General features: G+C 37.5%; 1 non-coding gene and 1 pseudogene across 1 annotated transcript; both read right to left on the reverse strand.

The window, feature by feature from the left end:
* Positions 1 to 52,793: 52,793 nt before the first annotated feature.
* On the reverse strand, positions 52,794 to 52,923 carry LOC129399489 (small nucleolar RNA SNORA51). The gene has a single exon (XR_008627125.1). It is a non-coding gene; the product is annotated as a small nucleolar RNA SNORA51 (small nucleolar RNA).
* A 39,561-nt stretch (positions 52,924 to 92,484) lies between these two features.
* On the reverse strand, positions 92,485 to 93,660 carry LOC101554034 (succinate--CoA ligase [ADP/GDP-forming] subunit alpha, mitochondrial-like; annotated as a pseudogene).
* Positions 93,661 to 144,179: the final 50,519 nt, after the last annotated feature.

Below are 144,179 nucleotides of genomic sequence, written 5' to 3' on the forward strand. Positions count from 1 at the left end.
CGTTATGTACAGGTGAAGCAATTTATTTAAAATAAATATTTTTCTTCAGATAAAATTACAGTGCTCAAGTCCTTTCTGTTTCCAAGGCAGAATTCAGTCTCACAGCAAAAGTTAGTTAAGTGATTCAGCAAATATGTTGGCATGAATATTAATCTCATTTGGATTTTTTTCAGTGTTCTACTAGAAGAATTTCTCTAAAAAAGCTAGCAACTATTTGGTAAGAAATTTATTTCCTCTTAAAAAATGATTGCAATTCTTTATTGTATTTTTAAAAGAAATTATTTTGGTTCTATTACACTGTTTACAATGTGCTGGTGAACACCACAAGCCACACATAAAAAAGAATTCTCAATTTCTCTTACTAAAGAAATCCTGAGCACAAACCATTTTATATTCAGATAGTGAGTCTGACTTGACAGACTGGATTAATGTAGCTTTCAGTCTGCTTCTCAGGAGATTAGTAAAATGTAGGGAAGCCATGATTGGTGGATAAAACATTGGTCTCTGATGTGCTCAAATTGACACCTGGTAGATAGATTTTTTTTCTATGTCACTGCTTATAAAATTCTTGTAGATAAAAACTCTAATGAAGAACTTGCTTTGTTATTTATTTTTGTTTGACTTTACCAAATTTACTGCAACCAGTCATCATCTACTTCACTTATCTCTTTACAGCTTAGAATGAATAACCCTAAATTAATCGACTGATTACAAATTCCTTAGTTCTATGCATCACATTTCTCATTCATTGCAGTTCTTTGTACTAGAATTGGGAATTAGATTCATGAGTCTATGATGTGAGTATTGGTGAGATGTTAAGTAGAGACAGACTTACATTGTTTTGATGCCTCTAGGGAGTTTTCAATTACTTTCATTGAATAACTGAATTACTTGGAAATAAAGTAGGATTCTGCCTGGTCACCCCATTAAGAAACTCACATTTTTATTGCCTCCAGTGATTCTCTGAGGAATCAGGAAAATTCCACTACTCTGACCCTTTTTACTTACAGGATTGAAGAGAAGTCAGGCAAGTATCAATCTATTCATTTATTTATTCAACAAGTACATATGAATGCCTACTATACGCCAGTCACTGTCACAAGCTCATAGGAATGGGAACTGAAAAGGCAAAGTTGCTTCTAGGATTCAGATTACTGAGTTCGAGTGGTATTTAATTAAATACTAGGCTTCAAAGTTCTTGCTATGTTTGTCAGGGTGGCACTGTCACTGTCACTGTCATCCCATTGCTCATTGATTTGCTCGAGCAGGCACCAGTAATGTCTCTATTATAAGACTTGTTGTTACTGTTTTTGGCATATTGAATACACCACAGGTAGCTGCTCTGCCCTGCAGGCGGGATACTCTCAGTAGCTTGCCAGTTTCTTGGGAATTGAACCCAAAGTCAGCCGCGTGCAAGGCAAATACCCTACCTGCTGTGCTGTCGCTCCAGACCAGGCTGTGATAAATATTTTACTATTTGTCCTGAAAGTCATTAGAAATTGTTAAACAATTTCATTCTCATTTTCACAGTATCAATCTGGTTTCTGTGATGAGAATAAACTTTGTGGGCAAATACCAGGGCAGAGGAACCAGTTCAAAAGTAACATCAAGATGCAACTTTATATTAAGGAATTCAATGACTATTTTTCTGTCTAACAATGGTAAAGGGAAGTTAAGAAAGCTGAATATGGAAATTCTTCCAGCCTACCCAGATGCTATTGCAGTAAGAAGGGATCAACCATTTCAGTGCTTTTCTCTGAGGTTACTATTATAAGATATTAGTCTGTTTATTCATTCTAAATGCAGGATTTATGGCATGTTTCCCATTTCTTATTCTTCAGAGATCATGAAGTATTATTTATCATGAAGTATGCTTTTGCAACTCATTGGCATTCTCTCTTCACCAACAAATCCCATTGTTTAATGTTGACAGGGAATGAAAAAAGATTACCAGTGAAAATCTGACTATTGTTGTACCTTTTATCCTCCTCATAATGAGAAAAATGAGAAAAAAAAACATTTCAAGGGTAAAATCTGACTAAACTTGAAAGATAGAAAAAATGAGTTAATTCACAAGTAACTGTGACAGATTGGTTTTTATTTTGTTTCAATCTTAGCTGCTATGAAATTCTGATATGAATCCAGGTGTATGTTCCATAGGTATCATATAGCTTTTTTATTGTCCAGTTTGATCAAAATTACAAACTCACAAGGTATTTAAATAATTTTTTCCAAGCCAAATTTTGTGAGTCCAGAGGTCATGGCAGTCCTAGAAAGATTTCTCTTTCCAACTATTTTTGCTTGTTCTGGATGGATATATATGCCATATATAGTGAAATGAAGTTGCAGTACCATTTCTTTTTCTTCTACCTCACTGCAAAGGAATCAAGCAGAAAACTTATTGGAAGTTGAAATACAATGTCTTTATTAAAGAAACATAATATTAAAGAAACAATCATTTATTGAATACTTTGAATGGGCCTAACACAGGTCTAAACATTCACTTATATAAACTAAGTTCTCATAACTATCACTGGAACAAAAAAATCACATAGGCAGCTGATGAGATACATGGAAAAATTTGTAAGATCTCTACTTATAACCATACATTGCCTTCTCTTACTATCATAATCCTTCACTAACTCTGAGAATTGGAAGCATGTATTTAATAAAACAATTCACTTGAATGTCACTTGAAATGTATCTAGGAAGATATAAAGCCTAACATATTTTAGAAAGTTTTTGTTGTTGTGCTTTACTTTTGATACTTGTTTGATATTCTTATTTCTGTTACTGAGAGTTACATGACTTGAGAACATAGAGAGAAAAAAATTATAGCTTTTAATGCTATATTGACATTAAAACGTAGAGAATACAAACATATATTTATAACTTTTTATTGGTGTAAAGATTTTATTTGATGTGTGTACTATCAGAGCTATAGAAGAAAATAAGAACTAGTAGAATGGGAATGAATATATGTATAGTATAAGTTTATATATCAATATACTAAGATTTTAAATTATCATGCAAACTTTACAGCAACAAGAAAATTTCCTAAATCATTTGATAATAAAAGATTTAGCCAGTTGGTACTTTTCAGATTACCTTCAATTGTGGTGGAGAGTCAGGGGACAGGTATTGCTTTTCCTTGTATCTGCAATGGTTTCCTAAAAAGAAACCATTGTATTTCTTATTGCTTATTGAGTTACTTGAAAATTGCCTTGAATTCACTATTTTCTTGAAGGCACTTGTTAAATTATTCATAGAGTTGCTTTCTAAGAATAATTAGATTATTTACTGCCTGAATCAACTTAGAAACTGTTGTTCTAAGACTTGAGGATTTATAATCTTTTATGTGTATTTTTCTTTGACTATTACATCCCGTATTTGGAAATGGAAATAAGATCAACGCTGAAAGCAATTTATGAATCATACTTTATGTTGATGGGGATTGATATTTTAGAAAAAGTGAAGTGAGAAAGCCTTACTGACAAGTTGATATTTGAATAAATAGGAGAATGAAGTGAGATGGAGTGTCACAAGCCAAAAATTCTCACAAGCATAATCTAGGCAAAGATCATTCTAGACAAAGTTCCTTTGATAGGAGTATGCGTGGTATGCCCTCAAAAATTTAATAAGTGGTATTAGAAGTGATAATAGTGATAATAAGTAAGATCAAAGAGATAAAGAGAAGCCTGAGTTATGTAAACTTACAGGTTTTCTGTTTACTAAATTATTTTTAATTAATCAAGAAAATCGATATTTTCTTGGGAGATTTTCTTCCACGCACCAATGTTGTGGACTTGGTGATTATCAAAGTAGTATAATGTTCAGTTATCTTTAGTAAAAGTTTACTCCAGTCCATATAATTTGACTTGAAATTCCAGCTATGTCTCTCTAAAATATCAAACTGTTCATTTACAAACTATACTCCTACTACTTTTTTTTCTAGCCAGTAGCATATATATCATAGATATTCTGTCAGATTATATGTGGTAAGAAAGCTACCTGGTCTAAGAACTTTGGCTTAAAGATTCTATACTGCTATTCCTGAAACTTTCTTAGGACTGTATTGCTTAAGGAAAAGTAAGATTCTTTCTATCAACTTCTTTTCTCTCTATAGAGGTCTGCACTTCAATCTTTTCACTGAAAGCCCTTCCTCCTTAACATAATGCTCATTCTCCTTGTTTTTCCTCTCTGTTTTTACTTCCATGATTCTCCTGTTCCCAAGTCATTTTATAGCATATTTCTTATGGAATTTAAATAACAAGTTTGGATTGACTTCATATTGTTATTTTGTGGTTACTGATATCGAATTATGGTATGGCATTTATTAACCATAGGTAAGGAATGTACAAAGCAAAACTGGAGCAAATTATAACTTGCTCTAAGTGCACGGAAGCCTAAATACCACCATCAGACCATAAACCATTAACTATTGCATTGAGCAGTTAATATATTATTATTTTAGATCAGTGATATTTGACATTGTTATTAAGCAGCATTATTATAATATATAGTAATTTTTTTCCACTAAGTTTTATAGAAAACTACTGAAGAGCTTGAAATACAGATGATGGGATCTGAATGATCCTAATTTAGCAGACTCATTGTTGATATGGATGAGAAATAAATGACAAAACGAAAGGTAAATGTACTATTTGATACCAAAATAATCCAGTCACAAGACAACATTGGCTTGACCAAGATGAAGAGAAGTGGTAGAAATCAAGATATTAGTCAAAGATTGCCACATTGGATTTATTGATAAAATTATGTATAGTGTGTAATACACAGGGGAAAAGAACAAGTTAATAGTTTTGACTGAGCAATTGAAATGATTGCAGTCTTTTAAAAGAAATTTTTTCCAAAACCCATCCCTTCACCATTGTACATTTCCTACTGTCAATGTCCCCATAAATCCCTGTTTGCCTGCCTGGGTGGAACTTTTCTTCTGCTGTACTCTCTCTATTTCTCATTCTGTATCTCTCTCTCTCTCTCTCTGTTCTCTGTCTCCTTCTCTCTATCCGTCTCTCTAGCTCCCTCCCTGTCTTCCCCCCCCCCACACCTTGTTCCCTGACACACACCCTACTTTTGTTCAGGTATTCTAAATCTTGAATCAGCTTTGGGAGGTTAGAAAATCCAGGAATTTGTCCATTTCTTCAAGGTTTTCTTGTTTTGTGGCATAAAAATTCTCACAATCATCTCTGATGATCCTTTGAATTTCATTGGTTTCTTCTGGGATGTCCTTTCTTTCATGTCTGATTCAATTTTTCAATTTATTAGGGTTTTATTCTCTCTTTTTTGTGAGTCTTATGAGTGCTTTATTGGTCTTGTTTAATTTTTCAGAAAACCAGCTATTGTTTCATTGATCATTTGGATGGTTTTTGCATGTGTTTTGGGGGGGAGGAACTCCAGATCATTAATTTCTGCTCTACGTTTTGTTATTACCTTCCTCCTGCCTGGCTTAGGCTCCTTTTGTTAGTGATTTTCTAAGATCTTTAGCTGTGCAGTCAAGTTATTTATATGGGCCCTTTCTTCCTTCCTGTTGTCTGCTTGCGAAGCTATAAAATTTCCTTTGAACACTGCTTTTGCTGTATCACACAAGTTCTGGTCGATCATGTCCTCATTCTCATTTGTTTCCAGGAATCCACTGGTTTCTTTTCAAACCCCTGGTTGTTCAATAGTGAGCTATTCAATTTCCAGGTGTTTGATTTTGATTCTCCATTTGTGTGTGATTAACATCTATTTTCAGTGACTCATGGTTTGAAAAGATAGTTGATACAATTTCTATTCACTTAATTTTTTGGTGGTATTTTGTGGTCCAGCATGTGGTCTATCTTGGAGAATGTTCCATGTGCGCTGGAGAAGAACGTATATTTTGCTTTTGGGGGAAGAAAATCTCAGTATATATCTAATAGGCCCCACTCTTCTATCTTATCCTCCAAAGCCAGTATTTCCTTGCTGACTTTTAGTCTCATTAAACTACCAAGGGGTGACAAGACAGTGTTGAAGTCACCAACTACTATTGTGTTGCTACCAATGTCCTTCTTGATGTCTATTAAGTTTTTGCCAGTCCCTCATTGGGTGCATATACATTTAGCAGTTTCACTTCTTCCTGGTGTGCATATTTCCTGATTATTCAGAAGTGTCCTTCAATATCTCTTGCAATCTTTTTGAGCCTAAAATCTATGTTGTCTGATACTAGTATGGCCTTTTGGCTTTTTTGATGGAGTTGTTCCCTTGAAGAATTGTTTTCTAGCCTTTTACTTTGAGTCTCAATTCTTATGTTATGCAACTTCCCACATATAAAATCAGTTTCTTTCCTATGATTTTGCATTATCTGAGCTTTTACATTATCACACACACAACACACAGACACAGACACAGAAACACACACGCACACAAATGACTGGATTTTTTGTCACTATTTGCTATTAAATAATTTTATTGGCATATAAATATTCATTAATGTACCCAGTATGAAATAGCTGCTCCACTGTCTCTCCAGATAAGATTTGTGCTATGGTGAACACACATAATGGCATTATGGGTTAGAGATCAATTCAACCACTTGAAAAACACAGTCTATCACCTGTGTGATTCTTGAGTATTAACTTTCTCAACCTTTCACCAACAAAAAGTTCTCATTCTGGTTTACAGGGCATTGATTCCCACTATATAGAAAATAAACCTTTTACATATCTGGTACTTGGCATACTTCAAATAAATTAGATACCAATCTCATGACTGAGATTGATCATCAATATGGTTTCAAGCTCAAATATATTACTAGCAGTATAATGTATTAGATTTCCTACTATTATATTAAGCAGAAATGATGGAATAATATAATCAAAGTTATTGTTATAGAGATTCATTGTCTTATATAGAAAATAATTTTTTAAAATCTATAAAATATTTGCTTACCACATTGATTTTGTCAGGTAATGTTGTCTATACAACTGTTGGTGAACATGTGAAAAGATATATATGTCTTGCCACAGAGGCTGAGTGGGGTGGGGGGATAGGATAGAGGGAAGGGAGGGATACTGGGTTCGTAAGTGGTGGAGAAAGGACACTGGTGGAGGGATGGGCTCTCGAACATTGCATGAGGGTAAAACAAGCACGAAAATGTGTAAATCTCTAACTGTACCCTCACTGTGACTCACTAATTAAAAAATCAATAAATTATAAAAAAAAAGATATACATGTCTTAATTTTGGGATCATGGCAGAGCCTGGCAAGCTCTCTGTGGCATATTCAATATGCCAAATACAATAACAATAATGGATCTCATTCCCCTTACCCTGAAAGAGCTGTCAAGGCAGCACCGCTGGGAAGAATGAGTAAAGAGAGCCTGCTAAAATTTCAGGGCTAGGATGAATGGAGACACTACTGGTGCCTGCTGGAGCAAATTGATGATCAACGGGATGACAGTGATACAGTGATACAGTGAATTTTGGATCAGATAAATTTAATATAAAGATAGCAAATTAAGTTTAGGTATAGATATATCTCAACATAAAATTTATAAAATAAAGACCATGTTCTCATAAAATATCTCACTGAAATATAGTCGGATCCAAATTAAGACATGAATACAAATAGTAACATGTTTCTCTTATATTACATATACAAACATAACATCAGACTAATATATAAGATATATTACTGTCACTGTCACTCTCACCCCTTTGCTCATTGATTTTCTTGAGAGGGCACCAGTAACGTCTCCATTGTAAGACTTGTTACTGTTTTTGGCATATAAAATACACCACAGGTAGCTTGCCAGGCTCTGCTTTGTGGGCCAGATACTCTCGGTAGCTTGTTGGACTCTCCAAGAGGGGCGGAGGAATCGAACCCGGGTCGGCCGCGTGCAAAGAAAATGCCTTATCCGCTGTGCTATCGCTCCAACCCAAGATATATTACATATAAGAAAAATCATGAGTAATGAATAAAATTATAAAACAGGTCTATTCGCTTTGTTGTTTCATTACTAATTATACTTCATACAAGATAATTTTTAGCATTATAAATTTTCTCAGTAGTATATTAAGAATTAAGATAATTTAAAACTATAATAAAAGATTTATAATTCAAAATTCACTAGAAATACTTTTGAGAGAAATAGAATTTTGACCTTAAATAGAAATAACACAGGATTATTTTAGCACTATAATAGCTATCAAAATGCTATAATAGAATTATATTTTATTTCTACAGTTGACACTGTAGAACTAATCTACTTTGGAAAACAATTCAGAAAAAACTTGAAGTTTAAAAGTATGCATAGACTAAATTTATGCATAATAGTAATCCCTGTTTCTTAATAATTTTAAATGATCAACACAATGTGGCAGATATATAAGATCAGAGTATATGCTTCTCAAGGGGAACAAATCTCAAACACCATTCAAAGAAAAATAAGATATTTAATGAGATATTAGTGCAATGTCAATGTTGTTAAGTTATTTTTGAGAATCAAACATTAAAAGCTGGAGCTATATAAAATTAGGAGTGGAGTCATGCTAAACAAAAACAAGTCAAATAATAAAGATAGATATTAGATGGTTTCACTAATTGGTATATATGTATAGAAATTATATCCAGTGAAAATAATCCCCGAGACTGACCATAGAACTGAGGTTAACAAGGGATATAGGGAGTGGGCTGAGAAGGTCCCATGGAGTGTCATAGTGGAAATTTGGCTCCTTAGGGGTAGGTTTTATATAGTATGATTGTGCCCTAAAACTTATAAAGATTTTCAGTGCTGTAATTTCTTTTTATGTCCACTCTACAATGCTTGAATCATAAAAGAGAAAAATTAAATATTGATGATAAGATAAACTATTTTTTATTCTCCTATTAATAGCTTACAAATAGAATATCAGGATATATATTTTTTAGAGGTGTTAAATATTTGTTAGCATATCTATTTGCTTGAATAAAACAATGATTAAATTTATACATAAAGTATAAAAATTATTATTTAAATTATATCTTGCTGTCCATCAGCAAATATCCTCTATACCAACAATAAAATTTATTTATTTATTTCTGTATATAACCTACCAAATACTTTTAAACGTTTATATTTAGATCCTCATTTTGTCCTAATGAGAATGTGTGGAATTGATATTATTTAGGCATATGGTATCTGAGTACTAAGGAAACTGAGTTTTCAGAAGGTAAAGTTATTTAACTGTTCTTAGTCTCTCTGGGTTTTCTTTCTCTGCAACTCAGCATCAGCAAAATGTTAAAAATATAAATGGAATTGATAAATTGAAACTGAGTTTAAAACCTGAGAGTTTAGTGCAAGTGGATAAGAGGATTAAGCTCAATTTAAGATTGCAGAAAATGGGACAGTAATAGAAGAAAACATTTTTCATTACAAAAAATTCAATAACAAGTCAATCAATAAATATGTACTGAATTTCTACTATATTCTAGGGCAATGTTAGGATGCTTGATAAATAGGAAATATATGTAAACATTGTCTCTGACATCAAGGACTCTGAACAAAGACAGTCATTAATTCACAGCCTGGTAAATCAATTTGCCTGTACCCACGATATTTACTACTTGTTCAATTAGTATATTTTACAAATATCCCACTGAGAATAGACCTTTCATATCAGTTGACCTCTTATACATCAATATATATAAAATTTCAGCAGAGGAAAGGTAAGCTAAATGATTGACAATCAAATCAATAGAAATATCTCCCCTTAGAAAGAGTAGAGAAAAAATGTTAAGCTATGTCTTTAGAAAATATTTGATAGTTATTGACTTCAGGTTTCTATTTTCTTCTATCTATAAGCCCTCTGATTCTCTATACCAATGAGGGCCCAATAATTTTTTTTTCTGATATTGCCTACCAAGAAATCAACCCAGCTCCAGAAGTTAAGAGTTTAGTTTGAGAAGACCAAATCTAATCTTCTGTCCCTCTCAGGGAACCCAGCAAGCTACCAAGAGTATCCCGCCCACATGGCAGAGCCTGGAAAGCTACCCATGGCATATTCGATATGTCAAAAGCAGTAACAAGTCTTACAATGGAGACGTTACTGATGCCAATCAATGAACAATGGGGTGACTGTGCTACAGTGCTTCAATGCAGAATCTAAATTAGACTTAGCTTTAAACAAAATGTTCACGGTGCCTATATTTCTGTTTTTGCCAACTGAAAATTTAAAGATTCCCACAAACCTTCCTCAGTTTTAAAAATTCACTAGAACATACAGAAAACAGGAAAAATACTTTGTATTGCTTCAATAAAAGGATCGAACTCAGTTTATTATAAAGGGCACAATATAACTCATTAGAAATGTGGGAATGTGCACTGGTGGAGGAATGGGTGTTTGATCATTGTGTGATTGTAGCTCAAACATGAACACTTGTAACTATTTCACAGTAATTCAAGAAAGAAAGAAAGAAAGAAAGAAAGAAAGAAAGAAAGAAAGAAAGAAAGAAAGAAAGAAAGAAAGAAAGAAAGAAAGAAAGAAAGAAAGAAAGAAAGAAAGAAAGACAGAAAGAAAGAAAGAAAGGAAGAAAGGAAGGAAGAAAGGAAGGAAGGAAGGAAGGAAGGAAGGAAGGAAGGAAGGAAGGAAGGAAGGAAGGAAGCAAGGAAGGAAGGAAGGAAGGAAGGAAGGAAGGAAGGAAGGAAGGAAGGAAGAGAGAGAGAAAGAAAGAGAGAGAGAAAGAAAGAAGAAAGAAAGAAAGAAAGAAAGAAAGAAAGAAAGAAAGAAAGAAAGAAAGAAAGAAAGAAAGAAAGAAAGAAGGAAGGAAAGAGAGAGAGAAAGAAAGAAAGAAAGAAAGAAAGAAAGAAAGAAAGAAAGAAAGAAAGAAAGAAAGAAAGAAAGAAAGAAAGAAAGAAAGAAGGAAGGAAAAAAGGAAGGAAGGAAGGAAGGAAAGAAAGAAGGAAAGAAAGAAAGAGAGAAAGAAAGAAAGAAAGAAAGAAAGAAAGAAAGAAAGAAAGAAAGAAAGAAAGAAAGAAAGAAAGAAGGAAGGAAGGAAAAAAGGAAGGAAGGAAGGAAAGAAAGAAAGAAAGAAAGAAAGAGAGAGAGAGAGAGGGAAAAGAAAGAAAGAAAGAAAGAAAGAAAGAAAGAAAGAAAGAAAGAAAGAAAGAAAGAAAGAAAGAAAGAAAGAAAGAAAGAAAGAAAGAAAGAAAGAAAGAAAGGAGCCAACAACCAAATGGAAGTGAAACATAGGGGGTCAGGGAGGAAAGTATACATTCCCTTCCAGTGAATTACTAAATCTCAATGTTTTTGATAAAATGTTTTTTTCTATCACTATCCAATTATCTGCAGTTTTATATCAAGCTCTAGGACTTTCTGCAGGTTCCTTTATGTTCATTGATACAATTATTTAAATCATTGACAATTGGTGATCATTCTCAACCTCCAGTCTCTCTTCTCTCCTTGGTAGTCAAAGATATGGCTGAACATCTCAAGACACCAGCCTCTATCTTTTTTTTTTTTTTTTTTTTTTTTTTCAGTGACTGAAACAAGGTCATAACATTTATTTATTTTATTTTTTTTTTTTTAATTTTATTGAATCACCATGTGGAGGGTTACATAGTTCTCAGGATTATGTCGGTTATACAGTTCTCAAACACCCTTCACTTCACCAGTGCCCATCTTCCATCACCAACCCCCCCAGTATACCTGCCGCCCCCTCCCACCTCCCCAGTCCCAACCCTTGCACATGGTATGTTTCACTTTGTTTACGCCTTATTTCGATTACATTCCATGTTTCAACATACAACTCACTACCGTTGTTGGGGTTTCCCCCAAAAAAGAAAAGCAGTCCTATTGCCAAGGAGGCATTTGATAGTTCTCCATTGCTAAGAATATAGAGATATTAAGTCCCGCTGTTTGTTACATAGTTTTTCTTTTTCCCCCTTGCCCCGCGCCACCGAGTTCACGCCTGTTTTAGTAATCGCCACGCTGCCTGACAAGGGAAAAAAAAACCGAAAAGGATGGTTATTTCCCGTCATCAGCAGACGTGGGGCTCTGGCTTAGTTGATAGACTTGTAGAGTATCTGCAAGCAGTCTCTGGAACCGACGGTCTTGCGCTGGTGTCGGCTCCGGCTCGAGATTCCACCAGCGTCCCGCTGTTCCTTGTACATAATTTTCCCCCTTATATCCCATTCCCACGCCACCAGGTCTGTTTGCTTAATGGGCATCACACTGTAGTTGATGACACACCACGTTTCTTCCCGAGAAAGAAGAAAATTTCTTCTCAGCCGGCGTGGGGATATAGCTTAGTTCAGTCTAGTGAGATGGCTACCACTTTGATTGCCTTCAATATTTCAGCAACAGACTTACTATTAGGATCTCCCACAAAAGTCCGCCCCATTAGAAAGGAACCATTACATATTGCTCATACTAAGATGACATTAAAAGATGACGGTTTTGGGTTTCTGTATAAAGTCCAGGGAAAGTACAACCAGAAATAACATCACTATAAACTTTTACCCTTTTATGGTGCTCATAAGATGGAGAAACCTAGAGAGAGGCTCGGCGTCTCCGTTTTGCGCTCAGGAAAACCGCGGCCCCTGCGCTGTGTTCAGGAGGGAGGAGTTGAGAGAGAGACAGGTTAAAAGAATTGGGGGATGCCCGGGTCCCACAGCTTCAGCACGCCGTGGGGTCTCTGGTCCCATGCCGGAATTAGTTCAGTGGGCTGCTTGGGGTCCGAGGGCGCTCCCTCGGGCCCCTCCATCATGCTCCTTCCACAGCCGGGTCCAAAAGGAAGCACACGTGGGGGAGGTGGGTTTAAGTATCTAACTGCGGTGGGCGGGGGTCGCCGCCCCCGCCCCCTGGGGACTCCCGCAAGCGCGCTCACGTCCTGTTTTGGCTGAATCGGCGACTCCGTTTTGCGCTCAGGAAAACCGCGGCCCCTGCGCTGTGTTCAGGAGGGAGGAGTTGAGAGAGAGACAGGTTAAAAGAATTGGGGGATGCCCGGGTCCCACAGCTTCAGCACGCCGTGGGGTCTCTGGTCCCATGCCGGAATTAGTTCAGTGGGCTGCTTGGGGTCCGAGGGCGCCCCCTCGGGCCCCTCCATCATGCTCCTTCCACAGCCGGGTCCAAAAGACCAGCCTCTATCTTGAGATAGGCTCAGCAATAGTTGTTCCAATGGCAGAAACTCTTGTTTTGTTTAAAATGGTTCATGTGAGAAATAAAAGTTACCTCTTTCATTCCAGAAACACAAAATGTTTTAGAAACTCTGTGCCAGGAACCAGTCACGAAGACCAAATATTTTTGGGTTCTATAATTATCTTAAAACGTGACTTAATTCTGAAGTGTGGAGTCTTGAGTATACTCGCTGGAGTGATTGCACAGCTGGTAGGGCATTTGCCTTGCACACGGCCAACCCGATTTAGAGACGACTACTGGACTAGAACTGTTACAGACAGAATTCCACAGGACATCAAAAGAACATGTGGCCGCCCACCTATGAGATGGTCAGACTTCTTCGTCAAGACCCTGAACGAACGGTTTGAGGCTCTTCATGTTCCTTGAGCGATCAGATGCCATTGGGCTGCACTAGTAATCACTGTCATCCCGTTGCTCATCGATTTGCTCAAGCGGGCACCAGTAACCTCTTCATCATGAGACTTGTTACTCTTTTTGGCATATTGAATATGCCACGGGTAGCTTGCCAGGCTCTGTGAATTTATAAAAAATTAGATCATCCACTATTTGTCTTTCCTTTTTGATGATTTATTTAGCAGGCATTATACCCTTCAGTTTAATCCATTCTGAGCAAAAGGAATTACCTCAGTTTTCCTTAAAGTTGAATAGAATTTCCCTGTAGCACATAACTTTCTCTGTCCACTCAGCTTTCCTTGGAAACTTGGATTGATTTCAGATCTTGACTATTATTAATAGCATTGCAATAAATTTAAGTATTCATCTGTCTCTTCAAATGAGTTGTGTGTGTGGGGGGGTACATGTTTTCTTGTATTAATACCAGGAATAGAATTGCTGGCTCACATGGTAGTTCTATTTTTTAATTTTAAAGTATTCCTATTGCTTTCCATAGAAGCAATATTCCTTTATATCCCCACTAATAATGCTTTTGAGTTTCCACACCCTGATCTGCACTTCTTGCATCTGATCTTTTTTTTTAAATATGCAATAGGATTAAGATGTCATAGATATGTCATAGGTATAAGATGATGCCTCAGTAGTGTCCTTTTGATTTGAGTTTTTCTGATATTTACCCATGAGGAGCATTTTTTCCCCTATGTGCCTATTAGCCATCTGCTACTTTTTTGAGAAGACTGTTCAGCTCTTCTTCATATATTTTGACGAGGTTATTCTGCTTTTTGTTATTGTTATTGCTGAGCTTTGTAAGTGCTTTAACTATCTTGAATGTTAGCTCTTTGACAGATGTAGCGTGTGTGATTATTTTCTGCCATTCATTAGGATGTCTTTTTGTTTTAGAGATCATTTTCTCTGCAATAGAGAAACTTTGGGCTTCTTGCAATCCCATTCATTCATTTCTGCTTTTGTTTCTCTTGCAATGGAGTCTAATCACTGAAGATACTATTGAAGAAAATATCATGGAGTGCTTTGCTTAAGTTTTCTTCATTGTGTTTTTGTAGATTTCAGTTTCACATCGAAGTATTTAATCCATCTTGACTTAATTTTTGTGCACTTTCTGAAATAGTGGCCCATTTATATTCTTTTCTATCTAATTATTAAGTTTTCTCAGTGCCTTTTGTTGACAAGACTTTTTTTCTGTTTTATGCTCTTGGTTCCTTTGTTGTAAATTAGTTGTTCACTTATCCAAGGATTTATTTATGGTTTTTCAATTCTATCCCACTCTTCTTGGTATCTGCTTTAATATAAACACCACATGGTTTTGAATACTATATCATTATGGAATAATTTAAAACCGGATTGTAGGATAACATAGCCTCAGGTAGTATAGGTTTATTGGGTTGTTCCCATCACAGTGCTCCCTTTCCTCTGTGTTTATTTGTAACTTCTATCTTTGTGCTCTGTTGACTTGTAAATATTGTTTTTCTTTTCTCCTAAAGTCCTTTGTATAGTTTATTCAGACCAAAGTCCTTTCTGTATAGGCACAGGAAGACTGTAGTAAATGGTATCCTTTTGTAACCTGGGAGTCATTTGACTCTAAATTATATTTTCCTCCTGGGCATCTGTCCCCTTGACCTAAACCTCAGCTGCCCTTACTTCCTAGCAACCCCAAGCAGGATCCTGATCAGGGACTGGATGGACGCAGGGTAAGCGGTGAGCTATGTGCTGCCCTGGCATCAAGATGGGCCTGGCCAAAGTGCCTAATGCTTAACTATGAGTTGAAGAGCTTGGTCATGGACAGATGCTGTCATGATCCAAAAAGTAATAGATTTGGACCCTGCTAGGGTTAGGAATGCTTAATCTGGCCTGAGCTCTGTAGTCTGAGTCTGTGGTAAGATGTTCCCTATGAACTTCTATGTAGCTCTTACTGTGTCTTGATGCTCTCAACAGATTTCCATAACAAAATTGGTATTACTTATTTTAAATTCATTATAAAAAGAAGTATTCTTTTTGGATAAAGGTGCATGCAAGGCCCACCCTGATTAGATCTCTGGCAGCACATAATTCCTCGGCATCTCTGGGTGTAGCCCTGAAGACCCATCACCCCCCCACCCCAGCCCCCAGGAGAGAAAACAATTTGTAAATGTTTATTTGGTTGTTTTTTTTCTTTCCTTTTTCCTTTATGGGTCACACCCAATGATGCACAGGGGTTACTCCTGGCTCTGCACTCAAGAATTACCCCCAGCGGTGCTCAGGGGACCATGTGGGATGCTGGGAATCGAACCTGGGTCGGCCGTGTACAAAGCAAACACCCTACCCGCTGTGCTATTGCTCCAGCCCCAAGTTGTGAATGTTTAAGGCCACTGAATTATATGTTTGTTTGTGGTTTTTTGTCTATTTTTATTTGTCTAGGTTCCCCCACCCCCAGCCCCGGCCCCAGCCCTGGCCCGGCCCCTCTTGCATGCCCCCTCCACACACACACACACACACACACACACACACACACACCTGCCAGTGCCAAGGACTATTCTGTGTTCAGTGGTCACTCCTAGCAGTGCTAGAGGAGGACCATTTATGGGCTCGAATCAGGGTCATTGTTGGTAAGGCAGGTGCCTTAACCTTTGTACTATCTTTCTGGCCCCAGAATTTCTGTGGGGGTTTGTGACCACACCCTAGGAGTAATCCTGGTAGTACTCAGGGACCACATGTGGTACTAGGGATTGAACCAGGATTGGTTGTGTGTAGGGCAAGTGTTTTTCCTTTTGTATATTATAGTTTTTGTGCCATCCGGCAGCACTCAGGGCTTACTCCTGATTTTGTGCTTAGGGGTCACTTCTGGTGGGCTCAGGGACCATATGGTGTGCCAGGACAAACAGTGCCCATTGTACTATCTCTTATTCCGCAAAATGATATTTTTGAAGAACTAGCCACTGATAATAAAACACTTAATTTCCAGTTATGACCCCAGAAATGGAGCATTCAAGATCGTAAAATACTTGAAAATGAAAAATCATTTTTTAGAGACCCAAGAAGTACAACATATCAAAATCAGAATTGAGGACAGTGTTGGTTTGTTTCTTTCAATAAATAGCAATGTGTAGGCAGACTTCTTTAAGTGAAATCTTTACTAGGCCGACCCAGGTTCAATTCCTCCATCCCTCTCGGAGAGCCTGGCAATCTACTGAGTATCCCGCCCACATGGCAGAGCCTGGCAAGCTACCAGTGGTGTATTCGATATGCCAAAAACAGTAACAAAAAGTCTCACAATGGAGACATTACTGGTGCCCACTCAAGCAAATAAATGAACAACGGGAGGACAATGCTATGTTACTATATTATATAGATATATGAGAAACTATGTATAGGCACTTGATATGATAAAGTATTCTAATAGTGTTCCACATGTTTTAGAAATACCCATATAAAGTCATTTATTGCCAGGAACCAATGCCTGGGAACAGCCAGAAACCTATGCCTGGGAACAGCCAGAAACTTATGCCTGGGAACCAATATGTCAGTACAAACTGACGTGTAACTAGGAACAACCGTTTCTTGGGAAAGGTTACAGAACAATGCCCAGAGAAACTGCCACCAGGGCCCACATCCAGTTTTGTTTAACGTTTGCATTCTTTGCTATTCTCCCATTCTGCCCACTTCCTCATATAATCAATTATAAAAGACTAGCTTAAGAGAAATAAAGTTGGAGCTTGCTCCCATTCTTGTGTCTGCCTGTGTCTCTTTCTCTTTGCGTCTGTCTCCTTTTCACTCTCGCACCCTCTCCCGGCTACCCACGTTGACCAAGTCCCGTGGGATGGGACAATTTATGAATGGAATAAAGAACATTGAGGAAAGTTAGCAAATTTCTGGTATTTCTTTTGATTTCTTTTGAAGTCTCATAAAAACCAATAAAGTAAAAAAGGTGGTACTACAGTTGTGATTTCTGAGCAATGTCTTCCTCATCCAATTTCCATATGTAGCATTTGTCAAGTCTCTCAAATAACTCAAGGTTTTGAAATATCTACTTTGTGACTGAATTTCATCTTTTAATTTAATTTTATTTTATAAAGTCTTTCACAATTCATTACATTTAATGTTCAAACACCGATCCCACTACTATTGCACCGTCCAAGAACCATATTTTGAATAATTCCACCTCAAATCCAAAACTGTGCCCCCCAGGAAGAACTGAAACAATTAATTTTGTATTGCTTGTTATAAATAATCTGCTAAAAATGGCCCAATTAAGTGCCCTTAGAGGAGAAGTAAGCCATTTAGCCCTTGTATAAGAGACTACTAACATGTTTGTTAAAGGTTGAGTCTTGTATTCTTATAGGTAGGTAGATAGATAGATAGATAGATAGATAGATAGATAGATAGATAGATAGATAGATAGATAGATATAGGCACTAAATATGAAATAGTTATTAAATATCTACATATATGTCCCCCATGAGATTGTCATCTACTTTACTATTATTTTATTTATTCATTTATTTTTCTTTTGGGTCCCACCCAGCGATGCACAGGAGTTACTCCTGGCTCATGCACTCAGAAGTTACTCCTGGCGGTGCTTCAGGGACCATATGGGATGCTGGGAATCGAACCTGGGTCAGCCGTGTGCAAGGCAAACACCCTACCGGATGTGCTATCGCTCCAGCCCCTGGTTGTCTTCTACTTTAAATCCCAATATGTGTTGCGTGCTACTCTTGGTACATCAGTGGCGTCGAGTATGAGAGATTGCACTCCAGGAATTCTAAAATTTAGAACATGAATCCCTAGCCAAACAGGGCGTTCAAACGCAGTATATCAAAATCCTCTGCGAGCTGTATTGTGGATTCACCACCAGGATCTCACCATTCTACAAAGAAGTGATCACTGATGTAAAGACAGGGATTCAGCAGGGTGATACCATTTCACCGAAACTCTTCAGTGCCACCCTCGAGAATGTCATGCGATGACTGGAATGGAAAGGAATGGGAGTGAAGATAGATAGTTGGCAATTACACCACCTCTGCTTTACTGATGACATCATTCTCATAACGCCAAACATTAGCCAAGTGGCACAAATGCTGGCCGACTTCCACCACGAGTGTGGAAAGGTTGGATTGCAGCTTAATTTCAACAAGATGATGCTCATGAAAAATGAACTAGTCCCTGAAGCTCCATTTACTCTCAATGGAATGAACATCTCTGAGTGCAGCAGCTATGTGTACCTGGGTCTAGAAATCAACATGAGGAAAGACCTTAGAGCTAGAACTGCGCAGGAGGAAGAAAGCAGCGTGGAATGCCTTCAAGAACTTCGAAGAAGTGGTTAAGAGGACAAAGAACCTCCGGCTCCAAGCACGTCTTTTTGATTCCATCGTTCTTCCTGCACTAAATATGCTTCAGAGACCTGAGCCCTACGGAAATAGGCTGAGAACGCTATTTGGGTATCCCAAAGAGGAATCAAAAGAGCTATGCTAGGAGTATCATATCTAACTCAAGTGAGAGAAGGAATCCGGAGTTCTGAGCTTGGTCAATGGTCAAGAATCAGGGACGCTGTCTTGTTTGCCAAGACATCAAAAATCAGATGGGTTGATCATGTAATGCAATTCAGAGATGACCGCTGAACTAGAGCTGTTACCAACTGGATTCCACAGGACATCAGAAGACCTTGTGGCCGCCCACCAACTAGATGGTCAGATTTCTTCGTCAAATCCCTGAATGAACGATTTGAGGCTCTTCCTGTTCCTGGAGCAAGCAGATATCATTGGGCTGCACTAGCATGCAACAGAGACAAATGGAGAAGTTACTGGCGCCCACTCGAGCAAATAGAAGATCAACGGGACGACAAGTGATACAAGTGAAGAAGAATACGATTATACAGCAGATTCACTCATGGATGACGCTTATCCAAGCATGTGGAGAGTAGCCATAAGTATGGCAGTGATTGAGTTCTGGAGGTTTTCTGGCTGCCGGGGCTCTGTTGGGGCAGGAAGGGAAATTCAACCCCCCTTTGAAGTTGCCCCAGTTAAGACATCCTGGTGCAGGGTCTGGAGACATCTCTGTGGTGTGTTGTTCTATGTTGCTCTCTTCCGGGAACTTTATTTCTGAGTCTTGTGAGTTAATTTCAATGTCTTTCCATTAAAGACATAACAATTATCTCTAAAGTAAATTTCAAAATTAAAAATAAATTTAGCTATGTTGAAGAAAATTGAAACTTTAAAACTGGTTTAAGATTATTGGCTTTTTAAAAAAAAATAATAGAATGCTCAGAAATTAATTAGATAGTACAGGGAGTAAGCTGCTTGTTTTATTTGTGTCTGATCCTGATTTGATCTTGGGACCTTATATGGTGCCCTGAATATCACCAGGACTGATCACTGAGCAGAGAGCCAGAGGTAAGCTCTAAGCAATACCAGGTATGTCCCCAACCCCACCATCACCCAAATGAATTGTGATACAAGTTTATATAGTTTATATTTTTAATATTTTTCTAAATTATACAGATAAAGAAGCTAAGAAAGTATGAGACTTTTCTATTACCATTGTATATCAACTGTGTACACTTGTTTCATTCTTTGTGAAGATCAGTTTATTTCTAATTTCAGTTGGAAATGAATATATAAAAATATATAACACAGGGCTGGAGAGATAGTATAGTGAGCAGGACATTTTCCTTGTTCATACTTCACCCAGGTTTGATCCCCTGTACTTTGTATGGTCTCCCAAACCCCACCAAGAATGATCCCTATAAATGTACACTGGTGGAAGGATGGGTGTTGGAACACTGTATGAGTGAAACATGATTATGAACAGCTTTGTAAGGGTCTACGTCACAGTGATTTAATAAAAATTAAAATCTTAGAAAAAAAATCCCTGAGCACAAAGTTAAGAGTAAACCCTGAGCTCTCTTAGGTGTGACCTCCAAGTGGATACAAAACAATTTTTTTAAAAAAAGAATGTATAACACTTAGGACTATGAGTGGGACTAGATTGCTGAAGTAACATGTAGCAGATAAATTGTTTGGCCACTTAATGTTTACCAGCACTACTGGATTAGAATTATCAGAATCAAAATTCTGATTCTCATTCTAAGTCTAATAGACTTCCACAAAACTTCTACTTTATTTTAGAAGAAATCGGAACAAATAACATTTTAAATTTGCTTCGTCAATTGTGAAGCCTGCTACACTGGTGAATGCTGAACCTTAGTATGTGAGGTGGTATATTCATTGTTGACACATTCGTTTGGAATCTTTCCTACATGGATAACAGCTGTTTTCTTTATTTTTTAAAGCCACTATTTTAAGTTTCTTTCTTATGGAAATCAGACACTGCTTAGTAAGCACAAAGTACTCTAATGACAGCCCTAGTCTTCCTCAAAATTGGTTTGATTTCCCGAATGTCACCACTGCTGCAGTGGAGAGTGGAGGATGACACACATCTTCCTAGCAGGCTGAAGCAGTGAGTCTCCTTCGAATTATTCTCTAAAGGCTTCTCGACCATAGCTAGCAAGTAGAAGAATAAAAGAAAAAACCTTTTTTTTTGCTTCCAATAAGCAAGATCCTATATAACACTTTGGATTCATCCTAGAACCTTTGATTTTACCTCTTACCATCATTTTATAAGCATCCAATGAGCTCTTATGATCTAAATAGAAGGTTTTTTTAAGTCCTACATTTGTAGATAATTTAGGGTCCCCAAACATGTGTGTGTGTGTGTGTGTGTGTGTGTGTGTGTGTGTGTGTGATTGGTCCTCTGATACAAAGCAAAAACCAAATAAAAATCAGTCTGCTTGGTCTTCTTTGACAAGCAGGAAAGGAGGGCAGATTTGCCAAAGACATGCCAAAGAGAAATACCCTCTGTTTGAGCATATCACAAAGGCAACCCTAATTTGGCAAAAATTTTGTCTGATTCAGCAGTTCTATTCTAACTTCTAGATTCAAATGTTCTTGGGTCCTTTTTTTGACCACACCAGACTTTTTCCTTTTCCATTCTACACTGACAAATAAGGCATCAGTTATTTAAAACCTGAGTCAAGAATAATGGAACAGAATGAGCATAATTTATCTTACTTAACTTCTACTTCAGCCATAAATAATTAACGCATAGCGAGATCCTACTGTTAACTTCAATTCCTTTACCTTCCTAATAGAGTATTTGGAAACTCTGAACCTGAGGTAGCTAACAGAAACTCCTCTATAATATTTGTAATGTTTTTGAATAAAATTGAACAGTACTGGATGAAATTGACCAACTTCATCTGAAGCTGAATAAAAAGCTATTTTTTAATCTTCCATCTTCTCCGCTCATTTCCCTGCAAGGTTTTGTTCACAAATGCCTAACCCGTATGCAAATCTTTTTTCTCTGCCCTTCAATTTTTTATGTGTCAATTTTGCCATATATTTGACCATCTTAAGGCCTAGATGAAGCCTCAACCCTTTCTCCCCACTCCTAAATATGTATATATTTCTCCTCTTAATCTTGTTCCCTTTAATCTTGTTCTTAAAAATTCCTCACATAGGCAATCACTACTAATAGTCACCAAATGGCAGGGTAGCCTCTCATCTTCTGTCAGCTGTAGAACCTGACATTCCACCTTTCAGACGGATCATATGAGGTTTCTCAATTTGACTCCAAGTGCCTCAAATTCAGAACTATAAAAGGGACTTCCAGAAATAAACAAACAAACCAGGAATTCCAGTGTTATGGATGGAACATTTGTGTCTTCCAAAAGTTCATGTGCTAATACCCTAAACCCCAACATGATAATATTTGGAATATGACCTTTGAAAGCTAATTAGGCTATGCGGATGGAGTGCCTATGACAGGATCAATGCTATTAAATGAATAAATGAGAATGAGAGCTCAAAGGACTTCATTTGCAGGAGGCTCTGGTTCTTTCCCCTAACAAGGTATGACTTCCTTAGTACCACTAGGACTAATCCTTGAGCTCTATGGAATCTGGACTAGCCCCAGACCTGAGCTTTGCTTGGTGTGACCCAAGAAACAGAAAGAGAGAGAGAGAGAAAGAGAGAGAGAGAGAGAGAGAGAGAGAGAGAGAGAGAGAGAGAGATGCAGAGACACAGAGACACAGAGACAGACAGAGAGACAGAGACACAGAGAGAACATGCTCATCTCTGATATGGGCTCATCTCTGATTTTGGTATAAAATATGTAAAGCAGAGATAGTCGTTTCCTTATAAATCTTAATTATAAGGGGCAACAGGTTGTACAACATATAATTATAAAAATATCTATCACATATTAATAATGTGCTATGTTTGGAAGAAAAAGAAAGTAGAAAAGGAGCTATTTTATATATCTGACACTAGGCATGTTTCAGACTTTTGAATATTTTGGTACCATCCATCCTTCATTCTCACAGGACATATGTATATATAATTTTCTTTGAAGGGTAACTTCTCATTTCTTCAGGTCACCCTTCCCACCCCCAATCCCCTTCCTGTTGCCAGACGGCAATTCCAATGTTCTGTGTACCCAATCCATATCCACAGGACCCAGAACAATGACTGCACATAATAGACTCATGGAGGTAAGTGGCAGGAACAATCATGTCACTTAAAATCTGTAATGTATTCATGTCAAGACCCATGTACAGATTAGTAAAAACAGCAAACAAGCAACCATAAGCAGCTGTATTTATTTAGTTTGCTTTTTCTGCCACACCCAGCAGTGTTGAGGGGTTACTCTTGGTTCTGTATGCAGGGATTATTCATGGTGGTGCTCAGGTTACCATATGGAATGTGAGAAATTGAACCTGGGTGGTCACTTGCAAAGCAAGTACCCTACCCGCTCTACTATAGCTCCACAGTTCTGGCCCTCATAAATAGCTTTAGGCCCAGCATCTCTTACCTCAGAGTTTTCCCTGGGATTAAAACCATTGTAAGAATTGATGAAGATAAACACTCAACTTTCAGTTTAGATTTTGAAATTCCTAAATTGTAATGAATCAGGACCATTGAAGTATCAACCACCTTATTACAGAGAGTTGAGAAATGAGAGGACATTAATATCAGTTTTTTCTTTTAGCAACTAAAATTTCCTAAGAAAATGTAATGCTCCTAAACACGGTAATCAAGTCCTTGACTTTTGGATTATATCCACATGCCTGAAAAGAGATATAAACTTACCATCTGGAATTCTTGGCTAGTTGATGAAGTTTAGTTTTCTTTCACACACACACAGAGAAAACTTTTTCTCACCTTTGTCTGTGCCCTCTGTGTACTGCTGAAGTTGAACGATATATTATACCTTCTGCTGCATTCATGCCCCAGCTCCCAAATCCTGTCTACAGGATTGACTCTCTATTTGATGCAGAAACATAGGGTGCTTGAGTGGTGCTGGCAGATCTGTAATTCCTGTGGTGGAGGAAGTGGCCACCTTGTCCAGGTAGTATAGCAGCTGCCCAGGATGCCAAATTGCCCTGGCACCATCTGCTTGAATGACCCACTAATCTGCCAGCCATCTTTTGTGAACGCCAGAATTGTTTCTCATTGGAGATTTCTTGAAACATCTCTTACATCAATTAACGACTAAAGAACAGATGGTGATTTCTTGAGACAGTGAAGGATTTAACTGATTCATTACTCATGTATTGAACAGTGATACCAATGACTCTGGCATCATATGCTTTGGCTTACATTTTTTTTAGGTTCGTTGTCAAAATCCCAGTATGTTAGGAGATTGCAGGTTTTTGGAATGGGAATATGCTTCTTTACTTCTGAGGACAGAGACGTATATAGATCTCCTTAGAAGTTAAAAAGCTTAGAAATGATGGACAATTCCAGACCTTTTATGTTAGTCTTTATATCATTGAAAATGTTGGTCAGACTTTGTATCCACAGAAATGATGCTCATCACTTTCCAGATACCAAAGCAAGTCCACGTATACAAACAGAACCACTGATTATAATAGAATTTTATGTGTGCCTCGATATATAAAACTATGCATGTTATATGCAGAAAAAAATTTCAGCAAATAGCTAAAATTGTATTACTACTGATGACATGTTTCATGTGGGAGAATGCCACAAACCAGAAGAAGTTAGGTCCCCTGTACGGATCTTGATTTATGTTGCAGGTACCCTGACGCTTAAGTATCTACACGTGATGTAAGGGACTCAGTGAAGTGGGGACTGAGCAAGGTATCCTCAAGAACGAGTGCTACTACTCTTGGTTACCTAAATATGTCCAGTGTGGTTAATACTGGAAAAGTCTGCCACAAACACCTGTGCAATGTGATAAGAGCATCCAACAGCACCACAAGGCACCTGCCAAGCTGCACTGGGCATCCACTTGGTCTATAAAACCTGAGACTTGTTCACCACCACCCACGTTCTCTGGGACCTATGGTCTCAGACTGGAGCAAGGTTACTATTTGCAGGAAAAATCAGTCTTAACCTTTGACCAGGTTTTCCAGGATCTTCAACTTCCCTCATATAAGAGGATATCAGGAGATGAATAATGAAATGAGAGAAAAAGAGAGAGAGAGAAAGAGAGAGAGAGAGAGAGAGAGACAGACAGACAGACAGACAGACAGACAGACAGACAGACAGACAGGCAGGCAGGCAGGCAGGCAGATAGGCAGACAGAGACATACAGAGACAGACAGAGAGACAGAGACAGAGAGAGTACACTTTTCAGACTGAGATATAGGCGAATCCCCAAGGTGCAGAATGTGTGTAGCTTGCCCTTAAAAAATGTGGCATTACACTCTATACCTCTATTGCAAACTACAATACCCAAAAGGAGAGAGAGAACAAAAGAGAATGCCCTGCCACAGAGGTGGGGTGGGGTGGGGAGGATGAGATTGGGGGGTGGGGTGGGAGGGATACTGGGATCATCAGTGGTGGAGAATGGGCACTGGTGGAGGGATGGGTACTCGAGCAGTGCATGACTGAAACACAAGCATGAAAAGTTGTAAGTCTGTAACTGTTCCTCAAGGTGACTCACTAATAAAAAATTTAAAAACAAAAAACAACAAACAAACAAACAAAAAATGTGGCATTAGAATTGGGCTTTTCTCAGAATCCCAAGGTTGTCTCAATAACCTAGGCTTCTCTGTGTAGAATGCTATGGCATTGTCATTAGAAAGCACCTTGGATTCTTGATGGGTTTTTTCCTATTCTTTTCATGACCTTTCTTTTTTTATTTTCAAGTTTTTTTAAATTATTTTATTTTATTAAAAAAAATTAAATGAATCACCGTGGGTTATAGTTACAGACTTACAAACTTTTGTGCTTACATTTCAGTCATATCATGACCTTTTGTTTTTGTCTTGAAGCTTCTCCTGAGTGGATGCATCTTTCTTTGGACAGTATTTCAGTGTCTATAGCTAGGTGGTACCTTATTTTCTCAAACTTCAAAGATCTCAGCATTTGCATCCCAAAAGTATTTGGCTTTCTTGTTCTTGGGTAGCTTTAAGGTCAGTGACTAGGCAATTTCTTTTTGGTTTTATTATTTCCCAAAAACCTCATTACCTGACACCCTATCTATCTGCCTGCAATAGACAGAATTGTTAGGACTTCAAAACCAGTTTTGTTGACCTAGTAATTTATTTTTGCAATTACAAAATGCCATTATAAAATATGCCTATTATTTTTCTAAAACTTTTGTCATGTTTGTAAGTAATTTTCTTTCACCCTGCCTGAGTTTTTACTGCTTGATTTTACTGTCTTAATTTTTTTCTCTCCCTGTCCCTCTCCATTTCTCTCCTTCTATTTTCCTTCTTCCCTCTCTTTCCCCCCCCTCTTTCCATCTCTCTCCCCCTCTCTCCATCTGCCTCCCTCTCTGTTTGGTCATGAACTATCATATCTAATTATTTGATTACTCGTGTTTTTTATTCTCCTTTGTCAAAATAAACTCCCTGGACATTCTTATTCCAAACTCCAAAATACTTCTTAAATGGCATGAAACTGAACTATCACTATTATTCTTTGACCTTAGATTAAATCTCTGATGCAAAACCACCTTAAACAAATGAAAAGATTCACAGTATAAATTTACCCTCTGGAATTTTACTTGAGAGAAAACTGGGTACATAAGAGTATGAATACAAAGTTTATTAATAACACCTATAGTTCATTTTTATTTTCCTTTGAAAATTGGTAATAAGATTTATTTTATTGCCAATTATCTACCAATGAACTCACACCCAAATAAGTACCAAGGAAGTACTTCAGTGATGACCTCTTTATTCTTTTTAATTAATACTTTTTTTGGGGGGTTGGGACCAAACCTGGTGATGTTCAGGTGTTACTCTTAGCACTGAACTCATGAACTACTCTTTCAGTACTCAGGGAATCATCTGGGATGGCATGGATCAAAGTTTGATCTGCTGTGTTCATGTCAAGTACCTTATCTGCTGTACCGTTGCTCTGACTCTAGGTGAGTGATGATCTCTTTAGAGCTTAGGAAGCCAGTTGGTATTTTTGCAGCTGTTCATGAAGAACTTCCTACCATGTATGTCTGCAGATCCCTGAAGTTTACTTCAGACCAGCTAATTTTGGGAGCACTTTCACAACTTAGATCTCTTTAATTATTGGTAGGGTCAGATGAGGTCACTGTCACTGTCACTGTCACCCTGTTGCTCATCGATTTGCTCGAGCGGGCACCAGTAACGTCTCCATTGTGAGACTTGTTGTTACTGTTTTGGCATATCGAATACGCCACTGGTCACTTGCCAGGCTCTGCTGTGTGGGCAGGATACTCCCAGTAGCTTGCCGGGCTCTCCGAGAGGGCTCTCCGAGACGGACAGAGAAATCGAACCCAAGTATTAGAAAGAAATAAAGGTAAATAGAATTTAGTTGGGTTTTTTTGTGGGGAGGGGGGTTGAGCCACACTTTGTGATGCTCAGGGGTTACTCCTGGCTCTGCACTAAGGAATCGTTCCTGGCAATGCTCAGGATACAATATGAGATGTCAGGGATTGAACCTGGATTAGCTGCGTGCAAGACAAATATCTAACCCAGTTTACTATCTCCCTATCTCATAAACTTTCACACGATCACAATCATGAAATCCCGTTGATCATCGATTTCTCGAGCGGGCTTAGTAACCTCTCCATTCATCCTATCCCTGAGGTTTTAAAAGCCTCTTTCCACTGGGCCTTTCCAATGATGCTGCATTGGAGACTCTTTCAGGGTCAGGGGAATGAGATCCAGCTTGTTACTGGCTTTAGCATATGAATACAGCATGGGAAGCTTGCAAGGCTGTCCCATGTGGGCAGGAACTCTCAGTAGCTTCTCCAGAGGGAAAAGTAGGTTATAAAATATCTTTATAAAGTTATAAAAGCTTGGGGCCGGAGCGATAGCACAGCGGGTAGGGCGTTTGCCTTGCACTCGGCCGACCCGGGTTCGATCCCCGGCATCCCATATGGTCCCCCAAGCACCGCCAGGAGTAATTCCTGAGTGAAAAGCCAGGAGTAACCCCTGTGCATCGCTGGGTGTGACCCAAAAAGCAAAAAAAAAAAAAAAACATTAAAGTTATAAAAGCTTATAAACTTTAGTTTTAATTAGTTTTAATTAATCTTTTGTTACCAACAGTAAAATGTAGATTCATATATGGAATAATGTACACCTGACACAGAATTGGAGAAAAGGACACTAGTCATTTAACTTACTTAATAGTTCCTCTGTTCTCTGTTTACTGCACAGGCAGTGGTGGGCCTTTATGACTTTGTCTTCACTGGGTTCCATTTATCCTGGTATAATATGCAGTGACAATTCAGAATGAGAAGCTGATGTTATGGCTTCTGTTGGTTGGGAATAAGAATGAGGAGCTGCAGTGGAGGAATCTCTGAATGACTCATGTCATGCATAGATTCAACTTTGGAGAAGTCTGAAACCAGGTTTCTCAGGGTGAAGGACTGGACAGGGTTGATGCCCCATAGATGATAGGGAAAAGCCTACTGTGAAAATCACAGCATGACTAGAAATTATAGCTATTATTATCACTTTCTATACCTGCTTAGAACATCCTCTCTCACCACGTTTCTTTTCCTCCGGGTACAAACATTATTGATTTGAAGCCTTATTTCCTGTCACTTCTCTTCATTGCTGAAAGGCTCTCAAAGAGAAATTGCACAAATAATTTTTTTATGGTCACCACCAACACTGTTAAGTTCTAAATAGTGTGCTTCTGGGAGCCTGAGCAATAGTACAGTGGGTAGGGTGTTTGCCTTACATCTGGTCAACTAGGGTTCAATCCCTGGCATCCCATACAGTCCCCTGAGCACCACCAGGAGTAATTCCTGAGTGCAGAGCCAGGCGTAACCCCTGAGTATTGCTGGATCTTACCCCAAAAGAAAAAAATGGTAATGTACTTCTGAGGATCAAAAGTTTATGCAACATCCCCAGGTATTTGTGTGATATGCTTTTACTTTGTTATTTAATCAGAGAAAGACTTGCGTAACTTCAGCTTATGCAAATGCAGACTCCTGATAGATTATGGTATGTGTGAATCATATGTAGGTTTGTTACATATGTAAATAGACTACAAACTCAGAAAAAATATAGCAATGCAGTCATTAATATCCTCAATAGAATATTAATTTCTTTAAGATTAACATTAACACTTTCCATATATATGTATATATATATACATATATACATTGCATTTTGGGTCACACCCAGTGATGCTCAGGGGTTATTCTGTCTTTGCATTCAGAAATTACTTCTAGCAGTGTTCAGGGGACCATACAGGATGCCAGGGATCAAACCCTGGTCGGCCATGTGCAAGGCAAATATCCTATCTGCTGTACTATCTCCCCTACCCTATTTCCATATCTTGGCTATTGTACTAAGTGTTTGACAAACATAGGAGAAAATATATCCTTCTGAATTAATGTTTTGGTCTTTGGGAGGATAGATGGCAATAAGTGGTATTGCTAGATTATATGGGAGTTCTGTTTCTATATTTCACAACAACTCTTTTTTAATTCTTTTTTTAATTAAAAAATTTAATTCTTTTTTAATTCTGCACCAGGCAAGTCTTGTGTGTGTGTGTGTGTGTGTGTGTGTGTGTGTGTGTGTGTGTGTATGTGGCAGTACAGCACACTCAGCACAGCAGTTCTCTGGACTTACTCTTGACTCTGCTCAGAGATCACTATTGAAATGCTCAGGCAACCACTGGGGTTGAACCCAAATTGACAACTGTTGTATCACTCTGGTCCTAGGTAAGTCCTCTAAGTGTAGAGTAGCCCTTGAATACCGTTGGGTATGGACCTCTCAAGTAATTAAATTAAATTTTAAAATACTACTGTTTTTATTTGTAATTGCATTTTATGGTGCTATAAAGCCTATAAGAAACTATAATAAAAAATTGACATATATTTGTTTAATGAGCATACACTAACTAGCTGTTAATAACTTCACGAGATTATTGCTCCTCTGCAATCAAAAGGAGTACAATCTGCTGAGATTACAAACTGTTTTGATCACTTCTCCTGGATCATCATTCCTCTTCATTTATTCATGAAGATTTCAACTCACTTCATTTTGTTCAAACTTTTAAGCATTGCTTCGGATGCCCTCGTTCTGAACTTAATATTGATACCTATGTCAAATATCTGAAATCACTAAGAGTAGCAAAATACTCAGACCAGTGTCTTTTACTGTTAAAATCCTAGATCTTAAAGCAGGAGAAAAATTAATTTTAAATGGTGCATATGATAAAAGAAAAATATTTTATAGTTATAGATAAATACAGTCCTATTCATTTGAAAATAGATATGAGTCACTGTCACTGTTATCCCATTGCTCATCTATTTGCTTGAGCAGGCACCAGTAACATCTCCACTGTGAAACTTTTTATTACTGTTTTTGGCATATTGAATATGCTACAGGTAGCTTGCCAGGCTCTGCTGTGCGGGCAGGACACTCTCGGTAGCTTGCTGGGCTCTCTGAGAGGGGTGAAGGAATTGAACCCGGGTATTCTTCATGCAAGGCAAATGCCCTACCCACTGTCCTATAGCCCCGTGCCCACTTTCAGATATGAGTAGTCATTTAAAAACATACATCAAAATTAATGTAAATGCCTTAAGGAAGAATGCTAAATAAAATAAAAACACTTTTCCCATTTCCATTTTAAAGAATGCTAAATGGCAAATGATATAATGATATAGATAGCATAAAATTTATAAAAATCCCAGACCAGTGTCTCTTACTGTTAAAACCCTAAATGTTAAATATGAAATATTATCTTACACTATATTCAAAGAATGATGATAAATATAGTTTATTCAGGAAGTGTGTTGATAGTTTCACATTGGTCAGCCCATTAATGTACGTCATTGTGATTTAACGGCTTAAGGAAACTAAAGCTCTCAATAAAACCCTGGTTTCAGGAAGAAGCACACATCACATTAAATAATAAATAATACCTGAAGACACTTAGACTTGACTACAGGCAAATTTTAAACATTCATATTATCTGGGGTTAGCGGCTGACATCAATTTTGCCATTTATATTCTTAGACAATTTTCTGTTACAAGCAAATCTATTCACATATAAATGTATATGAATACATGGCAATATATGGTCAATTATAGTATCACAATTAGGCTTTAATAGTAGTTTAAAAAAGCATCCTAAACTTCTGTTGATTAAGATAATGATTATTTATTTTTTTGGAATCAGTGGATCTGTTTTCCATAGAATTGGCAGCACTGCTAAACTTGGTAGGTCTCTCTTGCTTATGTGGGGATTTGTCTGGCTCTGAGTTATTTCAAAGCTCTCCATGTGCTCTGAAATATTACATTTAAAGAAACGTGAATAAGGATGAGGATAGAACTTAGGAGGCGGATCACATGCCTTATATATGCTAGGCCTTGAATTGGATCCTGGCTCCCATATGGCCCTTACCACACCAACTATCACCAGGGAAGACTTCCAAGAACCTTAAGCATTGCTGTTTTGGGGCACTTGTTTTGTTTTGGTCCACTTGTGCTGGTGCTCAGGGTGTATTCATAGTTCTGAGCTCAGGGATAACTCCTGGCAGGCTCTGGAGACCATATGTGGTTACCAAGAATTGAACCCATGTCAGCTGCATAGAAGGCAAGTGCCCTGCCTGTCATAGTACTTCCTGGCCTGTTGGATATCACTGGTTTGTCTTTTCTCCCTTGCCACAGAGTTTGGTCTTATCTGGTAATAATCTCTAAACAATTCTAGACTACATTGGTATGTCCTGCTCCCCTTGCCACTAGGAGCTTAGGTATATCAGTCACACCCTCAAAGTGCTCCCCAGTCACTCCCATTCCTTTGTTTATCCCTAATCACTTCTATGCTCCCTTCCCCAACTAGTCATTCAGCTCTTCCCCTAATCAGACTCTGTTAATTTGTAAGGTCAGACCTTGCTAGGACAGTGTACTTGTATTGTAAGTTAATATTGCCTTTCTCCACTCCTTATGTCCTTAAACTATTCAGTTTGCTTTAAAATAATATCCTTTTTGTATGGACAAAGAAAGACAGTTGTTAATATGCTTTGGTAACATGGGATTTCATTGGCTTCAAATATTATTCACTCCCAGACATCTGCTTTCTTGACTTAATCCTCAGCTGCCCTTACTTCCCAGCACTCCCAAAATCAGGGTCCCGACGAGGGACGGGATGGACCCAGGGCAAGTGGTGAGTTGTGTGCTACCCTGGCATCGAGATGGGCCTGGCCAAAGTGCCTAATGCTTAACTATATGTTAAGAGCTTGGTCATGGACATGTCATGTCATGATCCAAAAACAACGATGAGACTAGGACCCTGCTAGGGATAGGAAAGACTAATCTGGCCTGAGCACTGTAGTCTGAGATCGAGATGACCCTAGGAGAGCAATTCTATAAGCTTAATGCATCTCTTGCTATGCCCATACAAAATGATTAATAATATGAATACTTATTTGTTAGTTGGACAAGGAGAAGAGAAACACACCCATGGGATTCCTCTCTTGGGCGGGTGTCCTGCTGAAAGAGTATCTGTCCTAGAAGAAGCAGGGATAGAACTTTACCCCCTATTGATTGTGACCACACCTATGTGTAAGCCCCAACCCCTCATTCTTAGGGATTTAACTAGGCTGTGAGAGTGGGCTGGGGGGAGAGTGCAGTCCAGTCCCAGGGTCAGTCCCAGGGTCAGTCCCAGGGCCAGTCCCAGTGCCAGATGTGGAGAAGCTAGATCCAAGATCGAGATCCAGAGAAGGAGAATGAAGTAGCATAGGGGAGGAAGAAGCAGGAGGAGAATCAGAGGAGAATGGGAATGGGAATGGAATAAACTGCAACTGAGACAACCAGCCTGGTTCCTTTCCTTCCTTCGCCTGCCTCATCATCGCCATCAACCTCCCTGGTGTGGTGCCCGCTCTCTCTTTTCTTCTTTTTTGTGTTTTTACACGTTGTCCCTTTATTTATTTATGCCAGAATCTTCTGCCCCAGCCCCAGGCTGTCTTCACTGGGGCCCCCTTGGCGGGGGGGGGGGGTGTATTGAGCCTCCCCACCCCAAGCAGAACCCCAGCAGTCGAAAACCTCCAGAACCCAGCCACAGCCATGCTCGAGACCACTCTGCACATGCTCTTACGAGCCTCACTAATGAAGGAACCGCAAAAAACCCAGATATTCCGGACCTGTGGCTGAGATCTCCAAGCCTGCTCGGATCGGGTCTGGGCCTCCTCCATCCAAAACTTTCTGGTAATTCTGGACTTTGTATTTTTGTGATTGGTATTTGAAGTGCTATATATTTGTACCTGTTTTTCTATTTCCCTATAGCCTTTTTATGTTTTACTATAGAGCAACATTCTTTGGTTAAACACAGAAAGACTGCTAATGCTCTGCTCCTAATATTTGGAGGTTGATTGACCCTGAAATATATCTACTCCTAGGCAGTGGTCATAATTACTTGACTCAGACTTCAGTTGCTGAAGTTCCTGACACCCCAAAAAGGAAGTCCTGCTGTGGGACTGGGATGGACCCAGGGACGGGAGAGGGGGAGCAAAGCTACCCTCGCATCGATGGGACAGTCTAGAAAGCATAAATGCATGGTCTTGATGAAAGCTGTTATGATTTAAGAGGCAAGACCTTCATGGGAAGGACAAGCTGAAATGGCCTGAGGACTTAATCTGGGAAATATGGTAAAAACCTTGCTTGCTCTCAGAGCCCAGAGAACTAAGTATTGGGATCTTTGTCTTTTACTGTCTCCTTGAGTTAATCTCCCCAAGAGAATTGCCTGTGCCAAATGTCCTGCTTTAATCTCAAGAGAATTGCCTTTGCCAAATGTTTTATCTCTGTAAATGACCAAGGTTCTATACGTATACCACAACCCCTGTCAGATGTTCTAAAAGTATGCTAAAGGCTTAGTATTAACAGGCCATTTTCACCTTCAGACTGTGGTCCCCTGTTGTCTCTCTGTCTCTCTGTCTCTCTGCTGGAGAGGTGGCTCTCAACCACTGTACATGACTGTTATGCAGCACCCACATATTTTATGAACTCACAATTGTGCCACTGTATCACTGAATCACTGTCATCCCATTGCTCATTGATTTGCTCAAGCGGGCACCTGTAATGTCTCCATTGTGAGACTTGTTGTTACTGTTTTTGGCATATCGAATACTCTACGGGGAGCTTTCCAGGCTCTGCTATGTGGGCGAGATACTCTTGGTAGCTTGCCGGGCTCTCCAAGAGGGGCAGAGGAATTGAACCCGGATCAGCTGCATTCAAAGCAAACACCCTACCCGCTGTGCTATCGCTCCAATTGTGCCACATAAAAAATAAAATAAAATGTATTATATAAATCACTCCAACAATGAGATAAAATTATAAATACTTAAATTATGTAAGGAAAGCAAATAAATGACAAGTTGGAAATAAATAAAACTGACTCATGTGGGTGGCATAATATTAACACCAAAATTTCCCTGAGTTATAATAAGTAATAAATTAAATAAAGTGGAAGGCTACAAAATCAATGTACAGAAAATCTGTTATGTTTCTAAATATGAACAACAATTGGCACAGAAAGAAATGAAGAAAACAGTCACACTTACAGTAGCATGAAAATGAAGGACCAGTTGGGGGCTGGAGCAATAGCACAGTGGGTAGGGCCTTTGCCTTGCATGCAGCCAACCTGGGTTGATTCCCAGGATCCCATATGGTCCCCTGAGCACCGCCAGGAGTAATTCCTGAGTGCAAAGCCAGGAGGTAACCCCTGTGCATTGCTGGGTGTGGCCCAAAAAGAAAAAAAAAATGAAGGACCAGAGAGGTAGCACAGTGAGTAGTACAGTTTCCTTGCATGCGGGCAACATGGCTTTAGTCCTGGATAATCCAAATGGTCCCCTAGCACTGCTAGAAGTGATCCCTGAACTCAGAGCCAGAAGTAGGCCCTGAGCTCTGCCAGATATAGTTCATAATAAAATAAAACAGCAACCTAAAAAGAATAAAATGAAATACAACTTAACCAAGTTGATGAAGACCGATACACTGAAAATTTTAAGATGTAGTTCAAAAAAATATGAGGAGAAAATGGAAATATATGTAATTTTAAATTGGAAGAACTGACATTGTTGAAACATTTTATCTAAAATAGCTAAATTCAATGTAATTCCTATCCAAATCACAATGATATTTTTCATGGAACAGAAAAATAATCTAAAATTTTCATGGCACACAAAAGACATAGAAGAAATAACCTTGATAAAAACAAAAGCAAAATGGGGGGATTATGCTCTCCAGCTTCAAGCTATGTTTCAAAGTTGTGCTAATCAAAACAGCATGACATTAAGATTAAAACAGGCAGACCAATGAAACAGAAAACATAGCCCTGAAATAAACCCTACATATAGGAAACAAGCAAATGAGGAAGTCAAGATTATACAACAAGAAAAGAAAACACTGTAGATAACTGGTACGGGGAGGGGCAAGGGGAGGGGGACAACTGTATGCAAAAGATGAAACTAGACCCGTCTCACAATATGCAGCAATTAATTTTAAATTGGTCAGACTTGAATGAAAGGCATAAAACCATAAAATGTGAGAAAGGAATCATAAACTGTGACTCCTTAACATCTGTGTCAGTTGATATCTCTACTAATTTATCTTCAGTTGCAAGGGAAACAAAGGCAGAAAGAAATACACATATAAGACTACATCCAATTAAACATCTTTACAGCAAAGACTGCCCTCAAAATGAAAGACGAACTAATGAATGGGAGAATAATTTGTAAACCATAGATCAGGGGTTAATATAAAGACATTTACATGCAAGCTACCAGTGGTGTATTCTATATGCCAAAAACAGTAACAACAAATCTTACAATGGAGTCATTACTGGTGCCTGCTTGAGCAAATCCATGAACAATGGGACACAGTGATGCAGTGCTACATGGTATTATAGCATAAAAACAAAAGGGAAACAGCCTAATTTAAAATGGGCAGAGCATCTGGGGTTGAAGAGATAGTACAGGGGTGGGGCACTTACCTTGCATGATGTTGACCAGGTTCATCCCATATGGTCACCTGAGCAGTGCAGACTTGAAAGATATTCAGTGAAGAGCTGCTTCAGTTCAGCAGTATTTGGGGGTCATGCTTTCCTGGGATGAACTAGGGTCTAGTACAGCTAGACTTGTGGTCTATCACTTGGGCAACCTTTGCCCTTTCTTTCCCTTTTTTCTCTTCCTTCCTTCCTTCCTTCCTTCCTTCCTTCCTTCCTTCCTTCCTTCCTTCCTTCCTTCCTTCCTTCCTTCCTTCCTTCCTCTCTCTTTCTCTCTCTCTTTCTCTCTTTCTTTCTTTCTTTCTTTCTTTCTTTCTTTCTTTCTTTCTTTCTTTCTTTCTTTCTTTCTTTCTTTCTTTCTTTCTTTCTTTCTTTCTTTCTTTCTTTCTTTCTTTCCTTTCTTTCTTTCCTTTCCTTCTTTCTTTCTCTTTCTCCCTTCCTTTCTTTCTCCCTCCCTCTTTTCTTTCTTTTTCTCTCTTCCCTCCTCCCTCCCCTCCTCCCTCCCCTCTTCCCTCTCCTCCTCCCTTCCCTCCTCCCTTCCTTCCTTCCTTCCTTCCTTCCTTCCTTCCTTCCTTCCTTCCTTCCTTCCTTCCTTCCTTCCTTCCTTCTTTCCTTCCTCCCTTCCTCCCTCCCTCCCTTCCTCCCTCCCTCCGTTCCTTCCCTCCTCCCTTCCCTCCTCCCTTCTTTCCCTCCTCCCTTCCTCCCTCCTCCACTTCCTTCCTCTATTTCTTCCTTCCTCCTTTCCTTCCTCCCTTCCTCCCTCCTCCCCTTCCTTCCTCTCTTCCTTCGTTCCTCTCTTCCTTCCTTCCTCTCTTCCTTCGTTCCTCTCTTCCTTCCTTCCTTCCTTCCTTCCTTCCTTCCTTCCTTCCTTCCTTCCTTCCTTCCTTCCTTCCTTCCTTTTTTATGTCTTTATCTCCTTTCCTCTATTTCTCAATCTTTCCTTCTCTCTCTTTTTTATTTCTCTTTCTCCCTTCCTTTCTCTCTTTCTCTTTCTTTCTCCTTTCTTGCTGCTGAAATTATGAACTTTTTGCTAAAAGATATAGTGTCTCATGAAACCTCCAGCCTGGGATCTCCAGTTTTTTTTTTTAATTCTTAGTAAGTGATGCACATCAGGTTAGTTATAATTAAATGCATACTCCCTGTCACTTACAGGTTAAGTACACGGTTCATGAAGTGAGAAGAGAGGAGACACTTTATGAATGATGCTCTCAAGAATAGTCTCTTTCACTGTATGAATTTATTACAGGGAAGAAATTGTTCCTGGCAACATAATTACAGGTTGGCAAGAAATGAGGAAGCAAACACTTCCACATAGAGCCTGTGCTTTGACTGACACAATCAGAGGTTGAAAGCCTGGCATGAATCTATACTGTAATTTGAATGGAGTTCTGTGACCTCTGATGCCAGCTTTGTCTCCATTGTAAATTATTTCACCCATAATGATTGAGTGATTGATTTTTTAAAAATCCATGAACAATGACCTTTCTCTTGAAACAAAGGGTTTTAAGATCAGAATGATTAATCCTCAGTTCTCAACAAATGCATCCTGAAAAGATTATTATCAGAACCCCCCTTTTTTTTAAACACCTACAAGTCAGAGTATCCAGAGATCTTCCATCCCCTCTTCAAATTTCTTTGAGAACTAGAAATTGGAGAGGAGAGAGGCTGGTGACAGGAAATACCATTTTTCTTTGTGTGCATAATGCTGCCATAAAAGGGCAGTAGAAGAGGACTCTTTTCCTAAGAGTTCATCTGTGCTTAATAATCTCTGTAATATAGAAAGTGTTAATTAGAAGAAAACCGTTGAATACAGTGATAACTCTGACTTAATGAAATATGAGTTACTGAACCAAAGCTTCGCTTTACAATCTTATGTGAAAAATATGCATGAGAAGAGTCCAGGACTGTCTAAAATAAGCCCAAATATCAAAATGGTGCAAACGCCATACAAAATATATTTTTACTATAAAGTTTGAATTTTCTACCAATTTTAAAGCATAGATGCTGCTGCATACTGGTCTCAAAATATTGTATAGCCAACACCTAAAGAAATCTTAGGTATATGACACCAGATAATAACTTTTAAATGTTAGGGCGCGGATCGAGATCTCCCTATAATGACAAAGAGACTCCAGAGACTGCAAACAGCAAGCAGGGTTTATTGTAAGACTGGCTAGCCAGGGTCCAGCTGCCTACACGGACACGCAGGTCCAGCAGGTTGGGCAAAAGACCCTGAGCTTCTCCAAAGGAGATCTTATATAGGCCTTCCCAGGCCGTTACAGCAGAGCCCGCGCATTTCATAGCCAATAGACTTGTAATATTGCAAACTTTCTTAACCAATCCATTTAAAAGGACATCACTCCTTAGCCTATGGCTTTAGAGATCAGTATTTGCGCCAATATTCAGGAATGTCCCGGTTCTGGGGGCAGTCCTGGGTCTTGTGATACGGGCCATGTGATATGGGTCTGGTTATCTGGTCTGACCACCACCCTTCTTGCAAACCGGGGTGCCTGTATCTGAATTCCTTGCTCAGGGGCAGAAAATCAAGTTATTCTAGAATGTGGGCTCCTGTAAAGAGTCTTAAGAAAGCTAAATAGATTCCTGTGGTCTGTCCTGGGCCAGATCCTCACATATGTGCTACCCTAGCATCGAGATGGGCCTGGCCAAAGTGCCTAATGCTTAACTATAAGCTAAGAGCTTGATCATGGACAAATGTTGTCATGATCCAAACAGTGATACCTAGATTTGGACCCTGCTAGGGTGAGGAATGATTAATCTGGCCTGAGTGCTATAGTCTGAGTCTGTGGCAAGATGTTGCCAGGAGAGCTGCCTTGCCAGCCTCAATGTATCTCTTGCTAAGTCCATACAAAAATAACTAGTATTAAGATGTTAATAATTGTTTGGACTAAGGAAAAGAAAAAAACCTTAAGAGTCAGGAAGGGCTTTGGAATGCCCTGCCCTCAGCAAGGGCTTTCTTATGTTGATTTTGCTACCTGGCTGGGTGTAGCCTAGAGGGCAAGGTGGGAGAGAGAAGTAGGAGGAGAGAGATGAGAGAGGCTGCAGTTGATCCAGAGAGAGGCTGAAGCTGGGAGTGTGGGAGATGAGAAAGATGGAAGATTGAATAAACGGTAATTTATCAGCAAACAGCTTGGTCCTCGTTCTTCCTTCGCCTGTTTTTGACCACCGGCCATCCTGATCCAGTCCATACACAGTGGTTCCAGAGCACCGAACGCGGGTGGTGAGACAGAACCACCCGGAGAGCCGGAGAGTGCACATGCCCCTCGGCGAGCCTTAGTTTTTTACACACAACCACTTAACAACAGAGTTCAGGCATGAGTGTATTGTAGTCAAAGAACTGTAAAAGGTGGTCTGTAAAAAAGTTCTAGGAAATGATCAAAGATAGCAGAGAAGTCTAACGCAAGTACACTAGGAAAATTCAGAACTTCTACGCATGCAAGTACTAACAACATCCAGCTATTAAACAAATTCATTAGAGAACTCAACAACCCTCTTTCAGTAATTGATAGCTCAAGCAGCAGAAAACCACTAAGAATGCAGTTGACTTGAACAGTGCTATCAATCAACATGATCTAATTGTTATTTATGGAATACTATACCCAATAACAGAAGAATAAACATTTTTTTAGACTCACACGGAACATTTACCAAGATAGACCACATTCTAGGTTAAAAAACACAACTTAATTTTTAAAAATAGGACTGGAGCGATAGCACAGTGGGTAGGGCATTTGCCTTGCACGTGGCCAACCTGGGTTCGATTTCTCCATCCTTCTCGGAGAGCCTGGCAAGCTACCGAGAGTATCCTGCCTGCGTGGCAGAGCCTGGCAAGCTCCTCGTGGCATATTTGATATGGCAAAAACAGTAACAACAAGTCTCACAATGGAGACGTTACTGGTGCTTGCTCGAGCAAGTCGATGAACCATGGGAGGACAGTGTTACAGTGCCACCGTGCTATAGAAGTAATATATCTCTACAGTAGGTTCACAGGCACAATGAAATTAAGCAAAGGTCAATAAAGAAAGATAAGTAAAATCCCTAAAAAGAAACTCATACTTGTATATAATATACAAGACAACAAAGAATTCTCAAAACTAATTTTTTAAAATATTTTTAGTCAAATATAAATGACAATGCAACTTAAACAACTTACAGAGTATAGCAAAAAATGCATTATATGGGAAATCTAAAATCAATCTTAAACTTTTATTATAAGGAATTAGAGAAATGAGATAATTTTGGCATAAAACAAACAAAAATAAATGATATGCAAAAAAAGTCAAGTGAAAATAGGAATAGTAGAGAGATACAAAGAAACATAAAGTTGAACCTGTAAAAATTCCAATAAAATCAACTACCTTTAGCAAGCTAACCAGGATATAAAGAATAAACACATTTATCATTATCAGAAATCATTTCACCATTACTGAGCCTGTGAACATAAAAAAAAATAATGAAAGGTGATTGTGTATAATGCTATGCCAACAGTTATTTGATAATAACTTGAAATGAATCAATTTCTGAAAAAATGCAAAAATCTATATACAAATATCTAATAAGCCTAAATCTGTTAACTAAGTTAAATCAATTAATTATTTAATCAATCAATCAATTAATCATTTCACTGTCACTGTCAGTGTCAGTCACAGTGAAATAATTAATTTAATTACTTAATTAACGATTTTATCAATTAATTAATCTAAAAGTAATAAAAGCATTTAAAAAATTCCATACGGTTTTAATAACAATATCTATAAATCTTTCAAGGAAGAGAAAATTGAATTTATCCATTGTAATACATAAATCAGAAACAAAAGGAATGTACTATATAAATCATTCAATGAAGTTAGATTATCCTTACACTGAATAAGTATATTACAAGAAAACAAAACATTGTTTCTCACAGACACCGATACAAAATGTTGTCAAATAATATTCAGTAATATTTCAAAATAAAAAATATAGCCAAGTGAAATTTATTCCAGATTTGCAAATTTGATTGAACATTTAAAAAATAAGTATATAAAATGCACCAAGACAAGAATTACGTATTTTAACAAAACACCAAAGAAGAAAAGGTAGGTGAAGAGGAGAGGAGAGAAAAGTAGAGGGGAAGAGTGGTAGTTAAGAGAGGAGAGAAGAGAGGGAAGGACAAGGAAGAGGAGAGAAGGGGTAGGGGAGGGGAGGGGAGAGGACGGAAGAGAAAATATGAAGTTTTCTCAACTTGATATAAATAAATGCAAAACACCCACAGGTAATGTACATGTGCCATTATGAAAGTGAATGCTTTCTTCCTAAAATTAGAAATAAATCAAATGTGACCTTTTTGGCTCTTTTGCAACATGGTACCAGATGCTATTACATTGAACTAAGATAAGAATAGGAAGCAAGAAGTATATAGATAGGAAGAAAACTAAAAAAATAAGATGTCCGTGTTTACAAACTGCAAGTCTTTCTATAAAGAACATTTTGAAGAATCAACAAAAACGTGGTTGGAACTGATAAGTACTGATGTTGATAACAAAAGCATGAGAGTCATTAATATACAAAAACCTTGCTTTCCCATATTCCTGATTTGTGAAACTATTATTAGAAAGTGATAATAATAACAATGATAATAATAGTCATAAAGTAAAATGCTGAGTATTCTGAGACCTTCAGGCGCATTCTAACATGCAGCTGAGCTGGTGCAAGGCCACTACCACCAGTTTCCGAGCATCACCGTGTTCTTGAACTCCTCAAGCCTCCTAAGTACCACGTGAGAGGCATCCTCCTCTCCCAACAAGTTAAATGTGATTTAAGAAAGCACATTAAAATATATAAAGATCCAAAAAATAGGTTTATGTCATTGTCACCATCCCATGGTGACTGGGGTCCTCCGGTGCGTTCAGGGCCAATGACTGTCCCCTTCACTGATGGATGAAGGAACAGGATCACAGGCACTGGTAATCAGTGGCACTTTATTCAAATCCATCAGGATTATTAGAGAGAAATCCTGAAGGGTTGGGGGGCAGCAATTACACGTAGGTGTGGTTTCACATCGACATAAACAATGAACAGATGTAAAAACCTTTTTTTCAGGGGAAATTCTTCTAGGAGATCCACCCAAGGACAGAACTTCATCTAGAGGCTTCAGCACTCTAAAGCCCTGCTAGATCTGCTCAAGACCAGAATTTCACCTAAAGATTATTGCTCTCCCCTTTACTTTACTGGCAACCCATTTAAACAATCATTAAATTTACTTCTTAATAATATTTCTATTCATTTTGTATGAACACAGTAAGATATATAGACTTTTATCTATATCTCAGATTAGGTTTTTAAATGGTCTCTGTGGACTCAAAGTAAAGGGTGGCTTTTCCTGGGAACATCTCGCTAGATTTCCCAGACTACAGTCTTCAGACCAGGTTAGATTTTCCTAATCCCAATAGGGTCCTTACTCAGTTACTTTTTATCTGGGTCATGGCAAGGTTTGTTCCATGACCATTCTCTTATTACACTTCTTATGGTGCTTAGGCTGTTCCATGTCAAAGTCAGGGTAGCTTACAATGTGTCCCAGGTCCATCCAAGTCCTTCTGCTCGACCCACCTTTTGGGGTGTAAGGAACTAAGGTCAATCTAAGGGCAAATGAAGCTTAAGTCAAATACATATGGTGGATGCTCAGGAGTAAATATTACTCAAAATCAATTAACTCCCAGAGTACAAAAGCATAGCATAACTGTCTTACAAAAAGGACATTGCTCCAAAATAAAACTATGCAAAGAACATAAAGGGAAGAGAAAAGCAATATTACACTTACATATAAAACATTCTAAAGGTTTGACTTTACAAGTTACCATGTCTGATATGGAGATGTTTGTGACTGACGGGTAGGGGAAGAAGACCACAAAGGAGAAGTAAAAGATAAACATCGAGGAATTTGAGTGACCAAGTGGAATTAGGTGTGCCTCAGGAGCACTGCAGTGGGTGCAATTCAATTAATCTAAGCTCCTTGTGGGAGGAGAAAGGATAGTCCAGTGTTAAACCTAAAAATGCTTGGAAGTGCAATCCAACAGGTTTAGAATCTATATTCAAAACAACCTATAAAACACAAATATGCATGTGTGTATCTGTTTGCTTTTCTGACACACCCAGCTGTGCTCAGGGATTAATCCTGGCTCTGCACTCAGCAGTCACTCCTGGCATAGTGATCTCAAATACTTTGTCATGATGCCTTATTACAAATTTAAACAACCAGAAACTCAGAATATATATGTCTATTAAAATGACTAAAACCCAAAATCTCACGATATTAATTGCTAACAAGGATGATGATCAACAAGAGTTCTCGTTTATTGCTGGTGGGAGTTTAAAATCATATGGCAAGTTTGAAAGGCCATTTAGTAGTCTCATACAGCAGAACACTGTACTATTATTTGACTGACTAATCGTACTGCTAGGTATTTACACACTGATGTGAAAAATTATGCACACAAAAATCTAATACATGAATATTTATGTAACTTTGTTTATATTTACTTTAACCCAGAAACACCCAACTGCCCTTCAAAATATATATATAGAGAGATGAATCTGTCTAATATAAATATACTGGAATATTTTCCAATAATTTCAAATGATCAAGGCGTAAAAAGCCATGGATCAGGCGTTAGTGTGTGTTGCTAAAAATATGGTACTAAAATTATTCCAAATTATATGATATTTCAGAGAGTAAAAACTTAAAAAGAGAATAAAACTTTTGGTGACTGCCAAATATCTGGGGTTTGAAATAGGGATAAATAGGAAAATAATAGTGGATTCATTTAAGGCAATGAAACTTCTCTGTGTGATATTGTAATTGTGGATATGTGAAAATATATATTGCTTTGTAGTGCAAAAAAATTAATCTTATATGCAAAAAAATTTGGAAATAAGCAAGATATTAATTAAATAAACTGTGTTATACCTTTGGACTGGAGCGATAACACAGTGGGTAGGGCGTTTGCCTTGCTAGCAGCTGACCCAGGTTCCATTCTGCTGTCCCTCTCGGAGAGCCCAGCAAGCTACCGAGTTTCCTGCCCACATGGGAGAGCCTGGCAAGCTACTCATGGCATATCCGATATGCTAAAAACAGTAACAGCAAGTCTCACAATGGAGAGATTACTGGTGTCGGCTAAGAGCAAATCAATGAGCAACAGGTTGACAATGCTACAGTGCAGTGCTATGTTATACCTTTATGAAAAAAAAACTCATTGATAAAAATATTTTTGTGTAGGAATTTAGTTATTTTGAATCATCATCATCATCATCATCATCATCCTGTTGACTGCCGAATTTCTCAAGCATTCTCAGTAATGTCTCCATTCGTCCTAGCCCTGAAATTTTAGAAGTCTCTCTTTACGCATCCTTTCCAATGGTGCCGCATTGGAGGCTCTTTTAGGGTCAGGGGAATGAGATATATCATTATTACTGGTTTTGGCATATAAATACGCCATGGGAAGTTTATGAGGCTCTCCCATGTAGACAGGAAACTCTCAGTAACTTGCCAGGTTCTCCCAGAGGGAGAACTATGCTATAAAATGTCACTTCCGGGAGCTTGGTGCTATAGTCTCTAGATGTTGGCCGTTGGTGGATTATTGTGCTGGGGGAAGTCCCTGGGTGTGACTGCCAAGCTACTGAAAAAAGGGGAATCTGGGTGGAAGAGGCCTAGTCATGATCCTAGCAGGCTTGGAGGTCTCAGCCCTGGGTCCCACACACCTGGGTTCCTGTGCTTGTTCCTTCATTCGTGAGGCTTGTCTGAACGTATGAACAGGGGCCTTGAGCATGGCTATGGCTAGGCTCTTGAGGTCTTTGGCCACAGGAGCTCTGCTCGGGGTGGGGAGGGAAGCTGAGGTCCACCCCCTCTGAGGGGCCTCAGGGAAGACAGCCAGGCACAGGGGAAAGAGAGTTATTTTGAATAATTTTAGTAATGATGGATTCTAAAAACCAAGAGCATTAAGAGTGGCATATAATCATGTATATCTCTAAAAATTGAACATTCATTTAAGTGGATAAATGAGATGAGAACCAAACTTCATTTTTGCTGGAGTAGAGTTTGTTTTGTTTGGGGTCAACTCATGGTGCTCTGGGTTATTGCCAGCTCTATATTTAGAGGTCATTCCCAGTATTGCTCAAAACTCCTTGTACTGATTCCAGAGATGCTGTGTGAAAAGTAAGCATTCCAGTCTTTTGAACGATCCCCCAGGTCCATATTATAGGGTTTTCAGGAAAAGGAAGGGGGAAAGAGGGTAATTGAATTCACTTAATAGTGTTTTATAATTGCCACATTAGTATAAACTATATCTCACTTGATATGAGCAAATAGTTACATAAAAAATGTAGGAGTACAGGAGCTAGAGCAATAGCACAGCAGATAGGGCATTTGCCTTGCATGCGGCTGACCTGGGTTTGATTCCCAGCATTCCATATGGTCCCCTGCGTACCACCAAGAGTAATTCCTGAGTGCAGAGCCAGGAGTAACTCCTGTGCATCACCAGGTATCACCCAAAAAACAAAACAAAACAAAACAAATGTATGAGTATATGCACAAATCAGCATGTGTGCATTTTCTTGAGCTGTGTCTAAATTATACCCAGGAGCAACGAACACACCAATCCTGAAGTTTTGTCTTCTAGTATCATTGCCTAATAAAAATAACCAAAGAAACTTGCTCACTGGCTGATTATAACATTGAGACAGGAAATATACAAGGATACAAAATAAATATGGCATGTATTATAGTGCTGTTAAATAAGAAAGTGGCAGGAAAAAATCCAAAGAAATGGGGTATTAAGAGGAACTAGAAGATGAATTTCCATTGAAAAAATCTAGAACAATTTGAGAAACAAAATTTAAAAGTAGTATTGAATACATATGAACTTTATACCCATGAGTTGATATTGATATATTAAATAATGTGAAAAAATAAATTGGGAAAAATAGAAAAATTTTTTCATGCAAAAGAATTCCAAATAATTTTTATAGACTTTGCATCCTCTAGTAGGCAGAACATAACTCACTGTTCCTTCAGTATGGATGCTGCACAGAGATATCTCTAAAAGAGAATAGTATAGATAGGAGAGCACAGGAGAGTTATTTTACAATAGAGAAGCCTCTTGGGAACACTATCTCAAGCTGGGCGATAGACATTGACATCAATCTCAATAAGTCATATTGACCATATGTTCTCTTGATAGGATATGATAAAAGTACTTTACATCTGTGATCAAATTCACAATAAACGATAACTCCAAGTAATCATGAGAAACATATCAAACAAATTTCAGTAGAAGCATATCATACAAAATAACTTATTAGCATTTGTCAAAATTGTCAATGTTCCTAAAAATAAGGGAAGTCTGAGAAACTGTCAGAGACTAGAAGAGCCTAAAGAGAAATGACAAGTAAATGTAATGTGATTTGTTGCAAGGGGATAGGAAAATGACAGCATGTAAAACTTAAGGAAATTTGAACATAGAAGGATGTAAGCTAGTAACATATAACTGTTCATTGATGGAAACAAATGTACCATTTCAATTAATATATTTATTCAATCAATTATATTACATTTAAGATGAGGCATTCTTAATAAAATAAACTGGGTGCAAGACATATACAAGCTCTTTTTCTCAAGACCAAGGAGATAGCTCAATAGGCTGAGCAAATTTTTTTGCATGCAAGGGACATCCTGATTTGGTTCCCAGCAATGCAAGGTCCCCTGAGCATGGTTAAGAACAGTCTTTTGCAAAGTGTCAGAAGTCGTAGGCCCTGAGCATCCAAAGGTGTAACCAAAACTAGTTCTCTTCTCTCAATTTTTTTTGTATGTCTAAAACTTAAGACACTAAGGAAAATGAAAGTGAATCAATTTCCACAGGGATATACATTACTTAAGTACTCAAACTGTTTTGATATCAAAAAGTGCTAGAATTTCTAACACCACTTTTCAAAAGTTTTATACTTGGAAATACAAACATCTCCAGAATTCAATGTATTTTTGAACATCCAAAGACATAGAGGAAAACTTTCAAAAAAGAAAACTTCTAACTCTGTGATTTAATTTTACATAAAATAAAATTTTTGTAAAATAAAATCTTGGGGTGGGAGGGCCCTGAGCTGTGCTCAGGAGACCCAGTGTCACCCTCAGTGATTCTAACCCAGTCGGGAAGTGGATGCTTGGAAACAAACCACAGTGGCTTACATGCTAGACATTTGCCCTGACATCACTGTATCAGGCTGGAGCGATAGCACAGCGGTAGGGCATTCACCTTACACGTGGCCGACCCGGGTTCCAACCCGGTTTGATTCCTCGCCCCTCTCAGAGTCTGGCAAGCTACTGAGAGTATCTTGCCCACACGGCAGAGCCTAGCAAGCTACCCATGGTGTATTTGATATGCTAAAAACAGAAACAACAAGTCTCAAAATGGAGACGTTACTAGTGCCCGCTTAAGCAAATAGATGAGCAACAGGATGATAGTGATAGTGATAGTGATCATTGTATCACTGTGTCATATATATATATGTATATATATATACACACACACACATATATAGCACTGTCTATAGCACTGTCATCCCTATATGACATCTATCTATCATCTATCTATCTATATATCTATCTATCTATCTATCTATCTAACTGCTATACTGTCTCTGGCACCTGAATTCTATGATTTAAACAACAACAAAAATAATAGAAATGGAGTTTGCCGAATGTTCAAGTTGCTGAGTATTATAAATACACAGGCATATAATATGATGAGCAACAAGAACAGAATCTATATTTGATATCTCTAATTACTTTCTTGATCATCTAGAGTGATCTAGAAGCCTGTATCCTAAATCTTATTTTAAATTACAAAAATCATGTCATACCGAAAAGATAGTCAAGTTGATATTTTAGGTGCTTTAAGATAAATACAGAAGATTCCTAAAGGATGTAGAACCTGAATGTCTCAAGTGAAACCCAAGTACAATCTGAGCATACCTGAAATCCCCATCTCAGACTTCCAGCATCTGAGGCTTGTGGATAGAAAATTGTGCATTTATATTCCTGGGATATCCACTTCCAGCTTTTAATCAGTGTATTCTCTTTGCTGGCATTGTCTTCTCAAGGTAGGGCTATTTAATATGCATACCTCAGGTCTCTTTGATTTTTTTGTGCTTTTCTGAATATATCTGGAGGGGAAATTATGAACTTTCATGTCAGATCTCATTCTAAAGCATAATATTAAACTCAAATTGTAAGAACTCATATCAATGTTTTATATGATAGTTATTATTATTAGGCAGGTTAATATTTATTTTATAAGGTAGGCTCAACCTGTAATTAACAGCATCATTTAAAATAGAAAAACTAATCTGCATAGTGCAGAAAAGATCACAGTTATAACTACTGATAGCTGGAATATTAGTAAAGTGCTTATTGCTATGCTAAATTATACTAAGTTTTGTGCTTCTATTTACTTATTTTATCCTCCTAACGACTCCATCATTTAAACATCTTTCTCATTTCTATTTTTTGGCTTGTCTATTTTTGGGGCCACAAACCCAGCTGTGCTCATGGCTTAATCCTCTGTGCTCAAGGATCATTCCTGACAATGCTTAGGCAGCCACATGTGATACCAGGTATTGAATCCAGGCTAGCCTCATGCAAGGAAGGTTCTCTATCCCCGAACTATCTCTCCAGTCCTGGGCCTGAGCAACAGTACTGTGGATGATGTGCTTGTTTTGCATGCTGCTGACTATACCCAGTCCATCTGTTCCCTTGAGTATTGCCAGGAGTGATCCCTGTGTGGAAAGTCAAGATTAATCCTTGACACCTCCAGGTATATCCCCCCAAACAAAGTAAAAAACAACAACAAAAAAATCATCTTCCCAACCTCTCATTCTTATGTATGGAGTACTAAGATGAAGATATAATGAAGATTGATTCACTGCTTTCGGCCATTCTGTTATGCTCTGATCATAATGAGAGTCTATATTCAGCTTACCCTAAAAAAACCACCACAGAATTCATGAAAAGTCTGCTCTGTCCCTTTACTTCTTTAGACTTCTTGTAAATAGGTGGAATAGTATGATTAACTCTGACAAATTTGCAGAAGAGAGGAGCATCAGACTCTAATTCTCAGTTGAGGTATGATAACGCTGGCCATCATCCTTCAGCAGTGCTTCCCTCTATTTCAGCAGATTAATAAGAAGTCATGTGCTCAGAATGAGTGGAAATAGGAAGATAGGGCCACCTAATCCAGGTCATGAATACTGGTGTGAAACTAATCATGTTTCTTCCCAAACACAGCATATATTAAACCTGTGTCATGAATAAAAAGGAGGTGCTGAAATGTCAGTACAGCATAGCCAATAGACTTCTGACTCTGAGACTGAAATTCTATTTGAAAAAAGGGATGGAGTGATAGTGCAGAGGGTAAGGCACTTGGCTTGCATGGAGCCAACCTGGGTTCAATTACTTATGGTTCCCTGAGAGCACCGCCAGGAGCAATTCTGAGTGAGGAGCTAGGAAAACCCCTGGTCATCGCCAGTTGATCATTGCCCACACCACCCTCACCCTAAAAAGGTTTATTTGAATGAAAAAACACAGATTTTAATATTATTTGCATTCATGGCAGTCAATCTAGCACATGTAAATATAATTACATATACATAGTATATATGAAATATTATTTAGTTAAAATGAAATAAATGTAAGAAAAGTTCACATAACCAAAAAGAAAATTATTTAAAAGTTAAAAGACCTTGATAATGTATTTAGTTATTTCTCATTTTTCACTTTTCTGTTGCTTTCATTATGTCATTATACTGTAGAATTTCATGGTTTTAGTTTAACACCACAAAATTGTAGGATTTATCATGCCCACATTCAAAGTTCAAGTATCATATGACTACCAAGACCCTTGTACACAATTTTTTTGCTTTTTTTTGGGGGGGGTCACACCTGGCGATGCACAGGGGTTACTCCTGGCTCTGCACTCAGGAATTACCCATGGCGGTGCTCAGGGGACCATATGGGATGCTGGATTTGAACCCGGGTCAGCCGCGTGCAAGGCAAACGCCCTACCCGCTGTGCTATCTCTCCAGCCCCCCTTGTACACATTTTTCATCCCCAATCCTTTCCTGCTGATAACTAACATCGATTTACTTAGTCTAGAAATTAGTTTTGTTTTTCTGTTAGTATATTTTCTTTTGATATTTGTCTTAAACTCATTTATTTCCCTTAACAAAATCATCTCAAATTGTATCCATTTTGTCCCAAATGACACAATTTCATTCTTTTTTTGAGAAAATAGTATCCCACTGATTATATATCACAATCACGATCATGAAATCCTGTTGATTGTCGAGTGGCCCGAGTGGTCTCAGTAACCTCTACATTCCTACTATCCCTGAGATTTTAGAAGTCTCTAAAGGCTTCAGGGTAAGGGGAATGAGATTCAGCTGGTTACTGGCTTTGGTATATAGATACACCATGGGAAGCTTGCCAGGCTGTCCCATGTGGGCAGGAAGCTCTCAGTAGCTTGCGAGTTTCTCCCAGAGGTGTAAAAAACTAAAGCTCGCCAAGGGGCGAGTGCACACGCAGGCTTTCCGGGCGGCTCTGTCTCACCGCCCGAGTTTAGTGCCCCGGAACCACTGTGTGTGCTGTCGGTCAAGGGCAGGCGACGGAAGGAAGAAGGCCAAACTAGTTGCTCGATCAGTTTATTTCATTCTCTCTCCCCGCTTCTCCCTCGGCTCTCGGTCTCTCTCTAGATCTGTGGATCTGGCCCCCGTGGATCTGGCCTCGTGGATCTCGCCCCCCAACCCACTCTTACAGCCTAGTTAAATCTCCACAGCATGAGGGGGTTGGGGCGTACACATAGGTGTGGTCACCATCAATAGGGTAAGGTTCCTTTCCCTTAGGGGATCCTTCTCCTAGGACTCAATTCTCTTTCAGCAGTAGGATCCACCCAAGGGCAGAGTCCCATGAATGTGTTTCTCTTCTCCTCAGCCAGCAAACATATAAGAATTCATAATATTAATTATTTTGTATGGACACAATAAGAGATGCATTAAAGCTTATAGAATTGCTCTCCTGGGGCCATCTCAATCTCAGACTACAGTGCTCAGGCCAGATCAGTCTTTCCTATCACTGGCAGGGTCCTAGTCTCATTAATTACTATTGGATCATGACAGCATTTGTCTATGATCAAGCTCTTAACTTATAGTTAAGAATTAGGCACTTTGGCCAGGCCCATCTCGATGCCAGGGTAGCACATAACTCACCGCTTGCCCTGGATCATTCCCGTCCCATGTCGGGGACCCTGCTTTGGGGTGCTAGTAACTGAGGGCAACTGAGGCTTAAGTGGAGAAAGCAGATGCCCGGGAAGGAATAATATTTGAGGCCAATTAATTCCCAAGTTATAAAAACATAATATTGTCTTCTTGTGTCTGTACAAAACAGACATAGCTTTAAAGTAAATTATTCAAAAGGCACAAGAAGAGGAGAAAGGCAATATTAACTTATATAATATAAATTCAGTATCCTAGGAAGGTCTGACCTTGCAAATTAGCAGAGTCAGATTAAGGGAAAGCCGCGGATTAACTCTTTTGGGGAAGAGAGCATGGAGAAGTGATTATAGCTAAACAAAGGGATGGGAGAGATTTGGGAACACCTTGATGGGTGTGACTGGGGTAAGCCTAAACTCCGGGGAAAACCAGGACAAGCTACTTGTGGCAAGGAGGGAAAGGACAAAGTAATGTCATCCTACACAGAGGGAAAAGTAGGTTATAAGATATCACTCGGCCACAAAGCTTGCGGGAACTTGCTTTTAAGTCTCTGGATGTTGGGCGTTGATGGGATTACACACACCTGGGTTCCTCTGCTGGTACCTTCATTCGTGAGGCCTGTCCGAATGTGTGGAGAGGGACCTTGAGCATGGCTGTGGCTAGGTTCCGGTGGTCTTCAGCCGCTAGGAGCTCTGCTCAGGGCAGGGAGGGAAGCTGGAGCCCATCCCCTGCGAGGGGCCCCGGGGAAGACAGCCAGGCAAGAGACTCTCTCTATATGAGCTTCTTTACCCAGCCATTTATTATCAAGTATTTAGGTTGATTCCTTATTTTTGTTGTTATTATTAAAAATACTGCTATAACTTAGAGGCCTGGATATTTTTCAAATTGGCATTTTTATATAATTAAGAGAAATGCTTACAACTAGTATAACTGGAATAAATAGTATTGTTGATTTAAAAAAAAATCCTTAACTTTTTCCAGAGAGGTGTAGAATTTACAATTCCCCAAAATATACAAGAGTCTAGCTCTGTTTCATTATTTCCATATTTTAGTAACATTTGTTGTTCTCATTTCTTTATTTTATATAAATAGAAGAATATTCTCAGTGGTGTGAGATGATCTCACTGGTTTAATTTGCATTTACCTAATAATAAGTGACATCGAGTATTTTTCATTTGTCTATAATCCATATGTGTGCCTTTGCTAAAGAGCAACCTGTTCAGATCTTTTGCTCTTATTTGTTTTTATTTTTGTTTTGGGGTGGTGTCCCATATGCTTTGTTTGTGCTGAAACAGTTCAACTATCTCTCCTCTCCTCACTTTGTCCAACCTTTTTAAATTGGGTTGCTTGATTTTTGTTTTGATTTGGAGTTTGGATTCGTCATATAGTTCGGATGTAAATAATGGTATTCCCATTCTTCTTATATTACCTCTCCTGATTAAGACGTCTAGATCTTAAAGTATTTTCCCCCTATATCTCCATTAACAATGTAGATCAGGCAAAGGTCCTGGCTGAGGTGTATAATGGGGTGGAATTACTTCCTTCCTCTTCCTATAGTCGGTGTAAAGAACACAGACTCTGTTTAGCACCAGGAGGCTAAATCTTTTTTTTTTTTTTTTTTTTTTTAATTTATTTATTTTTAATTAGAGAATCACCGTGAGGGTACAGTTACAGATTTATACACTTTTGTGCTTATACTTCCCTCATACAAAGTTTGGAACCCATCCCTTCACCAGTGCCCATTCTCCACCACCCGTAAACCCAGTGTCCCTCCCACCCTCCCCAATCCCATCTCCCCCCCACCCCACCCTGCCACTGTGGCAAGGCATTCCCTTCTGTTTTCTCTCTCTAATTAGCTGTTGTGCTTTGCAATAAAGGTGTTGAGTGGCCGCTGTGCTCAGTCTCTAGCCCTCATTCAGCCCGCAACTCCCTTCCCCCACATGGCCTTCGACTACAATGTAGTTGGTGATCGCTTCTCTGAGTTGACCTTTCCCCGGAACGTGAGGCCAGCCTCGAAGCCATGGAGTCAACCTCCTGGTACTTATTTCTACAGTTCTTGAGTGTTAGTCTCCCACTCTGTTATTCTATATACCATAGATGAGTGCAATCTTTCTATGTCTGTCTCTCTCTTTCTGACTCATTTCACTCAGCATGAAACTTTTCATGCCCATCCACTTGACTACAAAATTCTTGACCTCCTTTTTTCTAACAGCTGCATAGTATTCCATTGTATAGATGTACCAAAGTTTCCTCAACCAGTCATCCGTTCTGGGGCATTCGGGTTTTTTCCAGATTCTGGCTATTGTAAACAGTGCTGCGATGAACATACATGTGCAGATGTTGTTTTGATTGTACTTTTTTGCCCAGGAGGCTAAATCTTGAAGTCTTACAGATCTCTCGTGATTTCACTCCCAGTTGAATCATTGCTACAATGTTATCTTTAACTTTACTTATGCTTGCGTCTGCAAAATTGAGTCTATTTATCATGTTTTTCACAGAGATTTTTCATTTCATTCATTGTGTTTTTTCATAGGCAAAATCTCAGCAACTTTTTATTGCTTCAATTTCTTTGGTGGAAAACTCCATCTGCTAGAGCATTTTCTTAATTTTTTGTTTGGTGTTAGTATGCATTTTATGTATTTGATTTATTATCTTCATAATCGTTACTTAAAATTCAATTTTGGTCAGACTCCCATATGTGACATTCAGATTGATTTCCGAATGATTTCTTTCTCATTCAATCACTATTCAGCTTCCTTTGGCATTTGCTTTCTTTTCCACTAGGTAGTGCTATAACCTTTGGTTTGAATTCTTCTTCCCCCCTCCCCCGCCCGCCCCCACCCCCATCTCCCAATCCCCACTGAAAGACTTCATATTTGTAGGTGGAGAGGGGTCAGCTGAGAATTTCTTTGACTGCTTCACTGGGTGAAAAGGATCAGCTTGAATGGAAAAACCCTTGTTGTTTCCTCTTTCTTTGTGACCAGATTCATTCTCCTTTAAACTCAAATAATCTCTTGTCTAGGGCCAGCCAATACAGTGTTTGCTGCAGCTGTCATTTTACTCTGCTGGGTAGATTTGATTTGATTTGGGAAAAAACCTGACCTGACTGGTCTTTGCCTTCCAAGCTTTGCCCAATCCCCAGACTGCGGGAGGAATTTTGAAGCCTAACATTCTAAAGGTTGAAGATATCAGTGATGGCCTCAGCAGAGGAATATTTTTATGTTAGTCTCATTTTGTGGAAATGATTGGGTCTACCCACCAACAAAAGTTCAAACTCAGTCAGCACCACAGACTTTTAGTTGCCCACCTTCAAAAATACAGGTGCTAGAATTGATCAGATTGTTTCCAGTCATAAACTGGTAAGAGTTGTAAGAGATCTAATGTCGATTCTTGCTTTTTATTTTTAATGGATTTTTTTCCATGGATCTCCATCTGTTCCTACATTTTCTCTGGGTGTGTGCAATTCTAAAATAAATTAATAAATGATAAATAATAATCTTATTTAATAATAAATCATAATCTTAAACATATTGTCTGGTAAATAGAAATAGACACAGGCTAGGTATAGGAATCTCAGTTTACCTATAGACTGTAACTCTAGACTTCTAGCTTCTCCAGCTTTCCTTATTGCATATATATATACACATATATATGTATAGGTCTCTTATTTTCCTTATTGCATATATATGTGTAGGTCAAATATATATATACATACATTGCATAAATATGTATAGACCACTGATAGGTCTCTAATTTTCCACACATTCTCTATTCAAATATGAAACGTTGTAATCTAATTACTGTTTTCATGTAATTTTATGTTCAATGTTCAATTTTTTGCATGTTTCTCCTTATTTCACATTTTCCATTCCTTTAAAATTAAGCAAATTATGCATTTTAATAACTTATTTTTGTAGATGTTATCATATTTTATGGATTGAATACCATATATAATATCTGAGGATACCAATAAATGTTATTAAATTCAATTTCTGAAGTGTGTCTTCCAGTGTCAGGTTCGTTTGTTTATTTTAGTTCTTCACTTTCATTTTTTTCAATATTATTATTCTTTATTTGCTTTCTCATTAATCTGTTGTTATCTGATTTTTATCATCTATAAATTCATCAACATAGCTTTGGTCTTCCAATGGTGCTTTATCCTGTTTCTGATGTAATTATGGATTTATTTTTTCCTAGTAACATTTTTTGTGATCCTGTGTGTTTTGCAAAAAGAACAAAGTATAGCCTTTATGTTTAGTGCATTATCTGGATCTAGATGGCTGTATTTGAATCCAATGGGTAAAATCGATCTTGTCTAATGGTTTACCCAACTGACTGATCATTCTAGCCCAGTAACTCTGGTTGGATCCTTTAGTCATCATTTGAACAGGTTAACTCCCTAGATTCAAATGAAAACAGAGCAATACCTGTTCAGTTCAAAGATCCCCCAACATACCAGATTATGTTTCTTTTTGATATCAGGGCACAAACATTTGCCTTTAGAACAATTGCCTAGGTGATAAATGATACTTTAGTAATTCAATTTTAAATTTAAATTATACTTTTATTAGCTTTCTTTATTGCATATTATTTATATATGTGTATATATACATATATATGTCACTGATAAAAAGTGATGGCCTTTTTGTGCTCTTTTCCTTGTTTATAAATATTCACTTCTTCCTGGTGATATAACAATATTGAAATAGAAGTTTAAGGTTTCCCTAAGGGCAGGGAAAGAGTGACAATTTTTAATTACTCTGCCTCTTATCACAAAAGCATTTTGATTTGCCTGATGGCTTCATTGACTGATGTTAGGATGGTGCCAACTAGAGTGTTTTGCAAGCTTAACGCCACCCACAGAGCTAGACAAAATATTGCTTTTCATGTACTTTACAAAAATAGTAGCTATTAATTGGGCTGCTCAACCATAAGCCTATCAAGCTGAAGAAAATAAGAAATGTGGCATTTACAATTTAGGAAGCCACTTCTCTCAGATTTCAAGTCATTAATTCACAGTTTAAGTCTTGGACTTGGGAATACTGACCAAATTCTATTTAAGCCTCCTGATTTACTGGATGTTTACTTAATGCATGTCAATGAAGTAAAGTTTTTTAACAGGTTTGAGATCACTGACTGAGATTTACTACATCATTAAAACTTAATGTATTTTTGACTCAGTATAGATCATTGTGCGTTAAAATAAGAATTGGTCTGCAACTTTAACAATGACTAGGTGAAGTCATAGGCAGTTTTTTTTTTCCCAACCAGATTTTAGTGGTGCTTATGCCGTATCAGAACCTGTTTCATACACTATGGAATACAAATTGGTATTTTCAAAATTGTGAATATAAATTTTAAAGCAAGGCAAGAGTTTGAGATTGAGATACAAGGAATATAATACTATAGTATAATCTTATCCAAGAGTAAAATGGTGCTAGGTATTATAAAACTTCACTGTCACTGTCATCCCATTGCTCATCGATTTGCTCGAGTGGGCACCAGTAACGTCTCTCATTGTGAGGCTTACTGTTACTGTTTTTGGATTATCCAATACGTCACAGGTAGCTTGCCAGGCTCTGCTGTGCGGGCGCTATACTTGGTAGCTTGCCAGGCTCTCTGAGAGGGGCGGAGAAATCGAACATGGGTTGGCCTCCTGAAAGGTGAACACCTTACTGCTGTGCTACCGCTCCAGCCCATAAAACTTTAATATCTAAAAAGCTTAAGATCAATGTTCTTCAAATATATTTCAAAAACTATAGTGATCTATTTGGAAGGAGTAGTTGAGAAAGATTACTCAAGAATCTTTCTGACCATGTTTAACCAATGCCATTTGTCACAATATAAATGATACGCAGGTATGGAATAAGAATGGATACAAGGAGAGCAGGGGTGCATCTGCTAAGATTGATACAGGATTCAAACGGTGCCCATGGAGATGAAGAGCAAAATGGTTCTATCACAGAGATAAAAATAATATAGTTTTGTAGGTGACTATTATCCTAAAAAAATGAATATATTGTTCAAACTACAGTAATACATTTGATGTTTCTCACTGAAAGTCATTTAGGTCGAAGAGTTGCTGTCAAACTTGTCAATTAACACACCCCTTTAGTACTAAGAACTGATTTTTCTGTGTAATTAAATAGAAGATAAATATGATCATTATTTTAATAATATGTACTAAAATAATTATAGTGTGATAGTCAAAAGGACATGTTTCAAGATCTCTATTTAAATCCTGCCTCTGCTATATCAAGTCATGACCTAGGCTATTTACTTTATCATTCTCGCATCATTTACTCCACTTTCTGTAAGGAAAATATATATGCCAACATCATAATATTCTTTTTATATTCAATGAAATATGATATTTAATACAATTAAGGCAAATTCTAACTGCAATATTATCATTCAAAATATATAATTGGGACAGCCTGGGAGATGGTGCAGTGGATAAGGTACTTGCTTTGCATGCAGCCAATTAAGGTTCACTCTCTGACATCTCATATGATCCTCTCACCCTTCCAGGAGTGATCTCTGAGCACAAAGCCAAGGGTAAGTACCTGAGTACCTTTACTATATATCACTGTATCACTGTCATCCCATTCTTCATTGATTTGCTCGAGTGGGTGCCAGTAATGTCATCATTTGTCCCTGTCACGTGCTAGTGTAGCCCAATGGCATCTGTTCGCTCCAGGAACACAAAGAGTACCTTGTTGTTACTGTTTCTGGCATATCAAATACATGATGGGTAGCTTGCCAGGTTATGCCATGACTATATATAAATATATAGCTATGTACATATTTATTTATGTATTTATTCCAATATTATATTATACATAATATATATGATATATATATTCATTCCAGTGATCAAAATAAATGCTTATGCATATGCATACTTGACTTTCAAATATAATTCCTAATGTATTGATTCCCCAAACTCCTGAATTTCCTACTACTATACAGATCTATAAATGTGAGACCTATAAATGTCTTTTGCTTTGTGAATAAAGTATTTTAGAACACCCTAAGGAGAGGAGATGGTTGCTAAGAGAATTCTCTATATGATTGGAAGTTTGGAATTTTCAGTTTTACCCCCCAAGTCCAGAATGGAGAATGGAGAGAAAAACTGAAGGTTTACTCAGTCTCCAAAGGACAATGGTTTCATCAGACATGCCTACACAACGAAGCCTTTTTATAGATTTTTTTGTCATCCAAATGAATAGGTCAAATTGGATTTGGAGAATGCATGGAGATTTGGAGGAGTGAGGTACACATGGAGAAGGCATGAAATCTGGGTGTCCTTTTCTTAATTGTGCCTCCTTGTTTCTGTTTCTGAGTGATGTCCTTTTATATCAATATACTGGTATAGCATATAAAATGTTTCTGAATTATGTGAGCCACTCTAGCAAATTAACTGAATCTGAAAACAGGGTCTGAAGAGGATAGTTTTGGAAACTGGGCCCCTTACCTGGATCATTCCTGGCAGGTTCATGGGACTATTTCTATGGGGTCCCATGGTCAAACTCAGGTCAGCCAAATGCAAGGCGAGAGCTGCTTTATTATCTGTTCTACTTCTCTGGACTCACATTTTGGATTCTTGATGGTCCTTTCATATTTTTATTGCAAGCTTTAGATTCTCCAGTAGCTTTGTTTACTGAGGGCTCCTTAGTTCTCTGGCTGATGCCTTGGATTTTGCTTCTGGGTGGTGCCTAGGTTTTTTTCCATCTCCAAAGAGTTCATAATTTGCGTATCAAAGGGCTGCTTTGAGATGGACTACTTTGGGGTGGGCAGTTTCTTCATTAATTTGATTATTTATCCCGGAATTCACTAGGGATTTCTTATCTATCTGCTTGTAACATTCCTCTCTACAGATTCAACCTCTTTAAGTCTTTAAAAGGTACATGGGTAAAGGTCCGTCTTCTGTAATTTCTTTATGCTGACAAAAGGATGTATAGAACACCGATGTAAGGGTATCAAATCTCACACTGAGTATATTAATGGGGACCAAGCAATAGTTTATTGGGTTTTAGAGTTGTCAGTTTGAAAGAGAAACCAAATAAATATAGTACACAACAATTAAAAATAATATATATAAATAATATATCTACACACATATATTATACACATATATATATATATTCTCTTGGAGGTGATAACCTTCATCTCATCTAAAAGGGCAGAGTGTTTAAAGAAACAGGAAAATAATGGCCACAGCATAAGCTTTTGTTCCATTCTTTTGCACAGAAATGAGCCTGCTGTGAAAGGAACTGTTAGCTTTTGCTTTTACTAACCACCTATACATACATGGTCCAAATTACAGACATATGATTTGTTCCCTATGTTCCCTATACAGGTCTGGGCCCTGAATAATGGATATGGAATTTTATCCTCTAGGCTGGAGTGATAGAACAGCAGCTAGGGTGTTTGCCTTGCACGAGACTGACCTGGGTTGGATTCCTCCACCACTCTCGGAGAGCCTGGCAAGCTAAGGAGACTATCCCGCCCACATGTCAGAGCCTGGCAAGCTCCCTGTGGTGTATTTGATATACCAAAAACAGTAACAACAAGTCTCACAATGGAGACATTACTGGTGCCTGCTCGAGCAAATTGATGAGCAATGGGATGACAGTGACAGTGACGGGCTTGGCTAATGGCTTGACTGTGGGCTGTGACACCCTCTGAGGCAGAACCTTATGTTTAATCTTTCTCTGATAAGATCTGTGAGATAATCCATAGTGTTTTGTTGTTAGTTGGTTTTGGTTTCGGACAATGCTGAAGGATGAATTCCAGGTCTGAACCATGCAAGGCACACACTTAACTCTTTAGTCGTATCTCTGTGCCATTCCATGTGTTTCACTATGCTAAGATTTGGACTGGTTTTTATTATCTACAATTGCAGATAACAACTAATGTACTGGCCTAAGTTATCTATAGAGGAAAATGTGTAACAGGAGTTGGGAAAAGCAATGTTTTTGGTAATGTTTATTCTTTTTACTTCCTTAATACTTAATCTGTATCAGAAAGTTTGAACACATCACTTCATAGAATGTGGTCTTTATCAGACTACAGTTACATAAAGGGCTCCCTAGGAGGGTATTTGTCCATACCCTGTACAGAATTTGATATAGCTACATAAGAAGCACTTTCTGCTCCACTTACTCTATTTATTGAAAACTCACAAGACCAAACTGTGCCCATTTTAGTAATAATTTTCCTATTGTGTCATTAATAAAGGAAAAAAGTACTTGCTGGTCTTGGAGAAAACTAATTGATAGGGAGGAAAGAAATAAACAAATTAGAGTTGGTAATTCTATTGTGATAAAATGTCTTAATACTAAAATTACATTGTAAAGCTGGGTCATATAATTTCTGAGGGAGGCTTTTTAGTGTACATTGCACATTAAAATGCATTTGTATGTGCATTTTAATGTGATGAATGGTGACACCTTCCCATTGGAAATGCCAAGTAGTAGTTGATAAAGAGTTCAAGAGGGACTGAAACAAAGCAAAAGGAAAAAGTCTGTGTAAATTCTTTTGATTCCCCATAAGAACATGCTGGGAGCATATTCAGAAACTTTTAGGAACCAAAAAAATCAACATCAGTGTCTCCACTATAAACCAGTTTAAGCATTACTATGTTTACAGCCATGAACAGAATTTAGGTACTAGTTGATAGTATGAGAAGGAAGGGAAACTATGTTTTTTAATTTTTTTCCTTTTGATTCTTTTTACATCTAATGATAGTGACATGTTGGGAATGATAGTTATGAAGGTGGTGTGAAGTAAAAAATCATACGTTTGAATGGTTCTAGAAGCATTATGGCCTTTAAGAAGACTGTGATTGATAAAAGTGAGAGAAATACTTTTGGAAACAGGAAAATAGAAGTTCCTTTTATGTAGTGAATAAATGGTTAGCAATACCATTTGCTACATTAAAAGGAGAGTAGAAAATATCCCTAAGTAATTGAGTGATGTAGCTGACAAAATTTCCAGCCTAAGTGTTAGAGGTGCAACTTGTTTTCCTCTTGCTCATAAAACTAAAATGTGAAATAATAGAGAGGGAATAAAGGGAGAAATATTAAACATAAAAGAATTTGACCTAATAGTACTGAAAAATTTCAAGTTCTTCAACAGGGAAATCCTGATAAAGCTAAGAAATAGTTTATAAACAATGATCAAACCCAGCATCCTGTTAGAAAATAATAGACTGAAGATAAAGCCTAAGATTTTACGGTTATAAAATCTTTACTTCAGATCACAGAAAAATATGTCTGCATTAGAATATCATTGTATCAGACAACAGGCTTCCCAGAGGCTATAAGAATTTAGCTCTGCAGATACTCTTCATCAAATTGTAGTTTTCAAGACCTAAGGAGCATGTTTTTCAGCTTGTTCAGCACCAACACCAGGTAGAGAAAAAGTTATCTTAAAGAGATGTGAAATTTATTCCTTTTTTTCCTACTGTGTGGAGAAGATAGCTTATCTCTTTTGTTTCACATTTCGAGAAAAGTTCCACTTCGAAGATGTACTAAGTGTTGTATAACATTGGCTTGTCCTTTCTGCCTTGCCACAGGGAGCTTACGTTTCTTAGATTGCACCTATTCATAGTGCTCCTGAGGCACTCCCATTCCTCTGTGTTTATTTGTAATCTCTTTCTTTGTGCTCTGCTTCCCCGATGGCCAATCACCTTTATCTCCTAATCACTAATCAGACTCTATTAACTTGTAAATATTGCTGTTCTCTTCTCCTTAAGTCATTTGCATAGTTAATTCAGAGCAATGTCCTTTTTGTATAGACACAGGAAGACAGTCAATGCTATGATTTTGTAACTTGAGAGTTAATTGACTCCGAATGATATTCACTTCTAGGCAACTGTACTCTCAACTTAAGCCTCAGTTGTTCTTACTTCTTAACACCCCCAAATTAGGGTCCCCTGAAAAGGGACTGGATGGACCCTTGTAGCAAGATGTGAGCTACCCTGACATCAAAATGGGCCAGGCCAAAGTGCCATAATACTTAACAAAAAGTTAAAAGCATGGTCATGGACAAATTCTGTCATGATCCAAAAAGTAACATCTAGATTAGGATCCTGCTAGGCCTGAGCACTGTAGTCTGAGATCTATAGGGAGATGTCCCCAGGAGAGCCACCCTACAAGTTTAATGTATGTCTTACTGTTTCCATACAAAATAACTAATATTAAGAAGTAGAATTAAGATGTTAATTAAGTTACTGGACTAAGGATAGGAGAAAAACCCCTAGGAGGTATCCCTCCTTTGAGCCTGATCTCCTGGCTGTAGGCAATCAGGAAGGGTTTTGATATGTGATTGTGCTACTCCATGTAGTAGGTGTGTGGTTGCTACCCCAGTGCTGGGAGGTCTGGAGAGATGAGAGAGATCAAGGCTTCAAGTCGGAGTGCAAAGAGATACGAGAGAGGGAGATGGGAGGAGGTGGAGATGAGGGGCTTAGTATGATTGGAACAGGCGCATGAGGAGGATGGAATAAACGGCACTGATCACCAACTAGCCTGGTTCTCGTTTCCTCCTTCATACACACTTGACACAGTCCAACCTGGGTAAGGAAACGGCTGGAGACTACAGAACGCGGCAGCAAGAGAGAGTGGCGGGCTCCCTGGTCCTTTAGTGATTACACACTTAAGGAACTGAATTCAATGATCTTTAATTGTCTGTCCTCAAACCAACCTCCTGCTTTATATCTTTCCCATACATTGTATCGGTTGGTTTGTGTGAACAATAGAAAATGACAAAAGTGATGTTATAGCACAGCGGGTAGGGCATTTTTGCCCTGTATGTGGCCGACTCGGGTTCAATCCCTCCATCCCTCTCAGAGAGCCCGGCAAGCTACTGAGAGTATCCTGCCCGCACGGCAGAGCCGACAAGCTACCTGTGGCATATTCGATATGCCAAAAACAGTAACAAATCTCACAATGGAGACATTACTGGTGCCCACTCCAGCAAATCGATGATGAACAATGAGATGACAGTGCTTCAGTGCAGTGCTACATGATATTGCATCACTACAAAACTTATATTACATGGTTTTGTAGATTCCTCCTTGTTCTTTAGGAAAACTTGTTCTGGAAAAATCCTTGGATTTTATGTGGATACATAGCAGAGTAGATAGTCCTTTGTGTAGAGAGACTAAGACCATTTTCCACTCTCCAGGAGGAAATTGAGACCTATTTCCAATGGTCCCGTTAGCGAGTCATCTAAGAAGCAACAACTTCACATAATGTATATCATAGCTAGAAGCCAGACTACAACTTTATGAGAAACATTAAATTGAGGTCATCCTCATAAGCCACTGATGAATTATTGAATCTCAGATATAATATGAAACAATAGTTATTCGTTGCTTTAAGCTGCCAAATTTGGGGCAATTTGTTAAACAGCAATAATTAACTAATGATCTTTAAAGTCATTGGTCTATGGAGGTCTTCTGAAAGTGAAGGAAGGTAAAAGAGTCAAATTGTCAGAAAGCCAATGTTTGAGATTGCTGGTATTCAAGTCTTAGGAGCAAGGGAAATAAGATGCAGCTATATGACTTTGGCAAATTACTGGCATTTATTTTATCAATCTATCAAATAAAGATAGAACAGCCTACAGTGATGTCGGTGAAGATTAATGAGATAACATTTGTAATGTGTATGCTATATTGTCTGCAATATTTTAAAATCTCAACTGACATTTCTCTTCTTCCTTATAGTCTACCAGCTATCGTTTTCAGGTTTCATTCTAGACAAGATAAGATTTCAGATATTCAGATGAGCATCTTTAGGTGATTTGTGTTTTTGATATTTTCTTTATCCTTTAAGTTATAATTTTCTTTCAGTTCCAAAACCAATTTTCCAAGGTCAGTAAAAAAATCCTAGCAAAATAATTAATATCTGCATTTAGAATTTTATGCAAGAAATATTTCTGAGGAAAGAATATATTAAGAGATTGTCACTAAAAGAATTAAATTAGGTTTTGTTTTTAGCATTCCCATTATTATATTATTTATAGATGGAAGTTGGGACATTATCATCAGTAGTATTTTTTTCCCCCTATGTATAGCATCCTGGGGAGATTTTCAGCAATGGGAAGTTAGAAGGTAATCTACTCAAAGCAGATGGGTAGAAAATGTATTCTCTTTTGAAATTATTTAATGACACGTTTAGAATTACTATAGAGCTAAAATTTGAGATTAGCCATCAGGCATCCAACAATTTTCATCCTAACTGCCAGTCAAATATTTCAAAAAGACAACAGTTTTGCATTTCATAACTTACTGGCAAAATCAGATTCTTGTTGATGGGAACAGAATGCAGAAAAATTATTTATTTTTGTTTGGTTTCCTTAGAATGTCAGAATGAAGATTATATTAAAAATGCTTCTTTTATTGCGATGGAATAAACATTTTGGCCAGATCACAAATTCCATTTTAAATGATGACATATATTTTTAAAATAAGCTATAAATGTTTAAACATCAGTTCATACATAGGAAGGAAATGGAAATTTGTCAAGGTAACATTTTACCTTTTAAAAGGAGAGCATGTTCAGCACGTGAAAATGGTATATTTGAAATGCAAACATTAATTTTGGGTTACCTTTTCTTGTTTATTTATTTATTTTTCTGCCTATTGCCATTCTAATTTATTCTTCTAACTTTCTACTAGTATTTTAAGCATGATAAGATATATTATTTGCCTTTTGCTTCCTAAAATATGAATTTATTTGTTAGACAATATGTTTAATGAAGAAAGAATAAATACAACACTATTTTCAGATTATTGAAACCAAGTTTCCTGAAAATATATTCTAAACTGCAGGCTTTTGTTGCAAAAGAAACTTATTAGCGGTTTCCCACAAAAGTACCTGTAAGCTGAAGGGAAATAGACTGGGCAGAGGAGAATTTAAACTACAGTGCAACATAATAGAAATACTGGAGTTGTGTCCTTAATTTACTTTTTGATGAGTTCTTGGATGCAGGATGCTCAAAAGAAAAGTGTAAGCCTATAAGACAGTAGAGTGACAAAATATATTTGTACTGCTTTGAAAGAGCAAATTGCTAAATATCCAAGTATTTTGCAAAGTGTAGGTTATTAATGTGCTGAGTCTCTGAAATCACTCATCATAGGATTATTTACATCTGTGTTTTGCCTTGGAAACAGTTTATCGACCAGTTTGCAGTTCTGAGTTATCTTTAGGCAAGTTGACTTCTTTTTGTAACTGTTTGTTTTTATACTGTTAACTTTTATGTCTTTGGTATATAAAGTTACTGAGCCATCAACACCATCAAAAAGCCCAAGATGATCTATCATGGTTCTTAATCACTTCTATTCAACCTCTTCCTTCCAAACCTCTTTTTTCCCCATTTTCTTCATTGCTTTGTAATCGCATTTTTTGCAATTGAAGTCCAATTTTTCATCATTCAGAGCATAACTCAAAACAATTCCCTTAGTAGGCTTGGGTGATAGGTGGGAAACTGGAGCCATTGGTGGAGGGAAGTTTATACTGATAGTGGGATTGAAACAACTCTATGACGAACAAATCTCTAAATCACAATGTTATAATAAATTTTATTAGAAATCCAATCACCTACTCTTTTCTATATATATCATAATAAGATCAGCTGAGATTTGTCTTCCCTCTAATTTACTTTGCTTAACATGACCCTTCCAATTTTATTTCAGTTGTAGCAAGCTTCTTCATTTCATCTTATACATACATATTATTCAATTGTGTGTATGTAACACAATTGAATATTGAATTGAATATTACAACTTATATAGATCATACAACTTCTTTATCCTTTGATCTACCATTGGATAAGCTTGATTTCCTTCCTTCCTTCCTTCCTTCCTTCCTTCCTTCCCTCTCTCCCACCCACCCTCCCACCCTCTCTCTCCTCTCTGTCTCTTGTTTCTTCCTTTTTCTTTCTTTCTTCTCTTTCTTTCTTTCTTTCTTTCTTTCTTTCTTTCTTTCTTTCTTTCTTTCTTTCTTTCTTTCTTTCTTTCTTTCTTCTTGTTCTCTTTCTTTCTCTCTTTCTTTCTCTCTTTCTTTCTCTCTTTCTTTCTCTTTCTTTCTTTCTTTCTTTCTTTCTTTCTTTCTTTCTTTCTTTCTTTCTTTCTTTCTTTCTTTCTTTCTTTCTTTCTTTCTTTCTTTCTTTCTTTCTTTCTTTCTTTCTTTCTTTCTTTCTTTCCTTCCTTCCTTCCTTTCCTTCCTTCCTTCCTTCCTTCCTTCCTTCCTTCCTTCCTTCCTTCCTTCCTTCCTTCCTTCCTTCCTTCCTTTCTCTTTCTTTCTTTCTTCCTTTCTTCCTTTCTTTCTTTCTTTCTTTCTTTCTTTCTTTCTTTCTTTCTTTCTTTCTTTCTTTCTTTCTTTCTTTCTTTCTTTCTTCTTCTTCCTTTCTTCCTTCCTTTCTTTCTTTCTTTCTTTTTTCTCTCTCTTTTGTTTCCTTTTCTTTCTTTCTTTCTTTCTTTCTTTCTTTCTTTCTTTTCTTTCTTTCTTTCTTTCTTTCTTTCTTTCTTTCTTTCTTTCTTCCTTCCTTCCTTCCTTTCTTTTTTTCTCTCTATCTTTCTTTCTTTCTCTCTCTTTGTTTCCTTCTCTTTCTTTCTTTCTTTCTTTCTTTCTTTCTTTCTTTCTTTCTTTCTTTCTTTCTTTCTTTCTTTCTTTCTTTCTTTCTTTCTTTCTTTCTCTCTCTCTCTCTCTTTCTTTCTTTGTTTCTCTTTTTCCTTTTTTCTGATATGTTTTTTCTATTTTTGATTTATGCTATTCTCACTGGTGTGAGATGATATCTCAGTATTGTTATTACTTGTATTTCCCTAATAAAAAGTGAAAATGATCACCTTTTCATATTCATACTGATTATCTATATGCTCTCTTCAGGAAAGTGTTTGTTAATCTACTCTTTTCATTTTCTGATTACGATATGTATTTCTTTTATTGTTGTTGAACTTCGTGAGAGCTCTATGTATCCAGGAAATTAGCCCTTTTTCTAATGTACTGTGTTCAAATATTTTCTCCAATTTACTATTATCTTATTTTTGTTGTCTTTGCCAATGGACTTGAATTATTGAAGAAACCTCAAAAAGTTTCATCCTGAGTTCCAGATAATGGAGATTTTAATGTATTATTCAGTGTATTTTATATATTCTTGAGGTCTTTAATTTGCTCCTAATTAACTTTTGTATACAGTATAGAATATGGATTTACCTTCATTGTTTTTGCATGTGGTTATCCAGATTTCCCAACACAATGCTTGAGAAGATTGTTTTTGCTTCATTTCGTGTATTCAGTTTCTGTGACATAGATAACTCTATGTATATCCAAGGGTTTATCTCTGGGTCCTCAATTCTGTTTCATTGGTCTGATGATCCTTAGTCCTGTATTATATTGTTTTGATTATTATAATTTTATCATATGTTTAAAATCAGGGTGTGTGACACTTCCCATATTTTCCCTCAAAATTTCTTTGGCTATTAAATTTTAACTTTGCATACAAATTTTAATAGCATTTTCTATTCCTTAAAAAATATCGATGATATTTTGATGCTATTAAAGTTGTACAATACTTTGACTAGAGTGTAATTTGACAGTGCTAATTCTCCCAATCCATACACATAAAATATTTTTCAATTTTTTGGTGTTCTTTTTAATTTTGATAGTGATTTTGTGTATGTATTTCAAATGAATTATTGTTTTTGATAGGTAAATTTTTAAACACTAAATAGATCTGTCTTCTAAAAAAATTCTTTCACCATCTGTTTTTTCCTTGTTTATAGAAATGCTGCTTATTCCTATATATTGAGTTTGTGGTCTGCCACTTTGTTAAATTGTGTTTTGGACCATTTTATGTGGAATCATTAGGGTTTTCTATGTATATTATCAAGTAATCTGCAAGTAATTGCAGTTTAACTTCTTTTCCAATTTGGATCCTTCACTCTTTTTCTTACCCTATTGCTGTAGGGAAGACATCTAAAACTATACTGAATAAGAGTGAAGGAAGTGGATCTCCTGGGAAGGCTTTCACAGTTGAATGTGATTTTGGCTATGATTTTTGCTTATGCTCATTAAAGTACTTTCCTTCTATATTTTTTGAGATTTTTTTATTACGAATAGATGTTGAATCTTTTAAAAAATTTTCTCTGCACCTATTGATATTTTTACCCCTTGTGATATACATTGCACTGTCTGTAGCACTATTGTCCTGTTGTTCATCGATTTACTCGAGTGGACACCAGTAACATCTCCATTGTGAGACTTGTTACTGTTTTTGGCATATTGGGTACACCACAGGTAGCTTGCCAGGCTCTGCCGTGGGGGTGGTATACTCACAGTAAACAACAAAAATGTGCAAGTGCATATACATTTTCAAATTTGTGTTTGATGTGAATAAAGAAACTCCCATTTCAGAATTGGAATTGCTGGATGAAACACTTTACACCTATTAGAATGACTTATCCAAAAAAGACAAGAGTTTGGTGCAATGATGTTAGAAAAGGAAATCCTTGTGCACTGTTGGGGGAATGTAAATATGTGCTACCAATGTGGAAACCAGTATGGAGTTTCCTAAAACATTAAGAAAAGAACAAAAATCAAAAATATGGCAGAGAGCTCCTGGGGGTGGTGCTCCTGCCTTGCATGTGTGAGGTCCTAAGTCCTGCCCTAAGCAGAGCTGGGGTGGACAGTGCTGTGGTCCCCAGCACCTCTGAGCTGGAGCATCAGAGATCTGATCAGTGGCCAGGGTCACTAAGAGTGACCCCAGGCATTGAAAAACCACTCGCAAACTCCCGTAAAACAAATTTAATATCGATATACAATATTGCAAAAATTTATTTGCATATATTGAAATATAGCAAGTTTATTTGTTGAAGTAGCAAGCACTAACGTGAGAAATAACGTGTTGTGAGTCATTACAGCAACTACCAAAATAGTGTCCCAGTCATGAAAGGAGTATTTGGGTAGTGTTACACAATATACATTATAGTTTACACCACCTAGTAGCTGTATTCATTTGCTTCATATATTTAGTTCACCTCATCTAAGAAATTGTCCTCAAGATTTTGAGGTGACATTTTTCCTTGATTCACTGATAAGATAAAGATTAGTAGACCTTGAAGCCACAGAGTTTACTTATCATCTTTCTTTAGCATAATAACTTCTCTCTTTTACAAAACCTTGCACATTTCTGTATTTGCTAGTAATTCTGATAGTCTGAGTGGGGAAACTGATGGAATGAGCCTTATTATGATTACTGGAATTTTTTCTCACTTGGCTGCATTACCATTAAAATTTGATAATGGAGGGGCTGAAACAATAGTACAGCAGGTAGGGCATTTGCCAACCCGGGTTCGATTCCCAGCATCCCATATGGTCCTCTGAGCACTGCCAGGGGTGATTACTGAGTGCAGATCCAGGAGTAACCCCTGTACATTGCCAGGTGTGACCCAAAAAGAAAAAAAATTGATAATGGAGTAACAAATGAATTATAAATAAATATTCTGGGTACTAAATTTATTTATTCTTGACTTCACACATGATACCACCTATTAATTATCAGGGTGCAATAACCCTAGGAGGATCTTGACTCAGTCTTTTGTTTCAAACTCTTAGCCAAAGTGACAAAAGAGAGTAGGTAGAAGCCTGAAAATAAAGTTGAGTGGGATTCGAATCAGCTACAGGCAAAAGTATAATAACTTAACTCTAACAGAAGTTTTAGATATTTAGAATATAAGGGAAGTAAAAATGAAAATTTAAAATTCCTATAAATGAGATGTGACTCAATGGTAGAACTCCTACCACTGAAACTGAATTCCATCACTGGAATTGAAAAAAAAAAATCCTATATGGATTTTGTGGATGATAGTAATTAAATATACTCCTATTCCTACCTCTACAGTTCCTGAATTCATCGACTTAATTTATTGTTGCTTCCAAGCTGTTATCATAGCTATGTTGGGGAAGTGACTTTGGGAGAAGAAGAGCATAATATGTCACATTACACAGGTTTCGGTGTTGGAAAGTTAGATATTCTGAATATCTTTGGAGAGTGTACTAGATGAGACTCTGTGACCAAGAAGGAACAAGAAGGAAAATCTTTACCCAGAATATTTGTTGGTTCTCATCAAGATGAATAGCTGTCTCTTAAGGTATCAGGGATCCAATGTAATAAATTCTCCACCTCAAAAAATCTTTCGGCAGACTATATCATGTTAACCTATAGGGTTGTTTTGTGTTGTGGGAAGTTTAACATTTAGTAGAAGCAGTAATTATATCATTCTTGGTGAGTGGGAGAAAAATGATATTTTAACCATGTGTGTCTTCTCAGAGTACCAGTAGGTGTGGAATTGAAACATAAAAATAATAGCCAAAATAAAGCAAATATAAGGTAACATGAAAATGAGATTTTTCACACCAAGAAACTGAGAACACAAAATAAAAGAAATGAGAATTGTTTTACTTACAAGAGAGCTACCCACTCATAAGAAAATAGATTTTTAATTTATCTCACTGAGTTCAACATATATTCAAGTTTCTAACTAGAAAATCATCATTGGAAACAGCCACTATGAGCCAATACTGCCAGCATCATCATGATTCAACTTGACACTGACCCTCATGATATCATGGTGGCCCACTGGTGACAACCTCTGACCAGCCTACTGACCAGCTTCAGCTGCATCAAGTCTGAGCAAGAACAATGAGAGAGGCTCTGAAGACTGAATTAAAAGTAAATGCTGAGATGACTTCTGGCATTATTGTAAAACTAAGAACACTAAAAAAAGGAAGAATTTACTCTGACTAATGCTTGAAATGTTCCCTTTACAAGGGGAAGATGTAAGGGCACATGTTATAGCATATTGAAAACAATCTCACCTTATTAAGAAAAATGCCTGCCTTGTTCATAGACTGACAATGCCAATATATTGAAGTGTGGTTAAAAACAAAACAAAGCAAAAGACCATCACATATTTTTATTAGAAATTAGACCAAAGTGCTCAGATGGAACATTTTCTTTGTTTCTTTTTTTATTATCGTGGACTCATAAGCAAATTGTAAGTTGTAAAGCAATAATTTTTTTTTTTTAATTTCTCTAATTTTTTTTTTTGTTTGTTTTTGTTTTTCTTTTTTTAATTTATTTATTTTTAATTAGAGAATCACCGTGAGGGTACAGTTACAGATTTATACACTTCTGTGCTCACACTTCCCTCATACAAAGTTTGGGAACCCATCCCTTCACCAGTGCCCATTCTCCACCACCCGTAAACCCAGTGTCCCTCCCACCCTCCCCAATCCCATCTCCCCCCCACCCCACCCTGCCACTGTGGCAAGGCATTCCCTTCTGCTTTCTCTCTCTAATTAGCTGTTGTGGTTTGCAACAAAGGTGTTGAGTGGCCGCTGTGCTCAGTCTCTAGCCCTCATTCAGCCCGCAACTCCCTTCCCCCACATGGCCTTCGACTGCAATGTAGTTGGTGATCGCTTCTCTGAGTTGACCTTTCCCCGGAACGTGAGGCCAGCCTCGAAGCCATGGAGTCAACCTCCTGGTACTTATTTCTACAGTTCTTGGGTGTTAGTCTCCCACTCTGTTATTCTATATACCATAGATGAGTGCAATCTTTCTATGTCTGTCTCTCTCTTTCTGACTCATTTCACTCAGCATGAAACTTTTCATGCCCATCCACTTAACTACAAAATTCTTGACCTCCTTTTTTCTAACAGCTGCATAGTATTCCATTGTATAGATGTACCAAAGTTTCCTCAACCAGTCATCCGTTCTGGGGCATTCGGGTTTTTTCCAGATTCTGGCTATTGTAAACAGTGCTGCGATGAACATACATGTGCAGATGTTGTTTCGATTGTACTTTTTTGATTCTCTGGGATATATTCCCAGCAGTGGTATTGCTGGGTCAAATGGGAATTCAATATCTAATTTTTTGAGAGTCGTCCAAATTGTTTTCCAGAAGGGCTGAACCAGTCGGCATTCCCACCAGCAGTGAAGAAGGGTCCCTTTCTCCCCACATCCTCTCCAACAGCGGTTGCTTTTGTTCTTTTGGATGTGTGCTAGTCTCTGTGGTGTGAGGTGGTATCTCATGGTTGTTTTGATCTGCTGTAAAGCAATAATTTTATATTTTATTTTGCTCTGATATTTAGTTCAGTTTACATAGTAGATATAAAAAATATCCCCTATGTATATCCATATATATTAGATGATAAACATATCAAAAAGCATATTATTACATACCTCCCAACCCTTCTTTAAATTCCACTTCTAGTAAAAGGAAAATTTATCATCGGATATATTGTATGCATCAAGACTTAACTTTAGCCAGGAGCTAATTTAACATCCTATTAGGAACTAAATGGAGGAGATTCTCAAAGGAGTCAATGATTTTTAATCAAGAAGCACAAGAGGAAAAAGGAGAAGGTGGGTGGGAATAAGAGTATTGAAATTGTCTTGATACTACTGATCATAACACTGGCAGGGCTTTACTTTGGGGATCCAGTGATTTGATTGTGTCCACAATTGCAGGAATCTGTCCTTGGATAAGGATTGTCTCTCATTTTGGGACATCAATCATCCTGAAGGGATGCTGTGTTCCTGAACAAGCAAAAAAAAAAATTACATAGACAAATCATTCCATTTAGAAACTTTTTTTTAAAAAAAGGCAGAGGGGCTGGAGAGATAGCACAGCGGGCAGGGCGTTTGCCTTGCACGCGGCCGACTCGGGTTCAAATCCCAGCATCCCATATGGTCCCCTGAGCATGGCCAGGAGTGATTCCTGAGTGCAGAGCCAGGAGTAACCCCTGTGCATCGCCAGGTGTGACCCAAAAAGCAAAAAAAAAAAAAAAAGGCAGAGTAGATAACATGCATCAGCTAGACTGTCTGCATAGATTGATCCATCTGCCTGGTTTCTGGATCACACGGTCACCATTTAAATTTGCATCAAACAGATATGGAGCATAAGATTTGATTAAAGGATGCCACCATGAATTGAACTGTGCTGAGAAGAAAAAGCAAAGTAAATTAATTCACACAGTTTATGGGCAAACACCCAGATGATATAGATAAACTCACACAGAGTGACCATGTAACAACAATTGTCTTAAATTAAATAGAAAAATACATCAGTAAGGAAGGAGGAATATGTAGCTGGCAAAATTCAAAAGAATACACACATGTATATGCATGCACTATCCATATCCAAAACTACATTTGTCTATATATTTAATGTATATGTAATATCTGTGAATCTCAGTGATATGTATATATTTTAATGCATATATCATATTTGTAAATCTCAGTGATATGCATATGTTACTTTTCTTGCATTTTTGGTCCTGATATTTTTCAAACTAGACTTTATTAGGAAAGTAAATGATTTCACCAGATGACATCTCAGTAAGATCTGTTCTTCAGAAAGTCAAGTTGCTTGTTCACATGAGGAAAGTAATATGCTAATATATACAGTTATGAAAATGATAGCACTGCTCTGTAATCCCTTTGTTCATTGATTTGCTCGAGCGGGCACCAGTAATGTCTCCACTGTGAGACTTGTTGTTACTGTTTTTGGCATATTGAGTATGCCACGGGTAGCTTGCCAGGCTCTGCCTTGGGCGGGATACTCTTGGTAGCTTGCCGGGTTCTCAGAGAGAGATGAAGTAATCAAACCCGGGTTGGTGATATGCAAAGCAAATGCCCTAAGCTCTGTACTATTGCTCCAGTTCTTTATTCTATGCTAAAATAATCCACAACAGTGCAAATTTTCTTGACTGTACATTTGATCCTCCATATTAAAGAAATTCAAACTATAGAAACTATTTTATATATTTTATTTCAAACTATATAATTTTTATTTATGTACTTTCATATTCTGCTTTTCATAAATTTTTGCTAACAAGTGCATATCACACAGAACTCATCTATATTTGTATGTTTGTAAACTGCAATATTGGTTCTACACTTTCATCTTAACGTCTATTTTCAAACATTTCATATTTTGCACTATTTTGACTCATGTTAACTATGTTTTTCTGTCATTTCAATACAGTGCTTTGTTTCTTTCTTAAATAATTAAATGTTTCACTTATATTATGCATTCAAGAAATTACTTTATAGAATATCCATGATAATTTTATTTTTCAGCCTTTTTAGGACTGAAGAAAGACTTTTTCTGTTACTTTTAGCAACTGACTTTTATTGAGCACATAAATGGAATTCAATAAATGTAAATTAAGTGTCTGGACAACAGATGGGTGGTAAATATGGGTTCTCATAGAATTAATCCACAATCATATTTATCTTTCACACTAGTCTGCAAGTTATTGAATGGCAAAGACTGTAACTGCTTCATAATTGCATCTCCAATATTTCTTACTCTGTCTGGCACATAACAGACATTCAACAAATTATATTTGAAATTCAGGGTAGGGGTAGATTTTAAAAATGTAAAAGAAGAAGGTGCATATAACACCTAATTTTTTTGGTGCATGAGGTTCTTCCTGTTCTATTGATTCCATTTATTTATAAGAGAATGACTATTTTATTTTATTTTATTTTATTTTATTTTAATGTAGCTTTTGGTTATTGGGCAATACCCGTGGTGCTCATGGCTTAGCCCAGGCTCTGCACTCAGGGAACGCTCCTAACTTAGGGGACAACATGAGGTGCCAGAGATTGATTCCAGGTCAATTACATGCAAGGCAGATGCCCTCCCTACTATGCTATTGCTCTGGCCCCAAGAAAATCACTTTAAAAAAAAAACTTAATAAATCAGAGTGCCAAGTCACAGAAGAAAATTTAGGAAAATGAATGTTAGTACAACTAATAAGCAACTTCCAAAGTTTCCCTCAGTGCCACAGTATGCCAGAATATATTGACATCTTCGAGTGGTGAATATCTCATAATTGAATGGTGAATGGGAACTAAAATAGAAAGATTGTAATTCACTAAAATGTAATTGTTCAGATTATTGTAATTCTTATTTACTGATCCTAATAGTAAGATATTCTCAGGTTCCTAATGTTTGATGTATTTTCTCATCTAAATGTTTTATAAACTTTGTAACTTGGAATTCACTATTTGTATGTGTTAAGCACAAACAATATTGTCAGACACATCCTCCTATAACAGGCCTTTAGAAGAATTATGATTTCATTCCCCTTCTGCTCTTTCATATAGATGTGTTATTTGACTCATGCCTGAAATAATCTGGAGAAGAAAAGTGAATTTAGCATCTTTGTTCACTTGGAAATTATTCTGTACCACTATTTCTTCCAATGATATAATACTTTTTTTCCCCTTTGATTTTGGGTCACTACTGATAATGCTCAGGCATTACTCCTGACTTTTTACTCAGTAATTACTCCTGGCAGTACTCAGGAGGCCATATGGGATGCCAGGTATTGAACCCAGGTTGGCCATGTGCAAAACAAATGCCCTACCTGCTGTAGTATCTTTTTGGCTCTTATATGGTACTTTTTCGTGCATTATGTTCATGCAAGACTATTAGAAACGTGATTTCTCTCTTTTGCAGTCAAATATCCACTCCTATTTAACATCTTTTTGTCTTTATTCCTCTAGATAGAATGAATGATAGAATAGGAGATCTTATAATGTGCTCTTGTAGAAACTTATACTTTATCTAAGAGAAAATCAATATGTATTTCTGCAGTAATTGGTGTGTATTTTTCATGGAGCATAGTTCCTGATTGTAATTATGGCTTACTATTATTGTTATTATGTTACAGTGTTGACATAATGCTTTTTCCCCAAAATTTCTCAAGTATTTGTTGATGAACTCAATGCTTTTAAGATAAAACAAGGCAATAAGAATGAAGACCTCTCTCAAACATACCACAAATCTACTATATTTCAGCAATAGACCTCAATCATAATGTTCTCTAAATTTGGATTGAGTATTGTTTTGGCTGATCTTGTGTTTATTTACATTTCTCAGAAAATCCATCATAGTAAATTATTCTCTATTTGAGGGGAATCACCAATGCAGTGCTCAGGTGTACCAAGACCACGTAAGCTGGGGAGCCAAATGGTCCTAGGAATCAAACCTACTATCTCTGCATGCCAAGCATGTGCTCCAGCTTTATGAGTTATCTCTCCACAACCACAGTTTATTATTTTTATTTTATAAGTTATCCTGGTTAACTGGTGTAAGTTCTATGTCCTAAGGTAACTATCATTTTTCACTGGTGAATTAAAGAGAATGTTTATGTCGAAAACTATATTTTTAATTACAGAGGATGTGAAACTAAGAACCCTAGAAACTTCTTTTTATTGACACTCATCATTATATTATAGAGATCTTCAAAATAGTATCCACTAACCCACAACCCACTAACCCAAGAAGCACAGCAGAGCCTGGCAGAGTACCCGTTTTATATGCCAAAAACAGTAACAACAATGTGCTCTTCTTGTTCCTGGAGCAAGCAGATGTCATTGGGCTACACTAGCATGAGACAGGGACAAATGAAGATGTTACTGGCACTCAAGCAAATCGAGGAACAACTGGATGATAGTGATACAGTGACAGTGAACCCAACTAAGCTATTTTGCCACTTCCCACCAATGTGAGAACTTATAATATCAGCAGACAGATTCCTTCACCTAAAACTTGTGCTCATGGAATGTCTGAGCTCATGGAATGCTTTAAACGAATGCTTTATGAAGACTCAACAAAGAAGTCCCATATAAGGAAATTTGGTTTTCAAAGAGAAGTTTCTTCTTTCATCTCAGTACTCCTGTGAAATTCACCTAAGTTCACAAAACTTCTAGAACCATTCGTGTTATTTTCTACAAATTTCAAATTCACAGTAACTCCCCATGTCACTGTTTCATTCTTCATATACGTTATTCCATGTCTAATAATGTCTCTGTCAAGTCTCCAGAGTCTCTATTACACCCATTGTTGTTAAAGTTAAGTCACTAAAATATCCTGTCCCAGTGACCCACAGATTTCAAGCCATGTCTTCCTTAATTGATTCTTGCTTGACTTCTGCCCTGGTTTAGACTGAGTTTCAGCTGTAACCCTATAGCTCATCATTAAACTCTTATTTGGAATTAATTTTTTCCAAAGGTACTGCGAGTCAACTTAAATTAAGCAAATCAAATCAAACACTTAAACTCAAATTATTCAAATAAAGAAATACTTCCGAGGCATAAGAAGCCTGATTTATCCTCTAGCCTTTTCTTCCCAGATGACATACATGTACTCTCAGCAATTGATAACTAAAGACTTCACAATAAGTATTTAAATTCTCTTAGCCAATGCTAATTATACTGGTTCTATCCACTGATGTGTTCCAGAGAAAATGAAGTCGAAAAGTAAGGTCTCAATTTCCTCCTAAAAAAGCAACTTTTACATCCTTTTGTTCACAGTGTACTTTGTTATGTGTAGCTTTCTTGCTAGACACTGGTCATTCACCAGCGCATTCATGCCCTGCAGGATGGAACTCATTTTCTAGTATAGGGTCGAAGGGGAAGGATTCCTTACTGTTTCACTGTAGGGTGTCCCTGTGCTTTCCCACACCTGCAGTCAGGAAAAGGTATTTTTTACTTCCTTTAATCACCTACTTAAGAGGACATATATATATAAAAGAAGTCTCATCTGTCATCAGTATTTGGAAATATTTTGTTTATAATGCTATCTTTATTTGGCACATATTTTACTCTAAACAATGTATTTGGCAATGCATATATTACTATATGTATATATGCATATATACATATATATTTCTATACACATAATATGAAAAAACAGTGGAGTTACTAAGAAACAATTTTAGCTAATAAAATTGTCCTTTTATATTCCCTGAGCTACACATCATATTTCCCATAATCCTTTCCTGAATTACTTGGCTCTTGCTTTTTATATTCAGATGGAGCCTTTTCTAGGACTCCACGGACTCAGCCACATATTCACATTCTGTTCTACCCCTGAAATACGAAGTGCTGCTCTATAAAATTCCACCCTGAGCCACTTGTCCCTTGTTTCTCAGCATACCAGCACACGAATGTTTCAAACTTATTTGGATGTAAAAACGTAGCACTTATATTTTTAAAGACTACCTCTCATGAAATATAGACTCTAAATCATTCTCAGGGGAAAGATATGGCTGTTTCAAAGCCAGATATTTAGTACTAAGTATATTTAAGCATTCTACATAACTCAGATGATCTTAATACCACCTTCGGAAGTCTAACAATTGTTAGCATTTTAGAAAATTTATTTGATAAAACCATACATGGGTACAAATAATAAAAGAAAAACATTATAAAGAAAAATCACAATATTTTGGTATATGAGTCATTGCACATTGCATTAATACAAAGGATTTTTATATGAAGTATTTTTATGCAGCTATATTAATTTGAGCTTATATTGTTTTTCACTCTGACCATTTAATTAAATAATTGACCTTACAAAAAGGTTTAACTTTTCAACCTATAAGATGAGGAGTAGTAGTTAGTAAAAAGTGTAATAAAGTTGGGAGGGTATCAAATAAAACATTCTGTGAAATAATTTAGCAGGGCAGTTAGTTCATGTCAGGTGATCAATCAAGATTAGCTTTCTGTGGTACATTAACTGTGAAAGAAAACCTTGGAGTGCATTTCCTAAAAGCCATTCTTATTAGGAAAGGAATCTCTAAAATGAGATAATAAGAATATAGAAAACATGCAGAGATAAATTAATTCATGAAAATTATTTATTATATATATACACAGTAAGTATATGCAGTAAGTATAGAGTAAATATACAGTAACTATATTCTTTTTAAACCAGGATAGAGGGATTTTACCTTCTGGTAATTTCTATCATTCAGAAACTATAGGAAAATAGAAACAGCATAGAAGCATAATGACAAGAAACTTTGAAAGAATCATAGACTCTTTTTAGACTTAATATCTAACTCATCCTTTTCTGAATGGGAATGAAATATAGGTAAATAATAGCCAACAGTTCAGTACCAACTATCAGGTATTAAGTGCTCTGCTCCAGAGCATCATTTAGTCCATTGGTTAGTATTCTAGAAGGGCCTCCTTCAAGTTTCTGGGGCTATTTCTACTGACTGTTTCAGGGAAAATACTACAAGGATAATGGTTATTTCAACATACTTTATCCATTGGGATAAATTATTACTGGAAATGTCAAAGTATCAAAGATGAACAATCATTCAGATTGGAGTATATAGACATGTGGCCATCTACTTTAGCCATATAAATGTAAAGATTTCATAGATAGATTTTAAGATTACTTAAATTCTTAAATTTAGTAATACATAGATTTTAGGTTACTTAAAAATATTTTCATACTGAACAACAGTAAAGGCTCTATCTTTACCAGTGTTATATCCCAGTTCTATTCTCTGACAAGCCATCGTGTTTGTCACTCCCCTCTATCCTTCCCCTCACAAAAGAAAATGACTTCTTACTGGTATTTTTTGTTTTTGTTTTATTTTTATGTTTTATACCTTCCTATTGAAATTTTACTCACTCAGAATAATTATAATTTTGTATAGAGAGCTTTAATTTTCTCATAGTATTTAAATGCTTTTTCATCTCCAGTTTAAAAATTAAAAGTTATGGAGCAGTACTATACCAAATTTATACAGCAGCACCAGAAAAGGAAGTAATATGTTTCATATTGTGATTCATTATTTTCAATTGCTATGAGATATAGTGATATCTTGTAGCCTACCTCTCCCTCTGGGAGAAACTGGCAAGCTTCTGAGAGTTTCCTGCCCACATGGGACAGCCTTCCAAGCTTCCCATGGTGTATTTATATGCTAAATCCAGTAACAAGCTGGATCTCATTCCCCAGACCCTGAAAGAGCCTCCAGTGTGACATCCTTGGGAGGGCCGAGTAGAGAGAGACTTCTAAGATCTCAGGGAAAGGAGGAATGGAGAGGTTACTGAGCCTGCTCGAGAAATCGACGGTTAACGGGGATTTCGTGATTTGTGATTCGTGATGAGATGTAGCAAGGAATCATCAAGTAATGGAAAACATTTGTACAAGTTTGTGACACACATATTAAAGGAATAATTATTAAAATTACAGAATGAAATACATTTGCCCAAATTTTATTCTGTCTGTCTGTCTGTCTGTTTCTCTCTCTCTCTCTCTCTCTCTCTCTCTCTCTCTCTCTCTCTCACACACACACACACACACACACACACACACACACACACACACACCCCAAAAAGAAGTTCTTATATTTATGCTCCGTATTTATTCCAATTTTTTGTAAAACATTATAATCATTTTAATATCATCAGTTCTTTGTAAGAATTTTTAATCTCGTTGAATTTGTGCATCAAAAGATAGCGACTGCATAATGAATCCAAAAATCACATGACAATGTTTTATTTATTTATTTTTATTTTATATGTTAGTTCACAATATTTGATTACATTTAATATTCAAGCACCAATCCCACCACTGTTACGCCTTCCCACCATCAAATTCGGGCTGTTTCCATCCTAAACCCCAATCCCTGTCCCAAAACACAACCGAAAGTATGTATTTTGTATTGTCTGTTATGAAGAACTGCTGAACATGCTTACAAAAAAGTGTCCATATAGGAAACAGTGTGAAGATTGCTCTATTTTGGCAGGAGCCATTAAGACATTCTATAGGATATCACTAACATGTTGTTAAAGTCTGGGTGATGTGAGCTCTGGCATATACATGTATCTGAAAATATGTATAAATGCATATATATACATATATATATTTCCCTCTATGATTTGTTGCTTACTGTCTGAACCCCATCAAATATGGTGTGGTTATTATGGAGAATGGGTAGGGACTGTCTTATGATGTGTCCCACCACCGTAAAAGTAGCCTTGAGGTCCAGGAATATATTCACTCATACCTGAGACTTGCCCCAAGCGAGTGGGGAGAGGCCTGGAGCATGGCGGCAGTTGGTTGGTGGAGGTTGGCTGCGGGGCTGGGTTACTTGGGGCAGGGAGGGCTCTCACTCTCCCCCCTCTGGGACACCTTAAGTGAAAACAGCCTGTTGTAAAGTCCAGTGGCATTGCTGGCGGATGGGGGGGGGGGGGTTGCTCATTTTATGCACCCTTCTGAGAGAAGCAGCCATGGGATCTGTAGGGTGGCTCATGAGATTATCTGGCTCCAGCAGGAGTGGCTTATGAGAGTGACCCCTGGGTCACCGAAGACTGGGGGATACGGGCAGAGGATCTCTGCTTCACATGGACAATGTTAACAATACATGTAAGTTTGAAGCTGTATCCATGAATTGTAAAACAAATAAATCTATAACTACAGGGCAAGCGCTGCACCACTCTGGGAAGGAAGCAAACAAAGCAATAAAGGGCAGATCTTTTGGATTGAGAACAGACATAAACTCAAAAAGCAAAGCAATTTCTCTGTAAAACAAAATGGAACAACTTGAGAATGACCATTGAAACCGAAAAGCATGAAAAGCATAATGGACCTAGGGACAGTGCAAGGAGCCCAGGAAAGAAGTACTGAGGAGCAGTAAATGTTCAAACTCCAAGAACTCTCCAAACAGACTCTCCAGATGTCTCTTTGAAATGGGTCCCTCTCTGAGCAGTTTCTTTTGGAAGCTAAATCAAAATCAGTCAGGTTAGGACTAGAGAGAGGAAACAAAAGATCTGCAGAAAAAGCAGAAATGAATAATAATAGCTAGGAAATATTGGTTTTGGAAATTTGAAAACTCACCTGAGTTTTGAAGTTCATTCATCAGAAAAATGAATTCAGATTAAAAATACAAAACAACAACAACAGAACTCACTCATGGTAATAATGATAAAAGAAACACAATTGTTAGAATAGCAGAATAGTGTCAAGATTAAATTACTACCAAAGCTCATATAAGAAAAAAATAATTAGCATCAAGACCAGAATAAATTCTTCTCAAGTGATGGGAGCACACTACAAGAGTGTGTTTACAAAATGAACTAAAGCCGTCACTGACTATTTCAGAATAAGCTAAATGGCATTAATATTTATGATTAAAACTATGAAAGTATGAAAAAGAATTAGCAAACAAACTCAGATATAGAGTAACCAAACTCCTCTGGAGAGACTAATAAGTAATCATCAAAGCTAAGTTGAAATTAGAAGAAACAAATAAAATAAAAATATAACATAGCAAGAATTATCAACTGACAAATAACAATACCAATAGAGAGATAACTAATAATTTGGGGTGTACTTTAAATGTGCTAACTGGATCATATGGTAAGAATATACTTTTTGTGGGGTAGGTTTTCTAGATGGAACCTGGGTTAGTAGCATGCAAGGCAATTTCTCTTTTGACTGTGCCCCTGACTCAACTTTTATAAGAAAGTTGTCTACCAAATTCTTTATCAAAATGGCGATAGCGTTCTCTAACCAGAAAAGAATGAGAGGTTTTTGTAGATTCACATCTATTTCAACATTTGGGATTTTAAGCACTCAGGATTTTCATTATATACTATACATAGTATTTAGTAAAATATTAATTTTTCAATTCACTAATGATTTTTCAATTATTTTTACAATCTTTGATGAATTTTCTGGTTAGGTATTTTTGCCTTTTTTAAAAAAATGTAAATGATTTGGGTTCTGTGATTTATAGTATTGCTTATGATGATTTTCCATGTACATAATCCCAATACCATTCCATCTTCAGTTTCTCTAACTATGTTCATGGGATCATCATAAAATATGGTTAGAAGCATTCTAAGAATAAATAAGCTATCTCCAGTACCTGAGAAGGATTGTTTAATATATGAATATTTAAAATAATACCTTATTTTAAATAAACCCTCTCAAAATCCCAGTCCTTTGAAGAGTCTCCATTCACCTCCATATACATTGTTGGTGTCTATCTATGAACATGTCTAGCTTTGCAACTGTTCATGAAAACCCATTGAACTAACTTTCAGAACTTCAAAGTAGAACACAACTAAACCAAATCTTACTGATTTTAGCAACAGAAACAATTCCTTCACTCAAAATGTAACCCTCATTTACTGTTGATAGTAATGTCAGATTCTGCCTTTACAATTTACCTTTGTTCCGCAAAACAATATGGAAATTTATCTTGAAAATAAGAATAGCCTTTATAGGACATGGTGAATCCACTCATTGATGTATAACTGCCCAAAGCACAAAGCCATTAATTTGAGTGGTGATATGCATACTTATGTTCATTGTAGTGTTTAGTACAATAAGCAGGATATGATAATATGTATGTATACCACAACTTTTTTTATCGATTATTTTGTTGTTGGACAAAGTAATGGATAAACAATGTTGTGGTATACATACATAATGGAAAGCTATCCTATTATAGGAAAATATGTCTTCAGTTCCTTACCACGTGAGTGGGACTGAAGTGTATCATATTAAATAAGTCTGAGGAAGAGGAACAACTACTTGACAATCCCACTCACCTGAGAGAGAGAAAGAGCAAGAGAGAGAGAGAGAAAATATGGAGAGAAAATAAGGAGATACAATAGAATAGTATAAAGTAGTGACAAGTCTCTGGCCTTGGATTTCAAAAATGAGGGAAGATCCTGAAAAACTAAGTTTGCTAAAGAATACTCTTGAGTGAATACTCTTAAACATAAGTCATCCATATCCTAGGCCTTGTTTCAGAAAATGGTAGAGATCAGGTCAGCTAATGTTCAACGCCCACTTACCTTCTAGTTTTGGTTTCCTTCTGTTTATCTTATTAGCTTTATACATGGGCATGTAAGTTCAAAACACTTTTTTTTTTCATTAGATGGGAATTTAGTACTTAATAATAGGGGAAATGCTTCCAATAGAAAGTGAAATGTCAGATCTTTATCAGAATTTTATTATTTAAAGAAAGCAAACTGAGTAGATGACTAGTCAGACACCATTTTTACAAGGGTGAAAACTCATACAGGAAAAGCAGTCACACCAATTTGTACTCACAAACCTTAAGTGCACTTTGTTCCTGTATGCAAATGACCTTAAGCTTAAACCTTTTTAAATGGGTAAAGGTTGTCTGCCACAGGCTGCTGACCCAGGTTCGATTCCTCTGCCCCTCTTAGAGAGCCTGGCAAGCTACTGAGGGTATCCCGCCCACATGGCAGAGCCTGGCAAGCTACCCGTGGCATATTCGATATACCAAAAACAGTAAGAACAAGTTTCACAATGGAGACGTAACTGGTGCCCGCTTGAGCAAATCGATGAGCAACGGGATGACACTGAAAGGTTGTGTACCTCCTTATTGTCTTAAATGTATTTCCTTTTAAAGCTCATGAAAACTGGAATTAAGTTTTTGATGCACAGCTACTCCAAACATTGAAATAAACACATAAGGAACAATGATTTACCAATGGTCTTACAAAGGACCTATAAATTGGAACAGGAGAGATAATACAGTATGTAGCACATTTGCCTTGCACATGGCTGACCCACGTTCAATCCTCAGCATTCTATATGGGCCCCAAAGCCATCAGGAGTGATTCTGCAGAATCGGGAATGTTTCCTGAGCACTGCTGGCTTTGGCTCCTAAAACGCAATGAAAGCAAGCAAAGGACCTGTAGACTGACATGGTTTAACTCATTTTTATTTTCTCTGAGATTCAGATGAAAATACTGTGGAATTACATGGAAAATTATATGCTCCTCTGATATATTTTCAATGATCCAAGAGATATATACTTACAAACAAAAAAATTTACAAGATATTCAGTGGTTTTATTTATTATTACACTGGAAACTAAAGACTTTTCTCTCTCTTTTATTTACTTTAAAATGTAGTTTTCAGGAAAATACTTTTTATTTATTCAAGTTTGTATTACTGTCTAATTGCTAATAACAAATGCAAATTTTACTGTGTAGAAAAAGATAAAAGTATTTGGATCTTGACATTCTTTATTATTCATAGTATTAGAAAAGCTTGAATCCAGTTATTGATCAACTCAATGAGACTTCAGCAAAAAACTTTGGAAAAGCATTTTGCATGGTCGATTTTCAATTAAACTTTTGTTTAGATGAATTATATTACTTTGTTACTCAAATTTGGACCACCAACCAAATAGTTTACCTTTAGATTTGGTAGAAATGCACAATTTCTTCACTCAGTCCTATAAAATCATAATTTACATTTTAACAAGATCTCTATGTCTTTATAAGCACAGTTACAACTTAGAACTGAGTAGTCTTTGATAAGTACAGTATAATTCCTGTTTGTATCACATCACTAATTGAGTTTGGAGAGGCAAACAGAAGATAGGCATGAGACAAAAATGATCAACTTATATAACTGGGAAATGTAAATACAGTAGAGGGAACTTCGCTATTTTCAGAACTAATAATTCCTGTGCATGAATATTTTGAGCATTAAATGGTGTAATGTATGTTAAACACGCAGTAGTGTACATAACAGCCAGAAGATAAGCACTCACTAATGTCTTTTTACTTACTGGGAATATTTAGTGACATTTTTTGTGACTATATTCTCGTAGCAAAGAGAAGATATTAAAATACAGCTAAGAAGACATATTCTATTGCCTCAGGCTAAAGCTTATTTTCTAATTTTATTAAGTGTCTATAGAAGTCAGTCTAATAGAAAGTCTTATAGAACTCACACTTTGGCAGGAAGGACTTGGACACTTTCCCTTCCTAAAAAGGGAGTAATGAAGGGTTTTAATTGCAATACAATTAGAGCTTTTGATATCAAATTAATTTTCAGTGATAGTGTTGGTCTTGGCAGGGAGCACAGAATTTATTAAATTAAGGCCATTTGAGTATATGCACATACTCTTATAGCTTTTTATGCAAATTAAAATTCCTGCTTCATTTTCCATTTCCAGAATCAAAGATTAAGGATAATAAAGCTTTTTAACTTGGCTAAATTAGTTAAATACATTTTATTACATCAAGCCATACTTTATCATAGACTTGGCAAATTCTCTCCACTTTAAATAGTTATTCACAAGATAATAATTTCATGAAATTTGTTTGTGTGGATAATATGGAACTATGGTCCTAAATTAAAATTATAGGATTTTAATGCAATTTTGAGCCTGTTTCTTACCTGTAACAATTAATGCTAATATTAAGCCCAAATGGTTAAGCTTGTATAGTGGAAAAATCTTTTTGTTGTAATGAAAATATTTGTACAAAGCGTGAATCCAGACCCAGAAAAACCTCTTTCGGCATGGGCAACTCCTCGCAGAATGTCTCCAGCCTGAGAACTAAGCCTCGGCCCCGTGCCTGCCCAGGAGGGGAAAGGTATTTCTCTCTCTCTCTCTCTCTCTCTCTCTCTCTCTCTCTCTCTCTCTCTCTCTCTCTCTCTCTCTCTCTCTCTCTCGCCTCTTTCTCTCCGGGGATGAAGGGCGAGGTGTCTGCCATATTAAGACAACCACAGATTGGGTTTTCAAGCCTGCAATGATCCAATATCTGGAAGAAATCTCCCTGGACTTAGTGTTAAAGTACAGAAATTCAAAACCGCGACCTTATTTGTCTTCACAGTAGGTCTGAATCTAGTGGGGTACTCCTAACAACAATAGTGAGGTTTGTGTTGAAATATCGAATGTAACCAAAGTAAACAGAATGTAAAATGAAACTTATCAGTTACAAGGTAGGGGGTGGGGGGGCGGGATGGGAGGTGTACTGTGTGGGGTTTTTTTGGTGGTGGTATATGGGCACTGGTGAAGGGATGGTTGTTTCAGCATTGTATAACTGAGACCTAAGCCTGAAAGCATTGTAATCTTCCACACGGTGATTTAATAAAATAAAATTTTTATTTAAAAAAAAAAAGAAAATATTTGTACAATTGCCAATTAAAGCGAGTTTTGGATAACAAAACACCTGTTACACAAAATTAAATAAGAATACATTTTTAAAAATAAATCAAAATAACTTTCTGTCCAAAGTTTAGACACACAGCACATAAATAAGTGTCAAAATATATAAGATAAAAATGCTTAATAGTAATAATCAATATTATATTAAAGCATAAACTCTTCACCGGAACATATATTTTTTCACTAAAGTTATTAATGGAGTCACAAACATAGAGTAAATAGAAATTTTTTTAAATAATAACATTTTATTTTATTTTATTTTATTTTATTTTTCTTTTTGGGTCACGCCTGGCAATACACAGGGGCTACTCCTGGCTTTGCACTCAGGAATTACCCCTGGCGGTTCTCAGGGGACCATATGGGATGCTGGGAATCAAATCCGGGTTGGCTGTGTGCAAGGCAAATGCCCTACCCACTGTGCTACTGCTCCAGCCCTCCTAAAATTTTATTTTTACATGAAGTATTTTCTCCTCTCTTTAATAGCTAATACTTTCACACAATTCAGAATTCAAATTGTTATAAGGTATACTGTGAAAGCTCTCTTACATATTCCCAAAATATTACTCACATAGTTCTACTCTCTGAAGACAATACTAAAAATAGTACATATTAAACTGTTCTTAAGTATTTGCCACTCTTCTAAACATTGTAAAGCAATTGATACAGTTAATTCACAACATAGCTCCTCAGATAGCAGCTATTATTCTACCACTTCATAGATGCAGAGACCAAGACTCCACGTAGTAAAATAATTTACACACATATTATAACAGTAACAGAATTGGAATTGGAAATCAGGGAATCTGGGTCAATGCCTGATTTCTAACTACCTGCATCATTATTGTCAACATTATTTCTAACATTTCACATTTCTAGTTACAAGAGTAAATTTTTACAAACCTATATTTTTTTCTGTGTAACTAAATATTTTAGATGTGTTCCTATATTATTGAAACTAGTTCCTTATAGAGGCTGGAGCTATAGTACAGTGGTGAGAGCTGTTTGCCTTGAACACGGTCAACTTGAGTTTAGTACTCTGCATCCCATATGGTTCCCCAAGCACCAACAGTAATTCCTGAATGCAAGAGTCAGAACTAGCCCCTGAGCATTGCCAGGTGTGACCCGGAGAAACAAAAAATATATAGTCAAAATGACATCTGCACTTATATGTTTATCTTAGCACTGTTTACAATAGCCAGAATCTGGGAAAAAAAAACCCGAGTGCCCGAGAATGAATAACTGGTTAAAGAAACTTTGGTACATCTATACAATGGAATACTATGCAACAGTTGGAAAAGATGAAGTCATGAACTTTGCATATAAGTGGATCAACATAGAAAGTATCATGCTAAATGAAATGAGTCAGAAAGAGAGGGACAGACATAGAAAGATTGCACTCATCTGTGGAATATAAAATAACAGAGTAGGAGACTAACACCCAAGAATAGTAGTATATAATACCAGGAGGTTGGCTCCATAGCTTGGAAACTGGCCTCACATGCTGGGGGAAAGGCAATCCAGATAGAGAAGGGAATATCAAGTAAAATGTGATTGGAGATCCTGTGCCAGAAGGAAGATGCATGCTAAAAGTAGACTAGAGGGGGCTGAAGCTATAGCACAGCGGGTAGGGCGTTTGCCTTGCACACGGCAAACCTGGGTTCGAATCCCAGCATCCCATATGGTCCCCTGAGCACCACCAGGAGTAATTCCTGAGTGTAGAACCAGGAGTAACCCCTGTGCATCGTGCATCGCCGGGTGTAACCCAAAAAGCATAAATAAATAAATAAATAAATAAATAAATAAATAAATAAATAAATAAATAAAGTAGACTAGAGATTGAACATGATGGCCACTCAATATCCCTATTGCAAACCACAACACCCAAAAGGAGAGAGAGAGAACAAATTGGAATGCCTGCCACAGAGGCGGGGCGGGGTGGGGTGGGAAGGATGAAATTGGAGAGTGGGAGGGATACAGGCTTCATTGGTGGTGGAAAATGGACACTAGTGGAGGGATGGGTTCTTGAACATTGTATGAGGGAAACACAAGCACGAAAATGGGTAAATCTGTAACTGTACCCTCATGGTGACTCACTAATTAAAGAATAAATTAATTAAATTATTAAAAAAAGAAATTTCTGGTAAAAAAATCTAGTTCCTTTATTTACTAATATTTAATGCAAATTTCCTATCATTGTTCGAATCAACTAGTGCTTTATGAATGGAAACAAATATGATTTGTCTTTTCATATTACAAATTGTGACACAATGACCAATCATGTACATTTATCATTTTCCTACATTTTCAAGTGTAATAGCATGTTGATAAACAAAACACAAATAGGGTAAATCCAAAAGTACAAGAATTTTGGAAGCTGGGGACAGAAGCACACATTTTTTATGTGTTTTGGATGCATACAAAGTGTGTGCTTGGTAGGTATTGTATCCCCTAGCAAACACACATATCCCCCCAAAACAATTTGAGTTTTATTTAATTTATTTATTTTTGCTTTTGGGGTCACACCTGGCAATGTTCAAGGGTTACTCCTGGCTCTGTACTCAGGAATCACTCCTGGCAGTGCTTGGGGGACCATATGGGATGCTGGGAATTAAACTTGGGTTGGCCACGTGCAAGGCAAATGCCCTACCCTCTGTATTATAGCTCTATCCCCAACAATTTGAATTTTAGGTTTGATTTGCATTCCATATAGACTAAAATCTTGATGCATCCCACAGAAATTGTACCAATTTTGCTCCAAATAAAATTAGGTATTATGACTTTGCTTTCTCACATATTGATTGACGTGTGTGTGGGGGGGAGGTGTTGAACAACACCCAGGGGTGTCCAAAGGCAATTTCCGGCTGCTCTGTGCTCAGGAGTGACCTCTAGCAAGTGCTCAGAGGCCTGTGTGGTGCTTGGAGTTTAAACTGAGAGTAGTGAGATGCAAGCCCTGTGCTATGTCTCTGGCCCCAACAATTTTTGGTTTTTATTTTTTTTTAAATAAAAATTTTATTTTATTAAATCACCATGTGGAAGATTACAATGCTTTCAAGCTTAGGACTCAGTTATACAATGCTGAAACAACCATCCCTTCACCAGTGCCCATATACCACCACCAAAAAAACCCCACACAGTACACCTCCCATCCCGCACCCCCACCCCCCTAGCTTGTAACTGGTAAGTTTTATTTTACATTCTGTTTACTTTGGTTACATTCAATATTTCAACACAAACCTCACTATTGTTGTTAGGAGTACCCCACTAGATTCAGACCTACTGTGAAGACAAATAAGGTCGCGGTTTTGAATTTCTGTACTTTAACACTAAGTCCAGGGAGATTTCTTCCAGATATTGGATCATTGCAGGCTTGAAAACCCAATCTGTGGTCGTCTTAATATGGCGGACACCTCGCCCTTCATCCCCGGAGAGAAAGAGGCGAGAGAGAGAAATACCTTTCCCCTCCTGGGCGGGCACGGGGCCGAGGCTTAGTTCTCAGGCTGGAGACATTCTTCGAGGAGTTGCCCATGCCGAAAGAGGTTTTGCTGGGTCTGGATTCAAGCTTGTGCAGCTGTGGAGAGGCTGCACACGCGTGCAGCCCCCGGGATCACATCTCGGTGGCGGTCAATTTTTGGTTTTTAAACCTTTCAGTTGCTTAGAAGAATTGCAATTAAAACTTTTGTTTCTTATAATTATTAAGATACAATTTCTTATTTTGATAAGATTTCAGACAGAAATGATGAAAAAGTTACTCAAACTCCTGCAGAGATGCCAACTCTATCCCTCAAATATTTTGATTCCCGTTGCTCATCGATTTGTTCGAGCAGGCACCAGTAACGTCTCTCATTGAGAGATTTATTCTTACTGTTTTTGGCATATCCAATATGCACGGGTACCTTGCCAGGCTCTGATGTGCGGGCTCCATACTCTCAGTAGCTTGCAGGGCTCTCTGAGAAGGGCAGAGAAATCGAACTAGGGTTGGCCCCATGAAGGGCGAAAGCCTAACCGCTGTGCTATCGCTCCAGCCCTCTCAAATATTAGTATCATTAATTCATAGTACATTGATCAAAATAAGGAAATATTATAACATTGGTAAAAACGAAAACATATACTTTACTGAATTGTCACCAACTATTCTGCTATTGTCTTTATATTGACCTAGGATCAAATTTGTGATTATACATTGTTTTGCCTATATTACTTCTGTATTTGTTTTCAAATAGTTTCTAGGTCTTGTTCCATTTCATCACCTTCGTATTTTTGAAAGTGTATTTTAATGTTTCTAATTTTGCATGTCTCTTCATGACTCAATTTTGTGGTAAGAATGTTGCAGATTTAATAGCCTGTGTTCTGTGAGGCACATGATGTGAATTTGGTTCCACTGGTGATCATCTCAATTTGGTCACTTGCTTCAGGTGGCAGATGGCAAATGTCCAATTTTTTAATGTATCACTGTATCACTGTCACCATCATCCTTTTGCTCATTGATTTACTTGAGTTGGCACCAGTAATGTCTCTATTACTCCCAGCCCTGAGATTTTAGCAGCCTCTTCTTACTTGTCTTTCCCAAAGATTGAAGGCTCTTTCAGGGTCCTGGGAATGAGACCTATCGTTACTGTTTTTGGCATATCAAATACAACACAGGTAGCTTGCCAGGCTCTGCCCGTGCAAGTGGGATACTCTCGGTAGCTTGCTGAGAGGTATGTGTGTATACATATACATACACATACACATATGCATACACATATACATATATATACATATACATACACATATACATTTACATATATATGTGTATGTATATATTACTCTATATGATTTGTTGCCTACTGTCTAAAATCCATCAAATATGGTGTGGTAATTATGAAAAATGGGTAGGAAATGTCTTATAATGTGTCACACAGTCTGGAAAGCAGCCTGGAGCATGGCAGCGGGTGGTAGTGGAGGTCGGCTGCCAGGGCTGGGTCCCTTGGGGTGGGGAGGATTCTCACCTGACCCCCCTCTGGGGCTCCCCGAGTGAAAACAGCCTTGCACAGAGTCCCATTGTTTTAATGTATTCTTTATAATTATTGGTTATATTTGGGGTGATGCTGATATCTTTATCATATATTCACTGACCTTTTTAATTTATTATTATTTGTGATCATTTTAAATCAAGCATCAGATTTATTGGCTGTCTTTATTATACAAGAAGGTCAAAGCACTTGTTAGAGGACATTGGAACCTTGTTTTGGTTCTCGTTGTACTGACAGACCAGTGTCATGGGCACAGGCTGAGGACAGCGTAACAAACAGCTGCTGGATCCAAGTTCTGTGACGATTAATTCCATAGATTTAGGAAATTCACATTTGCTTTTCCTTTCACACTAGGTTCCATCTTTGCAAATATCTTATAGCTGATGGTTCCCATCTGTGCAGGAGACATGTTGACAGCAGCTTCTGTGCTCTGGAGGGCAGAGATCCTTTTCACACCACCCTTTGCTCCAGCAATCACAGTTCATCCATGATCCTTCCTTCTGCCAGGATGTGCCTTCAAACCAGCAAGGAAGAAAACTAGAGGCTTGGCCTTGGGACGACAATTATGCTTTTTTGTAAATTCTGCAGCATTTTGTTTGGCATTAGTACCAGTCAGTATGATGTCTTCTGTGGCTGGATCATTCAGAAAGACTTCAAGGCAGTCTGTTATATCGAAAGGATCCCCTCTTTTTCATCCACACCAAATTGCTCTAATCCAACTTGGATGGTTTGGTGAGCCACTTAGTAAATCAGGCTGCCAGATCTAGACACAATACCAATTATTCTTTTCTTGTGAATATGACCAGGCTCAATACCAATTTTTCATTCTGCTGGCTAAAAGAAAGTAAATCACAGCTTCAGAAAAGTGCAAAAAAATGTGTAATTCACAGATGATACATGGACTGAACAAAGACTTGACTGATTGAAGTCTAATTAGCCATGCGTGAGAGTTTGCACCAGGCTAATGTTTTTGTTTTACATCCATTGATGACTCCAAGACAATTTGGCCTTATTAGCCTAGTCTTTCCCTGGAGGATCAGTTTGTACTTGACCTGTACTATGTCTTGCTGCAGGATACCTTCATTAGTGTACACTGCCAAGGGCGCTTCTGCCTCAATTGCTTCGTTGATGGTGGCAGCAGTAGAGGAAGCGAGATATAAATGGCAGATGCAGTGGCCCTGTCTGTCCTTTGGACTCCTTCATAGAATTGATGATTGGGTATCCCGGGCTGGTTCCTCCAAGCAGCTGGGTTCCATAGTCCAGTGCTTGCTTGCTATGGGAGGCGCCCTGATTGCCCTAAAACCATGGCAAATGACCTTTGTGGTTTTATCAACATACAGATATTTTCAGAAAGCTGCATAGGAACAATGCCGAATTCCATTCGGATGTTGAGGAAATATAAGGATAGGAAGCAGGCGACCATGAAGCCACTGCTGCTGGAGGGCAGGGTTAGAATGACAGTAGCAGGGGCTACAGTCATCCATGAATCAATTTTGTTGACTAAGATAAATGACAACCTTTATTTCCACAGTTTCTTTGTTAAGTAAATAGACTTCAACTCTAGGCAGAATTTTCATACGGGAGCAATAGCACAGCAGGTAGGCCGTTCGCCTTGCACGCGGCTGACCCGGGTTTGATTCCTCCATCCCTCTTGGAGAGCCCGGCAATCTACCAAGAGTAACCTGCCCGTGGCAACCTACCTGTGGCATATTCAATATGCCAAAAGCAGTAACAACAAGTCTCACAATGGAGACGTTACTGGGCGCGCTCAAACAAATCGATGAATAGAGGGCTGACAGTGCTACCTTATTTACTTATTTATTGATTATAGACTTATTCTTTTATATAAGTTTAGACCTGTGGAGTCATATTCTTGCAATTTATATAGTTTTAATAATTTAAAATGTTGTTCAATTAGTTCAACTTTGGTTTTTCAGAGATTCTTTTATGTTCCATGACTTAAATTTTTTTTTTTTTGGAGCAGAAGTAATTTTCAATACTGTGAATGGTTTAAAATAATGTTTCAACACTTCCTCCCCAAGTGTCCCTCACTTCTATCATCCTTTCAGTTAATATTGCAGTTCATTATAATAGGTTTCCACTTTTTTCAATTTTTCAAAATATGCATAAGTTTGCCACTTTGATTCTTAGCCACCCAGGTCTTTGTTTCCAAGTAAGGGTTCAAGATTGCATTTTTGTTCAGGCTCTGCAGTACTAGGTATACCTGGGCCATCCTAGTGAGTTCTGGGGCCTCCAGGCTTGCATCTTGCCATGCTTTGGGGACTCTGTGGTGCTGGGAATCAAACCTGGGCCCAGCGCATACTTGACATGTACCCTAAGTACTGTTCTATCTTCTGGTATCCATTTCAGATTTTTCAGATGTGTGGGTTTTGTTATCCTAATAGGAAGAGCCCTTCCTGCACATGTAGTCATACTTATGGGTAACAAGCTCATCGTTATATTTTTAATCCACTTCAATTTTATGTTCACATAAATGGTAAGTTGTATGTAACTGTTTATCTATATATTTACTTTGACCACAGAACTATTATTTAATTCCTCATTTTGTCTGTTAATTTTCAATTGTTTATATATCTAATAGCATTTTCTGTGTATTTCTGTTTACTTAGTCTCTTAATTTTATATTTATTTTTGACTTTGTATCACCTTCTCTTATTTTGTCTGATTTTACATTATACTTTAATTAGCTACATTTAATTTTGTTTGTTTGTTTTCAGGCCAAGTATCACAAAATCAGGGATTACTCCTGGCTTTGTTCTCAGGGGACAATAATATGGGCTGCCTGGGTTAGAACCCCAGTTGGCCTCATGCAAAGGAAATGCCCTACCCACTGTACGATCACTTGGGCCCCTAGTTTTAATGATAATCAGGTACCTGCGTTGTTACTGATATAATTTATATTTTTCAAATTAATTTCTTTAATTTTCCTATTCAAAATTTGCCTGATATTTACTCACTTAGAATCAATTATCACAGAAGTCATAATAAATTTGGAAAATCGATATTTCTATAAAATTTGTGTGAAAACATTGTTATTAACATATTTAAGTCTTATGAGGATTCAAAATCTATTTTTCATGTTTTAAGAGAATACTTTCGTAATCTTATTCAAAATCATCTTACCAATTTTTGAAATTATTTAAAATAAAATAGTTTGCTATTAGTTATTCCAATTTTTATTGTTTTCAAAGTGATTGATTTCTACATATGAATTTTATATTTTAAAATTTTCATGTAACTGCTTTCTTCTATCAAATCTCAAATTTTCAAAATAAACATCTATATCAGTGGCATAAAGTGAAAATTATGATTGCCTTTCTATTTATCATACATCTAGTTTTTTTATTTTTCTGTTTATAGTGGCTGGCATTATAATTATGATACCATAATAATAACAGTAATAACTATCCTTGTCTAATAATTCTAATGAGAATGCTTCTGATATTTCCCTGGGTAGTAAAGAAAACATGACTGTGTTTCTATAGCTATGATTCATCAAGTTTAAAAAAAAATCCATATATCTGTATTTTATCAAGCTTCTGTAATTGTTGGAAGTGATGATTATTAGTAAGGTGTCCAACCTGGCAGTGCTCAGGGATTACTCCTGGTTTTGGATTTAGGAATTGATCTTGGCAGGGCTTAGGGGATTGTATGGAATGCCAGAGGTCAAATCTGGGTCAGCTGCATACAAGACAATGCCCCTACACTCTGTACTATCGCTTGGGCCCCTAATTTTAAGCATAATCAGGTACCTATGTTGTTACTTATATAAATTCTATTTTTCAGATAATCTTCTTATTAATTTTTTTTCTTTTTGGGTCACACCCAGTGATGCCCAGGGGTTACTCCTGGCTCTGCACTCAGGAATTACTCCTAGTGGTGCTTGGGGGCCCTATGAGATTCCGGTGGTTGAACCTGGGTCTGCCATGTGCAAGGCAAATACCCTACCCACTGTACTGTCGCTCCGGCCCCTTCTTATCAATTTTTCTATTTAAAATGCGCCTTATATTTACTCACTTAGAATCAATTACTATCATAGGAGTCAAATTAAGTTAGGAGAATTGACATTCGTGTAAAATTTGTGCAACATTGTTATTCATATATTTAGGTCTTCCAAAAATTTCTAAGAGTATATATTCATAAGTTTACTCAAAAATATTTTATCAGTCTTTAAAATTATTTGAAATAGGATGTTTTACTGTATTTATTCCTATTTTTTTGAAATGATTAATTTCTGCATGTGGATTTTACATCAAAATTTTCATGTAACAGCTTTTTTCTACCAAGTCTCAGATTTTCAAAATAAACATTCATATCAGTGGCAGAGAGTCTCTTGCCCACACGCCTGGCTGTCTTCTCCGGGGCCCCTCGGAGGGGATGGGCTCCAGCTTCCCTGCCCACCTCGAGCAGAGCTCCCAGCGGCTGAAGACCACTGGAACCTAACTACAGCCATGCTCAAGGCCCCTCTCCACATGTTCAGACAGGTCTCATGCATGAAGGTACGGCAGAGGAACCCAGGTGTGTGTAATCCCATCAACGGCCAACATCCAGAGAGAGACTTAAAAGCGAGCTTCCAGAAGCAATATCTTGTAGCCTACTTCTCCTTCTGGGAGAAACTGGCAAGCTTCTGAGAGTTTCCTGCCCACATGGGACAGCCTTCCAAGCTTCCCGTGGTGTATTCATATGCTAAAGCCAGTAACAAGCTGGATCTCATTCCCCTGACCCTGAAAGAGCTCCCCGCAGTGCGACATCTTTGGGAGGGCCGAGTAGAGAGAGACTTCTAAGATCTCAGGGAAAGGGCGAAATGAGAGGTTACTGAGCCCGCCCGTGAAATCGATAATTAATGGGATTTCGTGATCGTGATCAGTGGCATATAGTGAAAATTATGATTGCCTTATTTATCAGACATCTGATTTCTTTTATTTTTTTTGTCTATAATGTCTGGCATTATAAACATGATATCATAATAATGACAGTAGTGACTGTCCTTGTCCAATAATTCTAATGGGAGTGTTTTGAATATTTCTCTGGTTAATAAAGAAACCATGACTGTGTTGATATAGCTACAATTCATCACTTTTAAAGAATATCTGTGTATCTTAGTTTTACTAAGCATTCGTTGTTGTTATTGTTGTTGTATATGATAGGATTAAGGTCGAACATAGTGCTTGGTGCTTACTCTTAGCTCTGTGTTCAGAGATCACAGCTGATGGTGCTCAGGGTACCATATGAGGAGCAGGGGATGAAATATGCCTTTGCCAAGTATAAGAAACAACATCAGCTTTTAAGGTCTAACATGTGACTGAATTGTATTTAATAAATATTTACTCATTTTTATAGATAAGTATAAGAAAGTTTTATTTGGTAACTTTAGAAATCATTTGCTATATTTTGTTATTATGAGTGTAGATTCATAAAAAAATACTTTCTTTTCTTATCTTAAATTTTTTCTTTCTTATCTGAAACTTTTTATTCTCTTAAATTAAAAATATACAACTCAGGCAACAGACTATAATAATGTTAGTATTTATGGTATTGATGTATGAAGTCACTGCATATACACTGTCAAAGAAGCTCCATCACAGTCCGTGTGGCTTCTAGTCGAATTTTTCTTGTACAACCCCCACACTCATGGGTTGAATCTAAATTTTATAATCTAGAACTTATGCTACTAAATATTTTAAGAAACTTAGGAAATTTCTGATATGTACAAGTTTTGATGGAATTTCTCTAAGAAAATATGAACTGTTGGTTTTGGATATAAGAGTAACATTGCACAACTCTCACTATTCATTCCTACTGTATGTGCTCTCTGGATAGTTTATGTAGGAGTCAAATTAATGCAGTGAAATGTCATAGAAAATTATCCTTTTTTTCTCAGTGTTCAATTGTTTTCTTAGAGTTGCATAACATAGGCTATTGTCAAAGTTTTAATTTCCTGAAAATATGATGATAAACCACTCAACGTTTATTACTTCAATGTTTATGTTTTATACTTTTGCATCCTCTAACCTACTGGTTTGCATAAATAATCCAGTGTTTGGTTTTTTTATTAGTCTTGCAACTTTTTTTCATTTCTAATTGATTAAATTTTGTTTTTATCTTTATTAAATTTATTCTTTGCTTTCCTTGGGTTGTTTGCCATTTTCTTTTATTCTGTTTTCAACTAAATGTCATCCCTTTATCTCACTGTTCCTGACATGAACAGTTTTCATGATTAATATTATTAGGCATTCTGCAATTTGGGTTTGAGTGGTTTGAGAAAGTTTTTCTTATTCTCTCTTTTTTTGTAATTTTCCAATTCTTTTAAATATTTTGTTTTGCTATTACAGCTATTCAGCATGATTAAAAAATATTCTTTAATATTTTTATTTTGAAATACACAGGGACTTTATTTGTGGTTTAGTATTTAGACAGATAAGTAAATTTTCCACTCACATTTTATTAAAATATATATATTCATTATTCTTCAATAATCAATTTGTAAAATTTTATACTATTAGAAACTTTTAAATAAAATTTGTGGTCATGGGGCTGGAGCGATAGCACAGCGGGTAGGGCGTTTGCCTTGCACACGGCCAACCCGGGTTCGAATCCCAGCATCCCATATGGTCCCCTGAGCACGGCCAGGGGTAATTCCTGAGTGCAAAGCCAGGAGTAACCCCTGTGCATCACCGAGTGTGACCCAAAAAGAAAAAAAAAGTTTGTGATCATTTTGAATTCCATAAAAGTACTGACTTATTTTTAGGCAGCACATAAAAGATAATTGCAGAATCATTTTGTGAATCATTTATTTTTTGATTTATTATTAATTTTTGACAACAGTCAGTGGTGTTTAGAACTTATTCCTGACGATGCTCAGAAATGACTCCTGGCACCGCTTGGGGAAACATATGTGGTGCTAAGAGTCAAAGCAGGGATGGCTACATGCAAGGAAATCAACCTAACCCTTGTAATTATCTCTTCTACCCTGGATAATTTATATTTTACCTTTATATTAAGTCAAGAAAGGCAACTTTGATTTGAAATTTATTTTACATTTCTCACTGTGTAATCCAGTCACACCCAAAATATGCCCCCAGCTACACATAATCTCATCAACGGCCAAGATCCAGAGATGATAATAAAACAAAGCTTTCAGAAGAGAGGGACACAGTATTTTCTCTGTTCCTCTTGGAGAGTCCAGCAAGCTACCGAGAATATCCTGCTCGCACAGCAGAGCCTGGCAAGCTACCCATGGCATAGTCAATATGCCAAAAACAGTAACAACGATGGTCCTCATTTCCCTGACTCTGAAAGAGGCCCCAGTAAGCCATCAGGCTACACTAGCATGCCACAGGGACAAATGGAGATGTTACTGGTGCCGCTTGAGCAAATCAATGAACAACGGGATAACAGTGATACAGTGACACAGTGATTTCTTAGTGAAAACTTTTGCTCTTATTTATTTTGTTTTTTTATTTAGCTAATTTCATATAGTCCTTGCTTATTTTATTTTAAATGCACTTATAATTTAATTAACAGAAAGTTCAAAAATTTAAATTATAAAGTAAAATGGCAAATTTCAGTTGTAAAATTTTTATTTTTATGAGTGCACATGCATATAGTTATTTTAATTATTGTGTAGAATGGTTTTGTAATATATTTGTTAATTTGCATCTTGTTTATTGCCTATTCACTTGTTTGCAGCACTTTATTACAAATATTATAATAAAAATATTACAGAAAAATATTTTTGTGTTTACAAGTCTATAAATTTGTGGGTATGTGCATATGTACAAAGTCCAATAATACTAGTTCAATTCCAATAACTTACTTTTATAATAGAAAAGGCTTCCTGCAATGCACATTTAGAACATATAATTGTTTTTTTTTTTCTTTTTGGGTCACACCCGATGATGCACAGGGTCACTCCTGGCTCTGCACTCAGGAATTACCCCTGGCGGTGCTCAGGGGACCATATGGGATGCTGGGAATCGAAACTGGGTCGGCCGAGTGCAAGGCAAACGTCCTACCTGCTGTGCTATCTATCACTCCAGCCCTTAGAGCATATAGTTTTAAGAACATGATTACCTATGCAACCGTGTTCTTACAAAATGTTGTAATTTGAAGATGTGTACAAAACAAGTCGTTTACATTTAGCTTCTTTTTTTTCCCCCATTCCTATGCTAATTTTTTGAAAAGAAAGTTCATTAAAGGAATGGAGCTTAGAATAAAAATACAGATTATACCTCTTTAGGGCATTATTTGTGACATACCTGGACTTGCATTTTATGGTAGCTATTTTTATGAAGTTATAACAAAGCGCTTCATGCATGCTTTTTCACAATGTCTTCAGAAATTTAATTTAAAAAATGTATCTACATCATCAACTATATCAACGTTTCCAAATTTAGTTATAGATAGAGTTACTCTGGATTTTTGACACTACAATAGATTCTATTTCCTCTATAATGTTGTGCAATTTTCTGCTTTCATTATGCATTATTATCATAACCAGAAAAATCTGTCCCAATAAAATACAAGATTGCAAGAGAAAAAGGTTAGCCATATAGGTAGTTACCAGTTCTCAGACCTGACGTCTGTAGCTCCTACCATTCACAATACTCTGAAGGATGTTGAATTGCTGAGGTGAACTGGAGACCAATCTTCTTTCTCATCCTACCTCTGTGGAATAATGCTATCTGAGACTGCAGACTGCAGGGGAACTAAACTGATATACAGGCTGCTCTATTACTCTTCATTGCCAGTCTCTTCAAAAAAATAAAAATAAATTTTAAAATTTGCTCTAATATATCATTCAAAATATCATAGTCTCTATCACATATCTTCTGAGCTAATATTCAACCTGGACAGGTGGCCATTGCTGAAATCTGCTTAGCGGGTCACAGGCCAGCCCCTCATAATGCAGTTCAGTCTGTATCCACAGAGACCTCGAAAGAGCAGCTGTCTTTTGAGAAAGAGAAAAGGCCATAATAAATGGCGTTTTACTGATGGGGGTACATTGCAGGTAATGTGAAGTCCAAGACATCTGGAAATGATTCGGTGAAAAGCTGAGTCTCTTAAGAAATTTGCAGTTTACTCTTCACATCCTGCATAATGACTCCTCTAATACTCCAATTCAGATTTCTCAGTCTACTTCATGAATATTGATGTTACTATGAGACATATATGTCAAAATCATCTGAGCAAATTTCATCAAGGAGAACAATGTGTTGTTTCTGTGTGGTGCATGTCATAGGAACACTAAAGACTCCTTTGCCATGAGAGTTCAAAGTGTCATAGGAGATAAAACCTGTGGCTGTTGTTATTATTACTCATTGAATCTCACACAGAAAAGGGAACTACAAAGAAGTGAGTAGTTTTTCAACAGGGAATTTAGACTTACTTCAATTCCAACTCAGTATAAGATTCTGAGGTCTTCTAAGGAGGATGTAATATAGATGCTCCCTCCTTAGACAGAAGGCCATTTTTATAGAAGACTTACTATCCCACTTTTTTCCATCCCTCATTTAACATTATAAATTCCACATGACACCATTCTGACTATGGCACATTTGGATTCTTTATCTCTGCACCAAAAGAAAATGTTTCTCTGTGTAAAATATCTTTCCCTGCCTTATAATCCTTTAAATTCCAAACCTCTTAAACATAGTGTGTGGCATGTGATTGACTAGAACCAGTCTGAGAAAGGTTTGGTTGCTAATTGCTTATTGAAAGGTGTATTTTGTTCTGTTTTGTTTTAGAAAAGAAATCTATGAGAGAAGGTGAAGGTTTGCAGCAAGAATATAGACTAAGGTATCACAGAACATTTAGATTACCTCCACTTGATGCCAAGATCCCATGTTGTATTTTGTTTTCTTAGAGTAGTGACCCAACAGCGGTTGTCTTTCTCCTAGAAAATTGAAGGTCCATAGGTTAAGGGAAATGCCCCTAATACATTGGACAACTGTGAAGCTCTTGCAAGTAATACCATGATCTGCTATCAGATGACTGTGCCAATCTAGTCACCAGGATCTGAGTGTGTTATCAGTGGTGTCTTTGTGTGTGTTCTCACCTGTCACTTGTGTAGAACTGTGACAAGTATATATAAGGAGAAAAAAAGAAAAGTGGATCAGGTCTCCAAAGAGAGAGATCAGGGATCAGGGATGAATTTGACTCCCCCAAAATATAGGATGCAGCACCACATCCTCCAGGCCAAGCATTGAACCAGCCATCCCACTTGCCTTGGTAGCACAAAAAATGACCTCTTGCTTTGCTTAGTACTTCATGGGAGAGTTCTTCCCACCACCCATCCCTCCCAGCTCCCCAAAAGAAAAAAAAAGGGAATATAAATTTTATCATGAAACAGCTTATTTTTCTTTTTGTGGTTCTACAAGGATTTTTAAGTGACTCTATTTTACCATTACCCAAAAATATTTATTCGTAGAACAGCCTAATTTTCCTGTTTAATAAAAACTAGGTACTTTTTCAATGCACTCTAAATAAAATTCTGGTTCACACAGTGCTTTATTCACATTATGTTTTGTTTTTCAACTAAAAATAAATTATCCACTTATAGTAATTTTTACAGAAATGAATAGCTGTATTTTCACCAGATATCTCAAAGCAGTTGCTGATAAAATGGAACCAAGACAGAATAGGGCAATAGCTATTCCAATTTCTGTGCATGGTATGCCTTTTTAAGAGACCGAAGGCACCAGTCTAAAAGAAGATAAATTATCTTTCTCCAATATCTATTGGTTGATGAAAAAAATTCATATGAATACCCCTTAAACCTGTCCCGGGGTTTCATAATCATATTAAGTGCTGAGAGGTTTAGAGAAATAGTTCAATATCTAAACATTCAGTATTTTCCCCTCACATCTCCACAAAATATTTACTAGCTTGGAGAAAACACTCTTTGGATAATAAAGCAACAATATCCTAAAGCAAAGAAAGATCTTAATTCTGTCACTGTTCCCATAGGAAAAAAGCTTATGTGCTCAGAGCTGGCACAATTTAGATCATGTAGATAACAGGGAACAATTTCAGAATCAAGAAAAAATATTGTTAGATTATTGCTCAAAATTCAAATTATTGACTTCTCAGGGCGTAATTTCCTAGTAGAGCTCCTCTCTTTTGTGCCTTTTCAACAATAAAGATTCATTGACACTAGGGGACAGTGGCATCTTCATTAGATATATATGCATAGCCTTCTGGTCCCAGAAAACTACAATTGTCACTTGCAAAAAAGGACGGGAGGTAACATTTGCTTTCCACTTTCTTCCCCATCTTTTTCAATGTGAAATAGCCTCACAAAAATACTTCAACTGTGACTCTGATTTACCACAACATTCCAGCAAACAAAATGCAAAAAATCAAAATATTTTTCTGGGCCGGGGGAGTCCAGAAATTCTTCCAAGATCTGAAAATGCCCTGGTGTCTACAAGATAAAATCCCAATTTGTTTTTGCTTAGCGGTCTTCATAGAAATATCTTGAAGTACATATTGTACATATTGCTCCAATCGTTGTCTCAGTTCAACATTGCTCCCTGTTCCCTGGATTCTTTCTAAGTTCTCTCTGTGACATGGGATCTTTTGGGGATACCATGATTCCTTTTACCTGATTGACTGCCCCAATATTGTCACCATAGAATATCTGGAGTCTTCTCCGTCCAGTGAATTGCTTTCCATGATTTTCTCCTCATTGAAGCAAAAGGTTTCCCCGCTCTTTTTTTTTTTTAAGTGCTGTGTTCTTTATAAATATTGATCTCTACAACAATCATGAACTTTTACAAAGGTAGGATGTGTATTGACTTCAAGGTGCTTTTTTTCTTTTACCTAGGGAAAAAAAGAGAGGGTAAGAAAAATTTAATAATTAAAAATCCTCTTTTTAGAAGTGCAAATAGAGAAACTGAATGGAGAGTGGAGAGTAGATAGACTGGGAAGGAAAATACAGAAAAAGGACAAAAGTAGACCTCTCCCATATCCTCTTACTAAAAAAAAAAAAAAATACAATATACAACTTCTAAAAGTTAAATACGTTAGAAAAGGAAAATGTAGTGCTAAATTGGTTTTGTCCTTCCACCTATTTTTTCTTTTCATTGCTGATATAATTATACATAGATGCAAGACCTATTTTATGAGTCACTGTCTGTCATCCCATTGCTCATCGATTTGTTCAGAGGGCACCAGTAACGTCTCTCATTGTGAGACTTATTGTTACTGTTTTTGGCATATCCAATACACATGGGTAGCTTGCCAGGCTCTGCCGTGCGGGCTCGATACTCTCGGTAGCTTGCTCTGAGAGGGACGGAGGAATCGAACACGGGTCAGCCGCGTGAAAGGCAAACACCCTACTGCTGTGCTATCTGAGAAATATATGTCTAAGTTACAAATGGTCCTACACTTTTACCCAGTAATCCCACGCTAGTAAATTTCTTTTGCATCTCAAACTAACCCAAAAAGTTTCTGTAAACATATACATTGCAGATTTTTTTGGTTTTGTTCTGTTTTGGGATCCATACCTAGCAGTGCTCGAAGATTATTCCTGTCTCTGCACTCAAAAATTACTCCTGGTGGGCTCAGGAGACCTTATGGGTTGCCAGGGATCAAACCCAGGGTGGCTTCATGCAAGGCAAATGCCCTACCCACTGTACTGCAGCCCAGATCCCTATTGCAGAATTTTTTTAGAATAACAAATGATAGAAATAACAACCAGCCAATTCAATAAGTATTGTCACGATCACAATCAACATCCTGTTAATCGTCGATTTCTTGAGCGGGTTCAGTAACCTCTCCATTTGTTCTTTCCCTGAGATCTTAGAAGTCTCTCTCAACTCGGCCTTCCCAACGATGTCACACTGGAGGCTCTTTCAGGGTCAGGGGAATGAGATCCAGTTTGTTACTGGATTTAACATATGAATACACCATGGGAAGCTTGCAAGGCTGTCCCATGTGGGCAGGAAACTCTCAGAAGCTTGCCAGTTTCTCCCAGAAGGAGAAGTAGGCTATAAGATATTGCGTGGTTGCAAAGCAGCCACGTGCTTCTGGGAGCTTGCTTTCAAGTTTCTGGGTGTTGGCCGTTGATGGGATCACACACACCTGGGTTCCTCTGCTGGCACCTTCATGCGTGAGGCCTGTCCAAACGTGTGGAGAGGGGCCTCGAGCATGGCTGCAGCTAGGTTCTGGTGGTCTTCGGCCACTGGGAGCTCTGATCAGGATGGGGAGGGAAGCCAAAGCCCATCCTCTCTGGAGGGCCCCGGGGAAGACAGCCAGGCGTGTGGGCAAGAGGGTCTGCCAGTAAGTATTGTATCTACACATAATTCTTATAGCCATAGAAAAGAAGGAAAGCTCTTTATAGATCAATATGGCACATTATCTAGATATTTTAAAGTAACTTTTAAAATGATATTTTTGAGACAACTTTTGAAAAAGATAACAATATTGTTTTCTTTGTAAGATAGTTAAATGATTAATACTTGAGAAAGACCAATAATAGAACTGGCACATGGGTTCGTAGTTTATAGGCATTATCTATTTTTACTTATCAGATAAATTATTATTGATAAAGAAAAAGGATATATAATGTAGATAGTATGATTTTGCTTGTATAAAAATGAGGAATCCAAGTCCACATTTTAACTTATATTTCTTATAATATATTTGACTACACAGATAAAACACCCATTAACCATGTTTTTTAGTTTTATTTTATTTTTTGCTTTTTGGGTCACACCTGGTGATACACAGGGGTTACTCCAGGATTGTGCACTCAGGAATTATACCTGGCGGTGCTCTGGGGACCAATATGGGATGCTGGCAATCGAACTCGGGTCGGCTGCGTGCAAGGCAAATGCCCTACCTGCTGTGCTATCACTCCAGCCCCTTTAACCCTGGTTTTTAATTGAAAGAAGAATTACATTGCATATAGAAGATTAGAAAAAACTTGTATGGTTTTGGTATGTTTAAAATCAGGAATAATGTGAATTTGAAACCATTCACACTATCAGTTGAACCCGCTAGCCATTCCTCTGACTTCTTTATTCTTTCCCATATGGATAATGACCAAAGTTTACTCACAGTATAAAAGGGATTTTTAAAAAAATCTGATTAGTTTGTTTGCTTTGTTTCTTTTATAGCTCATATATGAGTGAAATTGTATTTTTTTTATATTCTGAATTTTTTTTGTTGCTTAGCATAGGTTTTTACGTTATTACAAAAGGCAGAGTTTCATTTTTGTAATAGCTGTGCAGTATTTCATTGACTATGTATACCACAGCTTTTGATTTCAGTCAAATATAATTGGGTTTTCACATTATTTTCGTTCCTTGCCTGTTGAGAGTTCATTTTAAGTTGATAGAAAGTTAATGTGGACTGCATACTAAAGCTCAACCCTTTACTCCTCCTCTTGTGTATTTTTCTGCCACCATTTATCTCTTCTTATAATGGGCTCAGAAATTATAGTATGTGGGTTCACAAACTGAAATGTGGGAGTGCTGCAATGCTGTGTGCATTCTGTGGCTCTGAGCTGCCTCCCAGCTCCCCAGGCCTCCCCAGCAGAGAGACAGAGAGACAGAGGACCACAGCTTGATGGTGAAAATGGCCCATTTAATGCAGAGCTGCTAGCATACTTATAGAACATTTGATGGGGGTTGAGGTAAGGACATAGGTGTGATTGATCATTTGCATAGATAAACATTTGCCAGAGGAAATTCTCTTTGGGAGATTAACTCAAGGAGACACTCTGTCTCCCAGGGACATCTACATTGCTTTGATCTTCCCCTCTAGTTGTATATGTTTTCAAAACTTGCAGTTGTTTGGATAAACACAGCAAGGACAAGGATGCAAAATCTAGTTCTCTGGGTCCTGAGAGCAACCAAGGCTTTACTGTAAATCCCAGACTAAGTCCTCAGGCCAGTTCAGTTTGTCATTTCCAATGGGGGTCCTGTCTCTTAAATCATAACAGCTTGCATCAAGATTATGCATTTATGCCTTCTAGAATGTTCTATTTTGATGTTGGGGTAGATTTGCCACATGCCCCAGGTCCATCCCAGTTCCAAGGCAGGACCTTCCTTTTGGGGTGTTAGGGACTATAGCAACTGAAACCTGAGTAAGTAATTATGACCTAGTAATATGACCAGGAGTAGATATATTTCAGTCAATCAACTCCCAAATATTAGGAGCATAATATTTATGGTCTTTCTGTGTTTAACCAAAGAACATTGCTCTATAGCAAAATTTTAAAAGGCTATAGGAGAATAGAAAAGAAGGTACAAATACATAGCACTTCAAATACAAAGCAGTACAAATGCAAAGTTCAGAATTATCAGAAAGTTTTGGCTTATAAGTAATCAAGATTGACTTGGGGAACTGAGCCTATGAGAGGTACAAAGCAAAGGAAAGGTTAGAGATAAACTTTAACTAAATTAGGGATGCTAGGAAGAGCATGATAAGCTTCTCTGGGGGGAGGAAAGGGGCAATTTACTCATGAGAAATAAAACACTTAGGGTTAATATACACCAATAGTGATTAGTTATTTCAATGAATTTTCCTTCAATGTTTATACTTTGATTAAGTGGTTAACAGGGCATCTCACAATCAGAATTTGTTTTCTAGATCACGTTGAACAATTACCTTTGCGAACGTTTTAGTATATGCATATGTGTGTATATATACATATACATACATAGAGATATATACATACATCCCTCCCCAACCCGAGCAGAGCTCCCGGCGACCGAAGACCACCAGAACCTAGCTACAACCATGCTGGAGGCTCCTTTCTACATATTCGTACAGGCCTCATGCATGAAGGTACTGGCAGAGGATTAGGTGTGTGTAATCCCATCAACGGCCAACATCCAGAGAGAGACTTAAAAGCAAGCTCTCAGATATCTTGTAGCCTACTTCTCCCACTGGGAGAAACTGGCAAGCTTCTGAGAGTTTCCTGCCCACATGGGCAGCCTTGCAAGCTTCCCATGGTGTATTCATATGTTAAATCCAGTAACAAACTGGATCTCATTCCCCTGACCCTGAAGAGCCCCCAGTGCAACATCGTTAGGAGGCCAAGTCGAGATAGACTTCTAAGATCTCAGGGAAAGGACGAAATGAGATGTTACTGAGCCCGCCCGAGAAATCGGTGACTAACGGGATATTGTGATTGTGATATATGTGTATATGTATATGTATATATGTATACAAAAGCAAATGTGTATGTATAAGTGTGAGTGTGTGGGAGGGTGATGTGGGTGGGTCCCACGGGTGACTCATGTGAAGCTAGGAGGAGAAAGATGGTCACTTTCTTCCCATCTGCCTCTGCCATCCAGGCCCCAGGGTTACTGAGTTCTTGTCTCACCTTGCAGAAAGGAATTTTAAGAGTAGACAAGCAGGGAAGTAAATGGATTTTAATTGGAGGATTTTAATGTGAAGGTGTAGAGGAGAGGGTGGGGAGTAACTCGGGCTTCTCCAAGGGCAGAGAGAGCCCCTACACTCATCCCAGCATTAGACACAAAAGCATGAAAGTACACATGTGTGCGCAAGCAGTATGTGAGCTCAGGCAGCATGTGTGCGCCCTTCCTTTGTTCAAGGTGGCTCTCATAGCATATCTCTTTGGGATGTCTTGGTGTGGATTGTTCTGAAGTCTTCTCTGGGCTGAATCACTAAAGTTAATCAGATTAAGGGAGAGGTCTGAGGGTATTCGAGGAATTTACTTCCTGGTTATTGTCCAATTTCCTCGGGGTCTGTTGCTGGAGCAAAGTGAGGGTCTTATCAGGCCTTAGTTCCTGTTTTCTGCAAGGTTGGCCTTTTGCAACTTCAGAGCTATTACTTCCTAGGAAATTTACTGCCATCACCTGGGGAGGGGGCCTTCCCTATCTGCCTGCCTGCCTACACTAGGGGGACAACCCACATTGTTCTGGGTTTGCTCCTGGAAGAATTTGGGAGACCATATTAGGTGGCAGGGACAGAACCTGGGTCAGCAACATGCAAGAAAAAAGCCCTACCCACTGTACTGTCTCTACCCTTACTTTCATGTATTTTTAGTTCACATATTGAAATAGTATATTTTTTTCTCCATGTGAAGAATCCATTTCAGCATTTCTTGGAAGACAAGGGAAGTGGTGATGAATATCCTCAGCTTTTGTTTGTGGGGGAAAATCCTTATTTCTGATTTATTTCTGAGAGATAATTTTGTCAGATAAGATAATTCTGATTGAAAATTTTTATTTGAAATATATCATTGCTCTCTATCTTGGCCTGTAGGGTTTTGGTTATAAAATCCACTGACAGCACAAGAGTCCAGCTTTGTAGGTTTCAGTCTTTACCGCACTCTAGATTCTTTTAAGTTTCTCAATTAAATGCGACTGCATGTGTCTTCTTTAGTCTTTGTGACCTTGGATGTGCAAGTTTTTCTTCAGGCTTGGCAGATGATCAGTTATTATCTCTTTAAGTACATTTTCTGTCCAGTTTCTTCTCTTCTCTTTTCAGAACCTCAATTATCTTGATAATTTTATATTGGTGATATCCCATAGATCATATAGGTCATACAAGCTTACTTCCCATCTTCCATCTTCCGATTAGGCATTTGCTTGTGAAATATGTTGTCTGTAGGATTTTTATAAGTGAGGTTTCCCCTCATTTTATAGAAATACATTTGGCCTACGTTTCTTGCTCTCTCTGGTAGCAGAAATTTTAAGCTTTTAGGTCTCTGGTCCTTTGAATTCCCCATAGCATGCCTCTGCTTTGTTTTCCAGAAGGTGGTAGTACAGGTAGTCTTGCCATCTTATGGCACAATGGGTAGGGCATTTGCCTTGCACACATACGACCCGGGTTTGATTCCTCTGTCCTTCTCGGAGAGCCTGGCAAGCTACCAAGAATATCTCGTCTGCACAGCAGAGCCTGGCAAGCTACCCATGGTGTATTCGATATGCCAAAAACAGTAGCAAGTCTCACAATGGAGATGTTACTGGTGCCCGCTCCAGCAAATTGATGAGCAATGGGATGACAGTGATACCATATATCAGAGCTCACTCTTAGCTCTTGTCAGCACACAAGGTGCTCTGGCTGCAGGGTGGGAAGAAGTGTGGGATTAGCACCGTGAGCACTGGAGGAGCCCAACTAACTGGTAGTCAGACCTAATATTGCACCTTTCCCAGATACTCTTTTTTTTTTTTTCTGTTTGGGTCACACTCAAGATGCTCAGGTGTTACTCCTGGCTCCTGGCTCTGCACATAGGAATTACTCCTGGCGGTGTTTGGGGGAGCATTGTGGGATGCCAGAGATTGAACCCCAGTCTGTGTGTGCAAGGCAAAAGCCCTACCTGCCTTGCCCCCTCCCAGAGACTCTTGATGAAGATTTGATCACAGTCAACTATAATAATGTCCCTGCAATACCCTTTGTATCCCTATCTCTCTCTCTTCAAATATACCAGTCTCCAAGTCCTCTGGGTGCTGTGTGAGAGAACTTAGTTTTCCCACCACCCATCTGTTCATCTGGGCAAGGTGGTGCTCACTCAACAATTTCCTGTAAGGGAACCACAGGAGAGGTTGTTGCCGAGATCAGTGTTCCACTGTGTCAACTCAGCTGAGTAATGGCTCTGACCAAGTTCCTCTCCTCCCTTTTCTAAACATCCAAACTCAAATTGCCAGCCCAGCCTTCTCATCACCGCTGAAAGATGTTTTGCTGAGTATAAATATTTGGGTTGATGGGATTTATTTTTCTTCCATTACAGAAAAACTTTGTTCTCTTCCATCTGGTTTCCCTGGCTTCTAACAAGGTATTTCCTGTTCTTTTTGATATTCATATTTTTCTTCTGCAGATAAGGTTTCATTTTCTGTATAAAGATTAGTCTATGACTATCTTGGTATATATTTTCCTAAGGTAGGAAGTTATCCTGATTGAAGTTTTTTCCACCATTTAAATGTCTGTTTTCTGATATTATATATTCTAGTACTTTTTCCAACCCCCATTTCTTTCTCCTCACTTAGGACTTTGGAAGGTAAATTATATATCCTCTGCTATAGTTCCATAGGTCTTTGAGACTTTTAATTTTTTTCTAAATCTATTTTCTCATATTGCTAAGATTTGTTTACTGTTAGGATTTGTTAATTTCATCTTCTAGTTCAAAGATTGTTATTTTTCTCTTGTACCTATTCTACTCTTGAACCTACACATATGGCCTTTAGTTTAGTTATTTTATGTTTTGTTTCTAAAGTTATTTTTAGTTTTGTTGTATCTTAAATTTCTTTTCTAATTTTTAAATTTCTTTTAGGGCTAAAATAATTCATTTATTTCACTCTTAATCATGCTCTTTTCACTGAGGATTTTTAAAAAATTATCTAAATAACATCTCATTATAGCGTTACATAAGTTACTCATGTGTATTACTATAAATCTATTCTCTATGTGTACTACATTAAGTTTACCACTAGAATTCCAACCATACTGAAATATTTTTATGATGTCTGGTTTGAAATCTTTGACTAATAGTTCTATTTCATGGTGCTATTGATTTCCTTTGATTATCCTTTTTTATTAAGCCTGAAGCCTACCTATTTCTTGGCATAATATGTAATTTCTGATTACAAATTATGAGAACTGAATACTAGACATTAATTTATAAATTTCTGTGTTTTGCTTAAATATTTTGTTTCAGCTGATGTTGTTTTAATGGCACAATTCTGGTATGAGAAGGCTGCATTACAACTTGCTCCTTACAAATAGACATAATAGTGACTATTGTTATCATTCCACTTTCACTGACCCACAAGCAGGTGGAAGGATTCCCCATTACTATCAGACCAATGAGTCCAGTTGACTACGCATTCTTTGATGTAGTAAGGGATCAAAATGTTTTGATGGTGATACTCCTGGCTCTCCGTTCTGTTAGAATCACACTGCAAGGGTAAGAAAGAGACACCTTCTTTTCTTTTTTTTTTAATTCTTTTATTGATTCACCATGTGGAAAGTTACAAAGCTTTCAGGTTTAAGTCTCAGTTATACAATGCTCAAACACCCATCCCTTCACCAGTGCACATAGTCCACCACCAAGAATCACGATATACCTCCCCCTTCCCCCCACCTCCCCAGCGCCCCCACCCCGCATGTGTAACTGGTAAATTTCACTTTACTTTCACTTTACTTTGATTACATTCAATATTTCAACAAAAAATTCACTATTATTGATTTGGAGTTTCTCCCCCCTAAAGTCGATCTGCTGAAAAGAAAGCATTGGGTAATTTGTTTTCCATTGCTGAGAATGAAGAGATATGAGGTCAGGAGGCCGCACTAGCAGCAGCATAGTTTTGGATTTCTGTATTTTAGTATTTTAGTAACTAAGTCCAGAGAAATGTCTGCCAGGAATTGCAACATTGTAAGCTTGTACCTCTCAGCTACTTTATATTCCACATATGAGTGCGATCTTTCTATATCTGTCTCTTTCTTTCTGACTCATTTCACTCAGCATGAGAGGTTCCATGTTGATCCACTTATGTGCAAATTTCATGACGTCATGTTTTCTGACAGCTACATAGTATTCCATTGTGTAAATGTACCAGAGTTTCTTTAGCCAATCATGTGTTTTCGGGCACTCTGTTTTTTTCCATATTGTGGCTATTGTAAACAGAGAGGCAATGAACATGGAAATGCAGATGTCATCTCTACTATGCCTTTTTGCCTCTCCGGGATATATTCCCAGGAGTGGTATTGCTGGGTCAAATGGGAGTTCAATTTCTAACTTTTTGAGCATCGTCCATATTGTTTTCCGAAAGGGCTGAATCAGTCGGCATTCCCACCAGCAGTGAAGGAGAGTCCCTTTCCCCCCACATCCATGCCAACACCAGTTGCTTTTGTTTTTTGGGATGTGGGCCAGTCTCTGTGGTGTGAGATGATATCTCATTGTTGTTTTGATCTGCATCTCCCTGATCATTAGTGATGTTGAACATTTTCTCATGTGCCTCTCAGCCATTCGGATTTCTTCTTTGGAAAAGTTTCTGTTCATTTCATCACCCCATTTTTTTTTTTTTTTTTTTTTTTTTGCTTTTTGGGTCACACCTGGCAATGCACAGGGGTCATTCCTGGCTCATGCGCTCAGGAATTACCCCTGGTGGTGCTCAGGGGACCATATGGGATGCTGGGATTCGAACCCGGGTCGGCCGTGTGCAAGGCAAACGCCCTACCCACTGTGCTATCGCTCCAGCCCCATCATCACCCCATTTTTTTTTATCGCGTTGGCACTTTTCTTCTTGTGGAGTTCAACCAGTGCATTGTATATCCTTGTTATCAACCCTTTATCGGATGGGTACTGCATAAATATCCTTTCCCATTCTGTAGACTGTCTTTGTAATTTGGTCACTGTTTCTTTTGAGGTGCAGAAGCTTCTTAGTTTGAGATAGTCCCATTTATTTATCTTTGTTTTTACTTGCTTGGCCAGTGCCATGTCAGCTTTGAAGATACCTTTGGCTTCAATGTCGTGGAGGGTTTTGCCGACCTTATCTTCAATGTACCTTAGGGATTGTGGTCTGATGTTAAGGTCTTTAATCCATTTAGATCTGATTTTTGTACATGGTGATAGATGGAGGTCTAAGCCCATTTTTTCTTGCATGTAGCCGTCCAGTTTTGCCAGCACAATTTGTTAAAGAAGCTTTTCTTGCTCCATTTCACATTTCTTACTCCCTTATCAGAGATTAGATGATCATATATTTGGGGGTGTATGTCAGAGTATTCAACCCTGTTCCATTGGTCTGCCGCTCTGCCTTTGTTCCAGTACCATGCTGTTTTAATGACTACCGCTTTGTAGTAGAGTTGGAAGTTGGGGAGGTTGATTCCTCCCATTTTCTTTTTCCCAAGGATTGCTTTAGCTATTCGTGGGGGCTTATTGCTCCATATGAATTTCAGGAGCACTTGCTCCATTTCTTTGAAGAATGTCAAGGGTATCCCTATAGGGATCGCATTGAATTTGTACAATGCTTTGGGGAGAATTGCCATTTTGACAATATTAATTCTTCCAATCCATGAGCAGGGGATGTCTTTCCATTTTCTCGTGTCCTCTTTTATTTCCTGAAGTAGTGTTTTATAGTTTTCATTGTACAAGTCCATTACCTCCTTTGTTAAGCTGATTCCGAGGTACTTGATTTTTTGAGGCGCAATTGTGAACGGGATTGCTTTTCTCAGGTCACTTTTTTCTCTCTCATTATTTGCATATAGGAAAGCCATGGACTTTTGGGTATTGATTCTATAGCCTGCAACTTTACTACACGAGTCTATTGTTTCAAGGAGTTTCTTGGTAGAGGTTTTAGGGTTCTCTAGGTATAGTATCATTCATCTGCGAATAGTGAGAGCTTGATTTCTTCCTTTCCTACCGGAATGCCCTTAATATCTCTTTCTTGCCTAATCGCTATTGCAAGTACTTCCAGTACTATATTGAACAGAAGTTGAGAGAGTGGGCATACTTGTCTCGTCCCTGTTCTCAGAGGGAAGGCTCTTAGTTTTTCCCCATTGAGGACAATGCTTGCCATAGGCTTGTGATAAATGGCTTTGACTATATTGAGGAAGGTCCCTTCTATACCCATTTTGGAGAGTGTTTTCATCATAAACGGATGCTGGATCTTGTCAAATGCTTTCTCTGCATCTATTGATATGATTATAAGATTTTTATCTTTTCTTTTGTTGATATGATGGATTATGTTGATTGATTTACGGATGTTAAACCATCCTTGCATCCCCTGGATGAATCCCACTTGGTCGTGGTGTATGATCTTTTTGATGAGTTGTTGAATTCTATTTGCTAATATTTTGTTGAGAATCTTTGCAACTGTGTTCATCAGGGATATTGGCCTGTAGTTTTCTTTTTTTGTGGTGTTTTTGTTTGCTTTTGGTATTAGGGAAATATGAGCCTCATAGAAACTGTTGGGGAGGGTTTGTGTTTGTTCAATTTCCTGGAAAAGCTTGAGAAGGACTGGCAAAAGATCGTCTTTAAATGTTTGGAAGAACTCGCTAGTGAATCTGTCTGGACCTGGGCTTTTGTTTTTGGGAAGATTTTTTATTACCATTTCAATTTCCTTGATGTTAATTGGACTATTCAGGTACTCCAGGTCTTCTTGGTTGAGCCTTGGGAGATTATAGGAGTCGAGGAATTTATCCATTTCTTCTAGGTTCTCTTGTTTCGTGGCATAGAGATTTTCAAAGTAGTCCCTGATGATCTTTTGAATTTCATTGGTTTCTGTTGTGATGTCCCCCTTTTCATTTCTGATTCGGCTTATAAGGGTTCTCTCTCTCTCTTTCTTTGTGAGTCTTGCTAGTGGTTTATCAATCTTGTTTATTTTCTCAAAGAACCAGCTCTTGGTTTCATTGATCTTTCGGATTGTCTTTTGGGTTTCCATGTCGTTAATTTCTGCTCTCAGTTTTATTATCTGTTTCCTTCTCCCTGATTTGGACTCCTTTTGTTGGTCCTTTTCTAAGGTCTTGAGCTGTGAAGTCAAGTTATTTATGTGGGCCCCTTCTTCCTTCCTGAGATATGCTTCCAGAGCTATAAATTTTCCCCTTAAAACAGCTTTAGCTGCATCCCACAGGTTCTGGTAGCTCGTGTCTTGAATCTCATTTGTTTCTAGGTACCATTTGATTTCTTCCTTGATTTCCTTCCTGACCCACTCATTGTTCAATATTGAGCTATTTAATTTCCATGTGTTTGATTTGGTTTTCTGCATCTGTATCTTCAGTGCATCATGGTCTGAAAAGATAGCTGGTACAATGTCTATCTTGTTGATTCTGTTAAGGTATGCTGTGTGGCCCAGCGCATGGTCTATTCTGGAAAATGTTCCATGTGCACTGGAAAAGAATGTGTATTCCTTTTTGGGGGGATATAAAGCCCTGTATAGATCTGTCAGCCCTCTCTCTTCTATTTCTTCCTTCAAAGCCAGTATTTTCTTGGTGAGTTTTAATCTTCTTGATCTGTCCAGAGGAGACAGTGCGGTGTTGAAGTCTCCAACTACTATTGTGTTGCTCGAGATGTCCTTCTTAGCAGCTGTTGTAGGTATTTAGCTGGTCCCTCATTGGGTGCATAGACATTTAGGAGTGTGATTTCTTCCTTATGTACACATCCCGTGATTAATAAAAAGTGGCCTTCACTATACCTTCTAATCTTTTTCAACCTGAAGTCTATGTTGTCCCGATACTAGTAACGCCACCCCAGCTTTCTTGAGGGAGTTGTTTGCTTGCAGGATTGTTTTCCATCCTTTGACTTTGAGTCTGTGTTTGTTCTGGCTATTCAGATGTGTTTTTTGCAGGCAGCAGAATGTTGGGTTGAGTCTTTGAATCCATTTTACCAGTCTGTGTCTCTTAATTGGTGAATTCAGACCATTGACATTAAGGGAGATTATTGTTATGGGATTTTGTGTCATCTTTGTTCAAGGGTTTGTTGTGCTTTTAGGGGTTGTTCTTGTCTTACTATAGCCCTTTAGTGCTTGTTTTCGGTTTGGTTTTGAGTCTATGAAGTTCCTGAGCTGTTGTTTATCCCCAAAGTAGTGTATGATTCCTTCTAGCTTGAATGAGAGTTTAGCCGGATAAAGTATTCTTGGTGAAGCGTTGATTTCATTGAGTTTTTTCACTATATCCCACCATTGCCTTCGAGCTTGAAGGGTTTCCTCTGATAGATCTGCTGTGAGTCTAAGGGGTGCTCCTTTGTATGCAATTTCCTTCTTGGACCTTGCTGCTTGCAGTATTGTGTCTCTCTGAACGATGTCCATCATTGTAACTATGATATGTCTTTGGGTTTTTCTATTAGGATCTCTTTTAGCTGCCACTCTTCGGGCGCCTTGAATCTGGATGCCCACATTGTCCAGCTGTGGGAAGTTTTCCACAATGATTTGTTTGACTGTGTCTTTTTCGTTGGGGTTGGTTCCCTGTGGTTCTGGTAGTCCAATGATTCTAATGTTGTTCCTCTTGAAATCATCCCCTAGGACTCTGATTCTGGCTAGAGCTATTTTGAGGTCTCTTGCCATGGTTTGTTGTTGCCTGTAGGCCTCTTGCAGCTCATCTTCAAACATACTGATTCTGTCTTCGGCTGCAGTCATCCTATTGTTGAGGGCAGCCAGAGAGTTTTTGATTTCATGTACCGAATCCTTCATTTCTTTTTGAAGGTTTTTAATTTCTGCTCTCATTTCTTCCCGTATTTTGTCGGCTGTCTGTTGTATTATTTCTGCCAGGTCTTCCTTGAAGTTGTCTATCTTTGCATTGAGTTCATTGAACATGTTGAGGATTTCAACTCTGAATTCTTTATCAGAGAGGTCAAGTTTGTAGGAAACGCCCCTTGAGGTTTCCAGACTCCTTTGATCGTCCTCTGCTTGCACTGGGGATTTTCGCTGTTTCTTCATGTTGTTGTTGTGGTATGCAAGAGGGCCCTTGGAGATGAGTATCCCTGTTTCCTTTTGTTGTGAAAAGGATTGTGGAGAGGCTCAGTTAATAGTGGTTGCCTTTTTACTTGCCATTTGTAGAACCTGGTCTCCTACTGAGATGTTTCCTTCAATTCTTATGTGAAGTCTTGTGTTTTATTGTGCTACTGCTTGCGAATAGCTAGGATGTTAGTCTTGTATAGGATGTTGAGTAAACTATCTGCCGCTGTGTTAGCGGCGGCCGCTGGTGATGAGCTAGAATTATTTTCTACTGTTACATAACTAATTATTCTGGTATAAATCAAAACTAGTGACATATATTTATACTTGCTACATATAATTTACATATACATTATATGTATATAAAATATATATACATACATTTATACAATGTGTATTGTACCATTCCATTCTACTCCTAGCTTCAGAAGGATTTTGTTAATTTCCTCAAATATTCTGGGTATGCAATCATCTTTTTTGTTGATAGAGTATATTATCTTCCCTTCTGGCTAATCAGTAGTCATAATTCTTATTTCTGTTTTATTTCATTACATTGAAGAAACTGCAGAAGAATGTTAAATTATTTTAATACTGTCAAACTGTTCCCCTGATTTAATCAGACATTGTATTACTTCCTCATCCTTTCTTCATTCACAGCAATCAGCAGTAAACTGCTATCATTAAGGAAGTCACTCACCCTAAATTTCTATATTCAGTGGTACTTTTCTGGTTTTGGTTCTGTTCTCTTTGATTCTCCATGTTTTAAGACAGTTTCAATAAATCATTCTTGAAAATTTTCACATTTATCTGCAAGGACCCTTTATTTGTTGGGAGAGTGGGGTATCGGGCTATACTGACTGTGTAGGCAGTGTTCTCTCCTGGCAGGACTTTTTGAAATGATCAAATGGGGTGCTAGGGAATAAACCAGTGTCTACCTTGTAGAAGGCAAATATCTTAAGTGTCTTACCTACTGTACTTTCTCCCTGATCCCTCTTTATTAAATCTTAAATAGCTTGGTGAGTTAAATTCTCTTTCACTGTGCAGCCTTCACCCACTTGTTTTCATCAAAAATTGTCTTCCCATTGTCCACTGTTGCCTGAGATACCTTCTGTTGATGCTAGGAGTGTATTGGAGAAGTATAGGCAGTTCTCATACACTAACAAGCTTGTATTAATAGATATCTTTTGTGGTTTGTACTTTTCTGATATACTTTTCTATTCAAGTTGATTCTTGAATAACTCAAATGTTAGAGTCTCCAAACCTGCAGAGTTAAATAACCCCCATATAACTTTTGACTTCCACAATCCTTAACTACATTCCTCTCTGGATAAACATAGGGGTGAAATTTCAGGATCCACACCCTTTTCATATAAAAACAAACAAGTGCTCAAGGTTTTATAGTTGATTCTTGATATCTGAAAGTCATGCCTCTGAGGGTTCAAACTAGTGACAATCTCAGTTACTTGCATCCATAAATATAACATGCAGTAGAAAAAAATGTCCATATACATAAACCTGCACAGATCAAACCATGAAGTCTAAAATCAAACTGTTCCAGGGAATAAATGAGCCAGAACGAAAAATATGCAGTGAATTATGCCTTTTCATTCTTCCAAGAAAAATGGAAAGGAAACTTTAAGCCTCTCTTCTACCTTACAGAACTTGTGCTAGTTAGTAGGTAAGCACCAATTCACTACAATGGGATCATCTATAAAGCCATGTATTACAGGTACGGTTTCAGCACGAGAAGCTGTTCTGCGTACCATAAGAATGTTTCAGTAAAACATTAGACTTGTTTTTGGATCAAACCTCAGAAACTAGTGCGGCTTTTTGCTTTTCTTCTTGCTTTCTTTTAAAAAAATCTTTATCCAGTTACCATGATTTGCAATGTTGCTAGCTAATCATGATTTTATGCATACATCACTCCAGCACCATGTCCATTACCAAATTATCACTTTCCTTTGTCAAGGTCCCTTGAAGGTCCCTCCCGTTCAAAAGACACCCATCCCCACCATTCAAACTCATTTCTGTTGATAAACTCTCTAGTTCTGCTGCCTTTGACCATTTGCTCATTTGTTGCTTACTCTCTATGTGTCTTTAAATCTCACATACAAAAGAAATCATTCTATAGAATAATCCTTTCCTTTTGACTGTCTGCACTCAGCATGATAGCCTCTAGTTTCATCCATGTGAGCTCTCTTTTTCTACCTATTTCATCCAGGCAGCATATGCTGTTAGCATTGGGTGCTTCTCTAGTGCACTCTGTGTGTATGTGTGTGTGTGTGTGTGTGTGTGTGTGTGTGTGTGTGTGTATGTGAGAGAGAGAGAGAGAGAGAGAAAGAGAGAGAGAGAGAGAGTGATGGCCAGAGAGAGACAGAGTGAGTGAGAGAGACAGAGAGAGTGAGAGAGGGGAAGATTCTAGATGCTTTCCTGGACATCGTGCAGAGAAACAACAGGAGATAATACCAAATTATCCAGACATATGGAGCTAAAGCTCTAACCAAAATGGTTCAGTCAGTAAAAATACAGATCTAATACAAGAGTATGAAACCACATTTCCTATAATTGGCTTACTCTCCACCAGTTCTGATTTTTTAGTATAGGATTAAACTTTGGGTTTTAATTTCTCTTCTGTAAAATATACATGATTGTAGGGCCTATGTCACAGAATTATTGGGAAGATTCGATGGAATAATGGCTACTCTATGTAAACTATGAAATCCCCAGAACAGTTCCTGGATTTGCTTTTCTTCTTGCTTTCTTTTTAAAAAAATCTTTATCAAGTTACCATGATTTACAATATTGCAGCTAATATTGATTTTATGCATACATCAATCCAGCACCACACCCATTCAGCAATTAAAAACATTCAGTAATCAAAAACATTCTATCGTGCACCTTTAGTAGTATGATTTCTTGCTTGCTTGCTTGCTTGCTTTCTCTTTCTTCTACTTTCTTGCTTCTAGATTATTCTGCCTAAAAGAATACTAGCCTTTTGGGGCGTGGGATTGAGAAAATGGTCAAGGAGCTTAGAATCTCGGGCACAACATGGTCCTTTAAGAATTATTGTGTGTGACTCAAGAGGTACGCAAGTACTGCCGGGTGACTATGGTAGTTCCCAGTCCCACAGGGTCTGACTAGCCCTTTACTCTCAGGCCCTAATATAGAACTGAACAACTAGGTTGCTAGACAGTCTCCAGGAGGGGTTCACAGACCTGCTGAGCATTGCAAAACTAATGGCAATAATAATAATAATAATAAAAAAGCAGTAGATTTTCCTGGACAATCAGTGTACATGCTTATTTTCTCTCTATCTTTCTTTTCTGAAAATCAAATTTGACAAAAACAATTCGTATATGTATTTTTAAAGTTATTTAAACTTTATTTAAGCACTGTGGCTTGAAAAGCTGTTTGCAATACAGTTGTTTCACAGATTCAATGTTCCAGCATCAATTCCCACCACCCTCATTGTTTACCTATATTTAAATACTTTTTGTTCAGCTATCTATCTTTCTGTTGAAAAGGAATATCAGCAATAGTTGTCCTAAAACAAGTATTTTTTATGTTAAGCTGCAAACAATTTTATTCTGACTAAATTAAATCAAAAGTATGCTCAACAAAAAATAATTAAATTTTATGCCGGAAGAATGGGAAGTGGTTACTCTTGATATACTTCATAAAACACGTGAAGCATTATATATACTCCTCTTCTATATCAGAATCTTTGGGAGGGTCTGATTTGAAATCTCTAATTTTAAGAAGTGTGTTAGTGATTTTAATGAACATCGAAGTTTTTTTTTTTAACTATTGTTGAGTTCATTACTAAAATATTTTGGTATATTGGCTCCTAAATTATTTTTGAGTACTTTTTTTCTTTTAATTTTTATTTAGACACTGTAATTTACAAGGTTTTTTATAATAAAGTTGCTTTAGGCATATAATGTTCAAACACCAGTCCCACTGCCAGTGTCACCTTCCCTACACCAATGACTTCTTTTTACAGCCCTGTGTGCTGCTTTGCAGGCATATAACAATTTTGTATTGCTTGCTTCAAAAAAAAAAAACCTTAAAGGAATAATAAATGGAATTATCAGAAAAATCAATCAATAAATGTCAATTTTTTGATGATTGATTGCTAAGTGATTTTAACCAATAGAAATAAGATAATTGTTGAAAATGTATAAAATACCTTGGAAACGAGGACTGAAACTACCTTTCTTATTTTTGCTTTTTTTTTTTTTTTTAGGTCAAACCTGGCAATGCACAGGGGTTACTCCTGGCTCTGCACTCAGGAATTACTCCTGGCGGTGCTCAGGGGACCATATGGGATGCTGGGAATCAAACCCGGGTCAGCCACGTGCAAGGCAAACGCCCTACCCACTGTGCTATTGCTCCAGCCACCTGAACCTACCTTTCTTAATCTAGCAGAGGACAATTATATACATGATTAGTGAATGCCATTCACAATGTCACAGGTTGGGAAGTTTGTCCTGTTTTTTAGAAAAGCTCTTTTAATGCTTCTTGCAAAAATATTTTCAAGTTTGTGAATTCCCTAAGCTGTTGCTTGTCCATGAAGCTCTGTATTCTTCCTTTAAATCTGAATGATCATCTTGCTGGACCTAGCTGGATAGAATATTCTTGGTAAGGTGTTCATTTTGTTGAGTTCTGTTAATTTATTTATTTATTTATTTTTATTGTATTTCTCCATACTTTTCTGGTTTGCAGAGTTTCATTCAATAGATTCATTGTATGTCTTATGGGCTTGCCTTTGTAGATAAGTTCTTTTTTGATCTTGCTGCTTCCAGTATTTATTTCTTATCTTTGGATTTTGTCATTTTGAGTGCATGCATCTCTTCTTAGTAGAGTCTATTTTCTCTGGAACCCTTTGATCTCAGTGCCTGTAATCCTCAATTCTGGGAAATTCTTATTGATGGTTTTTTAAAAGTATTATTTCTTCATCACATTTGCTTTCCTGTTCTTCAGGGACTCCAATGATTTTTTTTTAAGTTTAATGTATTTTAACAGCAAATCTACAGGAGCAACACAGAAGGACAGACAACATTAAAAACATGTACTTGTATGTAGAATAAGTCAGTTAGAAAGTATAGTGAATGGATAAAATATAGTGCATGATAAAAATGCTACAAACAGCATTTAGTTGCTATCAACAAGAAATGTACTTGTTTTTTTTAAAAAATACAAATTCTGGGACCCTCTGTGCCTAAAGACTTTGATTCCAGAGACCTAACACATTCGGGCATCCAGTGCAGCTTCTAATAGCAATGCACTGGGACTGCGAACTGAGCTGCAACTCTGTGCTGCCCGGGAGTGGATTTTTCCTCCCCACCCTGTCTTCCTGCACGGAAAACGGCAGCAGCGGCAGCGTCACCCACATGGCAGGCGCCATCTTCTAAGAGTCAAAACCCAGAGGTATTCGATTTTTACACTTGGGGCTCCTAGGGACTCATGGGAAGGGGTGCAACCGGCATGCCCTCGGCCCAGATAAATTCGGAGCTGCTGAGAGTGAAGCGGATCCTCTGCACCTAAAGACTTTGATTTCAGAGACTTCTTACAGCAATGCACTGGGACTGTGAGCTGGGCTATGCAATCTCTGGCAGAATTTTCCCTGGACTTTATACAGAAATCTAAAACTGCCGTGTCTGCGCAACTTAATATCTATAATTGTCAGCAATGTGAAACGGTTCCTTTTGAACAGGTCTGACTTGGGGGGGAAACTTCAAATAATAACAGTAAGTTTTTGTTGAAATATTGAAGGTTATTAATGTAGCAGCCACCTCTCTGGACTGTGAACTAAGCAAAAGCCCCATGCTGGCCGAAAAGAGGAAATATCCCTCTTTCCAGGTTGTTTCCCATTTTCAGGGAGAAATGTGGCATGGTGTACACCATACTATGAGGCGCGGGAAGGGGGATGAGGGGGAAAAAAAAAAGGAAAAGGAAAAATAAAAAAAAAAGAGTTATGTACTTGGAGCAGTGGGGCTACATCTCTCTTCATTCCCAGAAATGGAAAACTAACTAACAAATGCTTCCTTGGTAGTAGGGCTGTCTTTCTTGGATGGAAACTCCAACAACAATAGTGAGTTTTGTGTTGAAATATGGAACGTAATCAAGGTAAAGAGAAAATGAAGTGAAATTCATTAGTTATACAGTAGGGGGTGGGGGCAGGGAGTATACTGGGGTTTTTGGTGGTGGATATGGGCACTGGTGAAGGGATGGGTGTTTGAATATTGTATAACTGGGACATAAACCTGAGAACTTTGTAACTTTCCACATGGTGGTTTAATAAAAAGTTAAACAAAATACAAATTCTGACATTGTCCAGAAAAAAATTAACAGAATTTTATTTACAATTATCATAAAGCTTAACTGTTGAAATTTGTTCACTAAAACATTTTGACTTTCATTAATGCTTTATATTCCCACATTTATATTAAAATTTCACACACAAAAGAAAGTGGAAAAATGCCAATACCTGATTTCTCCACTATTTTTCCACTTGCAATCATATACTTAGGTATCTTTGACCCCATGGGAGGTGAGGGAGAGGGAGAATCTAAAGTTCAGAATTACCAATAGCAAGAAGAGGAAAAGCATTTTTTTTACAATGAAATGTTTCCCATCCTAGTGGATTCTTAAGTACGTTTCCCGTGTATGCGGTGTTCCTGCTGGATGTCTTTTGGCATAATTGTTACACATTTGGCATGAATATCACACACGTTGGTATCTTCAAAAAGGCCAACCAGATAGACCTTACTTGCCTTCTGCAAAGCACCAATAGCTGCGCTCTGGAAGTGCAGATGTTTTGCAGTCCTGAGCAATTTCTAGTTGGAATTCCAAATACTGAAAGGGAAGTTTGCGAATCAGAAGTTCAGTGGACTTCTGATAATGCCTGATTCACCCACTGCCACAGTAGCAGGCTTGTAACGGTGAGACTTCTTCAACTCTCCAGTAGAGGCCGCACTCTTGCGAAAAGCTTTTGTAGCCAGTTGCTTCTTTGATGCTTTACCACTGGTCACCTTGCGGGCAGTCTGTAGGAGCTGCGGCAGTGAGACTTTACCTCCTTATCTCCTTGGGCTGAAGCGAGGCGAGAGAGAGGCAGCGCCGGGGTTGGAAAGCGATGGTCTCCCGGATGATTCTCATATTATTCCTCTTGATTTCTTATTATAGTTCTCTGGTTTTTCTTTGCAGACTATTTTCCATCTTCTGTTGCTTCTAGCAGTTTCCTCATTCTCATCTTAGAGCTCCTCAATTTTTTGTTCATTTTTCTGCTATTCTGTTGTTCAAAGTTTCTATTGACTTTTCTATATCTTCCATGTTCTTTATTTCTGTCATATCTGATTTGGGGCAGGGCTGGAGCATAGCACAGCTGGTAGGGTGTTTGCCTTGCACGCAGCCAACCCGGGTTCCATTCCGCCGTCCCTCTCAAAGAGCCCGGTAAGCTACGGAGAGTATCCTTCCCCCACGACAGATCCTGGCAAGCTACCCTTGGCATGTCTGATATGCCCAAAACAGTAACAAGTTTCACAATGGAGATGCTACTGGCGCCTGCTCAAGCAAATCAATGAACAACGGGATGACAATGCTACAGTGCTATCTGATTTTTTTTTTAATTTGACTCTTGTACTTTGCTGGCTATCTGTGCTATTGTTTCCTTGAACTTGAGTATTCTTATCTTAGTGCCACTAATGATATTGAAGATTTACTGGTGTTATGTCTTCAATGGCATTGCTTTTGCTCCTTGAGCTTGGAGGCAGGAGTTTCTATTTGTTTTCCTTATTGGTTTTCTAGTATTCTTGATATCCTGAGTGTGAGTCTCTATATTTAGTCTCCCAGAAAGATTGAGTGATTAGGTTGGAGTTTCTCTCTTTCTTCTCTCTGCCTGTATTTACCCAATGACAAGAAAAATAACTGCTAGCAGCATGTGCCTTGTTGAGAATCTATCTTGTGCTGCTGGATGCTTCAGTAGCTGTTGTACGGGCCTCTTTATACGGCACAGGTCAGGTGCAGAGGCTTGAAAGGAGGGACTCTGCCTTTTGTTCCAGATTTGGCCCAGTGATATCAATCAAGCCTCACTTGGAATGGCGGAGCAGTCAGCAGAAGGTTTTTATTTGTTTCTTCTCCTAATTTAAATCTACTAGGAAACAAAAGCCTGATGTGTCTCTTTCCATGTCTCTCCCTGTAGGCTGTTACATTTCCAGGCAGGTATTCCGCTAACGCATTTTTCTCCATCGCTCCTTTCTAATTTTATTTATTTATTTATTTATTTATTTATTTATTTATTTATTTATTTATGTACATATGTATGTGTGTATTTATTTATTTATTTAATTTTACCACTTCTATTTACTTCATTGCTGGCCATCTGAATTACGATAGCCGTTTCCTCCTCTAGTCCTATATTTTTAAATCCATCATCCACTGAGCTGCAGTTCTGAAAAAATCCCTTCCCTTTTAAGCCTTTCACTGACTCTTAAACTCCTCTAGTTCTTTACAAAAAACAAAACAAAACAAAAAAAACAAAAGACTCGGCTATCTCTGCCTCTTGTCACTCACTCCTTGTCTCACAAACCCATAAGCTCTGAGTTTCATAGTTCCTTGAAAATACCTGATTCTGTAATATTCTTAGGTAACAATGCCAACAATGAAAGAAATTGAGTGTGTTCATAGGGGAACACATGGAGTAGAAGTCTGATATTTTCTTTTTATAAGTTAAATTTGATATAAAGTAACTAAACGAAGCATTGTCCTCTCAAGAATGCTTCTTAAATCTAAATACCCATCTGGATTTGTTTCCTCAGCTAGTAGCTCATTTATATATGCTTATAATCTTGCATTATAATTATGCCAGGATGAAAAAGTTGAGAGAATGGGAGCTTGCTTCTCCGTTCCCCATTCAGGTTTGTAGAATACATCTTCAATTAGGAGTGGAGAAATAAATAAAACTTAAATGACTAAGAAACCTTAATGAAAACAAAGTAATGAGCAAAACTGTCATATTACATCTCCCTATTCTGAAATACCTGTACATTTATATATATTTTAGTTTAATTCACCAAACCTAAAAATGAGAATTATGTTTGTCATCTCTTTCGTTACATCAAGTCTGTTTTAATTGATTGTTCACAAATAATCTATTCATATGCATTGTATTAAATGATTTCCTATACAATTATTCACAGAATGAAATTGATGCATATTTTTAGTTAAAAAATGGGACTATCATGTGTTGTACAATAAGAAATAATATAACAGTGAGGAATTCAATTATAAGTCATAGGAAGATGTTCAAATATACTTGGTAATTAGAACAATGGAAATGATGTATTTAGTCTTAATAATTAAACAATTTTTTGAATGTTATATTCTGTCAAATGTTTCAGTGATTTGGTAATATAAAAACTCAAACACTTTTTATGGTCATTAAAGGCTAATGCGAACAACCTAATGCAAATAACATGAAGTCAATGTCAACCTACAGTTCTTCTTTTTCATATATGCACTTTTATATATTCTATAGACAAAGGTCTATTAGTGAGCATGAATAAGGAGATCCAATATTCCTTTGATTTAAATGGCTCCTAGGGCTCTATTAATAGGATAATCATAATAGAGTACCATGACACAATACCACACAAACAATAGTCTGTGTTATCAAAATGCTGATTAAAGATATAATAGACATAATGCTTACATCTTGATGCAATTTATGTACATCTCTTATCATGCTTTCTTTATCTATATGATTTAGGTAATTGCAATGTCTCTTATACAGCATTGTTGTATATATTCAAGAATCAGTGTGAAAATCATGTCACTAACTACTCGAGGCATGGTAAATTCTCTGTAAAAACTAGTTGGTGCTCATATTCATTATGAAAACTAATGACACATGCAAACAAAACACTATTTGACATATGACAGACACACACTAATTAAAATATAAACAAAATCTTTCAGAGCTTTGCTAGTAGAGAATGGGAGTGGAAAATAAGATAAAAAGAAATCAACCGATAACATTCATAAAGCAAGATTATGTCAGGAATTCAGCAACAAAACTAAACCTTATACATCTGAGTTTCAAAATATCTATAAGATAAAAGGATATCCCAAGGGTTTCCTTCTTGGGAACCTGTAAATTAAGATTATTTCATCAGCAAGTCAAATAATCCCCAGAGAAAAGCAATTTAATCATGTTGAGTTGGTATTCTCACTCAAAATGGATATTAGATATAGGTTGTTTCAAAGTTGGTTTGGTTCCAGAACCACCATGGTCTTCAAAATCCTGGTTTTTTTATACTTATCATCATGATGATAATAGATGCCGAATTTCAGGGTGGTAGAGAGTAGTAGGAAATAGCTCAGATGGGACTGGAATTGAAAGATTTACTTAAAATGTCAATTATTTTCCTTTTCTTTCTTTTTTTTTTTTTTTGTCATACCTGGCTATGCACAGGAGTTACTCCTGGCTCTGTACTCAGGAATTACTCCTGGCCATGCCAGGGGACCATGTGGGATGCCGGGAATTGAACCCAGCTTGGCCTTGTGCAAGTTAAATGCCCTACCTGCCCTGCTATTGCTCCAGCCTCCAAATGTCACTTTTTTAACCAAGAGGAAAACTGCAAAAATGTTCATAGAAAGCCATCCTATTAGCAAACACCAAAATACATTACTCAAAATGGGAAAATGATTCATGGAATAGATGAAGAAAGGTAAAATATATACAGTCACTCTGATGTTGGCTTTTTCAACAAGGTAGACGTTTCTTATAGGATTAAAAATGCTTATTCAATAGGTCACAGAGTGTCTTTAATATGAAAAACACAGACATGAAGTATATGAAAAATGGGTGTATGTAATTCTACTTGAATTAGCTTATCACTTCACCATTTATAGATATTCAAACTATAAAAATGACTCAACCTTTCAGCAGGTCAATTTACTATCTGTGTAAAAGGAACAATAATATCTATCTCAAATTATGCACTAAGTCATACTAGCTATAATTGCTATTTATTAGCAATTATTTAAGCTGTAGAGGAATTTGTGATGCTTGGTGTCCCCATGATTGCTCCTTTATTTCCACTGCTATCTTTATGTACTAAGACTTTTACCTAGAGTTTACCCATCAGTGGTATTTTGTAAGACCATTTTGTCTTACAAGCTGACAACTGGCAGGAGGTAATGAAAATTCTATATTCACCCAAGACTACTAGAGACCCGGTCCATAGGACTGCTAGCCTTCTTACAATATATAAGATAGGCTCCATAAAACAATATTCAGCCCAAAGAATGTCAGTACTGTAAAGACTGAGAAATCCTATAACATTTGTAACTGAGACACAGATGCTTCAACGTGGATACTTCTAATCATTTATATCATCCATATCTTTTGTTTATTGATGGGGATAATGTCTCTGTCTTTATAGCATTATTAGGAATACTAAAAGTCCAGCACTTGTACAATATATCAGAGAGAAGAATCCCCTCCACTGTGATACAGTGTCATAAACTATAAAATGTAATGATAATGCGTCATTGAAATACAATTTCAATAAATAAATAAATGTCATTTATTTTCTTTCTTTCTCATTAGTCTTAAAAGATGGAACCCTGATCTTCTCAGGGTGATTAGGCGATAAAACAACTACCTACAAAGGAAAACAAAAATAAAGTAATTTAAACCAAAGTCTGTGCCCCTAGAGCAGAGAAGTTATTTCACTATTCAATCACCACAAAGTATCTCTCATGAACTGTACTGCATCAATAAAACTAATGCAAAAAAAAATGTACATTCTACACCATTGTCAGAAACATGAATTAGAAGAAAAAAGAAAAATCATTATATACTCTATTTTCATTTGATTTTTACAAGACCATTACTTCTTTAATGGCATCTATGACAGCTTTTTAACAAGTTTCACATGCATATTGGCCAACTCATTGTAAACACCATTGTGCATATTTACTATCACACCCACTATTTTTCAAGTAATGAGACTTGGCAATGAAACTTCGACCAGTGATTCATGTTTTCTGTTTATTTTGTATAATACATTTTGAGATCTGAAACCCAGGAAGAATTTTCTTTCAAAAGGAAATATCCTGGAGACAAAAGGCACTATATCTGTATGTAGGTGGAAACCAAATGTGACCTAAGACTAATAAAAACTCTGAAGCTCAGCCGTGCAGATAACCTGACACCTTGCAGTTTTCCTCTCAGACAAGATGTAATGGCCAACATAAACTTTGCTCAAATCCCATTAGCACTTAAAGATTTCAGAATTGTCAGCAGATAAAATGGAGGAGAACCTGTGCATCCATATGTAGAAAATGAACTTTAATCTGGTGGGTGGAAATGGTGGTGATTATCATGGGAAAAGGAAGAGCAGGAGGCTCCAAATAGAGGACCAGACACTGACAATAAAGTAGAAGTGAGTATACCGTGGTTGTTCTAATTGTTGTAGAATCATCTCAACGAACCAGGATGGACTTTTTAGTATTTTAGCTTTTGACATTCTCAGTTTCATCTGTTTTTTTCTACTACAATAATTATAAATGTTGACCTCTACTTAAGTAGAAGAAATGAAAACAACTATGAATTACCTTGTTCATGTTAGTTACCAAAATTCTAATGGGTTCCTGATTTCTTCTTTTCTTCTGGCTCTATTTTGCTCTGGTGTTGGGGAATTTGCAGATACTATTCCTACCCTCTCACTTAAACATTTGGACATATCCTTCCCTTAGAAATGCTGCTTCACACTGAGCTAAAATACATTTCTTATTTTAAAAACTTTGGTTTACTCAGTGATTCTATTTTGAATGCTTGAGTTCACATGAAACACCTTAGGAAATTAAAAAGTAATGCTGTTTGTATACCATTCTATTGGCTAACCAGCTGATTCTTGTCATGTGTCATTTCCTTCATTGTTCTAAATATACTGTCTTCACATTGTCCAGGTAGTCTAGATTTTTCTTAAGAAAATTTAATCCTAAAGAAAAAATTGATAAGGATGATAAAGGTGTCCTGAATGAGCATTTATTAATTTAATGCAGCGTTTTTCAACCACTAGACACCCACAGACTGGCACAGATCTGTACATCTGTAGATGAAGACCCTTGATTTCAATGCACATTCCAATCACTGGGAATCGTATTAAGATGCAAATTATGATTTACTAGGCAGATTGTTCATCTCTAGCAAACTACCTGAGTTGATAAAGCTGGTAGGTAGTCAATAAATATTTGAATATCAATGGTCTAAGAGTAAAATTGGAATAAATTATTTTTTTTCATTCTAGGCACTATTCATCTGCCAATGCAGTGAAAATCACAATTGTGTTTATGCATGTAAAGGATCCCATCGTGTTTCCTAATCTATGTGTATACAACTAGTTTTCTATTTATTTTGTTTTAGAGAAACTGTTTATTTCCATGATACTTAGATATCATCATCATCATCATCATCATCCCATTGATCGTTGATTTTCTCGAGCGGTCTCAGTACCGTCTCCATTCATCCTTGCCCTGAGATTTTAGAAGGCTCTTTTTACTCATCCTTCCCAACGGTGCTGCCTGGAGGCTCTTTCAGGGTCAGGAAATGAGACCCAGCATTGTTACTTATTTTGGCATATCAATATACCACCAGGAGCTTGCAAGGCTCTTCCATGTGGGCAAGAAACTCTCAGTAGCTTGCCAGGTTCTCTGAAGGGGAGAATTAGGCAACCTTCTGGGAGCTTGGTCTTATGGTCTCTGGCTGTTGGCTGTTGGTGGGATTACATGGTGCTGGGGGCAGTTTCTGGGTGTGATCGCCTAACTACTGGATAATGGGGGATCTGGGAAGAAGAGGCCTTGTCCTTATCTGAGCAGGCTTGGAGATCTCAGCCCCAGGTCCCACACACCAGGGTTCCTCTGCTGGTTCCTTCATGCATGAGGCTCATCTAAACGTGTGGAGAGGGGCCTTGAGCATGGCTGTGGCTGGGTTCCGGAGGTCTTTGGCCATGGGGACTCTGCTCGAGGTGAGGAGGGAAACTCAACCCATCCCCTCTGAGGTGCCCGGGTGAAGACAGACAAGAGCAGGGGCAAGAGACTCTGCATCGCTCTCTTCCAGGAGCTTGGTCTTATAGTCTCTGGATGTTGGTTGTTGGTGGGTTCCACGGTGCTGGGGCCAGTTTCTGGGTGTGACCGCCTAGCTACTGGAAAATGGGGGATCTGGGCAGAAGCCTAGTTCCAATCTGAGCAGAGTTGGAGATCTCAGAGATACTTAGGTATATATATTTAAGGATAATATCTAGAGGGTTTGAGGGACCATATGTGTTTCCATGGAATCTGGTCAACTGTGTGCAAAGCAAGTGCCTTACCCACTGTATTATGTCTCTGGTCCCCAACCTTCATTACTGAGGGCAGTTCATGAACCATATTTGCAAGTAATAGGTGTCTATCATTATAACAGTTTCCTTTACTAGTGGTTAAAATTAGCCTTTAACTTTCAGGCCAAATTCACTATAAGTACTGACATGTCATCTCAAGGGAATGACAACATCAGAGAGCATGGGGCCTGAAATAGAAACTTTAGAAATTATTGTTTCCTCCTACCTCATATTCTTTGTTAGTCGATTTATTGCCCAAATTAGATGATACGTCCTGAATGGGTAGTGATATCACATGTATTCAATTCTTAGGTTAAACATTACTTTTTTAGGATTAGTAATTTGGCTTGGCAGTAGAAATTTTCTTCCTATAAGGTACCCTTCCAGACACCACCAAATTATATAAAGATTGATTTCTTCAAAGACTTTTACTTCTCTCCCCCATTATCAATATCCATAACCACATAATCATTATAACCATTCAGATATCCAACCATTGGCTAATTCTGTTAAATTCTCTCAGAGGAATTAAAATTATTTGCTATACTTGGCATACTTAATATTATACAGGTTCAATATTAATTTATTTTCCATTGTAGTCCTTAAACCAAGTAAGTCTAGTATAAAGTCCTAATAAGTATATGTAGGAAAATGTTAAAAAATATTTGATAAAGAATGTCTTTCTACATAAATATGACACACATTGATACCAAGTTGGAATTAACAATTAGTTACATATCATATGGCTTTTAGAACTATAATTTTCTTATAAGAATAGATCATTAAGAATTATTGTTTTTACTAACAAATAATTTTAAATGGTGTATTTATCTGAGCATTGTTAGTGAATAGAAGTAACATTGCAAAATATTTTACTAGTTGTTAACTGCTGGAGCGATAGCACAGCGGATAGGACGTTTGCCTTGCATGCGACTGGCCCGGGTTCTATTCCTCCTTCCCCCTCAGAGAGCCCAGCAAGCTACTGATTATCCCATCCACATGGCAGAGCCTGGTAAGATACCTGTGTCGTATTCAATATGCCAAAAACAGTAACAACAAGTCTCACAATGGAGACTTTACTGGTGCTAGCTCGAGTAAATCTATGAACAACGGGACGACAGTGCTACAGTGCAGTGCTACAGGCATCTGTCATATTTACTCAAATTATGCTTAAGTTGCTCTTAGTTCCTAGCACCCCAAAAGGAGAGTCTTGACAAAGGAACTTTGATGGACCCAGGGCAAGCAGTAAGCTACTATGGCATTGAAAAGGGACAGGCCAAGCATCGTAAAACATAGTAAGTTAAGACATGGCAATGGACAAACTCTGTCATAACCCCAGAAGAAGTACCTGGACAAGGACCCTGCTGGTGTTAGAAAGGACTAATCTGGCCTAAGGATTCTAGACTGGGATATATAGCAAGATGTCCCTGGGAAAACCACCCTTTAAACTTGGCAAATCTCTCACTGCATCCATACATTATTAAGAAATATATTATTTATATATATTAAGAAATATTATTAAGAAGCACATTTATGATGACTGTTTAAATGAATACTGGCTAAGGAAAGGAGAAAGTAATAAACCTCAGATGGGATTCCATCCTTGAATGGATTTTCTAGCAGGATGAGATATTGTCCTAGAAGAGCTTCCCCAGAAGGAAGGGCTTAACAAATGTCATGCTACCTCACCTATGTGTAATTGCTATCCCCAACCTTTGATGCTTTGCTCTTAAATAATGCTGGGAGATTGGAATGGGTTAAATGAGTGAAAAAGCATGAACAGAGTGAAACTAGGAGAGAGTAAAACTGGATGAGCAGCGTGTGAGACTGGGATGAGAGGAGTGTGATTCTGGCATTAAGACGGGGATTGGAATCAACAGGGACTGGAGTGATAGCACAGCCAGTAGGCTATTTGCCTTGCAGTGGTTCGATTCCTCCACCCCTCTCAGAGAGCCCAGGAAACTACTGAGAGTATCCCATCCTCACGGCAGAGTCTGGCAAGCTACCTATGGCATATTTGACATGCCAAAATCAGTAACAACAAGTTTCACAACGGAGATATTACTGGTGCCCGCTTGAGCAAGTCAATGAACAAGGGACAACAGTGCTACAGTGCTAATCACCAACCAGCCTGGAAGCCCTGTTCCCTGTTTCATGTATCTGTTGGTAATTGCTGGCTGGGGTGGGGAGGTGACCTATGGTAATAAGAACACACACAGTGCACGCCCACCCATTTTTTGAACACACACACACACACACACACAAACACACTAAATGTTGACACAACTCTTCGTAAAGATTGAGAATCAGGACTAAGATGATCAACTGTCTAAGTTTTCCAAGAACTTTGGGATTTCTAGCATCTTTACCTTTCAGTGCTAAAACTAGGATAATCATATGTAAAGTGCAATGAGTTGTCATATAGCTAATGTTGGCTGGATCTGGGATTCTGTAACCTATACCTAACTCATACCTCACACCTAGTTCTAGGTCTATAAATAACTGGGCCCATTAAAAGTAGGTATTAACTGTTTTCTGATACAAAGAGAGAACTTGATTTAACAGGTTTTCCTGGATAATCCTGAACCTTCTAGCAGAGTAAGTCCTTGTTACTTTTCATTGGAAATTTTACTGTCTAAGGTTAGTCATGGTGGAAGGACACATTTTTCCATTTTAAATTGAAGACTAATTTTATACTATTTATAAAGAACCAGATTCTATCCTTTTTTTCTATAATATCAGTCATGGCAGCCATCTGATGGTAATAATTTAACCATCTGCAACTGCAATCATTTAGTAAACTGTTTGCAAAAAATAAACCATAAAATGAAATACAAATTGGATGAATTCAGAGGCACATATTTCTCTAATTAATATTGCTTCCTTAGCAAATTATAGGTTCCTTTTGGAAACATTCATTTTACTGAAATCTACTCTAGAAATGCCATTTAAAGAATAGAATCTTACATTTTTAGAAGGAAATAGCATGGTTTCTTCAAAATTATCTTCACCTTAGGTTATAGTTTCAAAATGAGTCTTTTTAAAAATTAGATGTTTAGGTCCAGAGTATATTCTCAATAGAAAGAAAAGAAATAAAGAATGCCTTCTTAATGCCTAGTGAATGAAATTCAAAATTCTTAGATTTTCTAAGGTGAAGTAGTGTAAAAAACTAAGGCACGCCAAGGGGCGCGTGCACTCTCGGGATCTCCGGGCGGCTCTGTCTCACCGCCTGCGTTCGGTGCTCTGGAACCGCTGTGTATGGGCTGGATCAGGACGGCCGTTGGCCAAGGACAGGCGAAGGAAGAACGAGGACCAAGCTGGTTGCTGATTAGTTACCGTTTATTCAATCGTCCATCTTTCTCATCTCCCGCACTCCCAGCTCCGTCCTCTCTCTGGATCTACTGCCCTTCTCTCTCTTCTCTTGTATCACTCCTCCCTTTCTCCTCTCTTGCCCTTGCCCCTAGGTTACACACTGCCAGGTAGCAAAATCAACATAAGAAAACCCCTCCTGAGGGCAGGGCATTCCAAAGCCCTGACTCTTAAGGTTTTTTTCTTTTCCTTAGTCCAAATACTCATTAACATCTTAATACTAGTTATTTTTGTATGGACATAGCAAGAGATACATTGAGGCTTGCAAGGCAGCTCTCCTGGCAACATCTTGCCACAGACTCAGACCACAGCACTCAGGCCAGATTAATCATTCCTCACCCTAGCAGAGTCCAAATCTAGTTATCACTGTTTGGATCACGACAACATTTGTCTATGATCAAGCTCTTAACTTATAGTTAAGCATTAGGCACTTTGGCCAGGCCCATCTCGATGCCAGGGTAGCACTGGGTCCGTCTTGTCCCTCGTCGGGACCCTGCTTTTGGGGGTGCTAGGAAGTAAGGGCAGCTGAGGCTTAGGTTGAGGGAACAGATGCCCAGGAGGAAAATATCATGTAGAGTCAAATGACTCCCAGGTTATAAAAGCATAACATTTGCTAAGTCTTCTTGTGTCCATACAAAAAGGACATTGCTCTGAGTAAACTATGCAAAGGACTCAAGGAGAAGAGAAAAACAGTATTTACAAGTCAACAGAACACTAAGAAAGAAGCTACAAATAAACAAAGAGGAATAGGAGCACTGTAACGGGAGTAACCCAAAAAACCTAAACTACCTGAGGCTATGTTATCCTACAAAATAGTATGAAAAAAACTATTCCAAAATCTTTTTATGACCTGCTTGGAACTGTTATCCATTCCTGTGGTAGGTCAACAACTATGTTCAAAACATATATTGTCACTGTATCTCCCAAATAGTAGGAACTAGATAAAAATATAAATTTAATGTATGGAGAAATAATGGAGAGATAAATGGAGTTAAGAATTTGTTCAGAAATTTATCTTTTTAGAAACAATGTCCATCATTTTTTACACCTCTCTCTCTCGCGCGCGCATGCTCTCTGTTTTAATTTTGGGGGGATGGCGCCAGACTGGCAGTGCTCAGAACTTACTTTTGTCACTGTACACTGGGATCATTCATGGCAGGAGACTTGCAGGAACCACATGGGATGCCAAGGATCAAACAGTATTCACTATCTCTTCAGCCCCTAAATACTCATTTTTATGGCTAGAATATCTTTTTAGCTTTTAATTCTAATATTATAATCTAAGTTTTGATAAATATGTTTAGCCTGTTGGCTTTCAACTTTTTAAAATTATACCTAGCTTTTAAAATTTAAATTTTAAATCAATTGAAGGAAATTCACAGTTAATACTGATAGAATATTTAGAAACTTTACGCCAGAATATGTTGATATTATTATTGTTGAGTTTGCAAATTGTCTATGATGCTCTCTTTGCCATGATCTACTCTGTCTGATATTCCTTTTATTCTTGTTTTTTTTTTCTTAAAGTACAAGATTGATACTCAAATCAGGTTTCATATACTCAGAGGAATATATGCTAAAACCTCTTATCTTTCTAACCTTCATTTTTTTTGTCCTACTTCCTACACAAATTTCTATTTACTTAATTGCTACCCAAAGGTAGAAGAATGTAATTGAATCATCAAGGTTCATACCATGATTAATGACATATCTAAAAGTATTTTTGTTTCTAAGTAACCATGGCTAAATAAAACATACAGTTATAGAGTAAATTTTCAAGAACTAGGCATTCACAGAGGATTGGTATTGGAACATTTAATACCTGAAAATATAATATGGACACAACTTTAAATCATGGTGCCTAATTTTTTTCTAATTGTAAAAAATAGTTTGATGAGATAGAGTTATTATATTTGTTAATGTGCATGACTGCAAACAGACTCACTTGTTAGAGAAATAAGTATTTCTCTTCGGTTATTAACAAATTTTAAAACATGAATAAGAATAAGAATGAAGGGATTTTGAAAGAGTTGAGACCAATAATGGTTGCTAAAAAAGCAAATCTTAATTGAATATTCAGTAAATTGGGTTGTTAGTGCCAAAGTGTACAGTTTGTTGTATATTGCTTTTATTAAAAAATAAGAAACTTAACGGAACAAAATAATCACAGGGATATCTTTTTTTTATTCTAAAGAGTGCACTACTGAGGTCAGACTAAATTCACTTAATTACCTACATTTTCTATTTCCCAAGTTCTGACAATTGGAATAGATGTCCTGAATGATGACCCTGAGTTTCAACTTGGGCTATAATGAATAGACAATGAGATACTGTGGATAAAGGCACTTTGTGAATTCATTGCACTGCACAAATACAGGGCGATCTTCTAATGCATACCAATCTCTAAAAATTAGTAATGTTATAGAAATTGTGACTCCCTCTTTTCCAGAATTATCTAATATGGCTAAATGGCCATGTTTTAAGAATGCTCTTTCTTCAGAGGTCAGAGGTCTGTCAAAATAATTTCTATTATTTTTTGCCTTTGATATTTCATAAAGTAATGTGAGTGAGGAAATTTATATTTCAATAATTAGATTCTTGAACATGAAGTTAATAAATTTATGTCTAGTAGTATCTCATCTCTCTTTTTCTAGGTAATTGTCTCAAAATGACTAGGTAATGTGACCTAATCATGTGGACCTCCAGCACTTCTGAATGCAATTTGTTTCCAGTCAATGCTTCTCCATACCTGATACTCCCTGTTATGAGTCACCAATCTCTCCCAGCCATCACATGGTCAGACAGTCATTTGTACAGTGAGAAGTAGCTCTAGAATTGTAGTGTTCAGAGCTGTTGGGTTTGTGGATACCTACCTGACTGAGGACAGCTACTATGTGCTTTGCTGTGCTGCAGCTGATGTATACCTGGCACAGAAGATACTCAGTACTGGTGAAGACACATGAATTTGGGCAAGTTTTTCAGGAACAAACATTTCCTGCACAGCATTCATTTTAAGGATCATTTCAGAGACTCAGATGGAACTTTATATGGTTAAAGGCAAGCCATCGATCACTATATTCAGTGGACCTAACTTTTCCAGGACTCATAGATATAATCAAAACAGTAATTTTAAGTGGTATGGTATAACTACTGAAAATCAGAAAATGTTTAACAGAGCAGTGGAAAGGTATATGTGGGAATTTCAGCTGTTTCACATATCATAGGGTTTCCTCCCAAAAGTGCTCAGAGAGGAACTAGAAGATGGGAGGTTCTTGGGCACCTACAGTTTTTTCAATAAGTAAGAGGATTCTTATTCCACAGCAAGCCGTTGGGGCGTGAAAGCTAGCTAGATCTGAATATTCTTGTGGTCTCTGAAAAAACTGTAGCTCCACATTCTCAATCATTGTCCACAAGTGAAATCCATAGGGAGTTTGTTGTCTTTTTTCATATACTATAGAGGACAGAAACCATGGCCTGGGTGTATATAAAGAGATGTAATTATTAGGGAATTATATGTTAGTCCTACATCCAAGTCCCAGCTTCTCCATAATTAAGCTTCACAAATTATGAAACAATTGAACTATTAAGTGACATATTCAACAGTCTTTTCATTCATGCATATATTGCTGTGAAAATAAAATAGCATTCATAATGAAAAATTGTGCTTTAAACCAGTGCAATACGTCAATTTCACTGGGCTACTCTAGTTTTTTTGTTTGGTTTGGTTTGGTTTTTTGCTTTTTGGGTCACACCCGGCAATGCACAGGGGGTTATTCCTGGCTCTGCACTCAGGAATCACCCCTGGCAGTGCTCAGGGGACCATATGGGTTGCTGGGAATCGAACCCTGGTCATTCTTGTGCAAGGCAAATGCCCTACCCACTGTGCTATCACTCTAGGCCCTACTCTAGATGGCAGCAGGTGCCGTCCCTCCACCTGTCCCCTAGGAATCCTGGCAGTTGTCATCTTCCAGAACCCAGTGGGAAGCCTAGGTACGTGGGAGCAATAAGAGCAAACACCAGGCATCACAGGATGGAGTATGATGGGCCGGCTTTTCTCATCCCTCCACCCGGATGGAACCCTGAGCAGCCCACCACCTGCTTCTGGCTCCTACTTTAACCTTCTAACGGCTGTGATCCAGAGACACACAAAAGAATCTTGGAACCAAGCAGCTTGCTGCAGAGATCTCTCCAGGCCCAAATTATCTAAAAATGTTTGAATTCCAGGAGCACACGACATCTTATACTATTCATAATAAGCAATACAAAGTGAATTGTCTAGCATTGTCTTTTCGGCAGGTTTGGGTGGTGGTGGGAAAATTCCAAATAATAATGGTGGAACTGGTGTCTAAATATTGAAGGCAATCAAAGTAGAGAGAGTATTATGGAAAATGTCTGCCACACAGGCAGGAGGAGGGTTGCAATAGGGGGTAATACTGAGGATTCTGGCGTTGGAAAATGTGCACTGGTGGAGGGATGGGTGTTTGATCATTGTATGACCGAAACTCAAACATGAAAGCTTTGCAATTGTATCTCCTGCTGATTCAATAAAAATAATTAAAAAGAAACAGTGAATACTATGTAATTAAAAGATGCTATGACTTTGTCCCCCTTTTCTGGGGGCACACCTAATAATTCTCAGGGGTTACTTCTGATTCTGCACTCAGGATCACTCTTGGCAGTGCTCAGAGACCATATTGGATGCCAAGGATCAAGCCCAGGTTGGCTGATAGCAAGACAAGCACCTTATCCCCTGTACTATCTCTCTAGCCCCAATTTTGTCACTCTTAACCAATGTATGAATAGTAGGTATAAAACTATTCCCCTATTATATTTTATCTGATACTCATTAATAGAAAAGTCTTCATACACATGACAAATTTTGATAGCTCTATTCTGTCTTCTCCCATCCTAGCTATATAAAAAAAATCTTATTTTTTTAATGGTTTCTAAGTAATTATCAAAATTCTGGGTAAAGAGGCAAAAGATGTACATCAAGAATCATGTTTCTTTTTTGTTTATTATTTTTGGAGCCATACCTGGTGGTGTTCAGGACTTAATCCTGATTACAATCAGGAATCACTCCCAGTGGGCTCAGGGGACCACATGGAGTACTGGGGATCTAACCATAGTTGCATCTTAAGAAAATAAAACAAAAAGACTCCAGATAAGTAATACTGCTTCAGAAAGCATTAATTTGTGTGGATGCCTACACAGTTCATGGAAAAGCTGGAAAGGTTGAGAGAGTTATGTTTTAGGGTTCCTGCTGTTTTAAACACCACTAGTTTAAACATGAGTTATTGACCACTATTAACTGCATCTTGGACTGGGAGTTCAGAAGAAAAACATTTTTCAAAATTGAATTCCTGGGGAAAGTCTTCCCAAAGCTGAGTAATTGACACTGGTACCTGTATCAAGGACTACGGGTTATGCATATGTTTGTGACTTCTGTTTGTGCTTTAGCATTGCTCTTGATTGTACTTAGGGCTTCCTCCTAGCTCTGTACTCAGAAATCATTCCTGGCAGTACTCTGGGAACTATATGTGTTGCTTCGGATTGAACGGGGGTCAGTCTTATGCACGCCTAGTGTCTTAAGCACTGTACTATTTCTTTGACCCTGTGACTTTTCCAGCTCTTATGTAAATGCCCTGTACTTTGTGAAAAATACATTATCATTTTAATCATTGCATTAAATGATTGACTATTTATTATAATTTTAACCAGTTTTTGTTCTTTTATGCAGTGCTGACTGTAACTCATCACCACCAACACCTGTTGTTTATGGAACAGAGAATTTAATAATCCAGTAGAAATTGGGTCTCAGTTATCATAAATATGTTTTCTGATCTCTTGTTTCTGAATTTGCTGCTATAGTAGTTCTTAGAAAAGCAGGATTAAGAGAAACCTTGAATGATTAAAGATGCATGAATAGAATGGTGCATTTTTGTCAAAAAGAAGGATTCTTATATTAGTTCTTTAGATGGATAAATTAGAAGGATGGAGATTAGATAGATAGAGATAGATGGATAGATAGATAGATAGATAGATAGATAGATAGATAGATAGATAGATAGATAGATAGATAGATAGATAGAAAGAACACATACTTTACTTAAGTCAGGCCTGGGTTAAATTCTCTGAACCACATGGTCTCCCAAGCTCTGTAGGCCCCTTAGAATTTCCAGGTGTGGCCCTGGACCTGAGTAGCAGTACCCCCTCAGAACTTAGCACTGAACTCTGGTAGCTGCATTCTTATCTCCAGGAATATCCCTTCCACCCACCACCTCCAGGACCCCTGACTACCACATGGAACCTACCCACTTAAAAAAAAAAGAAGCAGATATATAATGGTTGATTATTAATTTTATCCAATAACAAAGACAAATCCCAACTGAGCACCCTGTGAAAAGACTTAAATACCCTCCTACACTATATGCTACGGGCAAATATTTCAGGAAAGCTACCAGTTGCTGAAGAGACAATTTAGTTGGGAAATTTATTATTATTATTTGCTCAATGTAATACAACTAAATGTTTTATACATGCAAGCAAGGGCTATTTTGTAGCTATGCTATTTTGATATGCCCTTATGGGGATATTATATTTTGTTTCCACAAATCTACAGGAAGATGCAAGAGCTCATTGTTTGGGGCTCAGTAGAATCTTACTAGCAGTTCCCTTTACATGGTAGTGTATTCGTTTAGCATATTAATATATAGTTCATAGATCTTACCTCTCTCCTTCACTTTTATTTACATTCTTGAATGCCTGCTCCAGATTACAATTATGTCCCTAAGTCTCAGGATCATAATGTATGCCAATTGCCTTACTGTAAATCAAATATATAAAAGCCAGTTTTACTTAAGAAGAACTTTGTAGCTTTAAAAATATCTCTTTGAGAGTTTTTAGATTACATATAGTGGGGAAGTGACTTATAATTTTTTCTGCTGTTTTTTAATTGGTTGGCAGCTATCCTCTAATCATCACTACACTATGAACAAGAGTAAAAGGAGGAGGATGGGGAGGAACATGAGGAGAGGTAGAGGAGATAAAGAAGGAAATAAATGAGAGGTTCCAGAAGGCCTTAAAGGGACTCTGTGTTCAGGATCTGAAGTGTAGAGAAAACAGGGCAGTGAGACGGGGCTTATGAAATTCCTCAACTTCCAAGCTATGTATTTGCAGGACTAACAATAAAAATATTGTGGTGTGAGTGAGTGAGTCTTTCTGTGTGTGCGTGTGTGTGTGTGTATGTGTGTGTAATAAAAACCAGTTTTATTTGGAATTTTTTGAGGAAAAGGTGAGAAAAAAGCATACCCAAGAGAAAATTGGGGCTTATCCAAAGGCAGAAAGAAGCCCAGTACACATCCCAGCATTAAACTATGAATGCATGAAAGTCCACATGTCAAGAAGGGAGATGCTAAGGACACATGCTTGGCTATGAAAAATGTTAAGGACACGTGCTTGGGTACCAAATATGCTCAGCAGGAACATGTGTTTGGGCAGCATTTATGCTAAAAATATATTTTCTTAATCAAAATTTAATTTAACTTCCTTATTCCATATTCTATATAGAATTTTATATATTAATATAATCTATATGTATTCTATATAGAATATGGAATGAGGAAATTAAATGTTTCCTGTATGTATATATATAAGTATGCATAAACAAATAGCTACTAAATTGGTTCACTCTCCTGTTTGTCAACTGTGGTATGCTGGGAAGTGTGCAGGCCTAAAGCGAGCCAACAGACCAGGCCTGGGGTAATCTGCTATCTAGACTGAGTTCTGTTTTTTTAAACTGAAAATTACTGAAGGTTATGTTAATAATTTTAATAAAAAATCACATATTTAATTAACATTTGCTAAATACCTTTTGTATATCTGGCACTGTCAGGAGCTAAAGAAGTGCTCCCTAAACTGAAACGGTATCAATGGATGTGATAGCTAATTTTGTTTGTCAACTTGACTGAAGCGTGAGGTACACAGATATTTAGTTAAACATGCTGATTGTGTCTGTGAGAGAGTGTTTGCTCATAGAATTAGTATTTGAATTAGTAATATTGAATAAAGAAAATTGTATGCCACAGTGTGGATGGACCATATTCAATTCACTGGAATCTGAGTAGACAAAAGACAGGGGAGGAAAAATTCTCCTTTTGTTAATGATAGTCTGAAATGATGATCTTTTTGTGCATCCAAGTTAATACACCATCAGGTAACTTCATACTCAGGCTCTTGGTCTTGGACAAGAGATAAACAAAACACAGTTCTCTGGGTCTCCAGCTTACATATTATGGAATTTGCGAGAGTATCTCGCCCTCAGGGCAGAGCCTGGCAAGCTACTCCTGGCGTATTTGATATGCCAAAAAGAGTAACAAGTCTCACAATGGAGACGTTACTGGTGCCCACTAGCAAATTGATGAGCAACGGGATGACAGTGACAGTGACAGTCTGAATTATACTTTTCTGAACCAATTCCTTATATTAAGGTTCTATGATTATGCATGTATATATCTGTACATGTGTATTAGGCTAACCTAATTAATTTCTTTTCTATAGAACCCTAATGCCCTACGTAGTGATACAAAGTACAGATATACATAATTTTAACCTAATATAAATTAGTACTAGTAAGTTGTATGATATAAATATGACAGTAGAGTATTAGTACAGTATTTTAGATTTAGGGTTGTGTTGGTAGAAATATTGTAAGATATTTGGAAATGAACATCAAGAAACTCAATTATTACACTGGAGAGGCGATTTTGTATGAATGTTGAATAGAGGCATAAAACAGAAATGAAAGAAACTTAGAATTATATTCCAGGGCAGATACTTTGGAAAAACAGTTGAGCAAA

Source organism: Sorex araneus, chromosome 11, assembly GCF_027595985.1.
Source record: "Sorex araneus isolate mSorAra2 chromosome 11, mSorAra2.pri, whole genome shotgun sequence".
Classification (NCBI taxonomy): Eukaryota; Metazoa; Chordata; class Mammalia; order Eulipotyphla; family Soricidae; genus Sorex; species Sorex araneus.